The sequence below is a fragment of the Sorex fumeus genome, unplaced genomic scaffold, assembly GCF_029834395.1.
Source record: "Sorex fumeus unplaced genomic scaffold, SorFum_2.1 ptg000036l, whole genome shotgun sequence".
NCBI classification, from domain to species: Eukaryota; Metazoa; Chordata; class Mammalia; order Eulipotyphla; family Soricidae; genus Sorex; species Sorex fumeus.
This window is the reverse complement of record NW_026606093.1, coordinates 12,696,839-12,841,017: the sequence shown is the minus strand read 5'-3', so window position 1 is coordinate 12,841,017 and position 144,179 is coordinate 12,696,839. Positions and strand designations below refer to the sequence as shown.

The 144,179-nt window shown below is 40.9% G+C and overlaps 1 protein-coding gene across 1 annotated transcript; it reads left to right on the top strand.

The window, feature by feature from the left end:
• The first annotated feature begins 49,642 nt into the window (after positions 1 to 49,642).
• SLC38A1 (solute carrier family 38 member 1) lies at positions 49,643 to 113,174 on the top strand. The gene is made up of 16 exons (XM_056117791.1): positions 49,643 to 49,750; positions 55,514 to 55,730; positions 64,054 to 64,129; positions 64,628 to 64,743; positions 94,210 to 94,283; positions 96,993 to 97,085; positions 97,763 to 97,844; positions 98,830 to 98,912; positions 101,310 to 101,368; positions 101,483 to 101,599; positions 103,306 to 103,385; positions 105,561 to 105,661; positions 107,687 to 107,805; positions 109,493 to 109,634; positions 109,738 to 109,835; positions 111,875 to 113,174. The coding sequence occupies exons 2-16, from the start codon at positions 55,609 to 55,611 to the stop codon at positions 111,974 to 111,976; spliced, it is 1,464 nt and encodes a 487-aa protein (XP_055973766.1). The 5' UTR covers positions 49,643 to 49,750; positions 55,514 to 55,608; the 3' UTR covers positions 111,977 to 113,174.
• Positions 113,175 to 144,179: the final 31,005 nt, after the last annotated feature.

Genomic DNA, 144,179 nt, shown 5'->3' with positions numbered 1-144,179 from the left:
GATATGAAAGTCTCTAATTTGCTTTGATTGGACTTTTTTGCATAGGAAACAGGTATGAGTTCTTTGTTTTTGCAAGTGGCTCACCAGTTTTTCCAATACCACATATTGAGGCTTTGCTCCACTTCATATGTTTTGCTCCTTTATCAAAGATTAACTAACTATATACTTGAGGATATGTGTCTAGATTTTCAATTCAAATCCCACTGAACTGCGAGTCTGTCCTTATTTCAGTATCGTGCTGTTTTAATTACTACCCAATTTGTAGTACAGTTTAAAATTAGAAAAAGCTATGCCTCTCATCTTCTTTTCCCCTAGAATTGCTTTGCCAATAGGTGGGGGAGAGGACAATATTTCCGTATGAATTTCAGTAGTGTTTGATTTATTTCTTTGAAAAACTGCCATGGGCACTCTTATAGAAATGGCAGTTAATCTGTAAAATACTTTGGGGAATATTGCCATTTTGAAAAGTTAATCCTCCCAATCCATGAGCAAACGATGTGTTTCCATTTTCTTGTATCCACTTTTATTTCTTTTAGTATTGTTTTATTTTATTCTATTTTAATTTAGAATTAACCACCTGGTGTGGGGTGTGTCCATAGTAGACTGAGAGATTTAGTCAGAGGTCTCATGGTAGACTAAAGATGGAATAACAAAGTGGGCTACAGAAGAAAGTATTGGAGCTCCTCTTTAGATCAGCAGATGGGTAGGGCCCTCCCCTAATCTGCACTTTAGATGGTCCCTGTCCCTTGAAGTACTCAAAGTATCAAGTAATTTGTCTCCCTCCCTCCCTCCCTCCCTCCCTCCCTCCCTGCCTCCCTCCCTCCCTCCCTCTCTGCCTCCCTCCCTCTCTCCCTCTCTGCCTGCCTCCCTCCCTCCCTTCCTTCCTCCCTCCCTCCCTCCCTCTCTGCCTCCCTCCCTCTCTCCCTCTCTGCCTTCCTCCCTCCCTCCCTTCCTTCCTTCCTTCCTTCCTTCCTTCCTTCCTTCCTTCCTTCCTTCCTTCTCTCTTTTTTTCTGCAAACAATGTTCAGGGGTTATTCCTGGCTCAACTCTTGGGAATTACTCTTAGCAATGCTCAGGAAACCAGAAGGGATGCCAGGGACCCAACCCTGGTTGGCCATGTGCAAGGTAAGAGCCCTACCCATTGTACTATCTCTCTAAGCCCAAATTTCTCCCTTTTCTGTTAAGTTTGCCTTCTATAAATGTACAAACAGCTTTAAAAGAAGTTCAAAAGAAATTGCAGATTGAAACTCCTTAAAGACTAATTAAATTCACAATTGAGAATTTTAAAGACCAATCGAGATGCTTACTAAATTAAGTTCAGATGAAAATAGTAATAGAGACACAAGTATATGGGAAAAAAAGTAGAGCTGAAACTTTGTTTCTTAGTAAGAGGGTCTTGGTTAAATGGCAATACTTCCTAAGCATAAAGATTCAATGCAGCCCTTATAAGGAAAACCTGTAGTCTCCTGGCGGCTGGGAGCCCCGCATGGCTCTCTCTCTGGCCGCCCACATTCAGTAGTCTCAGGCTGTTCCTCCTCCAGGGACGGCCAATGCCATGGGCAGATAAAGGAGGAAACGAGGGTCACCAGTTGCCGTTTATTCCCTTCTCTTCACGCGCCTGCCTCAGTCTCTCTGAGCCCCCCCATTCTAGTCTCACACTCCCCTCATTCCAGTCTCCTCCTGTCTCTTCCTCTCATCTCTTCGTGCTCCATATCGCAGCCTGGTCTCTCTCTCTCTCTCCATGAGCCTGCTCTTACATTCTTCCCCTACATTCTTCTCTCTGTCCCCCTTGCTAGTCTCTCTGCACTCCATCTTTTTTTTTAAATTTTATTTTAATTTTTATTAGAGAAACACCATGAGGTACAGTTGTAGACTTACAAATTTTTGTGCTTGGGTTTCAATTATACAACAATCAAGTACTCATCCCTCCATCAGTGCCCATTTTCCAGCACTACTGATCCCAGTATCCTTCCCACCCTCCATCCCCCATCCTACCCTGCCTCTGTGGCAGGGCATTCCCTTTTGTTCTCTCTCTCCTTTGGGGTGCTGTGGTTTGCAAAAGAGGCATTGAGTGGCAATCATGTTCAGGCTATAGTCCACTTTCAGCATGCATCTCCCTCTGCACTCCGTCTTGCTGCCCTCAACTCTCCCTAGTTTCTCACCAACTCTCCAGTACTGGAGGGAGTCACCACACAATCAACATATAAAAAGCCCTTCTTGAGGACTGATCAGGCTCAAGGGCAGAAATACCACCTAGGGGTGTTTCTCCTCTCCTTAGTCCAATAACTTAATTAACATCTTGATTCTGTTTCTTAATGTTAGTTATTTTGTATGGACACAGTAAGAGATACATTGAGCTTGTAGGGTGGCTCTCCGAGGGCATCTCACTTTAGATCTCAGACTACAGTGCTCAGGTCAGATGAATCTTTCATAACCCTAGCAGGGTCCAAATCTAGTTATTAATTTTTGGATCATGACAGAATCTGTCCATGAAAATGCTCTTAATATATAGTTAAGTATTATGGTGCATTGGCCAGGCCCATTTCGATGCCAGGGCAGCTCACAGCTTGCCCTGGATCCATCCAGTCCCTCATTGGGACCCTACTTTTGGGGTCTGAGGGCAACTGAGGCTTAAGTTGAGAGAACAGATGCCCAGGGGTGAATATCATTCAGAACTCTCAAGTTACTAAAGCATAGGCATAGCATTAACCGTCTTCCTGTGTCTATACAAAAAAGGACATTGCTCTGAATTAACTATGCAAAGGACGTATGGAGAAGAGAAAAGCAATATTTAAAATTCAACAGAGCACAAAAATAAAAGTTACAAGTAAACACAGAGGAATGGGAGCACTGTAATGGGAGCAACCCAATAAACTTAAGCTGCTTGTGGCAAGGTGGAAAGGACAAATCAATGTTATCTTACAGATACCCATGACATTTTTCAAAGAAATAGGTCAAACATTTCTGAAATTCATATGGAACAATAAACCCCCATGAATAGCTAAAGCAGTCTTTGGGAAAAGAAGATGGGAGACATCATCTTCCCCGACTTCAACTCGACTACAAAGTAGTACTAATTAAAATAGCATGGTATAGGAATAAAAAACAGACCCACAGACCAATAAAATAGAGTTGAATATCTTGAGACAGACCCTCAAATATATAATCATCTCATCTTTGATAAAGGAGCAAGAAATAAAAAAGTGGAGCAAGGAAAACCTCTTCAACAAGTGGTGCTGGAAAAACTGGGCAGCTATATGCAAAAAAAAAACAACAAAAAAAGTGAACTCAGAGCTTTTTTTAATGCCAGGCACAGAAGTCAGATACAAATAGATTAAAGGCCCCAATACACACAGCAGAAATGGCATCTGCACTTCTATTTTCATTGCAGCTCATTTACAGTAGCCAGAATCTAGAAACAACCCGAGTGCCTGAGAACAAGTGACTGGTTAATGTAACTATGGTACATCAACACAATAAACTACGACACAACTGTTAGAGAAAATAAAGTTACGAAATTTGCTATAAATGGATGACCATGGAGAACATGATGCTGAATGAAATGAGTTGGAAGGAGAGGGACAGACATAGACTAACTGCACTCGTTTGTTGTATATATATATATATATATATATATATATATATATACATAATATGGAACTAATACCCAAGAACAATAGAAATAAGGCCTGGGAGGATTGGTCCAGGACTGAAAGCCTGCCTCAAGTGCTGAGTTGGGATAGAGAAAGAACTACTATGACAAAGATACTTGAAAATGATCACTCTGGTTAAGAACTGCATACCGAAAATAGGTAAGGAAACAAACATGATAATCTCTCGATTTGCAAACCCCAAAAGGGGAGAGAGAGAGAGAGAGAGAGAGAGAGAGAGAGAGAGAGAGAGAGAGAGAGAGAGAGAGAGAACAACTTTGTAAATGTGTATGCCACTGTGATTCAATTAAAAAAATTAAGAGATAAATTCATAATTCTCAAGAGGGGTTATGAGCTCATTTCTCAGTCAATAAGGTGAACCCTCATCTCGTAGTACAACTATAAACTAACAAAAAAACAATATTTTAAAATTAGTGCACAGAGTTAAACAAATGGCTGGATTGCCAATAATGTACTTCCTCCCAGAGATTGTGTGTCTCTGTAAGAATTTTTCCAACCACAATAGCCACTAAACTCAAAAGTCAAAATAACTTAGATTTGGAATCAGACTTGTTAATATTGTATCACAGTCTGTTAAGCAAAGATTTTATAAAGGAAATTATGAAGTAATTTTATAATGATTAAATTAAACCAAATTTATCTCACTAAATATATATATATATACTTTTTTTTTGCTTTTTGGGTTGCACCTGGCAATTCGCAGGGGTTACTCCAGGCTCTGCATTCAGGAGTTACTCCTGGCAGTGCTCAGGGGACCATATGGGATGCTTGGAATCAAACCCAGGTTGGCCGCGTGCAAGGCAAATGCCCTACCCACTGTGCTATCTCTCCAGCCCCTTATTAAATATATTTTACTAAGTGAGAATATATGTTAGGGACACATAAAGAGAGAATTCCATAATTCAAAACTCTTGCTTGTCAAGCACAAAGCTGAGAGTTCAAATCTCATGCTACCAGCAATAGGTAGGTAGGATGATTCTAATAGTCCTGCTGTTAGGGATCCCCAGTGAGTAAGAGCCAAGAAGATGGTTCAGCAGCTTAGAAAGCATCAAGGATGAGTGTGAGGTTCCCCCCCCCCCCCGCTTAATTCCCTGGTGGCATGCATGTGTTGAGGAAATCCAGAATGGTCCTGGGTCTTTGGTGAAGAAAAAAAATAGTTAGGAATATATGAGGCCAACACGAGGATTAAGAAAAAATAACAGATGCCAGAAAATATTTAAGGAACACAGTAACAGAACTGGATAGCTATTTATTTGAAAATGTATATTAGATTATGCCAACCTCACACTAATTACTAAAACCTTTATCATATAGAGGATAGGCTCCCATAAAAGCTCAATTCTCAGGAGAACCTTCCTCAATCCCCAGAACAGTGCCTTCTTCTCTATTCCTCTCAGATCACTTTTCTCTATGTGTAATTTGTACTCACAGGGGAAAGAGCATTTGGGGAATGGTTGTTACTCTAATTCATGAAAGACTAGCATAACATTTGGTACTAAGTTCAAAGAATAAATCATTAAATATGAAGAATAAAGGAGATGCACCAAGTATTCGCCCCATTTGAGCTCCCATGGTGATGCTGTTTCCTTAGACAGAATCTGGGAGGAGTTTTGTTTGGGGATTCAATTTTGGACATATTATATTTTGATAAAACACTGTTGAACATTTAATTTTCAGTGCATATAAACAAACACATATCAAGAACCATAAATACATATCAAAGACAACCAGTTTTAAATCTCTTGCTAAAGTTGTTCACTTTTTGATCATAAAATAGCATTAGGTAAAAAAGGTAAAGGCACTCCCGTTGATCGTCGATTTGCTCGAGCGGGCCCAGTAACGTCTCCATTGGAGACTTTGTTGTTACTGTGTCTGGCATATCCAATACTCTCGGTAGCTTGCCGGGCTCTCCGAGAGGGGCGGAGGAATCGAACTCGGGTTGGCCATGTTGGCCGCTTGTAAGGCGAACGCCCTATCCGCTGTGCTATCGCTCCATTGTAAGGTAAAGGTAAAGGTAAAGGCCCTCCCGTTGATCGTCGATTTGCTCGAGCGGGCCCAGTAACGTCTCCATTGGAGACTTTGTTGTTACTGTGTCTGGCATATCGAATACTCTCGGTAGCTTGCCGGGCTCTCCGAGAGGGGCGGAGGAATCGAACTCGGGTCGGCCATGTTGGCCGCGTGTTAGGCGAACGCCCTACCCGCTGTGCTATCGCTCCAGCCCATTGTATGCCAAAAATATAAATGACTAAATAGTTCTCTGAAGTGGAGCACACAGGGGTCAGGAGTTGGCTCAGTGGCTAAGCGCATGTTTTATAGACCTGAGAGTCAATCTCCTGTGCTTCCCATATGTGCTTAGCATGATCCTCGGTTTAGGAGCCTCCTGTGATCATAAGAAAGTTATAATATGGAGGATGGAGCAATAGTATAGCAGGTAGGGCATTTACCTTGCACGTGACCAACCCAGGTTTGATTCCCAGCATCCCATATGGTCCCCTGAGGACTGCCAGGAGTAATTACTGAGTGAAAAGCCAGGAGTAATCCCTGTGCATTGTCGGGTGTGACTAAAAAAACCAAAAAAAAAAAAAGAAAGAAAGAAAGTTGTGATAACTGTCTTATGATCACTGGAACCACAAGGGATTTCTTGCTACACCACAGTCAGGTTTGCATGAACAGTACGACTAAAAGATGTGCGAACACTATGGCAAGGAGTGTGATCCCTGGGAAATATATCTGTGAGCATGACCCTCCCAGTATAAGTCACAACTATATGTGTGAGCATCACAATCAAGCCCGTAAATCTCCAGTCATTGCAACACTAACAGAGGGAAAAGATCATCAACATATGAAAGGAAAGAGAAAAAACAAAAACAAACTGGAGGTGCTAAAAATTACTGGACATTTCTTATTCTTTAGAATAAAACCTTTGTTTTAGAAAAGCATATTATACTGTTTGATGAATAGGATTCTTCTCTTTCAATATCGCCAGCAGTAAACAAAAGCTAAACATAATCTCTGCTTTATAAAGTTACCATTCAGCTGAAAAGACAAAAATTACTTCTGCCAGGAAGCATTTCGCTAGAGCAACTAACACCCGAGCTGACCCAACTCTGTCCCAGCCTGACATAGCTCATGTTATGCCTTTGTGAGGCACATTTCCCCTTTTAATTACTACTCTGTTCTCATTTTCGTCTCTCTCACTCTCTGATTAATATTATTTCTCGAAGTATATTGCCGCTAGATGTTCCAATTTATAAGAAAGCACTGCACTGCACTGTCCACCCGTTGTTCATCGATTTGCTTGAACAGGCCCAGTAACTTTTCCATCTTGAGACTTGTTCTTACTGTGTTTGGCATATCGAATACGTTATGGGTAGCTTGCCAGGCTTTGCCATGCGGGCGAGATACTCTCGGTAGCTTGCCAGGTTCTCCGAGAGGGGCAGAGGAATCGAACTCGGGTCGGCTGCATGGGCCGCATGCAGGGCAAATGACCTACCCGCTGTGCTTTCAAATATACCTTGTTTTACAGTAATTCTACTGCTTTAAAAAGATATTTTAAGCTACTTCTTTTAGACTGATACTGCTTCTCCTAGATATCTATTTCATAATTGCTATAGACAAATGCGAGCGATAGCACAGCGGTAGGGCGTTTGCCTTGCATGCAGCCGACATGGCCGACCCGAGTTCGATTCCTCCGCCCCTCTCGGAGAGCCCGGCAAGCTACCGAGAGTATCTCGCCCGCACGGCAGAGCCTGGCAAGCTCCCCGTGACATATTCGATATGCCAGACACAGTAACAACAAAGTCTCCAATGGAGACGTTACTGGGCCCGCTTGAGCAAATCGATGATCAACGGGAGGGCCTTTACCTTTACCTATAGACAAATGAAAATTGTATATAGGTGAAACTGGCAATTGAGAGATTCTTAAACTTATTCTAAAGAAACATTTCCAGGCCCGAGAGATGGTACAGTGGACAGCGCACTTTTCTTGCCAAGCCATTGACCCGGGTTTCATCTGGGGCATTTCATATGATACTCCAAGCACTGCTGGGAGTGATTCCTGAGTACAGAGCAAGAAGTAGTCCCTGAGCATCACCAGGTGTGGCCCCAAAACGGTCACGGTCACGGTCCTCCCGTTGTTCATCGATTTTCTCTAGCGGGCCCAATAACGTCTCCATTGTGAGACTTGTTACTGTGTTTGGCATATTGAATACATCACAGGTAGCTTGCCAGGCTTTTCCCTGCAGGCGAGATACTCTCAGTAGCTTGCCGGACTCTCCGAGAGGGGTGAAGGAATCGAACTCGGGTCGGCCATATTGGCTGTGTGCAAGGCAAATGCCCTACCCGCTGTGCTATCGCTCCAGCCCAGCCCCCAAACAAAAACAAATAAAAAGAAACATTTCTAAGTACTAGAGAGGTAGTACCAGAGGCGAGGCACTTGCCTTGCATGCAGCCAACTAGGGCTCAATTCTGCTGACCACTCAGGTTAGAATGAGGGTTAAATATGGTTCCAACTGAATCTTAATTAAGATTGCTGTTTTTCCTAAATATTCTAACTTACGTTCTCGACTGGATAGATAGCACAGTGGTATGGCATTTGACTTACACACGGCGTAGCTGGGTTCGATTCCTCTGACCCTTGGAGAACCTGGCAAGCTACTGAGAGTATCTCACCCGCACGGCAAAGCTTGGCAAGCTCCCCGTGATGTATTCAATATAAGAAAGCAAGAATGATTATACCAAGGAGTAATCAGCCTTATATGATTTCCCCCAAAATATCTCTCAGAGCTCCATCCCCAAGTCTAGTTGAGTATGAAAATTGGATGTCATTCATGAACGTATGATATTCTTGCTTTGAATGAATACTTTGAAACATGCTTTTAACATTTCCTTGCCTAACACCAAAACCTATACCCTAACTTTCTGTACTATTAGTCAATGTTATAGTGCATTATTTTTAGGGAACAGATTTCTGGAAGTGACACCAATGAGGTCTAAGGTCCTCTTACTGCTAAACTGTTATCCAGTAATAATTGTTATTGACTGAATACTGAAGACAATAAACATTAACAAATATTTCACCTAACTTTATGAGACAGACATTATTTATTTTAATGATACTGGGGCTGGAGTTATAGCACAGCGGGTAGGGCGTTTGCCTTGCATGCAGCCAACATGACCGACACAGGTTCGATTCCCAGCACCCCATATGGTCCCCTGAGCACCGCCAGGAGCAATTCCTGAGTGCATGAGCCAGGAGTAACCCCTGAGCATCGCTGGGTGTGACCCAAAAAGAAAAAAAAAAAGAAACTGAGGCACAGAGAACTTGAATAACTTGATCAAGGTCACAGGACTAATAAACTCGAGCCAGGAGCAGATCTAAGGAAGTCTGGTCTTAGAGTACAAATTCTAACAACTTAATTTTCTGACTTACAACAAAGTTGTGCCAATTTACACTGGCACCATTAGTAAATGCAGGTAGTATATTGATTTAGAAAACTCCATCCTTTTTAGATTTTAATAAGCACTTGGGAGTGGGGGAACTTTCCCAATAGAGGTTGGGGACCCCAGAGTTGTTCTCCACAATACTTGACCCAGTTGTACGGGCTAGGTTGTTCAGTGTTTGGATCTATGATGTGGCACTCCTCTAGTCCAGTGATGCTAGGAGTCACTTAGGCCACACCCAGAAGAGTTAGGGCTAGGATTTAGGCCAATGGAAGATACATCCCATAGCCTCATGCATGCAAGCATATTCTTCAGCCTTTAATTTCTCTCCGTCGTTCTCTTTTTTACTTTGTGGGATCAGTGTCACCTCCAACGGTGTTCAGTGGCTGAACTCAGGTCATGCTAGACATGTGTTCTTTCTTTCTTTCTTTCTTTCTTTCTTTCTTTCTCTTCTTCTTTTTTATTTTAATGAATCACCTCACTGTGAGATAGTTACAGATATGTATTCTTTTTTTTTCCAAGATGATTTATTATTATTATTATTAGTGAAACACCATGAGGTACAGTTGTAGATTTACAATTTTTTGTGCTTGGGTTTCGATTATACAATGATCAAATCCCCATCCCTCCACCAGTGCCCATTTTCCACCACCATGGATAATATCCCTCCCACCCCCATCCCCCCCATCCCACCCTGCCTCTGTGGCAGGGCAATCCCTTGTGTTCTCTCTCTCCTTTTGGGTGTTGTGGACAGACATGTATTCTTAACATTGAAGCAATTTCTCCTGTCCCTTAACTAATACATTTGAATGTAGACCCCAAACTTATCTTTTTGTTTTCCTTGGTCATACCTGGTGATACTCAGGGGCTACACCTGGATGTGCTTAAAGGCCACACAGAGCTGTGCCCTGAAAACCATATGTGCTGCCAGGGTTCAAATCAAGGTCGCAGTCACAGCCATATGCTAGGAAAGTGCTTTAATCTATGTATTATCTATCTGTTTCCCAAACTTTGCTTCCCTCACTTAAAGATTTTATTAATGTTGGAGTTGAAAGGGAGGATAGCACTCCCTTTCCTTTAAATATTATCTAGTATTTCATGAGTCCTTATTTCCCCAGTGGGAAGAATGAAAGCAGTGGTGAAGATCTGGGATTTTATGATGTTTCTGTATGGAGTGAACAATACTCTGTGCCTTAAGCCCTGGGCTTTGCAAATTCAGTGTTGCACAACTATTTCTGTGAACGGTGCAAAAATAATAGCAGGTACTCATTATTGAGTACTTATAAACAAAGCATTGTGGTGCATACTCTTGAGTCATCTGATCATCAGAGGGGTAACTTTACTCCATTTGGCAACAAATTAGGGATATGCACTCCCATTTGACTTGCAAAATGATGCAAATGTTCAAGGTAAATTAGATGTTAAACTTCTAGAAATATCACTGGCCCTGCTTCTTTAGTTTAACTTAAATCAATAAGATTGTATAGCCTAACCATGGTGTTATAATACCTATTGAACCATTTTCCCAGCTATCCTCATTTAAAATATTTCTAAAACTACAACCTGATTCTGGCCAAAAGTACAGTCAACACAACTTTTTTAAAGGCCCAATCTGGAATTTTCATTTTATTTAACTTCTATTTAGGGTCAGTGAAGGTTGTTTATCTGTCAGAGCCAAGGACAAATCTGGCATGGTAGAACATTTAGCATCAGGCTGAAAGAGGGCACAATAGGGGAAGCAAGACATACTCGACCAAGCAGGTGCAGTATGCCCACAACAACAGGGATTTCCTTTAGATGCAAATTTACTGCCCAATTCCCACATCCCACTGTGGCTGCTTACCTAACTCCCTGTGTGAAAATATTTCCAGGTATGGAGAAGATCCAAAGAACAGTAAGAATGGTAAAAGATTACTCAGGCAAAGGAGTTCTATATCAGTCAAAAGAAAAACTAATAATTTTTAAATAATCATTTGGGGCCGAGACCTCCAAGCCTACTCGAATTGGAGTCGAGCATCTTCCACCCAGATCCTCCAAATTCCAGTAGGCGGGGGTCACACCCACCACCTGGCCCCCTGGCGCCATGTAATCCCATCAGCGGCCAAGACTCAGAGACTATAAAATCCAGATTCCGGAACCGCGTGGCCGCATTCGCGGCCGCTCGACATCTTATCAGAACTTTTTTTTTTTATGACATCTTATTGTCTCATTACTACTTTGGACAAACTTGCAGGCTATCGAATGTAGCCTGCCCACAGGGCAGAGTCTGGCAAACTCCCCATGGCGTACCAAATATGCCAGATACCAGTAACAATGATGGGTCTCATTCTCCTAAATAGCCTTGAATATAATCTCAGGGCTAGGATGAAAGAGACGTTACTGGGGCCTGCTCGAGGCAATCAACGAATAACAGGATGATGAAATGAAATGAAAATGAAATCATTTGTAATTTTTTGGTAGTAAGTAAAGTAAGTAAAGTAAAGGCCCTCCCGTTGATCATCGATTTGCTCGAGCGGGCCCAGTAACGTCTCCTTTGGAGACTTTGTTGTTACTGTGTCTGGCATATTGAATACATCACAGGGAGCTTGCCAGGCTCTGCTGTGCGGGCGAGGTACTCTCGGTAGCTTGCCGGGCTCTCCGAGAGGGGCGGAGGAATCGAACTCGGGTCGGCCATGTTGGCTGCATGCAAGGCAAACGCCCTACCCGCTGTGCTATCGCTCCAGCCCTTTTTTGGTAGTAGGGCCTATAAATAGAAATAAAGAATTGATTTTCAAATAAATTAACATCTTCTAGTGAGGTATGACTTGTTTAGAGATGGCTGTACAACTTCTGTTACAAGTATAAAAAATGCAGGGCATTTTTCCTGAAATAACTTTCACCAGTTGGCTTCTCTACTTTTCATTGTTGTCAAAATTCAGATTGTCCTTAATAGTCTATTACAGACTAAAACAAAACAACTCTGTATATATTCATAATAAAATTTTGACCCTATTACTCAAAATTTATACAACACAAGTCTTAGTACCATACCATATTTATTTGAAAACCTTGAACACCCCTGGGGAAAAGCACATTTCCCTGTAAAATTCCCCTGTTAAAAAATCCAGATGGGGAGTGAGTGTTGTTATCCAGCCAAGCCAGGATAGGGCTCAGATGAACGCTGATGTGACTTAAGTTCAAGCTAAATTTTCTCTGGGGTGCGATTTTTTATCACAACGTGGCCCCTTTTGGGCAGCCTAGATCACCCCTGGCCTCACTCTTTAGAGAGGAGAAGGACAGAAAAGGAAAGAAATCAAGGAGAGAAGAAATGAGAAGTAATGGGTGAATAGACATCAGGGCTTCAGTCACACTGGTGGTATGAGTGAGTGACATAACCATATATCCAAAACACAGACTCAACAACACTGAAAACATGAGATCTAAGATGCAACTACTGAGACTTCATAGTGTGCCTGTCAAGTTGACAGGAAGGAATGGGGCAGGGGTTGGGGTGAAGAGGGAATATGGAAACACTCGTGGAGGGAAGTTAACACTGGTGGTGGGATTGATGTTGAAATAGTATATGCCTAAGCTCAACTATCAGTAACTTTGTAAATCACAGTTCTTTAATAATAAATAAATAAAACCAAAGTTGCCCCTTTTGGAAGGATCCATATAAATATAAACAAATAAATAAATAAATAAATAAATAAATGGTTCACGGAGCCACAAGATAATTCCCAGGTGACCTGAAGCTACTAAATTCTCTCTCTCTCTCTCTTTCTCTCTTTTTTTAAATTTCATACACTTTTTCTAGTCTCGCCTTCAGAGTAGGTACGGAATTAAATTTTTCTCATTCTCACAAGCAATCCCCAATAAAACCTGATAGTGTGTCCCATCATATCATTTTGAGAATTGGGTTATTTGAGAAGTTTCATAAATAACACTATACTATTGACAATGTTTCTTGAACTCATGGGTCTATTACAGAGCAAACTGAACCCCTAGACTTTCAGGGAAAAGAGCAGCAGTTCCCACTTGGGACTGGTATCGCCTCCTGGTACTCCAAAGGGAACATTTCAAAATGAAGCACAGAGAACAGACTGGGGTTAGCTTTGGAATCACAATTTGGATGTGCCAATTAGAGCTGTATGGACAGAGATAAAATCTTTAACCTCAGAACCAGATAAAGATTGCTTGCATCTCTGTGAAATGTTGTGAGAATCAAATAAAAGGACATGTATAAAGTACCTATTCCATTGCTCAGAAAGACACTATAAATAGTGATGCTCCTTCCTCCTACCCCCTTACTTCATTTGAGACCACTGCAATTGGGTTTAACTGAAAGTATCTCTGATACAAGTTTCACTTAATACGTTCTTGGCTGAAGTTCTCAGGCACTGTTCCTGAACTTCTTCCCTTCTTCCTCACTAGTTCTACAGACAATGAATTTCAGCCTCCATATTGATGTTTACACTCCAGATTCATGTCATCAATTAAAATCCAGTGAGAATAAAAGATCCTCCCCAACTATAGACCCAAGAGATTCTAATTACAAGTGGTTGTAGCCTGCTGGTTGGACTGAGTACAGACTCTGAATTCAGATCTTAACAGGAATCACTTCCCTCCTTTCTCCCTTCACTGCTTTCCATTTTAAGAGAATAGGACCAATTTTGCCTCTTTGAACTTGCTTTCTTGTTTATGCAGAGTGAAAAATTGCTTGAGTATTTGAAAAGATGAAATGAGATAAGATTTACATGCAAAGTGCTTTACAAGGAAAAGTAGTCCATTTAATCACAATTGAAAACAATTGAAAATATACAAGGTAGCTAAAATCTTTCAGGTGCAAAAAAAAAAAAACTTGAAAGTAAGCTACAAGAGGAAGCTTAAGGTCTGATGAGTCTAAACCAATACAGACGAGTAAAGTCCTGTTTAATATGATAAACATTTAAAAAGGTAGGGAGCTTTGGAACACAGTTTAGCTACTTTTCTGATTCAGATTTATTATCTTATTCCTCAGAATTACATGTGCCAAGAAAGGTGGCCCATGGCTTAAAAAGGGCAATTCCATATTTTCATTCTTTTAGGGAGAAAAGGAGATTATTTTAATTCACTCCTCCCACTCTCCACCTTATTTTATGTCTCTTCCACTCCCTTCTCCTCAGATGACCCTAGCTCATTATGGTCATCCACTGGTCTTTTGTCTGCTCACCAATTTTATACTGTAACCCTTAGATTACACACAAAGGTAAAAATCATCTATTACTCATCTTTTTGCTTCACATAACAACCTTAAGCTCTTCTACTTTATTGCAATGGTAAAATTTCATCATTTTGAAATAGCTCAATAGTATTCCATTGTATAACTGCACAAATTACTTATCCAATCATCTATCCATAGACCTTTGGGTTATTTCCATATTTTAGCTTTTAACAGCATCATAAAATAAAGATCGATGGTAGATAAAGATTCTTTGTGTTAATGTCTTGTTTCATTTTGGGGCCACCCCCAGCAGTGGGTGCTCAGGGTTTGCATACTCCAGGCTTTGTGCTCAGGGAATCACTCCTTGGGGCACCAGATGTGGTGCCTAAGATCCTGTGGAATGCCTGCAGGACAAACAACAAACCTGCTATTTTCTCTCTCTCCCAATCTTTGTTAATGGTTTTAAAAAGCTTTATGACAACCGGTAGAAATATTGCTGTAATGTGGGTGTTATAAAACGCTCCTTTTAAGTATTGGGAAAACAAAAATAGGGTATACTTAAGCAGATAAGGGAAGCAGTTAAGCCAAAGGCAGAATCTGAACACAGGCCTGAGCTAGGCTACCCATCATTTACCTACTTCTGCAGTTGTGCCCGAGTTTCGAGTTTCGGATCCCCAGTTGTGGAGAGACCAAGTCCACACACGATAATGCAAAAGCAAAGGAATTTTATTACTAACTTGAGGCATTGCTAGCCCGAGCTGGGGTCCAGGTCTCATCCAATGCAGTGGAGTCTTGACAAGGACCCCGACTCCAAATCACAAGCAGTTTATATAGGGTTCAGTGTTAAGAAGCAATTTATATACTGGTCTATTTTTAGGATTGGCCCTATTACAACAATGATCAGCAAGTAGACAATAGCTTCTGTGAGACTCAGATCAAGCCAGAGTGTAGCCATGACAGGGGGCAGAAATCAGCAAAATCAGCTAGGCCTCAGGTTCAGTTACCGGAACTAAAAGTTTCAGTTTCCCAGCAATAAAACAATGTGTAACTAGCCAACCTGAACCTACCTTGGAAAGTTTATGGGCTCAGCTAGTGGGATCAAGAAATCAATTCTCACAATGCCCCAGAAGTTGCTTTTTGTTAACCCTACAAGAATAAGAAGCCTATGTAATCATAAAACTGGTAGTTACTGGAAATTATTGTTTAACTGTTGCCTGACCAGTTATCCTAGATGCTTGCCAAAATACCTTTGTTTGGTAACTAAGTAAGATTCTTTTCTGAAACAATAAGGCATACACTGCTTATATAATCAAACCCTATATAAACTGCTTGAAGGTCGGGGTTGCTATCAAGAGACCACTCTGTGGGTGAGATAGTTGACCCCAGTGTACTGGAATAAAACTCCTACTGCTTTTACATTATCAAGTAAGTGTTTCTATCCATAGCCCCAGGCTTAACACTTCCAGTACCAGTTAGTAACAGTTTCTAAGGAAGGTGCAGTGACCCCTCCTGATCCACCAGACCCAACAGCCCAGTTCCTTATCTTGGCAAATTACAACTGGGGAGTTTACCAGTCCTGCTCAGGGGAAACAGAGACTGAGGCCTAGCTGAGACTTAATGTTAGCTGCAGCTTGTCATGGATTCAGTTTTGCCCTCACACTGCTTGTATCAACGTTTTGCCCTCTCAGATGTAATGAAATGCATTATTGTCTAAAGACAGTTCACTGTATTTGGGGTGGGAGCGTGGACAGAGGCGACTGGGCCACACCTGTGGTACCCAAGGCCTTTTCCTGCATCTGCACTCAGGGATGATTCTGGATCTGAAGGATGGGGGTTGGGGGGGGGGGTACCATATATTTTGCCAGGACTTGAACCCAGGTCCACCAAGTGCCAGGCAAGTTCCCCACCCACTGCACTCTCTCTCCAACCCTGAAATGAGAATTTTAGTCACTTATGCATCAATGATGGCAATGGGGTGGGCTTCTCTCTCTCTCTCTCTCTCTCTCTCTCTCTCTCTCTCTCTCTCTCTCTCTTTCATTCAGGGTCCAGTCTGCAGCTGCAAACGCTCCAGGTGGCTGAACCCGACACGATTCACTTCCCTTTTCTGTTCTGACGTCACGCGGAGACTGCACGTCCCAGAAGAAATCCGCGTTTCGCCCCCCTGAAAACTGGCACGATGGTGGCGTCGCCGGTGGGGATTCCTGTCGCCATTTTGATGACACGCAGCTCCCCTGCAGGGATGCCCGGGGGCGGGGGGGGGGGTACCGCGCCCCCACCGGCCGGGCAGGTGCCCCGGGACCTAGGCGCGCGCCGAGGCTCGCGGCCGACCCCTCCTCAGGGGTCTGCGTCCCTGGGGACCCGAGCGCTGTCTTGGGGGAGGCGGCGACCCCGCGGGCCGGGAACAAAGGGCCTGCACAGGCGCCCGCGCTCCCCCCTCAGGGCGGGGACCCGAACCCGCCACACGCCGCCGCGCAGCCTGCGGTCCTCGGAACCGCACCCGGGCGCGCGCCCCCAGCCGCCCCTCGCCCTCAGCGCCTCAGCCCGGTCCTCCCCGCCTCCCCCACCCCCCCAACACACACACACACACACACACACACACACACCCGCGAGCTCCCAGCCTTCCCGCCACCGCTTTCTGGGCTCCCCGGAGGGGGGCGACGGGGCGGTGGAAACCCAAGCGCCCCTCAGGCCGGCCCGCGACGCTCCCCTCAGCCCTAACCTAGTCGCTCCCCTCAGACCTGCCCGAGACCCTCCCCTCAGCCCTGCCTTCTACGCTCCCCTCAGGCGGGCTGGCCCGGGTCTTTCCCCTCAGCTCTAGCCCGGTCGCTCCCCTCAGCCCTATCCGCGACTCTCCCCTCAGCCCTGTCCTCTACGCTCCCCTCAGGCGGGCTGGCTCGAGTCTTTCCTCTCAGCCCTACCCGGGTCGCTCTCCTCAGCCCTAATCGCTCCCCTCAGCCCTAGCCGCGTCGACTCGCGACCCTCCCCTCAGGCGGGCCCGGGTCGCCGCCACGTTCGCTCGTCGCGTGACGGAGCCGCGCGCCGCCTCGCAGCCCGGGTTCAAAAGCGCGGGCGGGGACCCCGGAGACGCGCGCTGCCCCCCTCCAGAGCTCGGAGCCTGGCGGCCCCGCGGCGCCGCCGCGCCCCCCACTAGGAGACGGCCGGGCTCTGGGCCCCGGCGGGAGCGCGCGGGGGCGGCCGCGGGGACGCTCCTCTGAGGCCCTCCACCGCCGCCCAGCACCTGAAGGTCGCGCTCCCCCCGGCCACGTTGCCCAGCGCGCCAGCCGTCGCCGGCGAGGACAGCCCGGGCCGCTCGCGAGGGGGCTCCGCCTCTCTCCGCGCTGAGGTAACGTGATTCTCCTTTCCCGGGCGCGCCGGGCTGGCAAGAAGGCCGGGGGCGCCGTGGCGGGGCGGGGACGGACGGGTCGGCCCCGCGTGTCCGCGCTGCGCCGTGCCGAGGCCGCTGGCGTCCACACGCGCGTCGCGTCCGAGCGCCGGGGGAGCAGCGGCGACCCTGCCCGGTCACCTTCGGGGGCTGCTGAGGTGCGTGTGCCGGGGGGCGAGCGTTGCGGGGACGCCGGGACCGCGGGCCTGAGGGGCTCGGCCTGAGGGGGCTCAGATGTGGGGCTCGACCTGAGGGGGCTCAGATGTGGGGCTCGACCTGAGGGGGCTCGACTTGAGGGGCTCGGCCTGAGGGGGCTCGGCCTGGGGAGCCCGACCTGAGGGGCTCGGCCTGAGGGGGCTCGGATGAGGGGGCTGGGGCGTCGGGCGGGCGCGACCGCACAGCCCCGGGGCGCCTTTTACCCCTGACGGGGACTCGTGAGCAGAAGGGGTCCCGCGTCCTCGCGGGCCTGAGGGGGCTGGGGACCCCGCACACCCGGGGGCGCCTTTTATCCCTGACGGGGGCTCGTGAGGGACACGGAGTCCCGCGACCTCGGGGCCTCGAGGGCCGCGTGTGGCGCCCCGTTGGGAACGCGCGCGACCGACCGGCCGGCCGGGCAGCCCGGAGTCGCCCGCCCGCTGTCCCGGGGCGACCTCCAGGGGGTGGCGGGATCGAGGACAGCGAGGGGCCGGCCCTGAAGGACGCGGCCGGGATGTGCCTCCGCGGATCCGCCGCCCGAACCGACCCACAGAAGCCAGCGATGCCCGCTGCGTGCCCACCCTGCCCACCCCCAACCCCCGGGCGCGGGCAGGTGCACGGCTGCCTTCCCCTCCCCCTCCCCCAATCCCCCCAGCCGCGCTCTGGCGGCCCCGGGAGGGTCTGAATTCGCGGTTGTATGCGAGCAGCACAGCGTCCCTCAGCCCGATGCAGACCGGCCTTCCCCACCCCACGCCCCGCCCGCGTCAGCCCCCCGCCCGCGTCAGCCCCCCGCCCGCGTGCCCGTTTGGCGTTCCCACTGCGACCCCGCGCCTTTGCGGTACCGCCCTGGGCTGGGTGCACCGGGTCGCGGTGCGGGGGCTCTCCAGACCCTCCACAGCCTGCGTTGGGTTGGTTTGGGCTGAGGTAGGAGGGGGCCTCCCAGGGCCTTTGTGTCTCGCCCCGCGACGCGGGTCGAGGGGGGCTCAAAGCACCGTCTCTCGGGTGGAAACGAAGCGCCACCGGATCCACGCTGCTGTGTAGAGCAAAGAGTGTGGAAAGACGCGGAGACCACCTTTGTGGACACCTGGAGAGATATCTGGAAGATACCCAACTGCCCTAGGCTTTATTTTTTTTTAATATAGAGGGATGAGAGAATAAACGGCTAGCCGCTCCCAGGCCCAGCAAGCCTGTAATTTGTCACCTTGATAGAAGAAACTGCAGCAACTCGTGCCTTTTCTGACGTCAGAAAGACAGCGAAAATAAAACCTGAGCTCAGCTGCCGGCTGGCCTCATTGTTAAACGGCTCCTGCCCGGTGGGTACCCCTGGAATTGATGCTAAAGGCAGGAAGCTGTATTTGGTTGAACTCCAACATCAGGATGACTTTACGTTTGAAAACAAGTTCTATTCTCAGTGGTTGTCTTAAGCATATGGACACTTGTTTCAGTTTAGTGTATCTTAAAATTGTTCTTTTATTCTTTTAGCGGCTCCTCTCCCCTTCCCCTGTTATTCAGTAAATACTTCCTGCCAAGGGTGTATTTGGCAGGCAGCAACTTATTGTTTCTGTGATACTTTCATTCTTATGGAGCAGACAATAAATATATGCATAAGTGAATTTTATATATTTCTTGATGCAGTGAAGTAAGAAATCAGGATCATGTGATGGGGAGTCTCATTTGACTTCAGACTAGAAGGCCAGAGATCTGTCTATAACAGGTCTTTTTTTCCTTTGACGGATACTTTCTAGCTCACTCATTATTAAACTTGCTTATTGTTGTTCTGATAATGCCTAGAACAAAGTAGCTGCTTACTACTTGCATGCTGACTTGACATCTTAGCCAAGACTTCTCTTTCATTTCTTTATGATGTTGACTATTCCTTCCTTTCTATATTTCCTTTCTCTTGTGATTGAAAGTGCTTTTCCTTTTTTGAGGATGGGGAGTCTCACCTAGAGATGCCCAGGGCTCCTGGCTCTGTGCTCAGGGTTTACTTTTAGTGATGCTCAGAAGCCCATATGTGGTGCACTAAACTTTCCTTCTTTTTCTATCCCACCCCCAGCCATTATCAGTGTTCAAATCTGTCCTTCCATCTCCATTCCACTGCCCAAGTTCAGGTCACTCACCAGACCTCAATAGGTATTGCAATTCAAGTATTGTGTACAATTCAAGTACAGGAATCACAAAACGGGCATGGGAATACCTGGAGGAAACCAGCAGTTCAGGAAGGAAGATGTAAGCTCTGTGTGTGGTTAAGAGTAAAGTGGGTCAAGCTGCCACTGGCGCCATATAATCTCATTAATGGCCATGATCCAGAGACTATAATCTCTCAGAAGAGAGCACAGAATAATACGCCATAGCCATGATGCCACACCCCATGCCGGGCTGTTTCTTTCAAGGCAACCTGAGGGGTATGGATGAAGCCCCTCCCCACCCCTAAGGAGCTGAAAATCTCTAGAACTCAATCTGCTCACGGCACACACTCTGCTCTCCACACATTCGGATGAGCCTCACCCATGAATGAATCTATTCCTGAACATCTCGTACTTTACACCACCAATATACCAAGAGTAGCACACCACATTTGATTGGGTTTAAAGTAGCACTGTAGCACTGTCCTCCCATTTTTCATTGATTTGCTCGAGCGGGCACCAGTAATGTCTCCATTGTGAGACTTGTTGTTACTGTTTTTGGCAAAACAAATACGCCACACGGAGCTTGCCAGGCTCTGTTGTGCTGGCAGAAAACTCTCAGTAGTTTGCCAGCCTCTCCGAGAGGGACTGAGGAATCTATCCTGGGTCAGCCGCATGCAAGGCAAACGCCCTACCCGCTGTGCTATTGCTCCAGCCCATACGTTCAGTGGATAACTAAATAGTGACTGAACATTAATATAAAAAAATAACAATCACTAAGGTAAAGGTAAAGGTAAAGGCCCTCCCGTTGATCGTCGATTTTTGCTCAAGCGGGCCCAGTAACATCTCCATTGGAGACTTTGTTGTTACTGTGTCTGGCATATCGAATACATCACGGGGAGCTTGCCAGGCTCTGCCGTGAGGGCGAGATACTCTCGGTAGCTTGCCGGGCTCTCCGAGAGGGGCGAAGGAATCGAACTCTGGTTGGCCATGTTGGTCGCTTGTAAGGCGAATGCCCTACCGCTGTGCTATCGCTCCAGCCAACAATCACTATAAATGTAAATTTAAAAAGTCTTAGGGGGAAATATATTTATACATACATATAAAAAGCACACAAGTCTCAACCTTTAACAGCATGTTACTAATCTCGTATAGAAGGACTTAATGGCTCCTGGGTAAAATACAACAATCCTCACACAGTTTTCTCTAAGAAATCTGTTTTTGGATCATTTTAAGCAGATTATTCATAACAAGCAATACAAAATAAGTTATTTCAGTTCTGCTTTAGGGGCAGGGTTTGGGTTGGAAATGTGGTGGTGGGAAGGTGTAATGGTGTTCAAATATTAAATGTAATAAAATGTCGTGGACAACTTTATAAAAATAAACTACATTTTTGGGGAAAAATAGTGTGAAGTGGGTAATTAGTGAGATGTCACTGCTTTCACCATTCTCTTTCATACCAAACTCTGCTCCACAAATTTAAACTCTATACTGGTAAAAGATCTGTGTTTTTAAAACTCAGACTGCATTTTTTTTTAATTTATTAAGGTTTACCCTGTTCCATCATCTCATCTTTCTGTTGTAATATCTCTAAGACCAGACTGAAATGCCTAGGAAATCCTGTTTGTGAATGCCTAACCCAAATGCCACTTTTCTATTGCAGATGAATGTGCACTGATCACCTAGAATTTTCATAAACACTTTTTAAAAAAATTTTTTTATTGAATCACCGTGAGATAGAGCATTACAAAATTGTTCATGATTGCATTTCAGTCAACAATGTTCCAACACCCATCCCTCCACCAGTGTAATTTCTCAGCACCAGTGTTACCAGTTTCCCTCGCACCCCTTCAAGCCACCCCCTCCCCAGCCTGCCTGGCAGAAACCTCTCTTCTCTTTCTTTCTCTTTCTCTCCCCCATTTTAGGCATTATGGTTTGTGATACAGATGCTGAAAGGTCATCATCTATAACTTGCTTTCAGTACTCAGTTCTTATCCAGAGTGATCGTTTCCAACTAATATTATCATAATGGACTCCCCTCAATCTTAACTACCTTCCATCTCCCAAACCATCCTCCTTGCCCATTTTCCCTGAACTTGGGTATTAGTTTCACACTGTTTTTTTTTTAACTATTCCACAAATAAATGCAGTCATTCTATATCTATACCTGTCCAGACTCATTTCATTCAGCATGATACTTTCCAAATCTATCCATTTATAGACAAATTTCATGACCTAATTTTTCCTAACAGCTGTGTAGCATTCCATTGTGTAGATATACCATTGTTTCTTTACCCATATGTCTGTTCTCATCCACTCATGCTGTTCCCAGATTCTGGCTATTGTGAATAGTGCTGCAATGAACATAGGAGTGCAAATAGTATTTCTGCTGTGTGTTTTTGGAGCACTAGGGTATATTCCTAGAAGTGATATTGCTGGGTCAAATGGGAGATCAATTTCTAGTTTTTTGAGAAATGTCCATATTGTTTTCCATAAAAGCTGTATTAGTCAGCATTCACACCAGCAATGAATGGGGGTCCCTTTCTCCCCACATCTGTGCTAGCATCGGTTTGTTCTTGTTCATTTGTATTTGTGCCAGTCTCTGTGGCATGAGATGATATCTCATCTCCCTAATGGTTAATGATGTAGAGCATTCTTATATGTGCCTTTTGGTCATTCAGATTTCTTCTTTGAGAAAGTTTCTGTTAATTTCTTCTCCCCATTTTTTTTTCTGAGGTTGGGTGTTTTTTCTTGTACAGTTCTACCAGTGCCTTGTATATCTTTGTTATTAACCCCTTATTAGATAGGTAACACTGTTTACTTTTAAAGATATGTGCTGTTGTCACTCAAGGTGACTGAAGGTGGAGGAGAGGCCTCAAGTTTTTAGTAAAATATAAATACCAGACCTCAGCTTATTAGCATAGGGACTTTGCACTTTTTTTTTAGCATTTCTAAATTCCAGTTTATCTTTATTTGTAAATGGAAATGATGGCAATAACAATGATGGTGTTAGCAGTGGTGCACTGAGTTGTCCTGAATATTAAGATAAGTGATTTGAAGTGCTTAACACTTTAGCACCCCATATATATTAATTAAAAGGGACTGGATGTTTCCTCCTCTGTTAGGGGAGATAGGAAAAGTTGATCAGCAAAATTGCCTTTGGGCCACTGATAGTCTATAAATATTTAATCACTCAAAAATACTTTTCTGGCAATACCTTAATGAAAACAATTTGATTATATTCAGTCTTTAGGAATGAGAGTGGTGTGACAGGAATCCACATGAGTGTGAATTGTGAGGCTCTGTGGTGGGAGAGGGAGGGGAGCAGTTCTTCTAAGAGTCTGACATTTAACAGTCTTTTCAATAAGAGTTGAGTCAATGAGAAAGGAATGTCTTTAGTATAATTCTGCTTTTTGTGTCTGTAACCATGCTCTCTGGAAGCACATAAGGCATTCTCTGCCTAGGGTTTGGGCTTGTGCTCTGGATAAAAATCCTCAAAGTCTGTGCCAACACATTTAATAAAACTGCTTTCTGAAAAAGCCTGGGTTCCTGAGGTTCTCATTAAATCAACCTCAAACAGTGGGGTGGTGGTTTTAAGTGTGTGGTAGAAATAAGCACTTTCAAAATCTCTTCATAGACTTTGAAATACACCTTGGAATACACATCCTAAGTTGAGTGTTTTGAAAACGTTGTTATATGTACTGTGTTAAACCAGATGACTTCTCCCCAGAGAAAGCACATGAAGACAAGTTGTGATGCAATAAGCAAAGGGTCTTTATTGGCTAACTCGGCTAACTGGAGATAGGGCCCTTGTCTGGCTCACCAACACAGTGGCGGTCTTCTCAGAACTATTCACCCGAGTCTCAAAAGTGAGAGGCTTTTATAGCATAATATTATATAACAGGGACTTTTTGCAGACCACCCTTTTGGCCTCAGTCTGAGGGATTTTCCACTACTTGTACTTAGCTAATTGGTTATAAGTTGGAGTTACATAAGGGTTATATGGTGGTGGGGGAGGCTTCTGTACCTGCATCTGATTGGTAACCCTTAGTTGACCTCACTATGACTATCTCACTTTGGGGAAATAATGACTCAATTCCAGGTATCAATTCCAAGAATTCTGGAACCAACACTTAGGCCTACCTTCTTCTGACTTCTTTATGAGTCTATCATGGCGCTGCCTTTGCTTCTCTATCTCTCAACTGCTGAGATTTATAATACTATATTCCTAGTTTTTCTAGTTGTTACTTGTGTGTTAGGGTTGTTACTACACTAAGGGAATTCAGAGATTGGGAAGCACCATGATTTGGGAAAGCTTTGCAAACACTAGGTTGCCATCAAAGAACTCTGCCTCAAGAGAGGTTCTAGTTGTGCCTTTTCTAATATCTGGCTAGATGCACTTGAACAACTCATTTAACAGTTTTATGCCTTAGTTTGCATCTGCCTGAAGCTAATGAGAGAGTCTTTTCGGCTTTGTGAAAAGACAAAACAAATAGAGCCGTGAAAATCCTCTGCAAGAGGAAAAAAAAATATTCAATATGGTAATCATTGTACTAAACATACAGTGAATCTCAAGTTTAGGGGGTGAGTTTAGATTAGTGATTCTTAACTCTGGCTTCACCTTAGACTGGTCTGGAGTCTTTTCAAAGCTACCAGTATCTAGACTTCATCTCTGGTTAGTCTGGGGGTGGAGTCCAGAGAGGAATTTAAAAAATAAAACAGGGTTGATTCTAATAAGCAGTGGTTGAGATTAAAAAACAAGCAAAACCAGGGCCAAAGAGATTGTACAACAGGTAAGGCTCTTGCCTTGCATACTGCTGATCCAGGTTTGATCCCCATCATCCCCTATGTTCCCCTGAGTATTGCAGGAATGAGAATGATCCCTGAGCACAGAGCCAGGAATAAGCCCTGAGCACAGCTGTTCGGTCCCCCCAAACCAAAGAAATAAAAAATAAAAGCAAACCAATCAAACTCATAAATTAACTTTCATATGTAGCTTGATATCTTCATATGTAGCTAGATAACTGAGAAATTAGTTTTATGGACTCTTCTCCTTATTTTACTAAACCAACAGGTTATTCACATAATGTAGTTGCAGCCTCAGGTTATAATTTATAACTTGAATTTTTCTAGGCAGAGAAACTTGTCCAATGAACCATATAAAGATTTAATGTGTGTATCTTAGTTTTCATATCGTTTTTTCTTTCTTTATTATTATTATTATTTTTTTTGCCTTTTGGGTCACACCCGGTGATGCACAGGAATTACTCCTGGTTCATGCACTCAGGAATTACTCCTGGTAGTACTCGGGGGACCATATGGGATGCTGGGAATCGAACCTGGGTTGGCCGAGTGCAAGGCAAACGCCCTACCCACTGTGCTATTGCTCCAGCCCCTAGTTTTCATATCTTAAGAGCAATGAAGAAGGTTGGAAAAGAAAGAGACAATGGAAAGGCAAGATAAGCTGTTGTCTGAGGTGTGGAAGGAAGAAGCTCTGAGGGTTCTGACAAAGAGAACAAAAATACAGAGGAAAAAAGTTGTGTTTGATTTACTGAAATGGTTTCGTTTAAGTGCAAACTGGTGGGTATAGAACTAAAGGAAGTCTGTGGCTACATTTTATGTGACCTGCACTTCCTGTTAAAATTGTCTGAGTACCAGAGAGATAGTACAGTTGTTAAGGTGTTTGCTGGCTGGGGGCCAACTCCAACGTGTTGATCCCTGGCACAGCTAGGAGGGACCCCCTCAAGCCCAGAGCTAGTAGTTCCTGATGGTTTCTGACCCCCAACCCCCACCCCTGTCCGATAAAATAAGATAAAGCATAGATGTTTGAAACTAGTTGCAATGCTTATATATCAAAATTTATTTGAACTGTGACTTCTGGCATTTCTTGGAAATTCCCAAGAGATCTGCCTTATTCTGAATCAAATAAGGAACATGTTCTCTAGTTTCTTATGTCAAATGTGCTTTGCTCAATTTACCTACTTGGTCCTTGACTGCATCCATTTTTAACTTTCAGTCTAAATCTGGAGATCTTAATGCTGCACCTTGTAGACCCCTGGAGAACATTTTAAAGTACCTGTGCTTGGATCCTATCATAGACCAGTTAAATCAGAAACTATGTGTTGGGGATAGTGAATGTATCACTATTTTCTTTGGTGGGGGTGCAGGGTGAGGTTTTGGGCCCACCTGGCTGTGCTGATAAGTTACTCCTGGCTCATCAGGCAAAGCTACTCAGGGGTAGCTTCTGATTGTGTTTGGGGGATCAGGAGGTTTCAGTGTAATTATATTATTTTAAAGTTATAGAACAACAACAAAGTCGCCAATGGAGACGTTACTGGGCCCGCTCGAGCAAATCGATGAACAACGGGAGGGCCTTTACTTTACTTACTTACTAAAGTTATAGAAATGAGTGGCTCTGGATTAATGGTCAAAATCTACTCAGATTTGTCCAGTACCTATCATTTAATCTCGAAAGGGATTCATTAAGAACTAGTATCACTGTCATCATCACTGTCATCCTGTTGTTCATTGATTTCCTCGAGCAGGCACCATTAATGTCTCCATTTGCCCTAGACCTGAGATTTTAGCAAGTGCCACATTGGAGGCTCTTTCAGGGCCAGGGGAATGAGATTCATTATTGTTACTGGGTTTTGGCATATCGAATATTCCACGGGGAGCTTGCCAGACTGCCATGCGGGCAGGATACTCTCAGTAGCCTGCCGGGTTCTCCGAGAGTGAGAACTAGACAATAAGGGGTCTCGCAGCCTCTAATGTGCTTCCAGGAGCTTGGTTTTATAGTCTCCGAGTCTTAGCTGTTGATGGGATTACACAGCACCGGGGGCAGTATACATAATCACAAATTTTGAGTATTTAAGAATAGGGAGAAATTTTTGAAAGAGTATAAATTTATCTGGTATTTTCCTATTTTAAGATACGATGACAGAAATTCAGACAGATAAGATCTCTAACATTGGTGCTGAAGTGATAGTACAGCGGGTAGGACATTTGCCTTGCATGCTGCTGACCCAGGTTCACTCCCCGGCATCCCAGAGGGTCCATTGAGCTCTACCAGAGGTGATTCCTGAGCACAGAGCCAGGAGTAAACCCTGAACATTGCTGGTGTAACCCAAAGAGCTCCCCCCCCAAAAAAAAACTAACATCACTTAGTATTGCATTATAGTTCTATTGTTTTCTCTTTTCAAATAAAAACATGTATTTAAATGTTTTTTTCTTATAAAGTATTCTTTTTACATATAAGACTTTGTGGTACTTTAAACTTTACAATTTTTTTTCTAGAATATTTCTTGGGGAATGTAGCAGGAACTCAGAGGAGTAAGGAATATGGGACACATGAGACTCTGTGGGAAGAGGGTGAAGGGTACAGGTCTTCCCCAGAGTCAGATGTCTAACAGTCTTCTTGGTAAGGGTGGCACCATTCAGCCAGTGGAAAAGGACTGTCCTTATATAGTATAATTTTGCTTCCTCCTGTAAGCTTGCTTTCTGGGAGTATATAAGACAGTTCCCTTCTGACTCAGGGTTCAGATTTTGGATGAGAATCTTTGAAGCCCCTCTTGACAAAGTTAATAAAACTGCTTCCTGAGAAAGCCCTGTGCCTCTGTCTTGCTTGAGCAGCCTGCCACATTTCTTTCTTTCTTTCTTCCTTTTTTTTTTGGTTTGGTCTATGACAGGATCCAAGCACAGGTGTTTTAAAATGTTCTCCAGGGGACTACAAGGTGCAGCATTAAGATCTCCAGATTTAGACTGAAGGTTATAAATGAATGCAGTCAAGGACCAGGTAGGTAAATTGAGCAAAGCAAATTTGGCATAAGAAACTAGACAACATGTTCCTTATTTCATTAGGAACAAGGCGGATCTCTTGGGAATTCCCTCCAAAACCCCTGGTGATGCTCAGGGGTTACTCCTGGCTCTGCACTCAGGAATTACTCCTGGCAGTGCTCGGGGGACCATATGGGATGCTGGGAATCCAACCCGGGTTGGCTGCGTGCAAGGCAAACACCCTACCCGCTGTGCTGTCACTCCAGCTTAGCCTGAAACACTTCTGGGGGGGCTTGTCTGGGATCTGGAGATGGTGTTTTCACTTACTGTTAGCTAGGACATGGCTTCCCAATCTATTGGGAGGCTGGTTCCACCTGGTTGCCAGTGGACTCTGATTTGTGAAGGCCCTGATATTCCTGTGTGCCAGCAGAATTGCCCTAGGTACACCAGGAAACCCCAAAGGGTCTCAGGAACAAGCAGAAGGGGTGCCTGATCACCTCTCAAAGGACACCCAAGTAACCTTGTAGGAAGTGAAATCCTGTCTTTCAGATGTGGACTAAAGGCAGCTGCGGAGTAAGTATGAGTGCAATTGAGGTTATGGTGTGAGTGCAGATCTCTGATTGGTGGTTTTGTGGTGGAATCAAGGATGCTCCTTGAGGGGCCTATGGTCTGGGTCTTTACAAACTATGGCCAAGACACACCCACATTCCTGTGAGGGAAGCAACTGGAGATGGGCAGTTCTCAAGAAGGAATTCTCTGGTGACCTTGGAGTCAAATTAACCCATGAAAAACCAAGGACTTTGTGTGTGAGGTAGACTAGGTCTACCCACCTTTGGGCTAGGGTAACTTTTTGAAGGATCACATGATTAGGTCATAGTTGCCAGACTGTTTGAAATAGTTATAGGTGATCCCGGCTATTTAGATAAATTTCTGTACATTGAATGTTGGTCTGATGCAGTCCTCACCAGGCCAAAACGATTACAGCTCTACCTCGAGGAAGCTTGCAAGGTCATGGTGCCTTAGATGTCCACAGCTTTCAACAAAACCTGTAATGGTCAAGGAACACAGTGATATGCCCCCTACCCTTAGGAATAGTTTATCTAACTCTGCCACCTCCAAGTGCTCTGGTCTTTCCTCCCTGTGAGCATGGAAAAGTGGTCCAAGAGATGATCTGAAGACTCAGGGCTTCTGAGCCATGCACTTCTCCTACTTCTCCAATCCAGCCTACTCCAAACACTTCCTTCCTGATTCCTCATCCACCTTGTTGTAAGGAAGGTGCCTCAACCTTTGTAGACTTGCAGCTACCTTAATGGAAACCTGCCAGTCAATTTGCTATGATTTGCAGGGCCAAATATAGGGAGGAGAAAGAATCTTTATATACCAAACTCTTTACTATCACCTATCTTTGAATTGGAAACATCATACCCCTCTCCTTTATTGAGAGACCCCAGTCTTTAATTGATCTTGTGCAGTCCATCATCCAGGTTCTTAAGCCTACTTGGACCAAACTGCCATTAACTCCTCCTAATCTTATTTAATATTGAGGATTGATATAATATAATATTGAGGATTGATATAATATAACTTCAGGGCCCTCAAGTGTCTGGAGGATCATCCTTCTTCTGGGAATATAAATAATCAAGCCTACACCCAAGGGTAGTTTTCTAATGACCCATAGACTCTCACTGGGATCTGAATGATGCTTGCAGCAATACCAGAAGCATTGAAGAAAGGCATAAAGGAAGGACCGGGAAGTCCACGAATATAAATAAGCAAGATCTTGGAGGTCCTCCAAATACTGAATGAAAGTCCTAATCAGTTCTATGAACAACTGTGTGAGGCATTCCACTTATACATACCTTTTGGTCCAGAAGATGGTGAGAACCAATGAATAATTGATGCTGCCTGTGTAGGGTCTGGGAGATATAAGGCAGGAGTTACAACATTAAGAAATTAGCTGGAATGAATACTTGCCGATTTCTGAAAGTCGCCACTAAAGGTTTTGCCAGTTGAGATCATGAAGTGAGATGGAGGCTGATAGGAAGACTAAAAGGATGGTGGATCTCCTTGCTGCAGAATTGGCACAAAAGTGAGGTGGGCCCCCGTAGAGGTCCAGGGAGGAGGTAGATAGCCAACTTGGGCAGCAAATTAAGTTCCAGGGAATATCTGGCCCCAGACAAAAACTGGAACAGAACCAATGGGCCTGCTGCTTCCAGGATAGACACTGGAAAAATTAATGTCCCCCATGTGGGGAGGCTGCATGGAGACACCCAATAGAAGCCAAGGAGAGGAAGGGAGGAAGCCAAGAGAAAGGAAGATATCAAGCTAACCATGGCAAAATAGGGCCCCTGGAAGAATGACCTCACGGGGTTTTCCACTCTGAAAGGTTAGGAGGAGAACTAGGACAGTTCAGGCTCTATTTCACTAGACCCCCAGAAGAGCATGGTTCAAAGGAAGATCAGAGTTAACCTCTCAATCTTTTGGTTGACAGGGGAGCAACATAGTCTGTAGTTACTCAACCAGTGGGAATCTCCCAAATATTAACTACCATCGTAGAAGCAATAGGAAATCAGGCCCTTCAACCCTTCCTCAGCTCTAGACAGTTTAATCTAGGACATGGGGGCACACTGTTAAATATGAATTACTTTACCTTCTTGATGGCCAAGCCTGGAATGGGATGAAACCTTTTGTGCAATTGAGGGCCCAGAAAACCTTTGATTCAGATGGTTCTGCCGCCCTATCAGAGGACCAGGAGTCAGAGTATTGACTTTCACAGTGGCCCAGGAGAAGGAGGTAAGCCCTCCTCCTTTTGGAACCAGAGCTGTACTTTAACATTTTGAGGATATTGGCTGAAGAAAATCCCTTAGGGCTGGTACACTAGTATATACCTAGTGTATAAACCTAGTGGGGTGGATTTAAAATCGGAAGTTACTTTGATCTACCAGAAACAGTACTACATTCCCATAAAGGCCTAGGTGGGGAATCAGAAACACTTTGACTAACTGTTGAAATTTGATACTTCAATGATGCCAATCTCTCTAGACTAAGCCTCTATTACCAGTTCAGATACTTGGCATGGAAGATTACAGGACCTTAGGGCAGTTAACACAGCTATCACCCTACACCCCATGGTCCCAAAACCTTTACAGACTTTTAAGTATCATACCATAAGGTGCAACATTGTTTACCTGTCTGGATCTCAAAGTATTTTTTTAAAATCTGTATTTGTATGGCTTCAAAGTGCCATTCCATCTTTGCTTTCCACTGGGAAAATCCAAACAGAGAAAAAGGGCAGTTGACCTGGACTTGGTTACCACAGGATTTTAAGATTTCTCCCATCATCTTTGGAATAGCCCTAGAATCAGACCTGAGAAGCCTTTCAACTGTGTTCCTCAAGTATGTAAATGATGTACTCCTGACTTTCTGGATCTACCCAGAAAGACTGCATGAAAGGAACCCAGGTGCTCTTCTCTTTCTTTTGGAAAAAAAATGGTATAGGACCTGTCTTACGAAGGTTCAGATCTGCAGGGAGAGATTGGGTACCTGACTTTTTGCTTGTCAAGTCAACAGCACACAATAACTCCCAAGAGGAAGCAGGCTATTTGTTCTATCCTGGTTCCTCGCTGGGACCTCTAATGGAACAAGCACTGGCAGATCCATGAGTTTCTGGGGGAAACAGATTCTTGCTGAATTTGGGCCCCCAACTTCTCATTTTGACCAAATTACTTTATACTCTATGGAAAGAGTAGGAACCCTTGCAGTGGGGAAAGAGCAGGAGTAGGCCTTTAGCATCATGAAGGTCATACCCACACCCTAGCTTTAGGTATGTCTCCCACATGTACTGAAGCCTTTCTCTTCTACATGAACAAAGTGGGGGGGGGGGAGGGTGCCCATGATCCAACTACTAGGTTCCTGGCATTGACTGTTCGCTTATTTATCAGAACAGCTTGATTCCATCTCTCAAGGCTGACTGCCCTGCCTATGAGCACTGGCAGCCACTTCTGTGCTAGTGCCTGAGGCAAGTAAGGTCACTTTGGGACAAGAAATCACCGTTCTTGTTTCCCACTCTGTCACCATGCTCGGAGTGTTAAGAAATCATGGCTAACCAACTCTCAGTCAGATACCGAGGGACCAAGGGATGTTGTGTGAGAACTCTCAGATTCAGCTAGAAGTTGTTAAAACTTTGAATCCAGCCATCTTATTTTTGGTTGACCTGAGTATATTGGAGCATGGCTATTTGGAAATCATGGATGAAATCTTTTCCAGGGACTTGACTTGTTAGACCAGCCAGACATGTAATACAGCTCTTTACAGATGGCAGCAGGTTCATTTGTGATGGTGTATCAGTGCAGTGGTGACTCTGGACACAGTTGAGATTTTGAGGTGAGTTCATTGCATTCATGGCATCTCTCCAACTTGCATCAATGAAGGTAAATATTGTAATACTCCAGGATATTTGGAGTAAATATGCTACTCTAAATATACTTTCACCGCTGTCCATGTGCATGGAGCTCTTCACAAAAAGAAGGGGTTTGTTAAGTCTGGAGAAAAGGGAATAAGATATAATCAGGATATCCTTGAACTTCTGTAATCTGTATGCACCCCTAAGCAGATTGTAGTCATTTATTGCTGGGACTATCAGAAGGGAGATACTATAAGTGCTAAGGGGAACCAACAGGCCACTGAGCCACCAGGCAGACAGCACTCCGTGGAGGGTCTTCCCTGGAATGGAATCCAAAGTACATGTCACTGGAATAGCCTCCCTCAAAACTGAAGAAGGATACCCTTTCCCAAATGGATGATGAAGTTTGCAGACAACTGTATCACAGTCACCAAATCGCTTACCCCTGCATTTGTCAAATAGTTCCATGAGGGGACATATTCTGGACAAAAATCTCTTTATTTATTTATTTATTTTGCTTTTTGGGTCACACCCAGCAATGCACAGGGATTACTCCTGGCTCTACACTCAGGAATCACTCCTGGCGGTGCCCAGGGGACCATATGGAATGCTGAGAATCGAACCCAGGTTGGCCACATGCAAGGCAAACACCCTACTCGCTGTGCTATTACTCCAGCCCCTGGACAAACATCTCTTGAAAACATTCTTGACAAGCATTTCTATGCCCTTAAACTCTCTGACCAGAAGCAAAGTAGTTTGTGAGAAGTGCATCTTGTGTACCCAGTATAATTCTGGACAAGGGCCTAGGATACTTCTTTAGGGCAGAGTGTCAGCTGAACTCCCTTCAAAATTTTGTGGTAGATTTCACTGAGGCATCATGGGCCCACAGATACCAGTACAGGCTGGTGATTATCTGTTGGAAACCTTACTTACACAGTCTGAGAAGGGCTCAGGAAGTGGCTAAATGCCTTTTAAGAGAGATAGATCCATGGTTTGGGGTTGATATGTTATTTTTTGGTTCAGACAACAGATCTGCTTTTGTGCAACTGGTGTCTCAGGGTCTGGAGGTTGCCTATGGCCTACCATCAACAGTGCAGGAATGGTAGATTAAATAAAAAGGATCCTTAATTCAAGTTGGCAATGTCAGGAGACCCACCTATAGTGGGGTACATTACTGGCCCTAGCACTCAGAATTATATCTAGTGCAACTAAAAGAACAGGACTTTTGAAATTCTATGCAAGCACTATTTACAATTAATGAAAGGCAACAAGAGAAATCGGTGATCTCACCCTGCAATGGCAGCTGTAGGTCCTAGAGATGTTCTAACTAAATAAAAGGGTCCAAGAGAAACTTTGTATTAGCCTAACCATCCTGGTACATTTGTACAAACCTGGGGATGTGACCTGAATAGAAGAATGAAATAACAAACCACTGAACACTCATTGGGATGTCCTTTAATTGTTATTTTGTCTTACCATCTTAGTAAGATGGTGGAAGTGGCCCTTTGGATCCACCAGAGCGAGATCAAGCCTATAGCACCTAACTGGGAGTGCAGGTCCTTGTTCTGGTTTGGTTTCAACTTGTAAGGTCACCCTCCAGTCTTAGTACTTTATCTTCAGCATTGTCCTGTGGAACCATAAGCTGATCCTCAACCCAGAGACTGCAACCCTGTTTCAGTCACCCTAGAAGCTCACTAATTAAGTTTGAGCAAACAGCTGGATGTACAGTGGAATGTTGTGGATTGTTGTCCGTTCACCTCTGCCTATCTCTGTTGTAGGGATACTGTGGGCTTAGCTATGACTACTCCCTTGAGAATAGCATTCTGTCTCCCAAATCCTATTTGCTACATTATTTCCACTTACTAATTTGGGGTTGCTTGCTTTGGGGGCATCTGTGTGTTGTGTGACTCACAACTCCAATCCTGACCTCAGATTGTGACTAGTGTATCCATGTTACACTAGTCCATGGTATGTGACTAGAATGTTGTTTTTCACACCTGTAACTCCTATCCTGTTGCCATGAAAGGTTCCTACACTCACAACTAAATTACTACTCCGTATGTTCCCACCAGGGTAAAACTACTTGTTTTGACCCATCTACCGCCCTAAGGAGCAATGGTTGGAAATCTGAAATTTTCATAGCAAGGGAGTCCTCATCTACCACACCTAGGTGTTTAACCCTAACTCCCCTGCCACATTTGATGACATCAACAGAAATTAGTTTCCCAGGAGAAAATATTGAAGGCTCTGCTGGGAGAGAACCTATATGTCAAATGAAAAATACATGTGCTGGAGGGAGGATCTCTGGAACCAGAGGAAGGACTCTGAGGACTTGAATTGGAATTATTATCCTTGGGGCTGTGTTGCTCCTTTGCCATTGGGCACTGTGCTGATAGGACAGATTTGTTACAGAAGAAAATGACCCATGCGACTGTAATCTTGGAAGAAGTAATTCAGCCAGCTTCACTGCTCTGAGACCAACAGACTGGTCCTAGGGACAGGTGGTGGGGATACAGGTTCATGCAGGGAATGAGACATGGGAATGATTTTACTCATCTAGTTAAAGACTCTAACTTACTAGGAGTCATCATATTATAGTTAATCCACTTTTTTTAAATGAGGAAATGCAAAAGGAATTCTCTGTGTCCACAACCATTAAGAATGTATTATTTTCATTGACTAAACATCCCATCTTGTTTTGTCTATGGTGGAACCAATGGAACCAACACGAGAGATCATTAGTCCTGGTATCCCCTTTCATTAATCCATCTACCTGAGTCGTGGGAGAGAAATATTGTTATTGAAAGAGTCAATCACAGGGAATTACTGCTTTTCTAGGACTGGGGAGTCATTTATTGTCCCTCTGGATGACTTACTGTATCTAGGACAAAAATTCCTTAATCTCATTATTCAAGAAACTCATGATGATGGGGGAAATCTAATTGAACCTAATATAAACCCATTGGCTAACTTTTCCCACCTCCAAGAAGCATGGACCAATGTTGTCTCTAATATCACTTGGAAAGCTCTAAGAGGGTTGTATTGAATCTGTGGAAAGCTGGCTTACACTAGGCTACCACAGGAATGGTATGGGTCCTTTGGTAGCTTGGGAACAATAGCACTGTAGCACTGTCCTCCCGTTGTTCATTGATTTACTCGAGCAGGCCCAGTAACGTCTCCACTGTGACACTTGTTACTGTGTTTGGCATATCGAATACATCACGGGGAGCTTGCCAGGCTTTGCTGTGCAGGCGAGATACTCTCGGTAGCTTGCTGGGCTCTCCGAGAGGGGCGGAGGAAAGCCCCAAAGTTAAATTAAATAAATAAAAAATAACAAAGCTTGGGAACCATAGAGCAATTAATTTTCCTTCTACCTTTTCAGCAAGGGAAAGTTCTGAGGCTTTTGTTTTTGAAGGAAATGGATACAGGCGTAAGTGGCTAGCTTTCAAAATTGGAGTGTGAAAGGATGACAAGTGGCCTCTGAGAGAATCATTCAATACGATGGTCTTACTGCCTCGGTGGAGAATGGGTTTTGGGGATTCCAAACGCCAGTTTATATGCTGGATTGTATCATCACCTCCAGGCAGTCATGGAGATGATCTTAAAAGCCCTTGAATTGGACCGGAGTGAGAGTACAGCTTGTAGGGCGCATTCCTTGCATGCAATCAACCTGAGTTCAACAACTAGTCCCCCGAGCCTGCTAGGGGTGATCCCTTAGCACAGAGATAGGAGTAAGCCCTGATGTGAAACACTGGTGTGAACCCCAAAACAAAACAAAACAAAAAACCAAAACAAGCAAAAACCCCTTGAATTATCGACAAAGCAACACGAAAGCATGGAATACTATCTACCAAAACCACTTAGCCCTAGACTGTTTGTTAGCTCTGAAGGGGAATGGTGTGGCAAATTAATATAAATTTAATATAAAACAACTGCTGCCTACAAATAAATGTGGAAAAAAAAGTCAGAGCAAATCACTTACAAAGTAGACAGTGACCTATGTTCCCAGCACAAGTGTGGAAATGGTGGAGTCCAGTAATTTATCGAGGATGGTTTAATTTCCTAGTCATTTAAAATTCTAATAGGAGGAGTTCTCCTCCTGGGCTTAATACTGCGCTGTATGATATTACTTGACCTTTGGTTCATCTGAACTATCATAGAGACCATAGTTGAAAGAAAGACAATGGCACACTTGATGATGCCATGGAGATACAAGTCTCTGGGCAGAATGATGATGCTCTTTGACCCACAGGATCCGAGAATCAAAGGGGACAAATAATACACTAATCCATAAGAGTGTAGAATGTGGGAATGTAAGATACTAAGGTGAGAGCAGGCCCTCCAGGAGTCAGATACCTAACAGTTGACCTGGTAAAGTTTGTGCTCACCATCCAGTGGAAAGTAGTATTCCATTTCCTGCTTTGATAAGCTTGTTTGCTGAAGGTGTTAAAGACAGTTCTCCTTCTGAGTCAGGACTGGACTCAGGATAAGAATCTCAACACTTTATAAAGCTTCTTTCTGAGAAAGTCCTGATCCCCTTATCTTTTATACCCGTGACTGGTTAACCAGGATTTAAAAAGAAGAATCTTCACTTATTGTTTTTAATTAAATAGCAATCCTTGATGACAGATATCATTAGCTCAAAAACATCCATGTGCAAAGACAAAGGATCTTCTCAAAGGCTGAAATACTACAGACTCAATTCATTGAGCTCTTAGTAATAATTTAAATCTATGAACTTTCTATGGGCTGGAACGATAGCACAGCGGTAGGGCGTTTGCCTTGCATGCAGCCAATATGGCTGACCCGAGTTCGATTCCTCCGCCTCTCTCGGAGAGCCCGGCAAGCTACCGAGTGTATCTTGCCTGCACGGCAGAGCCTGGCAAGCTACCCGTGACATATTCGATATGCCAAACACAGTAACAAGTGTCACAATGGAGACGTTACTGGGGCCACTCGAGCAAATTGATGAACAACGGGAGGACCGTGACCGTAAACTTTCTATTGAAAAAAATGTAAACTTAAATTGGTATCTATACTATTCAGATAAACTCTCTATTCTAATTAAGCTTCAAATGGTTGTGCGTGTGTGTATTTTTTTTTAAATGTACAGTCTGCTCTTTAGAACTACTGATTGATTTCATTGACTTCTGGAGTTTATTCGTATTTTATGCCTTATTGCAGAGATTCCCAAACTTACTTGATCTACCTCACCCTTAAAAAATCATTAAGTGCCATGGAAATATGCCTTCTTTATGCAAACAAAAAGTACCCCACAATTGCACCTGAGTCTGTTGCCAACTTGTGACTGCCCACTTTGGAAAACATGTCTTAGAAAAGTTACAGTAGTTTCAAAACATCTGACTATGGATAATTTCATTTTCACATGTCATAAGCTCTGAAATTGATAATGACATTTAAAAGAAACCTGAAGAGAAGAACAGAGGGAGAAGATTTCAGGATACAGAGATCAAGACTGCACAGTGAGCAATCTGTCCAAGGAGGAGACCAGCTCACCTTCATGTCTTACACAGAAATAGTCTTAATGGTGAGGGTGAAAGGGAGGAGAACAGGTTAATGTCATTAGTCATTTGAAGTCTCCTCTGCTGAAAGGTATTAAGTTAAAATAGGTATTGGCATGGCAGGGATTGGGAGAAGAATCAAATAAAAGAAATCCCCACAGTTCAGCAACACTCTCTTTGTTTCCTCACATACAGCCAGAAAGAACAGCAAAGATTTTCACCTATGCTCATGTGACTGTAGCCTGAGACTAAGGAAAGCCACAAGAACAAGAAGTCGGGGTATAGTTCTAAAGAAGTCCTGTGACAGATTACAGAGCATACAAACCCAGCAAGAGGACACAGGGTACAGGATTTTAACTCCATATTTCAGACTGGGAAAGTACACACTGGATAAAAAGCAGCATGGGGACAAGACCAGGCCATCATACACTAAAGGCAAGCCAACAGTTAGGGACAGGACTTGGACATCATAATCTGGCAAGCATGAGGGACTGGATGAGTGATGTATATGGGTGAAAGGAGAGACCTGAACTTTGGGGAGGGTCTCAAATCCACCTATACAATACACTTTGTTAAAGATCATATTTAGATCTTTTGTGTGTGTTTGTGTGTGTATATATGTATATAGATGTTTCATTCAACTTGTATATAGATCTTTCATTCAATTCTCAAGAACCCGTGAGCTCAGGAGTAAATCTACTTTTGCACTATCATCAGCACTTATTCTGCTTATTCTGGATAGCCTCTTATTGAACATGGGTCTTCTCACCCTTGGCACAACTGACATTGAGAGCCAGATACACTTTGAGGTGGACGGCTATCCTGTGCAATGTATTATCTTCAGCAGCATCCCTGACCTCTATTAGAACAAGTCTGCAGAACCTTTTAATCATGACAATCAAGAATGTCTCCAGACATTGTCAAATATTCCCTGGATAGCAGGGAGCAAAACTGCTTCCAGTAGAAAAATTGTGCTTTAAAACTCTTCTTTTCTGGACTTTAGAAATCACATGAGACTTCTCCATCATCACAGGCTTAATGGCCAGATGTTAATGACAAGTATTGCCATTTATACAGTACTTTTAGTTTTCAATATTTTTATTATAATTTTTGCAGATTCCACAATAGTAAAACATATTTACTGTGCTTGAGAGCTATGAGGTCTCCTCATAGTGGTTCCTGTCTTCAAGGAGTAGAAGTGTAATTATAGAAAAGAATCACTTCATAAAATGCATGAGAACTCTCATTATAAGTTGATGAATATTCTACAAAAATGCAGTTAGAATTGATAAATTGATAAATCTAAGTTAATGAGTAAACAGTTTTGTATTGGTCTTTGGAGAAAAGATTACAGAAGTGGTTGATTTGAAAAAAAATCCCTGCACACAAGGAGTCTGGGTTTAGGAAGAAATGTATTCAAGTACAAGTGTGTTACAAGTGTGGTGGGGGGAGTATGTTCTGGGCCTTGATAAGGAAGTGGTAGCGAAAAGGAACAGTGATCACAATATCTTCTGAGAAGCAGATCAGGCCCTATTTTTAATGTTGAACTTGGACTCAATCTTGGTATTTTTTTAAAAATTTATTTATTGAATCACCATGAGAACAGTTACAAAGCTTTTGTGTTTGAGTCTCGGTCATACAATGATCAAACACCCATCCCTTCACCAGTGCACATTTTTCACCACCCAAAACCCCAGTATACCCCCCATCCCATCCCTACCCCTGCCTCTGTGGCAGATAATTTCCACATTACTCTCTCTCTATTTTTATCACATTCAATATTTCGACACCAGTCCCACCGTTATTATTAGGAATTTTCTCCCAAGACTCAGACCTGCCAAAAAGACAACATTAGACAATTTGCTTTCTAATGCTGGTTATAAATAGCTAATGATTGGAATTCTAAAATTTTAATAATTAGGTTTGAAGAGCTTTCTGCCAAGAGCTACTTGGTTCCAAGATTAATTTGTATGTCTCTGGGGTCCTCACCATTATGGCGCTTAATAAGTAGCTGGGCGGGGGGGGGGGGGGGGGCGAGGGGGAAGGCGTTCGTGGGTGGCATCTCAGAGTCCCTTCAGGGCAGGGGAGGAGAAGGACCAGCTCCTCTCCTATCCCATGAAGCCCAGCGTGTGTCATCACTGCTGGCCTGTACCTGGATTTTCCAATGAACTCTGAAAGATGATGGTCACTGGGCTTCCTGGGGAATAGGTGGAGGGATGTCACCTTTTCCCATCTGGGGTGACCCAGCGAAGGTGGCCTAATGCAAAGTCTGGAGGCATTTCTGCCAAGAGCTGCTCTGTTCTGACAATTTTGGTAGTCTTTTAAAAAACATTTCGAGGGGCTGGAGCGATAGCACAGCGAGTAGAGATGTGCCTTGCATGCGACTAACCCAGGTTTGATTCCCAGCATTCCATAGGGGCCTCTGAGCACCGCCAGGAGTAATTCCTGAGTGCAGAGCCAGGAGTAACCCCTGTGCAAAGCCAGGTGTGACCTCCCCCCAAAAAAAGCAAAAAAAAAAAACCATTTTGAGTTATCCCTAGTAGTGTTCGAGGACTCAGGGGCCTCTTATGGGATATGGGGTTTACCAGGACACGATCTCATGGTGCCCTCAAGGGGCTATGCAGTGACAGAGATGGAACCCCAGGTGTTGTATGTGGCATTCCACTCCTTTGTGCTAGCTTCTTGGTCCCACGTTTATACAATCTATAGTGATTGTATGAGATGAATGCTATTATGACTTCATTTTACAGGCAAGAAAACTGAGGTGCAGAGAAGTTTACCTGCTTTTTCAGGGTGATCCAGTATGAAAGTGGTAGAGGCAGAATTTGTCAGTAGGACAGAAACAGTAATTCAGAGACTAATTAGCAGAAAAGAGGTGGTAGTTTAAGATTCCAGGCAAGGTTTCTTACAGATATGCAGTGCTGTTGACAAAAGTGCGGAAAGAGAAAGTGATGATACAAGGCCTAGATGGGAACTGAAACTTCTGGCACTCGTTAAACCAGGAATCCTGGGCAAAAAGATAAAAGTGCACCGTTGGGGAAAATAAGCAGTCTCCTTGAGATTATTGGCTCCTTGCCTTCACTTCCAAAGGCCACTTTTATTATTCCCAACCTCCTCTAAGCCCTAGGTTTTCAAAGGTTTGGGTATAAGTTTTAAGTGTTTATTTTAATTGAAATATTATTCATATTAAATGCAACATCCAGATCTAAATACAGTGTGTAATACAGTCATCCTGTTTCCTTTAAAGTATGATTTTATTTCCTATTTTTATTATTCCAATACGTTTAAAATTTCCAGTGAGAATCTAAGATTATAGCATCAAGTTAATTCAGCTTAGCCAGAAGTAAGGATACCTGACATTTATGTTAGGTTTTTAAAGGTTATTTGAGACTTAAAATCTAGAAACACAGTCAACAGAATCATTTTTTATACTTCAGCACTGAGGCCTCAGTACATGAACTGTCGGTTATGGGAAGAGGTGGAAGAATAGGATCATCTTTAATACTTTTTTGTTTTTATTTTGGGGCCGTACTTGCAGTGATCAGGACTTACTCCTAGCTCTGCATAAAGGGATCACTCCTGGCAGGGCTCAGGGGACCATATGTGGTGTTGGGGATTGAACGTGGATCAGCTTCTTCCAAGGCAAATGCTTTACTAGCTGTACTATAAACATGTTCTAAAAAGCTTTCTCAGTTATGATATAGCTGTAGTAATTCAGTCTCAGGAGTTGAACTAAAACAAGTGTTATCTTTGTTCTTATAAAAATAGTGGTTTATAACATAAAAAATTAAATATATTTAGTTATATTAAGAAATTTTTGCTATTATTTTAGTTTGATAAAAACCATAGTGGAATTGTTTAGAAAAAAAATCTTACCTTTTAGAGATATATGCTAAAGTATTTACAGAAAATATAATGTTTGGAATCTGCTTTAAAATAGTTTCAGGCGATGAAAAAATATTCAAGATTGATCTAAATTGATCTTTGTTGATGTTGACATAGGGGGCTTTGTTAAACTATCTGTTCACTTTTATGTATGCCTGAAACTTCCCACCAAAGAATTTTAAAAGGGGGTAATTAAGAATATTGGGGGAGAGAGAGAGAGAAAGAGAGAGAGAGAGAGATGCCTGCCATAGAGCCATAGAGGCAGTCTGAAAGGGTGGCAGAAGGGAAATTGGGATCTTTGGTGGTGGGAAATGGACATTGGTGGAGGGATGGGTGTTGGATCATTATTGTATGACTGAAATCTGATCATAAATAGCTTTTATAACTGTGTATCTCATGGTGACTCAAATAAAAAAATAAAAAAGAGTATCAGTTAGGCTTTAGTTACCTATGATGGATATTTCTGCGTATATTAAGTAAAATATACAGGATAATTTAATAAGGAATTTCAATTCCTGTGACATGGTTAGAAGGAATGACAGCAGGTTCTAGGTTGAGTGCCTAGCAATAATTAACACAACACCACCACTGTTCAGTTGGTATGTTACTTAAACCTCCATCATGAAGCCAGGAAACCAGGAGACTTTTTTTTCTACTGCATGCTCCAGAAACATTACTTGATCTAAAATCTGATGACCAGGAATCTGTTATTGGCTTGCAACTGTCGTTCCAGTGCTTTCTGCTATTCTTGCTAGAATTGTACCATCAAACTGCAAACCTTTTCTCCACTGTCACTACTCTCTGATTGTTGGGATCCATGTCATATCTTCTTTATTCATAATCCAAGATGCAAAATAATATGAAAAATATAGTTTCAACTCCCCATCCTCTGTGGAAGTGAACTGGAAAAAAGTGGAAATACAAATAGACTAATTTGCTACATGGTATATTAATATTTGAAATCCCATTTTCCTTATTTAAAAAATAACTTGCACAATGTTTAAGTAACAATATATTCCTATTTATTCATTTCCCTCCACAATATATAAGATACCCAAAGAACATCATTACCATCATTACTTGCTTGCTTTCTTGATCCTTTCTTGCTTTCTTGATCCTTTCTTGCTTTCTTGATCCTTTTGTCATGCCTGATGGTGCCAGGAACCAACTACTCTACTTTTGTGATTGGAGTTTCTCCTGGTGGTACAGGGGACCATGCAGTTCCTGTATCAAACCCAGGTCTAAAGCAACAGTTCTAATGATGTTCATTGAAATGAGATCAGTGGTTGATAACTTCAACAAAAACTGAGGTTGTGTAAGAGAAAGTTTAAGAAAGGCCCAAACAGAAATCACAGAACAAATATAACAGCTGGACTTGAAAAAGGAAAACAAAGGTCCAGAACTAGTGTGCAGTTTTAGGAAATCAAGGTTTGGCTTCTGAGCAACAAATGAGGAGTAACTCTTGAGCACTTTGGCATATGGTACAAAATGAAAAAAATATAAGCTCGGTAGCAGGCCAGAAGAGACGAGAAATAAATTCAGTTATCTTCAAAGATCAAGTAGCAGAAAACATTTCAGAAAAACGAGTAAAAAGAATAGAGAATTATCAATGACACTAACTTGGTATGTGACAGCAGCAAGAGCAACATTATAGGGGTTCCAAGATGAGTGAAAGTGGCAGAAATCTTTTAGATACTTTTTTTGAAGGGCAGTTTTAACCCTCCCTACAATACCTTGCTTTTCCTCATCCTATTATTCTATATTCCACAGATAAAAGAGATCATATTTGTCATTCTGAGTTACTTCACTTGACATAATCTCCAATTCCATCCAAGTTTCAGTAAATTGCATGATTTCATCATTCCTTGTTGCTTCATAGAATTCCACTGTATGGAATTATACTAAACTAAATTATACTGAATTCCATTATACTAAACCTTAATTATTCACTCACTTGTCGTTGGACACCTAGGTTGATTCCATATCCTATCTTTGTACTCTGTGCTGCAATGAATAATGCTGTCTTTTTGAGTTAATGTTTTTGTGTCCTGGGGATAGATACCAAGAGGAAGATTTCTGGGGCTTATGGTAATTCTAACTTTACTTTTCTGAGAAATTTTCATACTATTTCCAAGGGGCTGAACCAGAAGACATTTCCACCAGTATTATATGAAAGTTACTTTTTCACTACATTCCCACAAACACAGATTATTTCTGTTGTTTATTTTAAATATGTGCCATTCACCCCTTATTTTCTTGATTTGGATTTCCATAATACTTATTACTTATGTAATAAGTAACGATAAGTACTGCTTCATGTTCCTATTGGCCATCCCTATGACTTCTTCTTTTTGGGGGGTCACACTTGGCGATGCACAGGGGTTACTCCTGGATTTGCACTCAGGAATTACTCCTGTAGGTGCTCAGGGGACCATATAGGAAGCTGGGAATTGAACCCGGGTCAGCTGCCTGCAAGGCAAATGCCCTACCCACTGTACTATCACTCCAGCCCCTCTGACTTCTTAAGAGAAGTGTCTATTCATTTTCTTATCCCATTTTTTTTCATGTGGGTTTTGGTTTTTTTTTTTTTGCTGTTAATCTTTGTGAGTGCTTTATATATGTTAGATATTAACACTTTATCTGATGTGTTGGGTGCAGATATTCTCCCCCATTCAATTGGGTGTCTTTTAGTTTTAGCCAGTATTGCCTTTGCTAGGCAGAAGCTCTTTAATTTGATATAGTTTCATTTGTTTAGTTTTGCTTCTGTTGCCTCTGCCAGTGAAATCATATCAGTGAAAACACCTTTGAGGTTCAAATCTTGGAGCATTCTGCCTATCTTCTTCTCAATGTATTTTGCGGATTCTGGTTTGATATCAAGATTTTTGTGTCTACTTTGAGTTGACTTTGTGTAATGTGTAAGATATGGATCCAGCTTTATTTTTTAAAACATGTTCTTACCCAGTTTTCCCAGTACCATATTTTTTAAAATGGAATTTATTACAATATTTAAAATAACAAGAGCTGGAGCGATAGCACAGCAGGTAGGGCATTTGCCTTGCACACAGCCAACATGGCCGACCCGAGTTCGATTCCTCCGCCCCTCTCGGAGAGCCCGGCAAGCTACCGAGAGTATCTCACCTGCATGGCAGAGCCTAGCAAGCTCCCCATGACATATTCAATATGCCAAACATAGTAACAAAAAAGTCTCACAATGGAGACGTTCCAGTACCATATTTTTGGAGTTTGTTTTTGTTTTGTTTTATTTTGGGGTCACACCTGGTGATACTCAAGTGTTACTACTGGCTCTGCACTCAGGAATTACTTCTAGTGACACTCGGGTGACCATGTGGGATGCCAGGTATCCAATTTTTCTTTTATTTCTACTTTGATCCAGTTGTTACTTAGCAACATTTTGTTCAGCTTCCAGGCATTGAAGTTTTTTCCCCATCTTTTTTTCATTACATTGTGGTCTGAGAGGATGTTTGATATGATTTCTAAATTTGTAAATTTGCATATGTTTATGCCTTGATATCTGATCAATCCTGGGAATGTTTCATGTGCACTAAAAAAATGTTCTTGTTTTTTTGAGGATGTAGGGCCCTGTAATCTTCTGATTCCTCATTTAGTGCTCTTGTATCTTTACTGATCAGCCTATTTAATGGTGAAAATGGGGAGCTAAGCCTTCTACTGCTACTGTGTTTCCGTCAGTGTGTTTCTTTAAATCTGTGAGTTTAGTATACTTTGCTGCTCCTTAACATGGCATATAAGTGTTTATGAGTTACTACATCTTGATCTATTGTTTCCTTAACCAACAGTGTCCATCCTATCTCTGATAACTTTTTTTAGATTGAATGTTATTTTGCTTATATAAGTTTGGCTGTCCCAGCTTTTCATTTCTTTTTATTTCTGGTCGTCCATTGGCAGTGTAACAGTTTTTATCTTTTCATTCTGAGCCTGAATTTATCCTGTGACAAAAACCTGTAGGTGTTTTTCCTGTAAGCAGCCAATAATCCATCCAGTTTCTGAATCCCTCCGGTCATTCTCTGCCTTTTGATGGGAGAGTTTAGCCCATTGATATTTATGGAAATCATTGGTAAAGTTTTTCATCAATTTTCAGTGGTGATTTTGGTTATTTTACTCCTTAGAGTTGTTTTGTTGTTGTTGTTTGTTTGTTTTTTAATAAAATCTTTCAGTAATCATTGCAGGGCTGGATTAGATATAGCAAATGTCTTGAGCCCTTGTTTGCCTGAAAATGTTTTAATCCCTCACTAAAATCAGAATGACAGCTATACAGGGTAGAGGATCCTAGGTTAAAGATTTTTTTCTCCTGCATGTTTTTAATATCACTCCATTGTCTTATTGCTTTGATTGGTTTCACATGAGAGATCTATTGTGGGTTTCTTTCCCTTGTGTATTTTAGATTTTGCTTCTCTCTTACCACTTTAAATAATCGCTAATCATTGTTTCTCACTATTTTGATCAAATGTGTCTTGGTGTCGTTCTATTATATATAGTTTGTTTGGTACTCTTAGGACCTCTTGAATCTGTGTATAGACCTCTCTCCAGTGATTGGGGAAGTTTTTGACTATTATTTCTTACACTAGTATTTCTTTCCCTTTCTCATTTTCCTCTCCCTCAGGTATTCCTGTGATTTGAAGACTGTTCTTTTTGCTGTTATCCATTACATATTTTACACTTTTCTCCATTGACTTTCCTCCTCCCCCCCCCCCCCCACCCGCCTTTTTTGCTTTGTTTCTGAGCCCCTGGTGGTGCTTAGGGGCTCTGCACTCAGTAATTACTCAAAATGGTACTTGGGGAACCATATGGGTTTCAGGGAATCAAACCTGGGTTGGCCTTATCAGGGCAAACACCCTACCCTCTGCGTTATCTCTCCAATCCCTTTTAGGTTGCTTTTCTATTGCATTTCGATGTATTCTTTAACATTTTGCATCTATTTTTCATGGAGTTCATTCTATCTCCCTACTGGAGTTTCCTTCATTTCTTCTACCATCATGAAGACTGCTGTTCTGAGATTATAATGGTGTCTTATAGTGGTGTCAAGAATTTTGATGAGCTTAAAGCACCCCTGGACTTCTATAATCTAATTTCCTTGGATTTTTCTTTGTTCCATTGCATGGTTCATAACCATGGCCCTGGTAAAGAGGGTTCAGGGTCTGATATGGCAGCTTCTGTGGCTTGACCTGGGTTGGAACGCTTGAGGGCAGGAGTGCCTGTTCGTATAAGGCCCCAAAGGGCCAGGTGTTGGAGGAGTTTCAAAATGGTTTGGGGTTTAAGACTTTGGAAATCTCCATTAGCATTAAATTAGAGGAAGTGCAGCAGTGGAGCACACCGTGAAAGGTTTTGGGCAGCTTTTGCTGAAACTGGAGAGTCCCAGGAGTGCTGGTCCCATATGACCCAAGGAGGAGCCAGGGATGTTTTCCCTCTATCTAAATGGACTCCAGCATGGAGGTGGGGCACCACCACTTCTGCTTGAATCCTCTACTACAAGGGATCGGGTCCAAGATGGAGCAGGGTGGAAGACAGTGGCAAAAATCTTATCAGAAGAAATAATAGCTGAGAGAACTTTTACACACACACACACACACACACACACACACATTTTACTTTTTGGTCATATCCAGTGATGTTCAGGTGCCATTCCTGGGCCTGGCTCTGCTTAGCAGTGATCCTTTGTGGTGCTTGGGGAACCGTATGCAGTACCAGAGATTGGAGTAGGGCTGGCCAGCCCTGTACTATCTTTCTGGCTCAAGAAGTAATTTTTTTTTATGAGGGGTGGAGGTGCACACCAGTGATGCTCAGGGATTGCTCCTGGCACTACGCTCAGGAATTACTCCTGGAGGTTCTTAGGGGCCATATGGGATGCTGGGAATCTAACCAGGTTGACCACGTGCAAGGCAGGCTCCCTACTTGTTGTGCTATCTCTCCAGACCCGCAAGAACTAATATTTATTCACTGAGGAAGAGATACCTAGAACCAAGAACCTCAGAGTTCCAAATAAAATAACCCAACATGTACAGCAAGACTCATCATAATTGGCAAAAATTTAATATAAAATAAAACAAAAGCAGACTCATATATAAGGTAACCCTCATAAACCTCTATGCAGATTTCTTCACATAACCTTGACAGGCCAGAAGGAAGTGTGGAATGATGCATGCAAAGTACTGAATTGAAAAGACCTGTAACCACGAATATTCTACATTACTAGTTGTCACTGTCACTGTCCTCCCATTGTTCATCGATTTGCTTGAGCGGGCCCAGTAACGTCTCCATTGAAGACTTTGTTGTTACTGTGTTTGGCATATCGAATACATCACCGGAAGCTTGCCAGGCTCTGCCCTGCGGGCGAGATCCTCTCGGTAGCTTGCCGGGCTCTCAGAGAGGGGCGGAGGAATCAAACTCGGGTCGGCCATGTTGGCTGCGTGCAAGGCAAACGCCCTACCGCTGTGCTATCGCTCCAGCTACTAGTTAATCACTTAAATTTAGAAATGCAGAAATTCGTTTTTCAGAGAAACAACAGTTAAATTAAAAACCTATCACTATAAATTAAAAATTATCACTGAACTGCCCTTCCAAGAAATACTAAAGGAACGTGTATAAAAGAAAAAGAAGCTCTTGCTCGGAAATAGTAAGATGCACAAAATACAGAAGAAATTGGCAAAGAAGAATGGGTACAATTTTTACTTTGAAGATACTAAATCTTGCCATGTGATCATCATTCTTTGAGTTTCATAAACTTTGAATTCATACATTGTTTTTCAATTATAAAATATATGTTTTATAACAGCTTTTTTTTTCTCTGTTGGAAATATTGCTTTAGGATACTTAAGGTTGTCTGTTTTATTTTGTATAACTTTTGGTAGTTTATAGTTTCTCTTCTCTTTTCTTTCTTTTTTCTGCACAACTGGAACTGAACCCAGGGCCTGACATAGGCAGGGCATGTATTTGACCACTGAATCATATCCTTAGCCCTGGTTTATAGTTTTTAAGGAAATGCCATGATTTTAAATTCATGTTCATAACGTTCTTCATGATCCTTCTAATATTCAGGGCCATATTTATAGTGAGTGCTTCAGTTTCAGTTCTGATAACTGATCACTTGTTTTATTTTTTTTTTCTATTTTAGTATTATTAGAGACTTGCTAATGTTATTGACTTTTCAAAAATATTTTATATTGGAGCTGGGGTAATAGCACAGTGGTAGGGCCTTTGCCTTGCACGTGGCAGACCCGGGTTCAATTACCAGCATCCCATATGGTCCCCTGAGCACCGCCAGGGGTAATTCCTGAGTGCAGAGCCAGGAGTAACCCCTGTGCATCACTGGGTGTGATCCAAAAAGCAAAAAAAAAAAAAAAAATCAAAAATATTTTATTTTCTGTTTCAAGGTTTTCATTTTAGTTCTAATTTTTTTTTTGTTTTTCTTCTTAAATGGGTCTTATTGTACTCTTCCCTTTTTTAGGTTCTGAAGTGTGGAGACTTATTCATTCATAAGTATTCCTACATAAAAGGGAAATTTTTGATACTATGAATTTTTCTCTAAAAACTGTTTCATATATTTAAAATATTTTTTGATTCTTCTTGGAAAGCATATTTTCTCTTATCCATGTAATAGAAATATAATTTCTATGTTTAATTTTGACGTCTTTAAATTTTTACCAAATTTTTGTTACTGATTTATAGTTTCTGTTATGATCAAAGAATATATTTTGTTTGAGTTAAATTCTTTAAAAAGTAAAAAAAAAAAAAGAAGACCATATGTTGTTAAATGGAAAATATTTGTTGAAAACTCTATAAAGCTGTTTCTATTTTTAAAAATCTATACATATTTTGGTAGCTGAAAAAGATAGTACAGCTGATAAAGTACTTGCTTCCAAGAAGCTGAAGCTGGTTTGCTCCCTGGCACCATATATTGTCCCCTGCCCCATGATTATCTCCAGGAGTAAGATCTGAACACCTCCAGACATATCTCAAAAAAAAAAAACTAAAATAAACATTACCTGTTTTTAATTTGTACTCATGCTTTTTTTCTTAACAGACATTTAGTGCCTACTGTGTGCCAGGCGCTATACCTATGTGCATAGAAAAACCCTTGAAGGTAAAACTCCAATATAGCGATATTGATCATCTCCATTTGCTGAGATAACAGGTAACAATTTTCTCTTTATTTGTTGGCTCCTATATCGCAAAACTGTGTTTTCTAGTTTTTTTTTTAAAGCCTATATGTTTTAATGAGGAGCTAATTTGCTTTTCAAAATACTTAATGTAGTGCTACATGTAAAGCTAGGTTAAAATGTCTAAAATTATATAAATTTTAGTATTGATTAAAATGAAGAGTTAAAAGGGAAGAGGTGGGGCTGGAGCAATAGTAATATGGGTAGGGCATTTGTCTTGCATTCAGCCAACGCAGTCCAATCACTGGCGCTCCAAATAGGCCCCTGAGTGCAGAACCAGGAGTAACCCTGAGCACTGCTGGGTTTGGCCCCAAAACAACCAATGAAAAGGGAGAGGACAAGAAAGGAAGATAGGAGAATAGAAATACATCTGAATCTCATAGTGGCCATTTGGGTGGAGGAATTTCTTTCAGTGTCTGTTCTAAAAAATTTTAGTGAGCATATGTTAGAATCAAAAACTTTTTTTCTTTTCCAAGATTCAATCAAAATATGCTTCTCTACAAGACTACCTCTGGTCTCTGAATTTCATGATTTTCGAGGTGTTTTAATCCCTTATCACTTCACACTAAAGATAAGATTGAAGGAATGGATAATATCTTTTAAATGTGGTTTTCATTTTAATTTAAGATATTACTATAACACTATAGCACTATCCTATTGTTCATCGAGCAGGCACCAGTAATGTGTCCATTGTGAGACTTGTTGTTACTGTTTTTGGCATATTGAATATGCCACGGGGACCTTACCAAGCTCTCCCTGGCAGATGAGATACTCTCGGTAGCTTGCCGGGCTCTTCGAGAGGGGCAGAGGAATCGATTGGGTTGGCTGCATGCAAGGCAAATGCCCTACCCGTTGTGCTATCGCTCCAGCCTGAGATATCACTAACTTCTAATTTTCCCTATTTTTCAATCTTCATTTTCAAGAAAAGTTAAATTTTAGGTAGTTTAATAATAATAAAAATTGATTCTATATAAGAAGATTTTAGGACAGAAACATCATGTGAGAACAGTGAGAAAGCAGCTATTTACAAGTCAGAGAAAAGCCTCAGATAGAAACAAAGCTTGTTGGAATCTTGGTTTTGGAATTCTAGAATCCAGAACTGAAAAAAGAAAAAAGTAATTTCTGATAGAACCAAAAGAAAAGAATTAATCTGTATTAGTTTACTTACTTTACTTACTTTACTTTAGTTTATTACTGGTATTTTCCAGTACTGATATGTTTTAACTTCCTCTTTCAAAAACTTCCTCTATTCTGTCCTTTTTACTTTTGATTCCTTTTTTCTTTAAATGGCTATTATGGTTGTATGTGTTATTTATGTGTACATACATACACACATACACATATCTTTGTTATGAAAGTTTAAGTAACATAAAAGAACCCAACTTTCTTTTTTTATTTTTAAAATATTTTTAATCTAATTTAACTTTTATAAAGTACTTCACAATAATTGATTACATTTAATATTTGAACACCAGTCCCACCACCATTACACCTTCTCACCACCATATTTCATATGTTTCCATCCTGAACCCCAGTCCCTGCCCCAAAGCAGAACCAAAATAATTTATTTTGTATTGTTTGTTATGAATAAACTGTTGAAAATGATCCAAAAAAAGTTTCCTTTGAGGAAAGTGTGTGAAGATTGTTGTATTTCACTGAGGGGCTACTAAGCTTTTCTATGAGATTACTATCATGTTGTTAAAAGTTGAGCCTTGTGTGATTATACACACACACACACACACACACACACACACACACACACACACACACACATATATATATACGACCTCTTATTCTCTAGTTCTCAGTCTCAGAGAACCCGGCAGGCTACTGAGAGTATACTGCCCGCATATATATGCCTGACTGGGAAAACCTGTAAAGGTGATTATTTATTTATTTTTTTTATTAGTGAAACACCATGTGGTACAGTTATAGACTTACAAATTATTGTGCTTGGGTTTCAGTTATACAATGATCAAGTACCCATCCCTCCACCAGCACCCATCCTCTACCACCACGGGTCCCAGCATCCCTCCCACCCCCAATCCCCCCCATCTCACCCTGCCTCTGTGGCAGGGCATTCCCTTTTGTTCTCTCTCTCTCCCTTTGGGTCCTGTGGTTTGCAAGAGAGGCATTGAGTGGCAATCATGTTTGGTCTATAGTCTACTTTCAGCATGCTTCTCCCATCCCGGGAGGATCCTCCCAACACCCTTTATTTGGTGCTCCCTTCTCTATCTGAGCTTCCTTTTCCCCTAGCACGTGTGGCTGGCCTCCAAGTCAAGGAGAAAAATTCCTGGTACTAATCTCGGCCACTCCTGGGTGTTAGTTTCACATTTTGTTGCTTTATGTTCCCCAGATGAATGCAATCTTTCTGTGTCTATCCCTTTCTTTCTGGGTCATTTCACTTAACATGATACTTTCCATGTAGTACCACTTGTATGTAAATTTCATGACTTCATCTTTTCTAACAGCTACATAGTACTCCATTGTGTAAATGTACTAAAGTTTCTTTAACCAGTCATCTGTTCTTGGCCACTCAGGTTTTTTCCAGATTCTGGCTATTGTAAAGAGTGCTGCAATGAACAAACAAGTGCAGATGTCACTTCGACTATACTTTTTTGCCTCTCTGGGATATATTCCCAGGAGTGGTATTGCTGGGTCAAACGGGAGCTCCAACTTTCTTATTTGTTAACTTTCTTCAGAAATTATTGTCGAGAGCCCTATTTCCTGTTGATTTGTGGAGTGAAAGTCTCCCCTCACATCTTTATTTAAATACAGATTTAAATACAGATGGAAAATGCCATCTACTGAATCAACTTCCTGCCAATCTCTATTCTGTCACTTCAGTATTCTCAGAGGAATTCATATAAAATATCCTGTGTGGCAAGATTTCTCTTGCTCAGTCTAGCCTTTCTTAGTACTTTCCATCAAATGGAATCAGTGTGTCAGAATGAAGTACATGCATTTTAATTCACTTTGGTTTTTGCAGAATAAAGACAAATTGTATATATTGCTGTTCTGTGAAAACACTAGAAGCAATTAGAGACGGCTGGATCTCTTGCAGTACTATTCTGACTAGAGACATCCCCCAATTGGCTTTATAACATAAATCTTGCAACAAAGCAACCCACCCCATCCTCAATACTACACACACACACACACACACACACACACACACACAGAGATTCTATGAAAAGGAAATAATGTGTGGTCTAGTTATTGGGAAGAGGAGGAAGAAAATTCTGGAAGAAAAACAGTGTTATAATGCAGTAATTTCTATAACCCCTGATATTATCAGTTAGCAAGAAAATTCTTGGTATCATTAGGACTAATCAAGAGGTGCATTGGAATTTTGACTCAATTAGACAATAGTTATTTGTTGGATAACATTGGGTTGTCCTTGCTCCTCCCCCAGGGATCTTAAGGCTTATTGAGCCACTCTCACAACAGTGCAACTGAGGCACACCAAATTCCATCAGTCACTAATAATCCTACATTGCTTTTCTCTTTCCTTTAAGTCATTTGCATGGTTTATTTAGCAATCCCCTTTTTGTATAGATACAGGAAGACAGTTGATGCTATGCTTTATAACATGGAAGTTAATTGACTCCAAAATAATATTTACTCCTAGGTATCCATATTTACTTGACTTATCCCTCAGTTGGACTTAGTTCCTAGCACTCTAAAAGCAGGGTTCCAGTGAGGGACTGGATGGACCCAGGGCAAGCTTTGAGATACCTTGGCATCAAAATGGGCCTCACCAAGCACCATAATACTTAACTATAAGTTAAGAACACGGTCACGGACAAACTGTCATTACCCAAAAAGAAGTAACTGAATAAGAACCCTGTTGGGGTTAGGAAAGACTAACCTGGCCTGAGGACTATGACCTGGAATACATAGTTAGATGTTCCCAGGAAGAGCCAACCTTTAAGATTAATATATCTCTTTCTGTGTTCATACAAAATCACACTGCTAGAAATATTATAAGAAGTAAATTTACTATGACTGTTTAAATGGAGAAAGGAGAAAGCAGTATACCCTGGATGGAATCCCACCCTGGAACGGATATCCTAGTAATCTGGAGTGCTGAATCCTCAAATGAGATTTTGTCCTTGAGTTAATCTCCTGAAGGAGAGACTTTACATCTCTTTGTTGTTATGATAATATTCAACCCCACCTTTGCATCCCCACCCTTCGTGATATCTATATAACTATGCTGTGACGGGTAAGAAGGAACTAGATGTTGGGGGATGAGACATCAGAGATTAGATGTTAAGGACTAGATGCTGAGGATGAGATGTTGAAGATGATAAAGGCTAGACTTTGAAAGAGTTGTTAAAGATCTTGAGGACTAGATGTTGAAGACTAGACACTGAAGATTAGACGCTGAGGACTAGAAACTTGATGACAAGACATTGAAGACGAGGAGGAGAACTGAGACTTTGGGACTAGAAGGAAAACTAGATGACGACAATGACTGGAAGTGGAGGACTATGAGACTATGGCAAGACAAGGAAAAAGATATATCATAGGAGAGGTCTTTGAGGTCTATAGAAGACTAGGATGATAGAACTCTGATGATTGGAACACTGACCAAAATGACAACTAGGAGTGCACCTTAAAGGGAGAGATCCGACTACATGGGGAGGAGAGAGAAATAGACTACCAACTGGCCGGGTTCCTGTTTCTCCGTTCCCCGGTTCTTCACCAGTCAAACGCTCCCGCTGTGGACCATCCTGGAGAGGTGATTCTCAGCCTTCCAATGCTCAAGTCCCGCGTATGCATGCCCACCACACCCTTTATCTTTGGAAACTCACCATTATTGTATGGAATGCAGGATCACACAGAATGTCAAACTCTCCAAGAAGGTTTATCATAGCAGGTCAAAAAAGTCTCATTGGCAGGATGCTGCATTACCTGGCTGCAGTTACCTCATGGTAAACATCCTGGTGAGGTCCTGTTTACAGTGGCCTTGCTTTGGAAGTTACTTCTCTTGCCATGTGCTTTTTAATTTGTTATATTGTGTTTGAAACTCTTCACCTCCCTTATTGGTTGTGCCTCAGTAATGTAAATCACAGTCATTCAAGTGGTAGAAAATGTGAACTCTGCAAGTCTTTTGTTTCTGATGAGGAAATGTAGTTTCAGGCAGCTTAATGTAAATCCTTTGAGTATGAGTTTTTAATTCCCTAATTCCCAGATATACAGCAATTTCACTGAAGAGATTGGTGGGTAAATCTCTTGCAATTGATGGATAAAATATTTGCTATATTTCAAAATAGCTTTGTCCTTTGCTGCTTGACCTTATAATGCCATTGAGGATTTGCGTTTTATTACATGGAGATTGCTAAATGTGAAGTGCTTTATATCCATGTAGTCTGCGTCCATTAAATGTATGTCTTATGATCCTTCACATTAAAAGAACCGAATCACTTTAATTTTGACCACACTGTTTTATTCATAAAATGGGCCTAGTTTCCTGCAGCTGACATGGTAGTCCTGTGTGAACATAAAGACTATGAGCAATGAATCATTTTATAGCTTAAAATGTTGGAAAGTTTAGAAAAGTTATAAAATTTAAGTATAGCCAAATAGTTTAATGGGCAGATATTACTTTAATAAATAAAGCAGCCGAACAAAAATGTTACATAAATGTAAATTAACTATTTACTTATAATTAGTTATTTTTAATCAGTAGTGTAATTCATATATTTATTTCTTGTTCTGTTGTATTTTAGGGGAATCAAGCTAATATTCTTGTTACTATCCACTTGTAAATATACTCAGTACAGGAGAGTTTGGTACAGTTTTTGACTGCAGATCATTTCTAACCATGATGCATTTCAAAAGTGGACTCGAATTAACTGAGTTGCAAAACATGACAGTGCCTGAAGATGATAATGTTAGCAATGACTCCAATGAGTTCACCGAGGTAGAAAATGGCCAGATAAATAGGTGAGTATTTTTCCGCTAACACTTGCTATCAAATGAAATAAATGTTCCTAAAATATTATTCTGGTTTTCAGTTATTCTTTTGAATTATTTATTACTAAAGTTATGTTCTATTTGAAGACGTAATTTGAATTTCATATGTGACATCTGTTGGGCATAGTCTGCAATAGCAAATGAAGAAAATAGGAAAGTAATTTATTCATCCTTTCAAATCTTTCAATTGAATCTAATAAAGTGTATAAATACGTTGACTCCAAACCAGTCAATTCTCTGTGCTTATGAATTAGACTATTGGAATTTGACCACATCACATATCTAAATATGAATGTTATAGACAGTTATCTAATCTTATTCACATTTTAATCAAGAAATAATGAAAATTGTATTTGTCAATATCCTCCTGGACTGGGGAGAGTGGTATATAGGGTTGGCAGTAAGCCCATAATAGAACCTACGAAGCCATGGCCTGACTCCAGCAGAAATCAAGGAAGGCATTTCTTCTCTGAAGAAGCTATACCAGAGAGATCCTGGACTTAGAAACATTAGACATGGCAGATGCAGAGTAAAAATGGGATTATTCAGTTAATGAAGAAATGGTCAGGTCCCTTCTGAATAAAGCAAGCACAAACTGCCAAGTTGATAGGCTCTGTAAGCTCTCTAACAGAGTTTCTAGTTAAGCTGAATGTTCAAAAAAAATTTTAATGTCCTATATACGAGGGCATAAAATATCTGTACAGTTTCAAGGATGACAGTGAAGTGCAGTAGCGCTAACTGCAATAGCACACAAAGTCCAGACCATTACCTAGTCCCTGAGAGGTCCCAGATCCCACTCATCACACTTAGGTAGGGATATATCTTTTCCTGCCTAAGAGATCTAAAAGATTGTTCCATTCTTGAAGAGAGCAGCAGGTTCAGGTTCTGAGCCTACAATGTGAAGGAAGGGTAGTGTGCATCCATACTTGAAGCTGAACATAGTTTGTTTTCAGCCTGAGTTTCTGAACGACCTGTTGGAAAAGTCAGTAGGTCAAGATACCAGTGAACCCTGAGAACTCAGGGCTCCTTAAGGCCGGCCCCCAGTGTGTATGTGGATGAATTTCAGCAGACTCAGGGAGGACTGCTGACCACTGGGGGAAAAGAGGGTGTTCTCCTGCAGCAGAGGGCAGGGATCTCCTCAGCACTCTCCTGACCAGCCAAGTTGAACAGAGCAGCTGAGCCCAGGCCAGCCTGGGTCAGCATCATTTCTTCCTCAGGTGAAGTGGCTGGAAGGCAGTGGGCATCTTATCCTGGTGATAGTTGCCTTTTCAGGCACCCATGTCTCCACGTCTGTTGTCGTTCTGGCTACAAGTTCTCAGATGCCTTGCTCCCACCTTAGCACACCCGTTTCTTGATCTGCTCTTTCCTTCCTTCCAGATTCTCTCTCTTGCTTTGATGGAGCACATCCTCTACTATCTTCCAGAGAAAAGTTGCATTTTAGGCAAATTTCTGGATTTTTCCACATCTGAAAATACCCTGTTCCCTTTCCCACTTAATTTCACTTGTGGGGTTATAAAGATACAACGGAAATTATTTTTCTTGCACAATTTTTTCAATGTCTTCTGGAGCAGTCACGAGCCATTCTGATTCTGAATCTTTTTCACAGGTTCAGTTTTGGCTCTCAGAAGCTTGTCAAATCTCCTTTTTTCTCAAGTGCCCTGAAATGTCACTGTAGTTCCCTAGGTGTGCATTTTGCTTCATTTTTGGTTCTAGGTCAATTAAAATTAAAAACATATTATAGTCTAGAGACAGTGTTCAAGGGGTAAGACAATTACTTTGCAGTGGCCAACTCTAGTTTGAGCCCTGGCACCGCATGTGGCCTCAGAGCACTACTAGGAGTGACCCCTGAGCACAGAGCCAGGAATGGCCAAGTCCCCTCTCCCCTAGAGAAATGCCTCTAAATACAATGTAAAGCCAAAAAAAAAAAAACCCAATAAAACAAGTTCCATCAGCAGGAATGCTTCAGCTACATACCTGAGTGCAGAGCCAGGAGTTACCCCTGAGCATCACTAGATATGGCTCCGAAACCAAAAAAAAATTTAAAAAAGAAAGAAAAGAAAGAAATTAGACTGCAAGAGGTAGAGTAAATGAGCCACCAGATACACAAAATGTTCTGATGTGTTTTTTAATGGTTATTTGTTAAAATAGCTCCACAAGTTGGGATATCATTATTTTCACCCTGCAGAAGAGCTTCAGGTGAGCTGCCAGTGATGCAGGCACAGACTCTTCTCACCCAGTCCTAGGATGTGGACCCTACTTAATGCACCTCGTGACACAGGACTTGCATTCCTTTCTATTCTGCCCACCAGTCCTCTGCCACTAGCTCTTGGGAATGTTGCCAGACCTGTAACCTAGGTTTGCCATAAAAGGCAGTTTGTTTTTGAACTGATGCATGGTTGGTTACGCTTTTCCTTTCATTTGAAAAATAGTATAAATTCTTCTTGGAAAATAATTGTTTTATTCTTTCTGAAGAATAGCAACAAGGACACCTACTAGATAAGAACTGAGAAGACTTGGATAGATAATAAACTATTAAAATTAATCTGATTGGGTATTGCCTTTTTAATTAACAGAAGTACTAGGTAGGAGTCAGTTACATTTTGGAAAACCCAGCGCCCATAATTCCTTGATCAGATTGTATGAAAAGGAAAGTACCTTTTCATTGCCCCCTCTCCAGGAATGTAAACCTCATTTCTGGGGATTTAAGTATTAAGGGCAAAAGAAGGACCAAATCAATCATAGCAATGCTTCACAACTCCCATGTTGATTGCCAAAATTACTGCTTACATTATGTCATTCTTTTCATAAGCACCGCAGTCATGTTTCTCAGACCCCTTAAGCTTCCTCTGGCTTATTCCACAGGAATGTTTCTTGTTTGGGGGGTTGTTTATTGTATTAGGTTTCCTTGTCTTTTCTTAATTTTGCCAAATGTTCCTATTTGGCTCCTGGTGGGTGTGGTCACTCCTCAGCTGGAACATCAGTTGCTGTTCTTCACAGGAGCCCAAGGGTTTTAATCCCCACGGTGACGGGACAAGTCCTTAACAAAGGAGTTTGCTGAAGGGAATATACCTGTGGACTCTGCTGTTTGTAATAGGGGTGGACTCGGAAGGAGCTTATAGTATACATGAGACCTTCCTTTGATTTATCCTGGTAAAGTAACACAACTTGGAGAAGAAAAGATAGCTAAATTTACATGAAGCAGACTCGTTTGAATCCTAGCGAATCCTAGCACTACATACAGTTCCCAAGTGTTGCAAGGAGTGATCCCTGGGCACAGCCAGGTGTAGCTCAAAAACAACCCAGGAAAATCTTACTGGGCTAGAGAGAACTCAGAAGACTGAGTACATGCTTTGCACGCAGGTATCCTGGATTTGCTCCACAAGGCTTCTAAGCTCCGCTTCCAGGCTTTGCACCGAACAAATGAACGATTTTACTGTGGAATATAGTATCATTCAAAAAAGCATATGGAAATATGATATATAGCTTAAAATAGTGCAGTTCAATTGATTTTACCTTTATCAATGGAGAATTTACTACCAGTTAATGAAATTTCCAGGCTCACACTAAAAACATTCCTTAATAGGTCTTACTAATTTAAGAAATAGTAACTGAACCTTTTTTTTTTTGCCAGTGGCACTTGTCCTTAATAATGGGAATATTTTCAAATTATAAATTTAGGATATAAAGTTCTAATAGTAATCCTGCTTAGATCTGATAGTTCTTAGATCATTATCAGTTACTACTTCTGTATATTTGTGTATCGTTTGCTTAGCCTGTTTTAATTCTTTCCTTTCCAATTCAAAATCCATTTCCCCCATAATGAGGAATGATTATCATCTATTGCTCCTAAAGCTGTTCCAGACTCCAGACTGAGTTTGCATTCAATTCTCCCAAAAGTACTATGAGATATTGTAATGGTATAATTCCTATTTCACAAATGAGAAAACTGAGGTTTCATGCTCAGGAATTCAGAATCATTGAGAATGTAAACTCAGGATCTTAATTTCATGCTTTCTAAAAGCCCTCACTTGGACCCTCTCAAATGGATTATTTTCTACCTCCTCCTACCATTATTTTGTTTGTTTGTTTTGGGGCCACACCCAATTCTGCACAGGATTTATTCCTGGCCCTGCACTCAGGAATCACTCCTGGTGGGCTCAGAGGACCATTTGAGGTGACAGGCCGAGCCACACACCAGGCAAACACCCCACCCTCAGTACTATCGCTGGAGCCCCTCCACCATCATTCTCTAGCCTGAATTTCTATAGTATAGTATCTGCACAACTTGTTGCATATCCCTATGTCTCCCTCATCACCTGGGATAGTGACTTCAATATAGTAGGTGCTGAAGTAATATTTGATAAAAGAGTTGATTTCTCTTCTGTAGGGGAGAAAAAATAACAATTAACTTTTTGTAGTGTAAGTTAAGAAAGAGCTGGACTTTTAAGTCTTTTAAATGTTAACTGTATAGTATTCTTGACATTATCTGATTATCCAAAATGTTAGAGAAAAATACATGTAAGTTAGCTTAAAATGTATATGCTATTATGAGGTGTGTTTTTTCACTCTGGGATTTGACCCAGAGCCTCATACACGTGGAGTACATACATGTTTCACTGAAATGCACCCTTAGTCCTTTATATAGTAATTTAAATCATTACTGTTAAATCAGTTGTCCATAACAAAAGAGTGAAATCTTGCTATTTGTGACAACATGGGTGAACCTTGATGGGCAGATCTCAGATGTGGAATCTAAATTCAAAAGCCAAATCCATTAATACAAAAAATAGATGAGTGATTGTCAAAGCAAGGGGCGAAAGATGGAAAAAGATGTCACTGTCACTCTCACTGTCCTCCCGTTGTTCAACGATTTGCTCGAGTGGGCCCAGTAACATTATGAGACTTGTTGTTACTGTGTTTGGCATATAGAATACGTCACGGGTAGCTTGCCAGGCTTTTCCGTGCGGGTGAGATACTGTCAGTAGCTTGCCGGCTCTCCGAGAGGGGCGGAAGAATCGAACTCGGGTTGACCACATGCAAGGCAAACACCCTACCCGCTGTGCTATCGCTCCTAATAAAATAAAATACTAAAAATTTATTTTGTATGGATTTCTCCAAGAAAACTTAAAGGGATGGCAAATAGAATTATCAGAAAATGAATCAATAAATCAATTTGTGATGATTGCTATATGATTTTTAACCTATATAAATAAAGAAATTAAAATCATTTAAAACAATATAATATAATGCCTATTCTCATTTACATAAATGTTTTCAACTCTGGTATCTAAAATATATGACATTAACTTTTATTTTGTACTTGGGTCTCACTGTGGTAATAATCACATATCATTCAATTGATTTTACCTTTACCAATGTCATAATAAAACTATTGTTTTTAATTCTTTGCTAATATGTTTTGGAGTTTACATGAAATAGGTAAAGCGTACAACTGTAAAATTTAGTAAGAGTGAAGAGAATTAAGAAAATTTAAGGGGCAATATTTGAAAAAAGGTCTATAGAAGTACAAAGTGTTTTATCATAAGAAAGGGATTAATGGTTTTATATTAGAGAACATAATTGTAACGCCAGAGCAATAGTACAGCATGTAGGGCTTTTGCCTTGCACGCGGGCGACCCAGTTTCAATCCCTGGCACCCCATATGGCCCCTCAAGCACCAGGAGTAACTCCTCAGTGCAGAGCCAGGAATAACCCCTGAGCATTGCTGAGTGTGACCCAAAAAGCAAAAATAAAAAAAAATATATATAGTTACTCATATGGAATCCTGGGAATCAAACCTGGGTCGGCTGCATGCAAGGCAAATGCCCTACCCGCTGTGCTATCACTCCAGCTCCGAAATTTTTGAATATTATTATAAATAGTCCTAATAATCACTAAATTCAGTACCTAAGGTGGTGATTTGGAATTTGTCATTATCCACTTACAGGAGACATGAAGAATGTGATTGTGTAGTTGGTGTGGCATAAAAATCCCAAGATCAGCATCATACACATGAAAACATTTGCTCTGAGGGCTGGAGTGATAGCACAGCAGTAGGGCATTTCCCTTGCATGCGGCTGACCCAACCGACCCGGGTTCAATTCTTCCGCCCCTCTCAGAGAGCCCAACAAGCTAACGAGAGTATCTCGCCTGCATGGCAAAGCCTGACAAGCTACCTGTGACGTATTCAATATGCCAAACACAGTAACAAGTAGTCTCACAATGGATTCGTTACTGGGCCCGCTTGAGCAAATCGATGACCAATGGGAGGACAGTGATACAGTGATAGTAGATAGTAAAATGTTTAAGTGTCTGCTGATGCAGACAAGAGATTGCAATAAAAGTCTAATGTCCTATGATGGAGTGATAGCACAGCAGGTAGGGTGTTTGCCTTGCATAAGGCCCACACAGCCGACCCGAATTTGATTCCTCCACCCCTCTTGGAGAGCCCGGCAAGCTACTGAGAGTATCTCACCCACACGGAAAAGCCTGGCAAGCTACCCGTGATGTATTTGATATGCCAAAACACAGTAACAACAAGTCTCACGATGGAGACATTACTGGGCCCGCTCAAGCAAATCAATGACCAACAGGAGGACAGTGCTACAGTGCTACAGTCCTCTGATAAGATAAAGAACATTAAATATAAATAAACCGTTAAGTCATAAGTGAAAAAAATATAAAAATCCCTTAGCAAGCTAGGAGGAAACATACCTTCCTTAATCTAATAGAGTGCTACCATACGCACCATACTCAATACCACATGCTGAAAAATTTGTCACTTAAAGAAGCTCTTTTACTTCACTGTATATTTTTACATGAGCGAGACTGTTCTGCATCTGTCTCATTCTCTCTGACTTCACTCAGCATGACAGCCTTTAGTCTCATGCATATTGCTGCAGATTACATGGGGGAAATATAAGACAAAGAAGCATTTCCTTTATGCTTCTTGTAAAACTGGTTTCAAGGCTCTGAGTTCCCTATGTTGTTGCCTGCTCCTGAAACTCCATGTCCTCCATTCAAATCTGAATGATAATCTAGCTGAATAGAGCATTCTTAGTGAGGTGTTCATTTCATTGAATTTTTGTACTATAGCCCTCGATTATCTTATGGCTAGTAAAATCTCATTTGATAGACCTCTATGAATATTTTGAATTTTCTTTTGTATGTAAGTTCATTTTTGAATCTTGCTTCTTTTAATAGTCAGTCACTATTTTTGGCTTTTGTCAAAATGTCGTGAAATGCCTTATAATTAGTGTCGTGGAGTTTTTCTTTTATTTAGATCTATGTTTGCTGTGATTCTTCAGGCCTTTTGGAGCTCTCTGCCTGTACTCCTCAATTCTGAAACATGATTAGTTATGATTTTTTTTAAATTATGGTTCTTCATTGAACTTGCCTTCCTGTTTTTCAGGGACTACAGTGATTCTGATACTGTTCCTTTTGACATCATCCCATAATTTTCTGGTGTGCTGTTTATTTCTTTTCAGATGTTTCCTCATATTCTTCTGTTTTCTAGAGGTTTCCTCCATCTCATCCTGAAGCTCATTGATTTTTTTCCCCCTCCTAGCTACTGTTATTCTGCTCAGATCGTTTATTGCTTTTTTAAACATCACTTACTATACTCTTCATTTATGTCACTTCTGATTATTGTGTGTGTGTGTTTTTTTTAGTTCTACTCTCACACTGTCTTGTTCTTTACTAACTTCTTATGTCATTGTTTCTTTGAGCTCATTAAAGATCTTCAATATAGTGTCCTTAAAGTCATTCTCTCAAAGTTTACAGAGCTGATTGGTACTGGTAGAGCCTATTATTGTTTTCACTTGGTAAGTTTTATGGGCTTTTGTGCATCTTCTTCATTGTGTTTGTTCCTGTGCTGAGAAAACAAGCTTTTAACATGTGGAGTAGTGAATGTTTAATCTATATTTATCGTGGTGATAAATTTAGATTTACCTTACAGTATATAGTTATCTTGTACAGATATCAAATATTTACTCTATGTTTATACTATACAGCAGAAACTAATAAAATATTAATTGTAGCTCAAGAACAGTCAAAATAGAACTATTAATAAGGCAGTGTACTTGCCTTGGAGCACTTACAACTTTTATGGTAAAACAAGAATATAGACTACTAATACTGCAAAAATGAAAAAAGTAGCAGACATTGATGAGGACCTTAGGTAACAGTTGAAAACTTTCCATCTGTGTTTGATTTTGATAAGTAATAAATCAGTCATACTGTTAATCTTTAAATCATTGTTACGAATTTAAATGTGTTACATGTGTCTTTGCAGCAAATTTATTTCTGATCGTGAAAGTAGAAGGAGTCTCACCAACAGTCACCTGGAGAAAAAGAAATGTGATGAATATGTAAGTATCATTACAATGGCACTGTAAAATGGCACTGTCCTCCCGTTGTTCATCAATTTGCTCGAGCAGGCCCAGTAACGTCTCCATTATGAGACTTCTTGTTACTGTGTTTGGCATATTGAATACTCTCGGTAGCTTGCCAGGCTGTTCGAGAGGGGCGGAGGAATCGAACCTGGCTCGGTCAGGCTGGCTGCGCAAGGCAAATGCCCTACCGCTGTGCTATAAAGTATGTTTATTTTTTAATCACATGTATTGAGATATTTCTAACATGTGTAGCATAGTACCAAGAGCATAGCTAAATATAGTCACTAGACTATTTCTCATAGCTCATGTATTTTTCTCATAAAATCTATTTAAAAAACCCAACTAGACTTCTAAGGAAAGATTTCTTGAATTTTATTTCTATGTTGATTCTTAACAGTGCTTTAAAATCTTTTGTATGATCAATTTTGTTGTGCTAACATTTTGCCTAGTGTGAATGTTTGTGTCTTTGTTCAGATTCCAGGAACGACCTCCTTAGGCATGTCTGTCTTCAACCTAAGCAACGCCATTATGGGCAGTGGAATTCTAGGTCTGGCATTTGCCCTCGCTAACACTGGAATCCTACTTTTTCTGTGAGTGTTGACATTGTAGTACTTTTCATTTAAAAATCATATGTTTCTAAATTTTTAATTATAAAACTGTGTTTTTCTTTTTACATATGACACTGGAAATATTTCTAAATAGCTTTATATTTCTCTTCATTTTTTTCTAATTTGGTTATCAGTATATACTTTAATATTATTTAATGATTTTTCAAGATTACCTGTTTGCAAGAAAAAGGAAGAAGAAAATCTTTTTATTAATCACAAATACTAAACTAAGAATTTGTAAAGGGATAAAAACATGTATATAGCATTATTTTTTTAAATTTTGGACTCTTTATACATAGCTTTAAATCTCAGTGATCAAAATATTTGTTATTTAATCCAGCCAGTTACCAGCACAACATGAATTGCTTTAGAGCCTATATGCTATATCCAAAGATAGTTGCAAGTTTGTTTATAATACATATTTAAAAGCATAGAAACATTCAGTGTTTTGAAAATGAGAAATTTGCATGTGCTTTTTCTCTGAAATTCAATGAAAAGCATTCTTTTCTTTCTTACTTTTGTTGCTTAGGAGGTCAGAACTCTCTGGGCAATTCTCTGTCAGCCAGGCCAACAGTTTAATACTAATGAAAAAGCTTGAGGCTGTTGTGCTGCTCAAGTCTTGCTGTGCACACAGTCACTTGGGTCACGCCAGTGGTGCTGGGCACCTAGCATGCCAGATTTGGCACACTCAGAGTCCTGCAGGCTGCCACCAGTGGTACTTGGGAAACCATGTGATGTCGGGGATAGAACTAGCATCAAATGCATGCAAAACATGTGCCTTAACCCCTGTACCATCTCTTGCCTCATAAAAAAATTTCTTTTATGTCCAGAGAGATAGCACAGAGGATGGGGTGCTTGATTTGCACACAGACAATATTAATTCAATCCTGAGCACTTGTGTGGTTTCCTGAGCATAGCCAGGAGTGATCCCTGAGTACAGTACTAGGAATGAACCCTGAGCACTGTCTGTGGCCCAAAAACTAAAAAAAAATTAAAAGTAAAGATTTTTCTTTTTAAATAGTTTACTTACTGTTGAATGGAACTTTGTGTACACAATGTACATAGATACAGAGTGCATATTTTCAGTTGAAAAAAATTTAAGACAGAACATAGAAATTATCCTGAAAGTTCTTACCCTCTCTGAATCTCCTCTTAAGACTCCGAGGCATGTCAGTAGTGCTTCAGCTGATGAGATAAAGATAGTTTTTTTCCAAATTGATAATAAACCTAGAGGGTTTATTTAATATGTAAGTAAAATGTAAATGATACTTTGAACAGTATTGGCTGATTATTTTTTGCTTTTTTTAAAAATTTTTATTAGTGAAACACCATGAGGTACAGTTGTAGACTTACAAATTTTTGTGCTTGGGTTTCAGTTATACAATGATCAAGTACCCATCCCTCCACCAGTGCCCATATCTCCACCATTACTGATCCCAGTATCCCTCCCCCCCATCCCCCCATCCCACCCTACCTCTGTGGCAGGGCATTCCCTTTTGTTATCCCTCTCCTTTTGAGTCCTGTGCTTTGCAATAAAGACATTGAGTGGCAATCATGTTCAGTCTATAGTCTACTCTCATCACGCATCTCCCATCCTGGGAGGAACCTCCCAACATCCTTTATTTGGTACTCCCTTCTCTATCTGAGCTGCATATATGCCAAATATGCCAGCCGAAGCCACTAGAAAAGAACCTAAAAAAGAAATTCTGAAAAGTGCGGATGGGTGGAGGGGGATGCCAAAGAGATAGTACCGCAGGTAGGACGGTCACCTTGCATGCCAGCAATCTAGGTTCAGTCCCAGGCACCATATATAGTCTGTTCAGACCACCAAGAGTGATGCCTGACCATAGAGGCAGGAGTAAGTCCTGAGCATTGCTGAGTGTGAACCTTTCTGCCCACCCACACACATAAAAGAAATTAGAATGAAGCAAAATAGTCTGTATAATTATAAAAATAAATTTAGACGCTCTATACTCATAAAAGATCCTATTAATCAGTTTGGACTATGACAGAATTATAGAATGATTGATTTAAACAACAAAAATCAAAAATCTACTATTTGCAGACTGGAGTTGGGGAAATATAGATCGTCGTGCTGATTTGTCATTGAATTATTGAATGAGGACCTGCTTCCAGATCTTTGGACAGCAATCTTTTTCTTGTGTCTTTGTGTCTTACCATCAGTGGACTTGGGCTAGGGGAAAGTGGGAGATGGAAAGAGGGAGAGCGTTTGGGTGTGTCCCCTAACCCCACAAAAGTAATTGCATTAATTGAATTAATGAAATCAGTGCTCAAATAAGGTCCCTATATTCCAGTTAGGTATGTTTTAAGTTTCTCTTATAGACTCCACCCTTCTCTCTCTCTCTCTCTCTCTCTCTCTCTCTCTCTCTCTCTCTCTCTCTCTCTCTCTCTCTCTCACTCTCTTAACCTCCATCATCCCTCCTTCCTTTTTCATGCAGTTTACTTGTTCAAAAACAGGACCAATATATCTCAAAGAGTTTCCCACATCCTGAATTATTTTGCAAGTATCCCTATGGTGCTAATCATTTTTTTTGTTTTATTTTTAGAGTGCTTATCATGTTAGATCTTTTCTTAGTTGTCAAATTGTCTTTCTTTGTCTTCTCAATTTAAGACAGGGGTGAGAAGTGGAAATAAGATGGTACAATTATACTTTATTTTTATCTTATATAGACTATAAGAAAGTACTCTATAGGCAGTAGCTTCCCTTGAGGTACTGTAATAGCCTGTTACTTGAGGAACTGCTAGTATTATTTTCTTTTCTTTCTTTTTTTTTTCAAAATAAATTGTTGTATCACCATGATTTACCAAGTATTCATAGGACAGTTGTTTCCGGCATTAAATGTTTCAACACCAATCTGACCACCAGTGTGACCTTCCCTCCACTAATCTCTTCAGTTTCCCACCCACCACCACAGCCTGCCCCCTTCAGACACAAACAAATTTATTTCATATTGTTTGTTTTAACACAAAGGCAAATGGAATTGTCAAACCTTAGATAGATAGTAGTCAATTTGTGATCATTTTTATATCTCACAGTTATGTTACTAAAAGTTATTTTCTGAGGATCTGCTGTGCAGTTTAGTGTATATTTTCTGTGTTATTGTTTAGGCTCATTGACCTTGGTGGGCTTCTATGAAGCTTTCCATCAAACATGCTGTGATCCTACTGAACTGATAGTATTATGAAAGTCTGAGGTGTTGCATGGCCAGGTATGTGGCTGCACAGTCCAGGAGCTATAGATCTAGGACAATTTGGTGGCTTGACAGTTTGATGAGGTTCAGTTGTGTAACTGGGCCATTTCTAAGCTGGAGGGTGTTGAGTATGACTGCCCATTGCTGTACCTTCCAGCAAGAAAGGAAATCTTCCCACACTCATTCTGAGAAGGCCCCCGTGTTCTAAGCTCTGACAAGTCTGCATGGGAAGATTTGGCAGTATCTTATTCTCTTGGAGACATGACACTGAATGGTTTCCCTGCTGGTGTGATCATATTTTTTCTAGAGCTCTCATCATTGGGTAGTCAAATAATGCAGAAAACTTTTTAGCCTCCCTGTCTACAGTGACTAGATCAGACTATTATATATTTGGAAACCAGGTAGAAAAAGAGAGGTAAATATTTCAGTATGCCTTTGTTGACCCAATCCCCAGATTTCATTATTGTACCCCTCTTCCATACAAATTGTCTTTAGAATCCCTTTCACAGAGATGTATATTTTATTCTTTCCAGCAAAAGTGTCTTTAGACTTTCCCAGGGTCATAGAGGAGCATGCACTCAATATTATAGAAAAGGAGTCTGGTCTGGTGTATGTAGCTATTTCTTGAAGTTTGACAGATCCTCTTTATCTTTGCTCATTCAATTAGAACCTTTCAGGGATCCTGTAAAATAACTTTATTCGGAGTTCAGATCCAGGAGGCCTCATATGCCTAACCTCTAATGTGACTTTCTTCATTGCCAGTGTAAGATTCAGCTTTATATTTTCAAATTCTGAAATTTGGTTTGGTTGTTTTCTTGGGGAAGAGCATGATACCCAGCTCTGCCAAGGGCTTATTGTGGCTTTGCGTGCAGTGATTGGGGACCATAAGTAGTTCCAGGGATGGAACACACATTGACTGAATGTGAGACAGGTATCTTTTTGTCTCCTCTCAGGACTTAAAAGAAATTCTTTTACTGGAACATTAGGAGGAAGCAGGAATAAATTCTTGCATTCCATATACCATTCCTAGAATTTGTTGATTGTTCCTAGAATTCAGGAATAATCTTCCATATTATGACTTCAGTTTCTTATTGAAACAATTAATTAAATATTAGGTTGATGACTTTTCATAGTTACAGGAAGAATTCCCCTGAATAAACTGTTTAGTTATGCAAGACATGTGAATAGTAAGCACAGTACACCAAATCTCCAGGTTAAGGGCCAGAGAGATAGTACAGCAGGTAGGGCATTTTCATTGCACCTGTCCAACCAGGTTCTAGTCCCAGCATACCTTATGGTCTCCTGAGTCCACCAGGAATGATTCTTGAGTGCAGAGCCAGCACTAACCCCTGAGCACTAACTGTGTGCCCCATAGACAACAAAATAAATCTCCAAATTAAGACTCACAAAGGTGTACCAGCAAGACTCTAAAAGACCCTGAACATATGCTTTTTATGCAGGCGCCTAGGATTCACATGCCCTGTGAATGGGGCTGGATTTGCATTCTAAACTCAGCACCCCTGCAAATGACTCCAAGAACCATTAGATATGTCCCAAGAAACAAAGCAAAAAAAAAGACTCATAAAGCTAATTTTATTAAGAGCCAAACTTACAAGTTTTCACAAAATGTAGGCTTCTTGTACCTCAGAACAAGGACTCATTCTACGGCTTTGGTAAAACCAGCTGCTCCTACAGCTGCTCCAGGCCAAGAAGCAGTTGGCAGGATAGGGACATTTCATCTGGGAATGACTCTGTTCCAGACACATATTGACCAACATGTGAGAGGAGTCCAAGGCCCTTCAGAAAAGCAGCTGGGTAGGCTCCTCTGTGTCTGACTGAGCGAGTACGGAGCTCTTGCTGGACTTGTTTCTTTTTGTTGGATGAGTTTGGGGCTCATTATTTTACCCGACCATAATGGCTGTCATCCCTGTTGAATACACTACTGATTCAACTACATTCAATGAATTCTGCCCTATTTTAAGAATGCTGTTAAGGTTTCCTAAACTCTTAGACCTCATGATCATATTCTGGGTACAAGATGTATAGTTATGGGGGATCTCTTAGTTTATGATTATTCAGGAGGTAGATGTTTCAGATAAAGAGGTTGTACCCTAAGGCAGCAATTTGGGGGTAAAGTACAAGTACGCAAGTTAAAATGCTCCTGTCGAGCTACATTTTCCTAAGAGTGGGATCTAAGGAAAGAATATTGCGTGCTTTAGAGATCATTCACTGTAACCTTTTCTGTCTTGAATCTTTTTATCACCTCCTCAAAACCCCATCATAGCAAAAGTAGGAATCAAAACAAATATTACTATGAAATAACGATAGGCTTTTTTGTGCTTTTGTTTTACATTTACCTTTGCCCCACTCTAAGTCCAAACAGGAAAGTTACTTTTTAAAAAATATTTTGATTAAAGCCATATTTTCTAGAAAATTATTCACCTTACAACATATCATTTCATCACACTAAGTAAATCAGATGTTTATTTCACTATGCAGAATTTGATAAAGCAATATATGCTTATATATTTTTTTCTATAATTTATTGACTTGTGTAATTCACGGATCACAGTCCTCCCATTGTTCATAGATTTGCTAGAGCAGGCCCAGTAACGTCTCCATCGTGCGACTTCTTGTTACTGTATTTGGCGTATCGAATACGTCGCGGGGAGCTTGCCAGGCTTTGCGGTGCGGGTGAGATACTCTTGGTAGCTTGCCGGGCTCTCCGGGAGGGGCAGAGGAATCGAACTCGGGTCGGCCATGTTGGCTGCGTGCAAGGCAAACGTTCTACCACTGTGCTATCGCTCCAGCCCGACATGTGTAATTATTATTAGTAATGTGTATTAGTAATGTAACCCTAATGTTTAAAACTGTAAAGAAAGAAAATATGCGTCCTAGGGATGCACAGGTAGGGCACTTGCCTTGCTTGCGGCTGACCTGGGTTCAATCCCCAATACTATACAATCCTTCAATATGGCCAGGTGTAAGCCCTGAGTACAGCTGATGTGGGCCAAAAATCTGCCCTCTCCAAAAAACAAAAAAGAAAGAAAAAAAACACAATTTAAAGCCTAATTTATCACCACAGAATGCTCAGCAATATCAGTTTTATTGTAAACCTCAAGTGTGTTAACAAAGTCTTTTAAAGGTTTGTTGGGAGTTGGAGAGATAGATCAGTGCTTAGGGCACTTGTCTTGTACTTGCCTGACTAAGGTTTTATCCCTAGCATCCCATCCCATATGGAGCCCTGAGTCCACTGGGAGTTATTTCTGAGTGGAGGGATAGACGTAAAACAATAAAAGAAGAAAGATTATTGTTACAATCTATTTAAAACAATAGTATTGTTTATTTTATTTTAATTGATTGTAATTCCAGGATTCTTTGACTTTCACCATTTTCTATCTCAGTTGTTAGCATAACTGTACTTCATGGTGTTTCACTAATAAAACAAATAAATAAAAATAAATTTAAAAAAAAATTAAAAAAATAAAATCATATAATAATAAAAAAAGATAAGGTATGGGACTGGGAGAGAGTATACTATTTAAGGTCCAATTTCTAGCACCATGTAGACCCTAGCACTACTGCTCGTAGCTCTGGAGGCCCTAAAGCCACAAAGTGTGGCCTGGGTATCTCATGGCCCAGGTATCTCGTAGCCCCCAGGTGTCTCATGGACCCCAGCTGTCTCATGGCCCCAGGTTTCTCATGGCCCCAGGTGTCTCATGACTCCAGGTATCTCATGGCCCCTGGTGTCTCATGGCCCCAGGTATCTCATTGCCCCCAGGTGTCTCATGGTCCCACGTGTCTCATGGCCCCAGGTGTCTCATGGCCCCACGTGTCTCATGGCTGCAGGTATCTCCAGCACTGAGGACTCCAGCAGCACTGCATCCTTGGGCCCTCGCATTCAACAGTCAGCAGAGAATTGCCAGTGGAGGCCCACTGCTTGGTAGCCCACCCTTCATTGTGTGTTCACAAAATAAGTGAGGCTCTCTCTCCTGCCATGGGCATTAGGTGGCCATGAGCCACTTCCCCACCCTGGCCTGCCACCATCAACAAATGCAAGAGGGAGGGAATAAAGGTGCCGCCAAGCTGGTTGGTGATCAGTTGCCATTTATTCCAATCTCCACCCCACTGTTTATTCCATTCTCCCCATGCCCCATTCCAATCTCACTGAGTGTCGCACTCTAGTCTCACATTGTCCATCATTCCCATCTCCTCCTGTCTCTCGTGCTATCCTCTCCTGCCCATCTCGCTGCTTTAGTCAAGAGCCCAACCACCAAGGTTGGGGTAGCAACTACACCTAAGTGAGGTAGCACAATCAATATTTGAAAGCCCTTCCTTCTGGGGAAGCTCTTCTGAGACAAAGATCGCAGCCTGGTAGAATTTCATCTAGGCCATATTTCTCCTTTCCTTTGTTCATAAACATTAAACAGTCACCTTAAATTTACTTCTTAAGAATCTTTCTGGTCATATTGTATACAGTAAGAGATATATTAAACTGATAGGGTGATTCTCCTGGGAGCATCTTGCTATAGATCCCAGACTACAGTTCTCAGGTCAGTTAGTTCTTTCTAATCCTAGCAGTGCCTTGTCCAGTCACTTCTCTTTGGGTCATGACAGAATTTGTGCATGACCATGCTCTTAACTTATTTTAAGTTTTATGGCACTTGGCCTGTCCCATTTCAATGCCAACATAGCTCACAGCTTGCCCTGGGTCTATCCAGTCCCTTCATTGGGACCCTTCTTTTGGGGTGCTTGGAACTAAGGGCAACTGAGGCTTCAGTTGATTAAATATGGCAGATGCGCAGGCATAACTATTATTCACAGTCAAATATTATTCAGTCAATTAACTCCCAAATTACAAAAGCATAGCATTAACTGTCTTCCTGTGTCTATACAAAAAGGACATTGGTCTAAAGTGAACTATGCAAAGGACATAGGGAAAGAGAAAAATAATATTTCACTTACAAATACAAAATCCAGAGTCCTTAGAAGGATCTGACCTGGTTAGGGGAAATGAGTGATTAACAGATAGAGAAAGCAGAGCACAGAGAAGTTGAAGATGAATACTGAGGAAATGGGAGTGCTTCAGGAGCATTGTGATGGGTATTACTCAGTAAGTCTAAGGAAGAAAGACAAGGAAGAAAGGACAAACTAATATTATCCTACCCTCCACCACCCAAAAAGGATAGGGTTTCTAAATGCACATCTTGAAATGTGGTATTCAAGAAGTTTTACAACAAGGGATGTGGCTCAGTAGTAGAGAGAATGACTTTCAGATGAGGACTGTGTTTAATCCCCAGCTCTCAAAAACTAAAGGACTAAGTCTTTTTAGTATCTATAGGACAGCTGTGACAGTGAATGCAGGGGACAAGCCGGGAGATGGAGGTATAAAGAGGGCCAGTGGTGACTGGAACCTAGTACAGCCATATGGTGTTTGCTAAAATATTACTATTATTAGTAAGTAGTGCTAAATAATGCTTAGCATGTATTGAATAGTAACTACATATGCCAGATTAACTTATTGATTCACACCAAACAATACAGTGAAGTATGAGTTCCATTTTACAGATTAAATAATTGCAATTGAATAGCTTAGAACATAAGGGACTCTAGTAGAAATGTATCTATCTCTCCAGGCTGCCTTTTAGTGATGTGTCCTTCAAGATTCAATGTTAATGTGTATCAGAAGATGAAATTTAAGTTTTTCCATAAGTAACTTTAAATCACTTTGTAAAATCAGTTAAGATCCCTAAGTTATTTTGCTACTATTTCATCAAGAATCATTGTTGTTCTAGTAATTAAAATAGTTTAGCAATATCCACTATACCAACTATGGATCAGGGCTGGTCAAATTCTGTTACAGCAAATAAAATATATGCCTAAAGTGGATTATAAAACAAGTAAACCTCATAAACTGATTCATACTGTCATGTTGACTGCCTTTCTGTCATGTGATACTTAATATTCCCTACTGCCTTTCTGAGTCCATGAATTTAATTCCTTTCGAGGACTTAGCTATACTTGTTTCTATTAAGAATTGAAAAACAGCAGGGGCTGGAGCACAGAAGGTAGGGTATTTGCCTTGCAAGCAGCCAAACCGGGTTCAATTCCCAGCATCCCATATGGTCCCCTGAGCACTGCCAGGGGTAATTCCTGAGTGCAGAGCCAGGAGTAACCCCTGTGCATCACCAAGTGTGACCCCCCCCAAAAAAAAAGAATTGAAAAACAGACTGGTGAGGTAGTATAGCAGGTAAGGTAATTGCGTCGCATGCAGCCAACCAGGTTCTGTCCCCAGAGTCCCATATAGTCCCCTAAGCACAACCAGGAATAATTCCTAAGTGCAGAGTCAGGAAGAAGTGCTGGGCACCATGGGGTGTGGCCTATAAACAAACAACCACAACAAAAAGATTTAAAACCAAAATCAAGTTATAGCAATTTTATTGTTAAGGAATTGGTTAATAACACGATAGTTCCATAAAAGAATATTAGACTACTATTTAGAGTAAAACATGTGCACTTCTATGGAAAAATTTCCCAGTAATGCTTTATATGAAAAGAAATAATATAGGGTGGACATGCACATGGATGGAGGCTGCATATATGTGCATATAGTGTACAGAATATTTGGAGAAATACAAGAAAATTACTTATTGACAGTGACAACAGGGTCTGAGAATGGATTAAGTACTTGCAGTTTATACTCTTTGAAAATAATTTTGTTTGGCCATGTGTTTTTAAGGGAGGAAACTGAGGGGAAAACTATTCGTGGGTGGGGTCACACCCAACTGTGCTCAGGGCTTACTCCTGGCCTGTGCCCAGGGATCCACTGTTGGTGCGCTCGTGGGACCATAGGGGTGCCAGGGATAGAACCTGGTCTACTGCATGCAAGACAGACACCCTACCCACTATTGTATTGTTCCATCTCTAACATCCTTTTTTAGAGAACTTAGAGTTAGCAATGTGTTAAGTTCTGCTACTTCTTACAGAAAACTTGATTTTAAAAGTAAGCTTGCAATGGAAATATGTAGGCCATGAGAACTGAGTAAGCAAGTGGCATTGTGTCATCTATTCCACAAAGCATTTTCCACCTCATCCCTCTGTGTTGGCCACACTAACCCCCTGTACCGCACCAGTCACCATTACCTGTCCAGGGCCCACCCCAGTGTGTCTCCTCTCTGCTTTCCATTCCCGATGCTCCTGTAAGGCCAGGTCACACCCATCATTAAAGATGATTCTCTGATCCTCCCTTCTGATGAAGAGAGAATCTCCCTTTTCTTTTTGGTAGAATCTCTATCTTCTCAAACTAAATAGCACTTCTATTATATTGACAAGTTTGCCTTCCCATTTCAACTCTGAGCCCTACAAGAGAAGGATTAATATCTAACTATACTTATTCAAATCAACCTCTTCCTTTAATATAAACAAAAACCATGCTTTTATATACTGATTCTCAATAAAGTTTCACCAAAATAAATTTATTCTTTCACATAAATACCAAAGATTATACTTTTGTAAAATTGAAAAAGGAAAAAAAGCTTGCACTGGAGAGATGGTACAGCCATTAAGTTGCTTTCTTTGTCTAAGGCCAGTCTGTGTTTGATCCTTAGCATCACGTATGATCCCTTGAGCACTGCCAGGAGTCATCCCTGAGCACAGAGCCAGGCATAACTCAAAAACAAAACCAGGGGGCTGGAGCAATAGTACAGCGAATAGGGCGTTTGCCTTGCACGCGGCAACCCGGGTTCGATTCCCAGCATCCCATATGGTCCCCCAAGCACTGCCAGGAGTAATTCCTGAGTGTAAAACCAGAAGTAACCCATGAGCATTGCCGGGTATGATCCAAAAAGCCCCCCCCAAAATACCCCAAAATTTTGAAAATAAGATTTAAGAGCAAATGGCCCTCATTTTCATTACAAACTTAATAAAAGGGAGAAGGGATGATCAAATGAAAATTTGGTTTACTCTCAAATTTTAAGTAGGCTGTGAAGATCAATGAAAATACTATTATTGCAGAACTCACCAACAAGAGTTAATACCAGTAATTTTCACTTTGATGCGGATTATATGCCTTAGGCCGACCTGAGTTTGATTCCTCTGGTCCTCTCCAAGAGCCCGGCAAGCTACCAAGAGTATCTCGCCCGCACGGCAAAGCCTAGCAAGCTACCCGTGACATATTTCATATGCCAAACACAGTAACAAGTCTCACAACGAAGACGTTACTGGGCCTGCTCAAGCAAATTGATGAACAACGGGAGGACAGTGCAACAGTACAGTGCTACAGTTGTCAGTGAATTTTTTTCTCTTTTCCTTAAGATTTGGTTTCATTTCTGTTTTTGGGAGGCCTCAATCGGCGGTGCTCAGAGTTTACTCCTGGCTCTGTGCTCAGGAATCAGTCCTGGAAGTGCTTGGGGGACCAGATAGGTGTCAGGTTGAACCCCAGTTGGCCACGTGTAAGACAAGCACCCTACCTACTGTATTATCTTTCCAGCCCCATGTTCTGGTGGACTTTATCACCATCCTGCCACCAACAAGATACAACAATTATACTGGCTATGATTACAGTGTTACAAGCAAACCAGTAAAACAGTCAAGCTGCTAAAGTTAAATCTTAACAATAAGAGATGCTGGGGTCAGAGCGATAGCTCTACAGGCTGAGTGCAGGCTGGAGGCCTGCATTGGGTCCCTGGCACCCAGAAGTGATTGTAGCTTCCTCTAAAAAGGAAGAGGGAGGCTGGAGCAATTGCACAGTGGGTAAGGTGTTTGCCTTGCACGCGACCGACCCGGGTTTGATTCCCAGCATCCCATAATGGTCCCCCAAGCACCGCCAGGAGTGATTCCTGAGTGCAAAGCCAGGAGTAACCCCTGAGCATCGCCGGGTGTGACCCAAAAAAGCAAAAAAAAAAAAATGAATAAATAGTAGACTGCAAACTAAGACAGAATACTGGCTCTCTTCTCTCTTTCCATACAGTATTTTACAATTGGTTCTATAAAAGGCAGAAACAGAAATAGGATTAGAGCCATCAATCAGCATAAGTGCTGTATTTTTCATGTATTGTAGTGATAAACTTGTCATTCCATTAGGTTTGTATTCTTAACTAACCATCTCAGCATAGCTTTTTAATGTTTTGTGTTGTTTTTGCTTGGGAGCCACACCCAGCTGCACTCGGAGCTTACTCCTGTCTCTGCACTCAGGGATCCCTCCTGGTGGGGATCAAGAGACCATGGTGCTAGGGATCAAACCTGGGTCTGCAGTGTACAAATAAAGCACTTTGCCCTTTGTATTATCGCTCCAGCCCTCAGTATAGCTTTTTAAAAATTTTTATTAGTGAGACATCATGAGGTACAGTTGCAGACTTACAAATTTTTGTGCTTGGGTTTCAGTTATACAATGATCAAGTACCCATCCCTCCACCAGCACCCATCCTCTACCACCACGGGTCCCAGCATTCTTCCCACCCCCTATCCCCACCATCTCACCCAGCCTCTGTGGCAGGGCATTCCCTTTTGTTCTCTCTCTCTCCTTTTGGGTCCTGTGGTTTGCAAGAGAGGCATTGAGTGGCAATCATGTTTGGTCTATAGTCTACTTTCAGCATGCTTCTCCCATCCTGGGAGGATCCTCCCAACACCCTTTACCTGGTGCTCCTTTCTCTATCTAAGCTGCCTTTTCCACTAGCATGTGCAGCTGGCCTCCAAGCCATGGAGTGAACCTCCTGGTACTTATCTTGGCTATTCTTGGGTGTTAGTCTCCTATTTTGTTACTTTATGTTCCCCAGATGAATGCAATCTTTCTATGTCTATCCCTTTTTTTCTGAGTCATTTCGCTTAACATGATACTTTCCATGTAGTACCACTTGTATGTAAATTTCATGACTTCATCTTTTCTAACAGCTACATAGTACTCCATTGTGTAAATGTACCAAAGTTTCTTTAACCAGTCATCTGTTCTTGGGCACTCGGGTTTTTTCCAGATTCTGACTATTGTAAAGAGTGCTGCAATGAACAGACTATTGCAGATGTCACTTCGGTTACACTTTTTTGCCTCTCTGGGATATATTCCCAGGAGTGGTATTGCTGGGTCAAATGGGAGCTCAATTTCTAATTTTTTGAGAATCGTCCATAGTGTTTTCCAAAAGGGCTGAACCAGTCGGCATTCCCACCAACAGTGAAGGAGGGGCCCTTTCTAGCCACATCCGCACCAGCATCGGTTGCTTTTGTTCTTTTGGATGTGGGCCAGTCTCTGTGGCGTGAAATGATATCTCATTGTGGTTTTGATCTGCATCTCCCTGATGACTAATGATGTGGAGCATTTTCTCATGCGCCTTTTAGCCTTTCGGATTTCTTCTTTGTGAAAGCTTCTATTCATTTCATCTCCCCATTTTTTTGATGGGGTTGGATGTTTTCTTCTTGTGGAGTTCAACCAGTACTTTGTACATCCTTGATATCAACCCCTTATTGGATGTGTATTTGGCGAATATCCTTTCCCATTCTGAAGACTGTCTTTGTATTTTGATCACTGTTTCTTTTGAGGTGCAGAAGCTTCTTAGTTTAAGGTAGTCCCATTTGTCTATCTCTGTTTTCACTTGCTTGGCCAGTGGCGTGACATCTTTGAAGATACCATTAGCTTCAATGTCATGGAGGGTTTTGCCAACTTTTTCCTCAATGTACCTTATGGACTCCAGTCTGATGTTGAGGTCTTTAATCCACTTTGATCTTACTTTTGTACATGGAGTTAGGCACAGATCTGAGCCCACTTTTTTGCATGTAGCTGTCCATTGTTGCCAGCACAATTTGTTAAAGAGGCTTTCCTTTCTCCACTTCACTTTTCTTGCCCCCTTATCAAAGATTAGGTGGTCGTATGCTTGGGGGGGGGGGGGGAGATGTCAGTATATTCAACCCTGTTCCATTGGTCTACAGCTCTGCCTTTGTTCCAGTACCATGCTGTTTTAATTATTACTGCTTTGTAGCAGAGTTTGAAGTTAGAGAGGTTGATTCCACCCATTTTCTTTTACTCAAGAATTACTTTAGCTAGTTGTGGGGGCTTATTGTTCCATATAAATTTCAGGAGTGTTTGCTCCATTTCTTTGAAGAATGTCATGGGTATCCTAATAGGGATCGTGTTGAATTTATACAGTGCTTTGGGAAGTATTGCCATTTTGACAATGTTAATTCTCCCGATCCATGAACAGGGGATATTTTTCCATTTCCTTGTGTCCTCTTTTATTTCCTGAAGTAGCATTTTGTAGTTTTCTTTGTACAGGTCCTTTACTTCCTTAGTTAAGTTGATAGCTTTTTGAAGTCTCTAATTTTCAAAATTTCAAAATAAAATTTGAAAAAATAAATAATAAAGAAAAATAAATAAAATTCTTCAAAATTGAGTGATAGCACAGCAGTAGGGCATTTGCCTTGTGCGCAGCCAGCCTGGCCGAGCCGGGTTCGATTACTCTGCCCATCTCGGAGAGCCTGGCAAGCTACCGAGAGTATTCATTATGCTAAACACAGTAACAAGAAGTCTCACAATGGAGACGTTACTGGGCCCGCTCGAGCAAATCGATGAACAACGGGAGGACAGTGTTGCAAAGAGGCTGCAGTGTACCTTTGCAAGTACTCCACTTTTTTTTTTTAATGTAGGAGTACTGCTATTTATTCAGCCATTGATTAGGGTGATTGAATTGGGCATGAACTCCACATTACTTTTTTTATCAGAATATTATTATTTTAATCACTGTGAGATACAGTTACCTTTCCTGTTTTAGTTTCTGTCATGCAGTGATCAATCACCCAACACTCCACCAGTGCACATCTTCTACCACCAAGGTCCCCAATATCATTCCCTCTCCCACCCCTCCCCCCTGCCTCTATGACAGACAATCTCCCCCATATACTCTTTTGTATTGCTTGTTATGAATAGCACAATATTTCACTCAGCTGCAAAAGCAGCTGTGTGCTCCTGGAATTCTAAAATTTTAGATAATTAAGGTCTAGAGAAATCTCTGCAGCATGCTGCTTGGTTCAGAGATTATTTTTTGTGTCTCTGGATCATGGCCCTTAAAGAGTTTAAGTAGCAGCCGAGGGCAGTTTGTGGGCGTGACGTCCAGGATCCTATGTGGACTGGTGGGAAGGAGCAGCCCATCTCCTATCCCTTGAGGCCTGGAGTTTGCTGTCACTGAAACCACCTACCTGCACTTCTCATTGGGTTCTGGAAGTTGCGGCCATCGGGGTTTTGGGGGGCAGGTGGAGTCAAGTACTCCACATGTTCTTATATGGCCATTGCTTTATTACATTATATATACTCTAGAAAATCTGACCCATGCCCAGCAAGATTATCATTTTCACTTAGATTAGCAAAAATGTTTTATGATATTTGTTAATTTATTCCTTTTTGATGTTAAGTTATTTTCTTTGTACATGCTCAAGTTCTTTGCCTCCCAAGAGAAGACAAATTGGAATCTTATGATTGAAAAAAAGGGGCAGTTCAGAAGTAGAGAGTGAGCATGGGGGAAGTTGTCTGCCATGGAGGCAGGGGGAGGTTTGAAAAGGGGGGATACTGGGGACATTGGTAGTGGAGAATGTGCACTGGTGGAGGGATGGGTGTTTGATCGTTGTATGATTGAAACTGAAACGTGAAAGCTTTGTAACTGTGAATCTCATGGTGATTCAATTTTTTTTAAAAAAAAAGAAAGAAAAATGGGGCAGTTAAGAGGAAATCAGTAAAGAAATTGCTCATCCCCATGAACCTAGGAGGTCCTTGGGTATAGTCACATTTTTCTTCCATTTTGACAATCAGTTATTTGTTTTTAAATTCTCTGAATTAATATCCACTGTTCCCTAGAAATGATCTGAAGGGAAAATTGTTGTCCTTTATCTGGCAGCAAAAATCACCGACATCAGAGTCTCTTGTTTAAGAATAATAATACTGAAAGGAGAGAAATGGAAAATTGAGACCTGGCAACATTTGATATACATGTAAAAAGGACCGCAATGGTGCTATTGAACTCCACTGAAATTCACTGGCTTGAGAAGCTTTTCAGAAATAGGGACATGGGAAAACAGTTAACAAATGCCCATAAATAAATGCCCATTTTGTAAAGTGAAAGAGTTTGCAAGTGTGAAAGATGAGTCCCACCCACTGGTTTCAGAAGCTGAGCAGTTAGGGTTAGTTGGTGAGTCATCTCTGATGTATCTGATAAGGGATTCCAGGAAGCCTGTTTTTATGGCCCTATAGAAGGCAGAGTGTCTTTGTGTGTGCATGACATGACCTTTGTTTTTCTTAGCCTGCAAAAGGCAACATACCTACACTGTCTATAAATTTACAATTTTGTGCATCTCTGATGCATAGAATGTCTTTTCTATTTACTTGTTTGTATTATGGTAGGCAAGTTGTAACAAGGAACAGGATAACTGGTCCTCTGTATGAAGCTTGCCATGGAAGTGGGGAGAAATGGGATTGGTCAAGGATGGGACCACTATGACAATGACAAAGGGAAGTTGTCAGTCTGGACCAGCTAAAAGGAGGCAATATGATACACATAATATCCTATCAGTAACAGTTTTGTAAACTACTTTGCTATTAGGAAAAAGAGCCTGCCATAGAGACAGGATGGGTGGGGGTTGGCAGGAGGGAAACTGAGACACTAATGGAGGGAAGTGGGTACTAGTGAAGGGACTGGTACTGAAACATTGTACACCTGAAACTTAATCATGAATAACTTTGTAACTTTATGATTTATGGTGATTCGATAAAAAAAAATTTTTTTAGGACCTATAAATGGAGCACCAACAAAACCCACAACTCTTCCAAGAACTGTAGGTGAAAAAGGGAAGTAGCGGTGCAAGACTCTCTTACTGGTTGAACTTCCTCATTTAAACTCAAGACCGCCTACTAGCTTATTTTTTAACCTCACAAAGCATGATAGACTCTATATCTGCATGCCTTTAAAAAATACTTCTTTCTGTTTAGGATCATACTATATATTACATTAATTTGTCAGCAGTGATCTATTAATACTCTAGGAAAAACACCCAAACTAGGGGCTAGTTTAAGATAAACTTTGCACCAAAGAATTTAGATATTTTTAAATAGAAAAAAAATGGGAGGAATTGTAAAAAGAAGAGGTCCTCGTCTGTGTAATTACAAAATAAATGTGAGCATGGCGGTAGTGTTGTGGTCTCCTCTCACCCGCCATGCTTTGGATGGCCATGAGTCGCTTCCCCACCTCGGCCTGCAGCCGCCACCAATGACACATGAAGAGGGGAACAGGGCTTCCAGGCTGGTAGGTGATCAGTTGCTGCTTATTCCATTCTCCCCACATGCCTGTTCCAGTCTCACGAAGCATCCCATTCCAGTCTTACACTACCCCTCATTCCATCTCCTCCTGTCTCCCATGCTAGTCTCTCCTCACTCCATATCGCTGCCTTGGTCTCGCTCCCAACCACCAAGCATTCCGGGTAGCAACCACACCTAAGTTCAGTAGCACAATCAACATATGAAAGCCCTTCCTGATCTCCTGCACCCAGGAGATCTGCTCAAGGTCGAAAACTTCCTAGGAGTGTGTTTCTCCTTTCCTTAGCCCAACAACCATTCAAACGTTCATCTTAATTCTACTTCTTAATATTAGTCATTTTGTATGGACACATTAAGAGATACATTAAGCTTGTAGGACAGCTCTCTGGGGACATCTCGCTATAGATCCCAGACTACAGTGCTCAGGCCAGATTTGTCTTTCCTAACCCTAGCAGGGTCCTAATCCAGTTGTTACTCTTTGGATCATGACAGAATTTGTCCGTGACCATGCTCTTAACTTATAGTTAAGTATTATGGCTCTTGGCCTGTCCCGTTTTGATGCCAGAGTTGCTCACAGCTTGACCCGAGTCCATCCAGTGCCTAATCAGAACCCTTCTTTTGTGGTGCTAGGAATTAAGAGCAACTGAGACTTAAGTCGAGAGAACAGATGCCCAGGAGTGAATATTACTCAGAGTCAATTAACTCCCAAGTTACAAAAGCATAGCATTAACTGTCTTCCTGTGTCTATACAAAAAGGACATTGCTCTGAAGTAAACTACACAAAAGGACATAAGAGAAGGAGAAAAGCAATATTTCACTTACAAATACAAATCAACAGAGTCTGATTTGGGGATAAAGGTGATTGACCTGTTGGAGAAGAGGTTAAAGATAAACACACAGGAATGGAAGTGCCTTGGGAGCACTGTGATGTGTGCAACCCAATAAACCTAAGCTCCCTGCGGCCAGGGATAAACGACAAGACAATGTTATCCTATACTCATCTGTTTCCTGCTTTGTCCTCTGACCATCAGAATATTGAAATTTAAACAAAATTTAGTGATAAGTCCACTTTGGGACTCAGTAATACATTTGTATTCCTTTCCATAAATGTATTGTGATCTCTTTAAATGAAATAATCACTTAATCACTTAACTTCCCGTTAGTCGTCGATTTGCTCGAGCGGGCGCCAGTAACGTCTCCATTTGTCCCTGTCGCGTGCTAGTGTAGCCCAATGGCATCTCTTCGCTCCGGGAACATGGAGGGCCTCAAACCGATCGTTCATGACCTTGACAAAGAAGTCTGACCATCTGGTAGGTGGGCGGCCACGCGGTCTCTTGACATCCCGTGGAATCCAATCAGTAACAGCTCTAGTCCAACGGTCGTCTTTAAATCTCATTACGTGACCAGCCCATCTGATTTTCGACACCTTGGCAAATGAGACAGCGAAATAAGGATCACATTAATGAGCTTGGGACTTAAATGGATAAGAATAGTAATATAATACTTTTTATAATACTTTTTATAATACTTTTACTATAATGGGATTTCTGTTTGTTGCGCCACACCCAGCAGTAATCAGGTATCATGCCTGGTGGACTCAATAGGACCATATGGAGCACCAGAGCCTCAGCCTGGGGCAGCCACATGCAAGGCAAGCACTCTGCCCACTGTGCTCTCTCTCTGGCTCCAAACTCCCATTTTTTTACTATTGTTTGAAGAGGGGTTACATCTGCCGGGGTTTGGAGGCTCTTCCCAGCTTGGTACTCAGGATTCGCTTTTGGCAGTGCTGGGGACTGAACCCAGAGCCTCTGGCATGCAAAGCAAGCGCCCTACTTGCTGTATTGTTCCCAGCCTGAGGATAATTTTTTTCTGTTTCATGGGCCACACCCGGTGATGCTCAGGCCTTTCTCCAAGTAGGCTAGGGGACCATGTGTAGTGCCAGGTATCAAACCCAGGCCAGCTGCATGCAAGGCAAGAACGCTACCCACGGTACTATTGTTCTTGTGCGAAGCCCCAGATTTTTAAAGCAAAAACTATATATTTAAATGTGAAAAATATTTAGAAACTGGGGCTATACCTGGCTATGCTCTTTCTTATTATACATCATACCCCTGGCACCTCCTCCATGCCCCAGGCAGGTAACCAGGAGCAGGGATTCAAATACCCTTTGTGCGGTCTGCCTGATAAGAGTATCCATGCGGCAAATTACTCATCACACAAAACTTTGCTGGAGTGATAGCAAAGCGGTAGGGCGTTTGCCTTGTGTATAGCCAACATGACTGACCCGAGTTCGATTCCTCCGCCCCTCTCGGAGAGCCCGGCAAGCTACCGAGAGGATCTGGCCTGCACGGCAGAGCCTGGCAAGCTACCCATGATGTATTTGATATGCCAAACACAGTAACAACAAGTCTCCAATGGAGACGTTACTGGGCCCGCTCAAGCAAATCGATGAACAACGGGAGGACAGTGACAGTGACTATAATGGGAGGGCAGTGCTACAGGACAGTGCTACAGTGCTACTATGAAAGTAATAGTTGTTAAAAAATTTTGAAAATGTATAAAATAATCACCCAACTTCCCAGCTTTGAAGCATAGCCCTGTTAATATTTTAATGTATTTTATTCTCATTTTGGTCTTCTGCTTAGGTCTTAGTATTTTATACTGTGAATATTTGTCTTTAACAGAGAATGAAGTGTGTTGGGTAAGAATTTTTGACCGTAGGGTTTGAGGACTCTTGACAAAATACATAACCTCTTAGAACTTCAATTTCCTTATCTATAAAACAGAAATTGTAATAGTACTATAGTGAAATGTTTTTTTAAAGGTGCTTTTAGCATAGGTCTAATATAATGAAATGCATTACTGCTAATGATCAATAAACTATTTTACTAATTATATTACATTAAGCTCTAGGAAATACATTTGTATATAAATGATTAGTTTGATTTTTTTAATATTTAAAACTTTTACATGAATTAATGACTCAGATTTCCTTGGGTCATTTTCCTCACTTTTGGGCCTGTCTCTTTCTGTATGAGTTCTCATTAATGCCTCCTACCAGCATGGCTACTCTAGGTAAGTCAGGAGTTCCCAGGCTGCTCCATATCTGCTCTGGGTTATGTTCCAGACATCCTGCTTCTGCAGCCTCTTCTGCTCCAGGGCCCGTTCTCAGAGACTCTCCCATATCTACCCTGGAATCTCACCAAGAACCCTTGCCCTGCAATCCCTTACTCAGATGGCAGGATCCTTCATCCCCTCTCTCTCCCACTCTTTAAGTATCCTAACTCCACCAACTGTTTTATACTGACCTGAAAAGTCACTGAACCTGAGTTTTCTTTTGCTCGATTTGCTCGAGCGGGCCCAGTAACATCTCCATTGGAGACTTTGTTGTTACTGTGTCTGGCATATCGAATACTCTCGGTAGCTTGCCGGGCTCTCCGAGAGGGGCGGAGGAATCGAACTCGGGTCGGCCATGTTGGCCGCTTGTAAGGCGAACGCCCTACCCGCTGTGCTATGGCTCCAGCCACTTTTTTTTTTAAAAAAAAGTATAACAAACGTCTTTTTAATTGAGAGATTCTGTGACTTATAATACTGGTGTTGTTTTGTGATGGTTTTTGTGTGCATAATACCAACATCACACGCTGCCCTAACATATCTCTCTCCCTCTTTCCAAGGACCCCAGCTTTCCTACCTTTCAGCTCCCCGGTATCTGAGTTTTCTAATCAAGCAGATGATAACACCTTAAATTCATATTTTTATCCTCAGTTGAGTTCCCCATGCTGCACAGTTCATCTTCCACTTCCAGGCAGCACACTCCTAAACATCTTTGCTCACTTTCTACAGGTATTTTTCTTAGGGAGAGATGGGGTGAAATGGAAGATCAGCGAGAGTGGGTGGAGGGGAAAAAATGGAAGGAAATATGCAGGCGGCAAGTACAGGAGGGCAGAGAGATTGTGGGCAGGTAGAAGGAAGATTTATAAGAGACGGGGAAGGGCAGCAAGAGAGGGAAAGACTGGGCAAAGACTGGGCAAAGATGGTTGGCCATGAAATGTTGTATTTCCTAGAGTTTGTATTATTGACATGAACTGAGTTTTAAATTTTGTTTTGAATGTTCTGCCTTGATCTGCATGTAATTTGGAGTAATAAACTGTGAGCTGATGGGAAATTATGACAGATAAAAGCAGGACTGGTGATAAAGACTCCTTCCTTCAGCAAAGAGTTTTTTAGTTTAAGGGGCAAGAGATATAGCTCAGCAGGAAAGCACTTGCCTTGAATGTATAAGACCCTGGGTTTGCTCTTCAGTGCCACACATGCACACACACATGCATGTAGTATGTTTTTAACCAAATTTATAAGAGGAAGAACTATACATGGTCATGCGCCTCAGATCCCTTTTGGAAGGAGTGACATAATTTGTGGGTTTGGATAGATGTGTAGTTAAGAGACTTTTTATTTATTTGTAAATCCAATTTAGTCTAAGAAGAAGTATGTCAGCCTTGCTTTAATAATTCCTCGCTGTCGCTGTCGCTGTCACTGTCACTGTCTTCCCATTGTTGATTGATTTGCTCGAGCGGGCCCAATAACATTGTGAGACTTGTTACTGTGCTTGACATATCGAATACATCACAGGTTAAGATACTCTTATGGTAGAAAATAAACAACTATAAAGTATATATCCTGATAAGTAAGTAAGGGAGTAAGTAATGCTCTTATCCCTCTGAGGAAGTCAGCCAGCAGATGTTTGCTTTCACACTGAGACCTCACTGCAGTAGCTGACTGCTGATGCTCCTTCTCTTGCAATCTCACCTGGTTCTCTGTGGGATCCATGTTAGAGGTATAATGATGTGGTGTGGTACCTGCCTGCAGCCATAGTGGCCAGCAAGTTCCGGGTGTGAGAAACAGAATCATGAGATGTGGAGACCCAAAACCTGGTCTAGTCCTTTAAAGCCTTTATTATTCCAGCCGTGGGTTATGGACCAGAAACATCAGCATCACCGTGGAGCTGGTTCAAAACACAAAACCTCAGTTCACAGTGCAGACCTAATTTAGAATCTCTATTTTAACAGGATCTTATGGTAATTTGTATATGCACGTTAACATTTGAGAAGAGCTTCCTTAACCTTTGACCACACAGATTCATGCTGAGGAGAGTTGATAAGGATTATCTGGAAGAATTAAAAACATTTCAACTGCTTGAGTGCTGTGGACACCCCCGTCTGAGTTATTTGGGGATCCTCTGCAGTGATTCCTTCTTTTTTCAAGGTCTCTGATACTGGGTTGTTAGTTTGTTACCTGATTTATTGTTACAGAGGCAGGCTTTTAAAATAATGTTTGTATCTCCTTTAAGGTATTTGTTAGTTTAATCTCACTTATCAATAAAATCCTCCAATTTGGAGAACAGGATTTGATATCTAAATACAGTGGTGAAATTTTAACACAATCACGCTATAGGCCATTTTAGTTTTTGTTCTGTTACTGTCACATCTTTCTACTTCACTAGCATAGAGTATTTCAAAAACTGAAGTTCACTGTAAAGCTGTTCATTTATTGTGGTGTAACAAAATATCACTATCCTACAACATTATTCAAAACAATGGCAAGTGCTCTTAAAATAGATATTTAGCTTGTCATTGTTCTAAGATATGAGTCAAATATTCTGCGTTTGGGAAGGAGGGGTGAGACTCAATGGTAGACCTTGCATGTATTAGAGAACCCCAGTTTGATTTCCAGCATCAAAACACACATATGTAGCAATAATTATATCTAGAGCTGTGAAATGTCTAAGAAATCATTGAGGGAATAAATATCAGTAGAGGTCTAGAAATGAAGAAATTTTAATCTCAGCATTCAACAGTAGTAAAAGATCCTGAGTATGGGCAACTACAGAAGCATACATTCCTTCCTGGAAGCCAATAGGGTTTTCTTAATTATTCAGGCTAAACTAATTTTATCTTTGAGATTAGAATGAACTATTGGGGCTTAGGACAGTCTTTTTTTAAAAAAATTTTTTTTTTATTTTATAAGGTAGTTCACAATATTTGATTGCATTTGACATTCAAACAGCAACCCCACCACCATTACACCTTCCCACCACCAAATTTGGGGTGTTTCCATCCCAAGCCCCAATCCCTGTCCCAGAGCACAACAGAAATAATATATTTTGTATTGTCTGTTATGAAAAACCACTGAGAATGCTCCAAAGAAGTATCCATAGAGGAAACAGTGTGGATAGAAGATTGTTCTATTTTGACAGGGGCCATTAAGACATTCTTTAGGATATCACTAACATGTTGTTAAAGGTTGAATGATGTGAGCTTTTGTGTGTGTATGTGTATGTATATATATATATATGAAAATATGTATATATGCATATATATTTCCTTCTATGATTTGTTGCCTACTATTTGCACCACATCAGATGTGGCATGATACATATTGAGAATAGGTAGGGAGTGTCTTATGAGGTGTCGTGTGGGCGAGGTCCAGAAATATGTTCACTCATAAGTGAGGCTCAGCCTGAATGTGTGGGAAGCGGACTTAAGTGTGGTGGCGATTGGGTTGTGGAGGTTTTCGGCTGTCGAGGCTGGGTCCCTTGGGGCGGGGAGGGCTCTCACCCACCCCCCTTTGGGGCTCCCCAAGTGAAAACAGCCTGGCCCAAAGTCTGGTGGTATGGCTATGGTGGGCATCATGTCGGTTCCTTCTGGAAGAAAAAGCTGTATGATCTGGAAGGTGGCCGATGACGAGATTATCTGGCGCCCAGCAGGAGGTGGCTTATGGGTGTGACCCCTGGATTTCCAGAGACTGGGGAAAACGGGCAGAGGATCTCCACTCCCGGTCCTGCTGAGCCCAGAGGACTATCTTGATTTTGACACGATATTTGGCATAGTTCCAGGATTTACAAATGAGGTTCTATTAACTTGTAGATTCACTTATTCTTAACTATGTGCTATCTTTGGTATTCTGTATAAATGGATATTTAAATAGGAAAGACTGACTATAACTTAAAATGAATGGTCTGCCCCACAGTCTAATATTAGAAACATAATAAAGCATCTGACTTCTGGGTGGAGATTAATCCAAAAGAGTCAAGACAAGGGAGTCTTGACAAGAAACTAATGTGGCTGTGAGGTGAGGGAAAAGCACATGGGCTTGGGGGCTTGTTTGGCATGTGTAAGTGATAGGAACCTTGCAGTGAATTAGATGTAAGGGATGAGAGAGGATATTGATGATCGGGGATGACCGGCTTGCGCAGTAGTTAGTTGACTGGACCACAGGCCATATCCACATGGTTTTGACTTGTCACAGTCCATAACAGGGTCTTGGATGAAGTTACCCTCAAGTTCTGAACCAAGATAATGGTTGAACTCCTTCAAGATATGTAAGAATTAATAATTTAAGTAAAGATCAGCAAATTAAAAAGTTATCACTTCTGCCAAGATGAAGTGTAGTGGAAATAAGACTGATCTTATTTCCTGCACATAGTCCTGCACTTAGCTTAAAAAAATGAAGTGCCCACTGTAGAACTAGGCTCCTTAAACTATTTTACACTACAAGTGTCACATACTGTCATAAAAAAGTGAATGCCAAAATAGGTTACCTTAAATGAAAGGGGAACCCCAACTCAAATTCGTAATCTTACTCACTTTGTACTTGGGGACTGAAACTTCTGTGCTCGCATTGTTCTCTTCTTAGCACACAGTCTCCAAAAGCACTGATGAGAACTAAACCACAACTGACATGTAAAGAACCTGAACTTTCACAGGGTCATTGCTGAAAGAATTGTAGCTGTTTAAGACAGAGAACACAATCTTAAAATGAACATCCTCGGGATTATAAAGGGGAAAGCCTTTTCAAGTGGATTTATAGAGGTACAGAGAGTAAAATTGGGACCCAAGGACATAAGAGTATCTGTTACTTCAGCTTAGCCTCAGTTCCAGTGCACAGAATTTTCCAGATGTAGTGGACATGCATTCCATATGTCCGTGACAGAACATACTTTCAGACCTGGCTATCTCTATTTTGACAAGCAACATCGAGATTTCCTGTGATGGGTGAAGAGTTGGATGGGTATTCTCTAGAAGTTTCTCCCTAATACAGAAGTCTAGAACTTTTAGTCTCCCAACAAATACCCTTTTTTTCTCAGGGGACACGATGCCCAAGGATATCCCTCACCTCATCTTTTCAATCATCTTGTTGTTGACATGCAGATTCTCAAAATTTTTCTGATCACATCATGCAAAATACTCAGTATCCTTCCTCCACTTCTTCATATCCCATTGTTCCAGTTAATATTCTAACCCCCTTTCTCTTTCAGAAGGTAAGTCTGAAATACACAACCCATAACAATTCAACTGTTTCTTTCTGAGGTTTAGTTTCCAATGAAAAATGTCTTTTTCAGCCATAATAAAACTAGTGATGACAGTTAGCAGTGTGGAAATTTACTTAATATCCAAAAGGCATGCCAACATGAATCTAGGGTTCCTCTGTAGTAAAACAAGAACACCAGCTTGTTTCTTTTTCTCAGCAACCACAATTATGTGTCCAAGTATCTAGTTGGTCAAAGAGAGGAATAATCATGCTCAAACTAGGAGAATTTAGAATAAGTCATTGCACACTCTTGAGTCATTTCTCTTTGCATTTTCTTTTGGATGCCATGTTTTCTCTATCTCTCACATCTTCAACTAGCTCCTCTCAAACAATTCCAAGAACTATTAATAGCAACTTTGAAAACTTACTGCTTCTTTCCAAAATTGAAACAAGGAGGTGTTCCCAGTTTTACTTGCATTAATGCTAGTTTTTTGTTGTTGTTGCCTAAAGCACTCAGAGTTTGACATACAGTTTGCCTCTTACTGATTTGATAGAAGATTTTTGTTTTATACTAGATTTCCATCTTTGAGGGGAAATCTCAGTGTTTGGGGAAAGATGGAAAAGAATTTTGAGAGACTGGGGTATGGGTAGAGGCTGTCAGACTCACTGAAAGTCCTTTCATCTGGGGTTCAGTATTACATTTGAAATGTGGGAGCAAGTGAGTTTTCATCACTGTAGGAGGATCGTATTCACTGGTTTTTATTTAGTGTGGAGAAGATAGGTGAAAACTGCTTACATCTTTCCTGATCAACACTTTTCTCCCACTTGAAAAACAAAGAAATAGTAGAAGTTTATGAAGCAATTCTTTACCTCTTGACAAGAGGTTACTGACCAGGTGGGCATCAGCTACAAGGGAGTCAACCCACTATGACTTATTAGGAGGCAAGAAAAACATGCAAGAGCCAAGTGAACCAAAGGGATGCTAACAGAGGGCATATTTTCCCTTGTAATGTTTCTCTTATTAGTAAGTACTGAGTCCGTGGAGTTTAGGACTTTGGTGAATCATTGTGTAGGTATTAGTAATGCTCCTTCCTGCTAGACATGTAGTTCCTCTGAGGTCAGATTTTCTTATTCATTAGAGGCCCAGAGCTAATCTCTCGTCTCGTCTTCAAGAGAGTCAAAGGCGAATCGACCTAATGGGGCACAGTCACTCGAAACACATGTGGCTGACCCCCACATGGCAGCTGTCCCCTCTCTGTTCTGCGCCAACAGCGCTCCTTAGCGATCTTGTCACCTTAGAGAAGGATAGCACTGGTGGGAGTTCTCACTTACTGTTCAGTGACCCGAGCAACAGGAACAAACTCTGAGTTAGAGTCAAGCTTGCTTCTTCATAAATAATATTTGTCTTGTAAGAGGACAAAAGTCACATCACAGTTATGAGTCTTATTCTCTGACTGACACTTCAAATTCTATCACATATCTCAAGGGTACTGGATTGGTTAATGCTTGCTCTCAAATTTTCACTTTTTTTCACGTCCATCAACCAGAATTAATAATAAGGAACTTACCCTTTTAATCACCCTCCTACTCAAGGGTCTCATATATATATATATATATATATATATATATATATATATATATATATATATAACCACTGGGCCATTCATATATATATGTATATATATGAATCTTCTTCCTTACAATCTTTTTTAATTAAAGCACCATGAATTGCAAAGTTATTTATAGTTTTATTTTTGACCTACAGTGTTCTAACTATCACCACTACTGTTACGGTGTTCTACAGTCCCACCACAAGCGTTCCCAGGTTCTCTCTCCTATAATCATATCTTGATCCCTTTCCTATCTGCTCAGTTAATATCTTGATTCCCTTTCCTAGCTGCTCAATTTAACCTTCACCCAGATTGTTAGGGTTTTTTCATTCCTTTCCTCCCTTTTTGTGGTTTGTTTTAGTTTTTTCAAACTGTTGAGCTCTTGTTTCCTGAGTAACCTCTAATGGTCCTTCTGTCATGCCATTGACCACTGTGTACTCCCTACTTACCTGTGCATGACTGCACTGCACACGAGAGGAATAAAATGCCCTAAGACTACTATTGAGCTAAGGAGCACTTTCTGTGCCTACAGCAAAGAAAGGCACTGTTCTCTGAGCTGAGGTTCAGAAGCAGAGTGGTTCAATAGGTGGTCTTAAGAGGAGACAGCCGGCAGAGAGAGTTGTATGAGTTGTGTGATGTGCCAAGTGCCTCTCTGAAGAAAAATAATTGCCTTAATTATTCAAATGTGTAATTTGTTGCATTCATGATTGTTCTAGTGATATATTTCCCTACATCAGGAAGTAAGTGGTTTCATTTGGGGACTAGAATTCTTTTCTTTTTAACAAATTGACTTTATTTCCCACCATTGTATCTGCTTTTACCAAACAATTCAGTAATAATCTTTGTAATCACTCAGATCATTTTAACTGTGCTTTTTCTCAAGGAGGGTTTGATAATGAGCCAGATGTACTAAAACAAAAACATGATTTCATCATTCAAAGAAGTCTTTTCATTACATTTGATTGTCAGAACTTCCCCACTAATTAAAGATGTACTTTTTCTTTTAGAGGAACCAGTTGTAGAAAAATACTGAATTTTTTTATCTCAGTGATCCTATGTATTGATTCAAATTAATCATAGGACAATTAAAGTGGACTCATTCCAATTACAGGGCCTCGAAAGAGTCCTGTATTGTTATTTTCGTCACTACCTCCCCAGGTCAGGAGTAGATAAAAAAAAAATCTTATACATGATTTTTCTGTGTCTCCATATTATAAATGAAGAATCTAGGGATAGAGAAAGTTGCCCCAAGTCACGTGATCACTGATGACCTTTCCCTCACCTTCCTTCCTATTCCCACATCCACTTGTTATACCTCAGACTGAATGTGACAAGACTATATATACAGTACAAAAATTCAGTTTCATAATGTTTTCAAGTCATCTCTACTGAAGTGATCCCAGTGAGCTATTTAGATTTTGAATTATGTAACAGATTTGAACTGTTAGTTGCACAGATTCGAACAAAGCAGTTCCTTATTTGGTAGCATTTAAAAGAAGGGGATGGGGGTTGGGAGGGATACTGGGACCCGTGGTGGTGGAAAATGGGCACTGGTGGAGGGGTGGGTATTCGATCATTATATAACTGAAACCCAAGCACAAAAATTTGTAGGTCTACAACTGTACCTCATGGTGTTTCACTAATAAAAATAAAAGAAAGAAAAGAAAAGAAAAGAAAAGAAGAAAGTGTGGCAGCGAGGCAGCAACAATTTCCTGAGATAACAACACCAGAGAACTAATCCTCACAATTGGGTCGGGGGCGGAATGAAAGAGAGGGGTGCTAGAGTCCTTGGGAGAGGAAGGTGGGTACACTGGTAATGGTTGTGATGTTGGAATTACGTGCATGAGAAACCATTACTAACATTATAGTAAATCACAGAATCTCAATCAATACCAAAAAAATCAAAGGTTTGGTTAATAACTTGCAAAATTCAGATATTAGCAATAAATAGTGTTAGATGTATAAATAAACCTTTGTCCTAAAATGTAATGTTGGTTTATATTCTGTTATATGAGAAAATTTGTTTTTTATTCTCCAGCATACTTCTGACTTCTGTGACACTGCTATCTATATATTCAATAAACCTTCTGTTGATCTGTTCAAAGGAAACAGGTAAGCTGAGAATATGTCTATTTTGTGACATGAAAGTCAGACTGAAAAGTGTTCATGGTGGTATTATAAATAAATGATGCTCTCTGCTCAGCATCTTAATCATTAAAGAAAAAAGAGTACTTTGACCTACTGCACTGTAGCACTGTCTCTCGTTGTTCATTGATGTGCTCGAGCGGGCCCAGTAATGTCTCCATTGTGAGACTTATTGTTACTGTGTTTGGCATATCCAACACATCACTTGCCAGGCTTTGTTGTGCGGGCGAGATACTCTAGGTAGCTTGCCAGGCTCTTTGAAGGGACGGAGGAATCGAACTCGGGTCGCCCCGGTTGGCCGCATGCAAGGCAAATGCCCTACCCGCTGTGCTATCGCTCCAAAATCTGTAGTACTATTTATAGAGAAATTCTTATCAACAAAGAGCAACTGGCATTGTCATTTAAAGTGAACCCTCAATTTTACCTGATATTCTGCTTTCCGAAGACTCATCTTAAAGGCTTTGGTTTTTCCTTAGGTCTTCATAAACTCAGAACCACGATCCCATGTATTTATATTACAGTTCCTATGGCTATAAAAGTAAAGTCTTCAATTACTCTTGTACATATGCCAAGGAGACAATATTGTTCCACAGGCAATGTGGAACAGAGTGTACTAGTTCTCTGGGTAGTTTAATACCTAAAGTGTTTGTCTTCTATGTTTGGGACACTGGATTATGTTTGTAATACTTTTGCTTTTACGTTAGCTAAGACCATTTGGCCAACGTCTTTTGTACAGAGATGACTCCATTTAACTGGGACACTGTAATAAATTAAGCCTGTAGCACTTTGTGTAGTTTAAACACCATCCTTATGAGAGGTAAACAGAAGTTTAAATATAGCCTGACCCATATTGCCTTCTTGATTTTGAAACTGTGAACTGAACTATTATAAAAAAATAAACATTTTATGTGTGAATAATTTAAATTTTAGTATCTATTGAAATAAGCTATTGAACAATACTGTTGAATTTTGTTAGAACCAAACTATTTTTTTATTTAGCTGCAGCTCTTTGTGCGTTGCATATCTTTGAACTAAACTTACAAATGATGATGAGAATTTTGATGGGACTCCTATTTCTAAAAATGTTATGATATTTAAAATACATGAAGCATTGATGAGATAGTATTAATTTTTCTTTCCTTTGACCAGTTCAGCAATTCTTTCACATGGAACCTTTTCATCTCAACCATCAGAATTTTTAAAATTAGATCTTTATTTTAATGGTACACAGCAGACCAGAAATAAAATCATGGTAGAAATTTCCTTCCAATAAAGTAAAAGGATTATTTGAAATAATTAAAAATAAAAACAAACCTTATTGTTGGATTAAATACTTTTCTTACCAACCTGAAATAAAAGGTAAATGGTAATAAAATCTGACATTGAAAACCAACAAGAAGTTGCCCTTACAAGGTGAAAATTTGTGTGATTTTGAAAAAGACAAAGAACTTGGGAAATAGTGAACAGAATGGGGAAATCTCTATTTTTAACTCTTAAAACTGTGTTTTCTTGTAATTTCAACTATGTTTTTTCAATTACATGGATATTTTTGTTTTGTTTTGTTTTGTTTTGTTTTTGGTGGGGGGAGGGTTTCTTTTGGGGAGGTTAGGTGGATTTCTTTATTTAGTTTTGCTTTTTGGGTCACACCTGGTGATGCACAGGGGTTACTCCTGGCTCTGCACTCAGGAATTACTCCTGGCGGTGCTCAGGGGACCATATGGGATCCTGGGAATCGAACCTGGGTCAGCTGCATGCAAGGCAAACACCCTACCCGCTATGCTGTCGCTCCAGCCCCTGGATTTTTTTTTTTAATAAAAATTTTATTAACACTGTCCACTGTCCTCCCATTGTTCATCAGTTTGCTCGAGCGGTCACCACTAATGTCTCACAACAAATTTTGAGACTTCCTGTTACTGTTTTTGGCATACTCAGTACCTCACGGGGAGCTTTCCAGGCTTTGCCCAGCGGGTGAGATACTCTCTGTAGCTTGCTGGGCTCTCTAAGAGGGGCGGAGGAATCGAACTTGGGTCGGCAGCATGCAAGGCAAATGCCCTACCCGCTGTGCTATCGCTCTAACCCAAAATTTTTATGAAAATTTTTAAATTAAATTTTTATAAAAAGAACTGTGAGTTACGAAGTTATTCGTAATTGAGTTTTAGGCATATTTAGGCGTATTTGGGCTGGAGCGATAGCACAGCGGGTAGGGCGTTCGCCTTACAAGCGGCCAACATGGCCGACCCGAGTTCGATTCCTCCGCCCCTCTCGGAGAGCCCGGCAAGCTACCGAGAGTATTCGATATGCCAGACACAGTAACAACAAAGTCTCCAATGGAGACGTTACTGGGCCCGCTCGAGCAAATCAACGATCAACGGGAGGGCCTTTACCTTTTTACCTTAGGCGTATTTCAATACCAATCCTACCACCAATGTCAGCTTCCCTCCACCAGTGTTCCCAGATTCCCTCCACAGACCCAATCCCTACTCCGACTTGACAGGGATGTTACAGAGGTACAGCAGTTGCGGCTTAGATATCAGTGATGTTTTCAGTCTGTGTTTTGCGCACATGGCTGTACCACCCACCTATTCATCAATCTAACTGAAGCCCTGATGCCTGTTCACCCATCACTTCCGGTTCCCTTCTCTTCCCATCCCCATCCCCACCCCATTTTCTTTATAGGCTGCATGGTTTATGAGAAGCTAGGAGAACAGGTCTTTGGCACCACAGGGAAGCTGGTAATCTTTGGAGCTACATCTCTGCAGAACACTGGAGGTAAAAGGAACATTTTTTTTCTATGCGTAACTTTAAAGTATGTGTGAAGGTTATTTTTTTCTGACTCTAGTGTCATGTGGCGACTTGGATTTATTTTTTATTTGAGAGGAGAGAATGAGGGGGAAATATGTGTCTAAGAGAGAACACAGTCTTCTCCAGAGTGGAAAACAAAGAAACAGAAAGACAAATAAGAGAGGTACATGTTAAAGAGAGAGCGCGGGCTTAAAGAGCAAACTTGGCCACGGGAATTTTAAAATAATTATCATTTTTATCATTTTGCTCGGGGCCTTTATCATTTTAGTTATCATTTTTCTGTTTGTTTTCGGGCCAGACTCAGAAGTGCTCAGGGCTTACCCCTGGCCCTGTGCTGAGGCATCACTCCTGGCGAGGCTGGGGGAATGGGGATCAAACTTGGGTCAGTCACATCCAGGATATATGCCCTACCCATTTGTACTAGTTCTCAGCCCCACAATTATCATCATAATTGCTAAAATGGATCTTGGAAAGTTAAGCAGAGATAGCAGTGAGTTACTCAAAACCAAATTACTTGGAGAGTACCTAAAGCTGTCTTTGTGTGTTATTGAAGGTTACTCTAAGAAAAAGCTGGTAAACCTTTATATAGCTTGTAACATGAGCCTGGGTATCTTCTTTCTAAAAATGTTCTCATCTTTCTCTAGCAATGCTGAGCTACCTCTTTATAGTAAAAAATGAACTGCCCTCAGCCATAAAGTTCCTAATGGAAAAGGAAGAAGCATTTACGTAAGTTACCATTTTTTTCCTAAGATAACTGAAATATTTTAAATTTAAATTTAAAGGGCTAACCAAAATATTTGCTTTATGAAAACTAAAGAAAGAAAATTTTCCCAGGGGTTCTTTTTCCTTTGTTCCTGCAACAATAAATTTCTTTGGGACTGACTGTATAAAGGAAGAAGCAGGGAGAATTTGAATGTGAGCACTTAAATGGTAGATTCATCTGTCATACTTTAGATGTTAGACACTGCACTTTCCCAAGAGTCTGCAATCTATATCTAGTTTCTGTAAAATAGAACAGATAAGGAGTATTTTTACCACAGAAGTGGAGCATGCAAAACAAATTAAGACCCTAGCCTCTCTCTTAAAGATGGGAGATAGCGTTTTGGAAGCAAAATTTACATGAACTAACTTCATTCAAGATACAACTAACCCTGGAAAACGTTGCAACTACATTTGGCATGTCTTTTATGTTTTGACTCCTTATTTAACAGTCCTTGTCTGTCTTAGTTTCTGTTTTCTTTCAAGGGAGACTGGTACAAACCAGAATTCCTAGTGTTCTGTACTCAGAATTCAAGGTCAAATACAAGGGATCAGGGAGAAAGCAATGTCTTCGTGTGGTGACTTCTTCTTGTTGATTGAAATAGGTCAAGCAAAGCAAAACGAATCTTCCTCTTTAAATATTGATCAGACAGGTTGTAATCTAACAGAATGCAAAGCCTGCATTCAACTTTGAAAACAAGTAAATAATTTAAAGGAATGCCACATTAGGCCGATGGGAAAGGAGAGAAAACCCAATATCCTTTCTTCCATCACATGACAGAAAGAATAGTAACTGAGTGTTGGCTGAATTAATATATTTGTGTAGAGCATAAGCAATAATATAAATTAATAAAAGTAAAAACGGTGTTAAACAAGACTGTGAAAATTTACATTTGAGAAAAAATAGTGTCACTTAAGAAAATATGTTCTAAACTATTTCACTCCCTTCCAGAGCCTGGTACGTGGATGGGCGTGTGCTGGTGGTGATAGTTACCTTTGGCATCATCCTCCCTCTGTGTCTATTGAAGAACTTAGGTAAGAAAAAAATCTGGCTTTTATCCTAGTTTCTGCAAGACCAGATCAGAGTCGAAACCAAATAAAAATGTTTCCTGCAGTGAAAACTTTTAAGTGTTAGGCTTTATTTTTGGGGTTTTGGGAGAGGTTTTTCTTGGTGGGGGGGTCACACCCAGCGATGCTCAGGGTTACTCTGGCTCTGCACTCAGGAATTACTCCTGGCAGTGCTTGGTGTACCATATAGGATGTTGGTAATTGGACCTGGGTTGGCCACGTGCAAGGCAAATGCCCTACCTGCTGTGCTATCGCTCCAGCCCCTTGATTTTACTAAGGGATATAAATCATTACTGAGGGATATGATTCCCTGAGATATTTCTCTACAAAGCTTTTAGACAGGAAGGCTTACGCCCACAATACAGTATCCAATAGCACAACTTATAGGTGCTCTGAGAATAGTCTAGAAAATGGACTTAAATGTCCACATATCTAAAATATCCTGATTATTTAGACAATAGATTTTTCATATCATCTATCATGATATAAAGTTGCTTAGATTTATGCATTGAAATGTTGTGAATTACTCTTTTATTATCAAAGTCTTATTCACCTCAATTATTTTTCTCATTGAAGGAGGTGACACAAGTGAAAAATCTAAAGTGATGATAATTTTAAAGTCACATTCAATTGGTTTTGATTTTTGGGTGTGTGTGTATGTACTAATATTCAAAGACAAGTGTGCCTTTTTTTGAAGCATTTCAGTTATTGGAAAATGAAGTAATTGCTGTTCAGTTGAGGGTAAAGACTAAAATTCGTTTCCTGTGATTTTGGCTGTATTCAAGGCTCAAGATTAGATTAAAGTTTTTCTAAAAAAATGGGTGAAAACCATAGAGCTTTGTTTTACATGAAAAAAATTATCCAGTCTCTGGAGGAGAGAGAGATAGTAAGTACAATAGGTAGGGTGCTTGCTTTGTATGTAACTCATTGAGTTCAATTCCCGGCATCCCATATGGTCCCAGAGTCCACCAGAAGTGATTTCTGAAAACAAAGCCAGGAGTAAACCCTGATTATCACTGACTATGACCCAAAACAAACAAACAAACAAACCAGCAAACCTATTGAGTCTGTCACTGTTCTTTAAGACCTATAAGTAGATATTTTTATTTTATTTTTTTGTTTATGGGCCCACCTGGCAGTGCTCAGGGTTTACTCCTTCTCCCCACTCAGGGATCACTCTTGGTGGGGCGAGCTAGGGGGACCCCATGTGGTGGCAGAGACTAACCTGGTCAGTTGCATGCCAGGCAAGTGTTCCACGTGTCCTGGTATCAGTCAGGACCCTTATAAGTAGATTTTTTTTTAAATCTTCTCTAAGTTTAATTTTCTAGTTTCTAGGCTTGTTTTGAACTTGTCTATGTATATACAGGTAGGTAGCGCTTTTCAATTTTAATAGAGAAAGTCTTATTTCCTCTGGGATTAAAAATAAAGCAACCCCCAGAGGCACTTAACTTTTGCTTTCTCTAGAGTATAGTGGTCAGTGACAGGAGATCTCCTAGGCCTTTTACACTTTGTAAAAGGTAAACATCCCCAAGTGCTTGACTTATCTTTAGAAATCACTTCATCTCCTCATCTGGAGAAAGGTTTTTATACCTATTGTTCAATATGCACAAAATAATTCGCTGCCAGGGAGTAAGTGGATTTGCTTCAGCTGCATCACAGTATAGTAACACAGACACATGACCAAAATGGGGGGCTCTTTTCCTCTATACTCTGAGAATAGGCATTTTTTGTCTTTGTTATTGGACCCTACCTGGCTGTATCAGGGTATACTTCTGGCTCTTGGCTCAGAGAGTCTCTCCTGGTGAGCTCAAAGGACCATATGGGATGCTGGAGATTGACCAGGGTCAGCCACATGCCAGACAAGCATTCTACCCATTGTAATATCTCCCCAGCCCAAAATCTGCATTCTTTAGTCTGCTAGGGAAAATTGGAATCATAGCAAATGACATAATGTTTTTAATGTAAAGCCATTATTGTTGTCAAATACAGTAGTATTATGAAATAACAAATCTTGCATTTATGTTGGCACACATGTATTTTATTAAAGCATCAAACTGTGCCCATAATAATAATGCACTGTAGCACTGTCCTCCCATTGTTCATTGATTTGCTCAAGTGGGCCCAGTAACATCTCCATTGTAAGACTTGTTACTGTGTTTGGCATATCAAATACGTCATGGGTAGCTTGCCAGGCTTTACTGTGCGGGCGAGATACTCTCGGTAGCCTGCCAGGCTCTCCGAGGGGGCGGAAGAATTGAACCCAGGTCGGCCGGGCCAGCTGTGTGCAAGGCAAATACCCTACCTGCTGTGCTATCGCTCAAAACAAATTAATAGATGAAATAACAATTATCAACTTTTTTTTAGGCTATCTTGGCTATACTAGTGGATTTTCGTTGAGCTGTATGGTTTTTTTCCTAATAGTGGTAAGTGCTAATTTAAATATTTTAGTTTCTCACAGTACAACACATGTAATAGATTTCATTAATTCATTTTATTTGATAAAAATCTATATTGCTTTTCCTTCATTGTTATATCAGGTTATCTATAAGAAATTTCAAATTTCATGTGGTGTTCCAGCGTTAAATACAACAATGAATGCGAATTTAACAAATGCTGATCTGTGTACGCCGAAGTACGTTACCTTCAATTCAAAGGTAAGTTTCTTTGTACTTTAAAAAAGAGAAAGGGGAGCTGGAGAGATAGTACAGTGTATAATTGTAATTCATGCAAACCCAGGTTTGATCCCCAGCACTACATAGGTCACCCGAGCCCTTCCAGGAGTGACCCCTGGGCACAGAGCCAGAGTCAGTGCTGAACACAGCCAAGTGTTTCCCCAAAAGCAATAAGTAGAGAGCATTTTTTAATGGCATTATATTTCATAACTTGTAGTTAGACTTTTGAACATTTTTGGTCCTATGAAAGCACACAATACCATGGCTTCCAAATTTTATAATTCATTTAGAGAACTTTAAGAAGTATATATTTCATGTACCTCTTACTTAGTATCCTATAGGACAACCTTAAATCAGATCTGTGAAACTTTCTTTGTAGATTATTGTCTCAATTCTTGTGTAAAAAAGATTAATAACACCCTAGCTCAATGTTTCTTCTCTGATGCTAAAAGAAAGGAATATTTCAAATGCTTTCAGTTTACACAGGAGAAATACAGACATACAGTTTACACAGGAGAAATACAGACCACCACACATCAGCACTTATGAACTTTGATAAAATTGAGATATTGTTGTAATATGGGAACATTGGAGTGTGGAGTCAATCTAACATGCATTTGAATCCATGTGCAAGTTTAATCAATCCATGTATAAAACCGAGGATTCTATAGCTTCTTTCACAAAAGAAGTAAAACGTACTGTTTTTGAGAGTTTTTAAATGTCTTATTTAAGAAAACTAAACCAATTAATCCCATCTTTGTCTCCCTGCCTCAACCTGTCTCTCCCCCTTCCTCCATCTCCCTCTCCCACACTCTATCTTTCTATCTCTCTTTTTCCCTCTCCTCCTCTCTCACTATCTCTGTCTCTTATTGTCTCTCTCTTATCTCTCTCTCCTGTTCTCCCTTTCTCTCTCACTCTCTCTGTCTCTCTCTCTTTTTCTTTCTCTGTCTTTCGCTGTCTTTCTTGAATACAGCCATAGCAGTGAACATGGAATAAATTTCTTTTTATTATTATTATTTTTAAATTATTTATTTGTTTTTGGGGGGGTCACACCCAGTGATGCACAGGGTTCACTCCTGTCTCTACACTCAGGAATTACTTCTGTGCTCGGGGGACCATACGGGATGCTGGGAATCAAACCTGGGTCAGCCGTGTGCAAGGCAAATGTCCTACCCACAGTGCTATCCCTCAAGCCCCAGAATAAATTTCTTTTTCTGATGCTATCTTTTAGGGCTGATTTGTTTTTTAAAAAATAAGAAATAAAAAAATAAAACTGATAAAGAGCAAAAGCCAGTAAATTCTGTTGGAGGGAGTTAAAATTGTTAGGTCTGTTTACTGCTCAAGGTTATTGTAGGGCTTTAGCAAGATAATGTGGGGAAAATGCTGTATGATCGATCGGCTGGTGCCATAAACTGAAGTGATGCTATGCCTGGATTGTGCAAAATATGCAAAGATGCGTTAGGGGAACTACAAAGCCCTTCTGTGCCAAATTTCTAATGTCTCAAACTCAATAAACTCTCTTAGAAAAGATATTCCTCTTTCAGATCACAAAGACCTTCTGATAACTAAGCCAGGGATTCTGAAGTAATGTCAGATTAAAAAGAAAGACAGCCCAGAAGTACCAAAACTGTATAGCTTTTGTACAATGAAAATGCCTTTTCTTAGTTTTTATTTTCTCTTTCAAATAGACTGTGTATGCTTTACCAACTATTGCCTTTGCGTTTGTCTGCCACCCATCAGTGCTGCCAATTTACAGTGAGCTTAAAGAGTAAGTGACTTGTTCAGCTTTTATCCGTTAAGCATTTTACATTCCTCATTAATAGTCAAGAGCTGCAGCAAATCAATACACTTGTGTAATAAAACCCTGTGGACCCAACACTCAGCTCCAACATGTACTTTGCTATTGCTGATAAAGTACTACCTCATAAGAAAAGACAACAGCCTGTATGCTTGTCATAAATTTATACAATTCCCGTAAAACAGAGTTTGTTCATTTGGTTTTCCAAAGATTGTATTATTTATGAAATTTTGAGTATTTATGATATTTGATGTTTCTGTGCTTCTTCAGATTTGTCTGATTTCTAGTTTATCTGCTTTGCCTTTTGGTTGGGGTATAAAAGACTGATAAAACAGAAATAATTAACTGCTAAGACCACACACTAGGCACTGTAGCACTGTCCTCCCATTGTTCATCGATTTGCTCAAGTGGGCCCAGTAACATCTCCATTGTGAGACTTGTTGTTACTGTGTTGGTTGTTACTGTGTTTGGCATATCAAATACGTCACGGGTAGTTTGCCAGGCTTTGCTGTGTGGGCGAAATACTCTCAGTAGCTTGCCTGACTCTCCGAGAGAGGCAGAGGAATCAAACCCGGCACGGCCAGGTGGGCAGATTGCAAGGTAAACACCCTACCTCACACTAGGCAAAGAATATTATTATTCATTTTCAACTACTAAGATAATTCAGCAGATTCTTTTTGTTTGATTATGGATTGGTGGGGGGAGGGTCACACTGATAGTGCTCAGGGCTTATTCCTAATTCTGTGCACAGAATCACTCCTGGTAATGCTTGGGAGGCCATAAGTGATGACCAGGGTCAAACCAGGTTTGACTGCATGCAAGACAAGTGCTGTAACTGCTGTACTGTCTCTCTGGTTCCAACCGATTTTTTTTTTCCTGATCACTGTTATAAAAACTAACAGGCTCCTCATACATTTTTTTCATATGATCTCTTTTAACCTATTGCTACCAGACTTCTTACATACTATACAGCTATCAATTCCTATTTTGAAAAAATAAGTTTTTTACTTAGCATGATCATGGTTATTTTTCCTGAATTTAATTGATACATGGCCAGAAATTGGAATATCTGTGGCTATCTATTTACACAAATCATTCCTACATGTAGGTTATTTAACATGTCCTAACACCTTTCAAATTTAATAATCTGTATTTTAGGGGCTGAAGCAAGAGTGGGTAGGTGCTTCATCATATGAAGCCAAACCAGATTCAATCCCTGGCACCCCATATGGTCTCCCAGGTCCAACAGGAGCGATCCCTGAGTGCAGAATCAGGAGTTAACCCCTGATCATTACCGGCTGTAGCCCCCAAATTTTGTTGTTATATTTCTAATTTTTTTGTTTTCCCTACTCCCTCTTATGGCAGAGCCAAATATTATGAGTACCTATAATATTTTGAACACAAGTTTTGAACTTGTTTAATTTCAAGTTTTAAACACAAGTTTAATTATTTGGAGAGTCAAGAAAACTCAAAGGTAATCCAAACTCTCAGAGTAAACTTAACATTTGAGATAAAAGCCCTTCTTCACTAAGGCTCTGGAGACATCCAACTTCATCTGCATCCCTACATACACTCCCTGGGAAAAGCAGATCTAAGCAGCAACAGTGTTAGCAACAGAACACCTGAGGTCCATTTCCAACTCTGCCTGTAATATCTGAGACTTGGAGAAGAGCCTTGAATTTATTTCCTTTCTTCGTGTAATGCTGTGTTTAGATATAATAGCACTGTAGCACTGTCCTCCCGTTGTTCATCAATTTGCTCGATTTGCTCGAGTGGGCCCAGTAACGTTGTGAGACTCGTTACAGTGTTTGGCATATTGAATATGTCACGGGTAGCTTGCCAGGCTCTCTGAGGGGGTGGAGGATCAAACACAAATACTAAAAAACATTCTGCCCTTCAGATGAGAACTTGATATTCTTACAACTAATGGTAAAGAACACTCAAGGTACTGTCAATGGATTTCTCTTCCACAATACCCATTCGGTAAAAAAGGAAAGATTATTCTAAAATGGGTTAATAGCAGTTCAACTAGTCTGCTCTAGTCTGGCATTATGTAGTTATATTTGTACTGTTCAGTATTAATGCTGGTGCTTAAACTCAGTAATATTATTTTTAATTTTCAAATACCTTTATCTTTGTTTTTAGTCGATCACAGAAGAAGATGCAAATGGTTTCAAATATTTCCTTTTTTGCCATGTTTGTTATGTACTTCTTGACTGCCATTTTCGGTTACTTGACTTTCTATGGTAAGTAACATCTGCCAGTCCATAAATATGGATAACTGCAAATTAATCAGTAAAAATCAATATCAAAGTAGCTTTCAACTTTTAACAAAAAGAAAAAAGCAGGGTCAGAATGATAGTACAGAGGGTAGGATACTTACCTTGTACTTGGCCAACCCTGGCTCAATACCCCACATCCCATATGGTCCCCTGGGGGTGATTCCTGAGTTCATAGCCAGGAGTAACCCCTGAGAACCACGAGATGTGGCCCAAAAATTTAAAAAAAAATTTTAAAGAATATTTATTAATTTTTCTGGTCTCTTCTAGAGCAACTAATGATGACAGTTTCATTATACCTTTCTATGTTTATGCAGACAGAACAATAAAAGAAACAAACACTAACTCAATATACTATATTTTCCCTAATTTTTAAGAAAATTGCATTTTATAAGTATACCACCTTGATTGCCAAAAGTTAAAAACTATACAGGAGAAGACTTTTCTAATGGCTGGAAATTGGGTCAGAGTCTATTAATAGAAAAGAGAGTCAGACAGATGTTGAGAGTGAGAAAGAACAGAATGCTACACTCATGACACTATGCATTAATTAAAAATAAAATGCCTCATTGCTCACCAGAAGAAGCTTGCAAATATTTAAAGAAATAACATTAAAAGTGAAAAGAACGTGAAATATCAGATTCAATTGTGATTTTTACTGTTTGTGAATAGTTTACTATACCTCATCCTCTCTTGTTCAGCTTTTATTCTTCAGCTTTAGATTCTCTCATTTTATCATAATTTGGGACTTAATTTAAATGCACACATTCACATTATGTTGTAGTAAATATTTGGGGATTTTTTTTCATAAACACAAATACCTACAAATGTAAAAACTTTTAGAAATTCTTAATTCAGCCTCAAGAGAAAGGCTACCCTGATTATGTAGTTACATATTATGTTACCATTTTTCTAAATAGTGGAAAATAGCACTATCTATTGATTCCATAAAAACTACATTTTATTTTTGTGTAAAAAGGCTCCTTTTACAATCCTGCAGTTTTGGGGCAGGGAGGGAGAAAGAGAATTTAATATTTATTGAACATCTCACTGTAGCGTTGTTCAAGCTATGGTTTTTTTCTTTGCAAATCTCTTTTCCTTCACATAGACAAAATAGCAAAACCTTGTATCATTTCAGGTTTAAATAAGTAGGCTTGACCATTCTCTTTAATGACTATAAATTATAATCAAGGAAACTGGAGCTTAGTAAGATTTCATTATAAGTTATGGTCCTTATTTCAAAACTGAAGCTATGGCACAAACCGGAATTTGGATTTTTTACCCAGCACCTTGAGATGGTACATGGAGAAGCCTCCAAAGGGGGCATGATAAAAGAGAAATAATTTGTTATCAAAAGAATGAGTTTTTGATGCTTTAAATCACTATTTATTCTGAACTTCGGTAGTCTTTGAAATAAGAGTTCTCAAAAATCAAATTATGTATTTAGAAAGAGCTAGTCTAACTCTAGATACATTTTTTTAAAGAAAAAAGCAGATGTGGAAGATCTTTTTTTTTCTTCCTGCATAGTGGTCTATTGCATCATTGCCTCTGCTACAAGAGAGCAGAGTTAGAGAGGAAAGTTCGAAAAGGTGCTGTGTGGTGTACAGTCTGCCTATAAAACTACAGATTTTTGCCTTGTTTGATGAGGAGCACCAAGTAGAGGAAGTTCTAATTGAGACTTTTTGTATTTCAACCATTATTTTGATCCTGATTTATTCCTAGATTTAATTTACTATAAATTAAGTCTACTCACTCTAAGTAGCTCCTCTAGTAATTACTATAAATTCCTTTTGCCAAGGTAATATATGAGCAGGTGAAACACAACTTATATAAGATTTTTCTTTCCAACTTTATAGATTATTTTAATGGACACCCAACACCTAGAATATTGTTTTCTTGGCTCTTCAATTAGCTTTTTGTTCAGAATAACTGTCATTCAAGCAACCAGGTGGTATTTGTTTTTAAGGCCGTCTTACTTTTCCCCTGCTGTAGAAACTGTGCAATCAGATCTCCTGCACAAGTACCAGAGTAAAGATGACATTCTCATTCTGACCGTGCGGCTGGCTGTCATTGTTGCTGTCATCCTCACAGTGCCGGTGTTATTTTTCACGGTGAGTAAAGACCCCTGCAATTTGAGAAAAACTGAGGTTTCGTGTTTTCTCCTGCCTTCAGCTCTGGCCATTTCAGAGAAAGCCAGCTACTCATGAATTTTTTGCATCATTGATATCACATCAGGGAAGTACCCCAAGACACATTAAGGCTCCTTCAGAAAGAAAGTGGTTGGGCCAGAGAGATGGTAAAAGACAAAGCCCGTGCCTCGCATGCTACCAACGTGGGTTTCCCCTGCGCACTGCTAGGAGTAATCCCTGAGCACAGTGCCAGAAGTAAGCCCTGAGGACTGCAAGGTGTGACCCCCAAAATATAAATAAATAAATAAATAAATAAATAAATAAATAAGACAGCGTTAGAAAGTGGGATCAATGAGATAAAGAAGCCCCTGGTGAGAGGAATCATCACTTTGATTAATTTCCCACTTTGATTAATTTCTCCTTTTTTTTAATCTAAATCAGATTTTTTTGAGATAGTTTTGTCTTTAATATTACATTTTTCAGGACACTTAAGTTGTACACTTAAGTTCATACATCTTAAAATGTATGTCTCTACACCATGCCCACAAGTAAGACTGCACTGCACTGTACTGCACTGTCCTCCTGTTGTTCATCAATTTGCTCGAGCAGGCACCAGTAACGTCTCCATTGTGAGACTTGTCACTGTTTTTGGCATATCTAATACGCCACAGGGAGTTTTCCAGGCTCTGCCCTGCAGGAGGGATACTCTTGGTAGCTTGCCAGGCTGTCCGAGAGGGACGGAGGAATCGAACCCGGGTTGGCCGCATGCAAGGCAAATGCTCTACCCGCTGTGCTATTGCCCCAGTCCCACAAATAAGACTACTATTAATAAAAATAAAAAAAAATCTAACGAAAATGCTGATATCTAATGGGCCCTCTGCCTGTCCCTCCCAGTCGCCCTGCCATCCCTCTGGTAACCACTGTCCTGCAACCATCATCCATGGCTTGGTTTGTTTTTTCTGTTAATTATCTTTGTATCTTTGTAGTCTATGAGTGAAGTCATCCTATATACGTCTTTCTTCTTCAGACTTATTTCACTTCATATAATCTCTTCAAGTTTCATCCACTTTGTTGAAAATAGCAAGATTTCATCTTCATTGTAGCAGAGCAGTGTTTAATTCTGGGCATATTTCATAGGCTTTCATTCAAAAATATACCATCTGTTAATATATCTGTCCTTTTTTTGCCTAGATAAATGTAGATACAATATTCAATTCTTAATCAATTCTGATGGAAGAATATAAAAGGATCAGAAGAGAACTTAGTCATGGATAAACAAAAGCAAATTATCACCCCAGTAAAAAGAACTGCCAATTTATAACCAAAAATACTTTCATTTTAAGTCATCTCCCTATTTTTGAAACTGTGAAGCTATTGATAAATTCATTAAGTATTACAAAATAGTTCAAAATTTCTGTGCATCAGGGACAGAGCAATAATACAGCAGGTGGGATATTTGCCTTGCATGTGACTGAGCCGGGTTCTATTCCCTGCATCTCATATTGTTTCCCAAGCATTGCCAGGACTAATTCCTGAGTGCAGAGTGAGGAGTAACCCCTGGACACAGCCAGGTGGAACCCTGAAGAAAAAAAATTTTCTTTGCATCAGTAAACCAGTTCCCATGAGGAGTATTGACATGTATGAACAAAACTGATTTTTTTTTCTGCAGGTTCGTTCATCTTTATTTGAACTGGCCAAGAAAACTAAGTTTAATTTATGTCGTCATATCTTGGTTACCTTCATACTGTTGGTTATAATCAACTTGTTGGTCATCTTCATACCCTCCATGAAGGATATATTTGGAGTCGTAGGTATGACTTTTGACTTTGCACTTATCAATCTCCTGCAATAGCAGCTTTAAAAGCTTAAAATTTCACAATAACAACCCCAATTTTTTATTTTCTTATTTTACAGGAGTTACATCGGCTAATATGCTTATTTTCATTCTTCCTTCATCTCTGTATTTAAAAATCACAAACCAAGATGGAGATAAAGGAACTCAAAGGATCTGGGTATGTATTATCCAACAGCTCTCATTATTCTGATTAGATCCTAATCACAGTTACCAAATAGTTCATCTTTATCATTTAATGCCACTTTAAGTTGCCTCAAAAAGAAATCACTGCATGGTAGCATTGCAATTTAGGAGATTCAGAATAGTATATTATACATACCTCCATTCTCTTGGGATATCTTTACAGATTTTATTCTAATTGTCTTAGTGAGAACAGGTTCGTCTGAGAAACTGATTTGTTTGATTGATTGATTTGGTTTTGGAGGCCATACCTGGACTTACTCCTAGCTCTGTGCTCAGAGATTGGCCAACTCAGGGGACAAGATGGGGTGCCAGAGATTGAACCCGAGTTGGCCACGTGCAAGGCAAGCATCTTGCTACTATAGTATCTCTCCAGTCGTAGAACTGAGTATTTATCGTTCTGTGATCATATAGATTGATAGCTTGTCTTTTAGCAAGATTTGAAGTAGAGAAATATTCAAACTGGCCAAGACCTCTATTGTCTTTGTCTGATTTCTTGTTATGTTAGCTCCTTCTTATAGCCCAGGGAACTTGTGGTACCGTAAAATTTCTGAGTTAGCTATAGGATTCTTTTTTTATGATTTGACAGATATGCTTTAGAGCAATAGACCTAGATTGAGAAACTACCTTTCTATACTGGGACTTTTGTTTCTGGGTCTGGTAACGTTCAAGGGCATCCACTGTTATAATAAAACAGGTTCTACTGAATAGCATTAGATGGGGTTGCTGCCTGTGGGAGTACCTGGGCTCCCTGAGAATTGGATCAGATCACTAATGGTAATACCCTGTGTAGCCTCAGCCCACTCAGCCACTTGAGCTAAGTCTCCCCATTAGGGTGCAGTGTAGCCCCTTTGGCTTTTTTGAGGCTTTGTTCTCCCTATAGTCTCATTGTACACTCAACGATCACAACGATGACCATCCTGTTATTCGTTGATTGCTTCGAGCAGGCCCCAGTAACGTCTCCTTCATCCTAGCCCTGAGATTTTGAAGAAAGTGCCATATTCAAGGCTCTTTAGAAGAATGAGGCCCATCATTGTTACTGGTATTTGGCATATTGGGTATGCCACGGGGAGTTTGCCAGACTCTGCCGTATGGGCAGGTTACATTCAGTAGCCTGCCAGTTTGTCCAAAGTAGGAATGAGATAATAATGAGCTTCTGGGAGCTGGGTTTTATAGTCTCTGAGTCTTGGCCGTTGATGGGATTACACGGCGCCAGGGAGTCAGTTGGTGGGTGTGACCCCCGCCTACTGGAATTTGGAGGATCTGGGTGGAGGATGCTCAGCCCCAATCCGAGTAGGCTTGGAGATCTCAGCCCCAGGACCCACATGCCTTTGTTCTTCTGCCAGTACCTTCATGTGTGCGGAGAGTGGTCTTAGCATGGTGGTGGCTGGTTCTGGAGGTCTTCGGCTGCCGGAGCACTGGTCAGAGCGGGGAGGAAAACTCAACCCGCTCCCCTCCAAGGGGCCCTGGCGAGGACAGCCAGGCACGGGGCCATTGTACACTCAGGACCAGAAAATCTATAATCTCCTGTTCTATAAATTCTGATTAGTAGTTTGGCCCCTGTGGCTTTTAGCAACCTTTGAAATAACTTAATTTTGACATCGTGTCTTACTTTGACGTCATGTCCTATTTCACTGATCAAATCTACCTTACTTATAGATTTGATCTTTCTCCCACCTTTTTTTTTATGGTTTTAGGGCCATACCCAGCAGTGCTCAGGAGTTACTCCTGGCTATGCACTCAGGAATAATTACTGGAAGGCTAAAGGGGCCATATGGGATTCCAGGGATCCAACCTACCTGCTGTACCTTGTCACTCTTCTTAGTGGAAGTGATAATCTAGGTTTGTTGGTCAAAGAATATTTAAACGATGCATTTATTTTCCAAAGACTTACTTCCAACTCCAAATACAAGTGTACATAAAAATAAAGAGTTAGCATTTGTAGTCCTTTTCTCAGGTGCTTGGGGAAAATGTTTGTTACATTGGAAAGTAACCCATGCCTTTCTGTTACTTTAGGCTGCTCTCTTCTTGGGTCTTGGGGTGTTGTTTTCACTGATCAGCATTCCCTTGGTCATCTACGACTGGGCCTGCTCTTCCGGTAGCGACGAAGGTCACTGAGGAAAGGAAACACTCTGGTCTGCTGCTCAGTCAAGTCACACCACACCTCAGCAACCCCTCATCACTTCCTTTGCAAGTTTATAGAAGCAAACAGAAATGACAAGATACAAAATGGAATACCACTTTGGCAGCAAAACAGGGGCCAGTTTGCATAATGTACATCCATCATTTGGTATCATTTAAAGGATTTTTTTAAAATTCATACAATCTTATTTTCTGTTACTTTCCACAATTAGTTTTCACACTTTGTAGCTTTTTTGTGTGCCCTCATGGGTTCAAAACTTTTTTGTGGCCTCATGGGCTCAAAACTTCACAACATACATAATCATTAATCATGTTTATTTATTAGACATCAGATTTGGAAATAGTTTTCCTACTGATATTTAGCTCACACACTCTGTACCTTTCTAGGAGAGAAAATTATTTTGAATTGTATATATATATATTTATTTTGCTTTACAGAAAAAGATGGTTTCGTAAATAATTTGCCTATTTTGGTTAACATAGCACACAGGAATAATCACTGGAATGTCAGGGCATGTGCCGTTGCTGGATCAGAGTGTGCCCAATATTTGAGGCAGCTCTGATCACCTGGCAGCTGGACTCACGAGGTTCAGTGGCCGCACCTGTTCCTACATGCCACTTTACACAGAGAGATTCTCTGGCAAGTGTTCCCAACTGGGAAGAGGAAAGAAAGAGTTGTACCTTGGTGAATAGATTTAGTACACATTTATGTAATATAGCAAATGCTTCCCTCCGGGCAATTTGTGTCAGAGTTACTCTCAGTCTGAATTAACTTCAACAAGGTAATTCGCGGCATCTCGGTACAAGGTTGAGAAGCAAGGGTACAGCATGCCTAAGGAAGTACCCCTTTGGTGCAGACAGCCGTCATCCATACACCCGTATTGTTGAAGGGGGAGAACATTTTATTAAATGATAAACCCAGCAGTTTTTATTGATGACTACCAGCTTTTGCACAGAGAATAATGTGTATCTAACCAAGGATGATTTAAGACAAGTAATTCCTGTTTTATATTGGGTACTTTGTGGGGGAGGGGGGTCTTTAAAAGACTTGTTTTATATCTATAAATTTAAGTTATTACAAATACAAGAATTTTGTACTTAACTAGCCTCATTCCTATTTCTTGTCTGTTAATCCATCTTGGGCAGGGGAGGTCAGGAACAATCAGAGAGAGATTTTGAGAACTTGAAAGGCGTCACTGTGTACCTTCCTTCCCCGATGTGGGATCTTGGTGCCTGTGCTCTTTTGTTCTTTTCCAAGGGCTAGGGTATTACCTGCCCTATTTGAGCCACACAGGAGGACAGTGTTGCCTCATAACTCCCATCCTACCCTTCTACTCTTGGGAGCAGAAGGAAACTACACAGAGACTGAGTAAGAGAGTTGTAGGAAAAGGTAACTTGGAAAGCAATGGGACAGCAAAGAAACCCAGAAGCATACCCCCAAAGAGAGCCCTCACCTGTGACTGGATTGCCCATATCACAAGACAGGAAATCTGTGATTTGGTCTTTTTGAAACTGTACTTGGATTTGATCTGCATGCTTATTGAATTTCTCAAACACGTACATTCACTGAGCACAGATTTCCTAGCCAGAGATAAGTAGGATCTAACTACAGACTCTTGGCCGAGTTTCAGGGCACTTATGGCTTTAGTTATGTTCCTCCCCCACTTAACTCCCCATAGGTCTCTGCATTCCCTGGAAGCCATATGACCTACCCCCTTTCTTCTACCAATTAATGTCCCATAGAAAAGGCAGACATTGGAGCACTTTGTCACAAACCCCGTGAGGATGAATTCAAGGTTATTTCCTGCATTTATTGGTAGGATCATCACAGCTTTTAATGTCATGCTCCAGAATTACATCCATATTAGGTCTGAGTTCAGGTATTTAGATACCTAGCCTATTAAATCCACAGCCATCACTCTCCTTTTCAGAAGAGTCTTCCATATTAGATGAGCAGGGAGAAACTGAGCAAAAGTTGGTTCTTGAGGCTTGACCAGAGCATTAAGTAATGAAATGGCTAAATCGTGAGACAACCCTCCATTTTAAAAACTAATTTTTCTGTTTTTCTTGTTGGTGTATAACAATTCAATTTATGCTTACAAGGTCATTCTAGAAAATATTTGCTAAATCTTAGAAGGTATCGTGATATTTTTGGAACTCTGAATTCTGTGTCAGCACAAGAAATTTTTATTATCATTGAAAATATATTTAGAGGAGGCACATCGTTGTTGATGTCTGTGATATGACAGATTTTCAAAATCTTTTTATGTTTATCTGAGCTACTATTGATTGAATATAATAGACCCTACTATTTGTCAGGTATCACTGAGTAATTAGATCATGTGTGTGGGATTAGCTATAAAGTGTACTGCTCTTACTCTTGTTCAGAATAGTGAACTGGTAGCCAAAAAAATACATGTATTGCAGATACTAGGTAGAATTTAAACAACACAGTCAAGTTCTGTAAAAGTTTTTTCTGCTCAATTAGTAGACTAAACAATATTATATCTTAGCCATGGAGAACAGCACATTTTCCTTTGGTAGATAAGAGCTCAACTGTAATGAACGTGACAGTTTTGTATTTTGAATTTAGAACTGTTCTCTAGTTTTTATAATAAACTCTAGTAAAACCCTAATTAATCTTATTAAAATTGGGGGTAGAAACATGTGTACAAGAACAAAATCTAGTCTTTTCTAGCATGGACCAGTCCACAATTTATAAGCAAATGAAATCATAAAACTGTAAGTTTTTAATGGTTGTTTGTGACCTGTAATGTATTTTCATGTAGAAAGCAGATTTTACATGGTGGTTAGGCCCCCAGACCAGCTAGGGAAGATCCCCGAGTCCAATAATTTAGCTGATGTCAGAGAACACAAGAAAGTATCTAACCACTAAAAGTAATGTTCTTAGCACGTATTTGTACAGAGATGTCAAGAATATGCCACTGCTTTTTAGTGGAATTTGGACCCCTCCACCCAGCTGCAGGCCAGCCAGTGGCAGTAGAGAGACATCACCATGAGGTGACCCATATGGACTGCAGCAGGGTCTGTAAAGGGAAGTGTAAACTCAAAGCCTCTTCCTGGTGCTAAGAGAATAAGGAGCCCATTTTTTTTTATTAGTTTTGATTTGTTTTGCTTTTGTGGTGAGGGTCTGGGTGCACATCTGGCAGTGCTCAGGGCTCACTCCTGGTAGGCTCTGTGCCGGGGATTAGTCCTGGTGGAGTTCAGGGGACACTATGATAGGGATCAAATGGGTGGGCTGCACGAGAAAAAAAGCACCGTAATCCCTCTTCTATCTCCCCACCTCATGAAGGGCTTTACTGGTCGAGAAATCCCAGGGACGGTCTTAGTGAGCGCCTTCTTCTGTGAGGGCTCCAGTTGCCCTCGTTCTATTTCAGGGCGATTTATCTAGAGTTCACCTGCTTCCCTGGTGGCTATAGAGAAGGATGCTGCTGCTTTTCCATAGGCCAGCAATTAAGCCAATACACAACATTCTTAATAGATTGACTGCTCTGAGATGCTATTGAGAAGAGCAACCCCATATAGAATGGGAGCATATGCTGTCCAGGTGAGAGCTCGGCAAGCTAGTGTAGCCAGCTTCCAGGTAGTCGAGACACCCAGCAAGTTGGGGAACTGCTCTAAGCCAATAGGTCTCCTTCTTTCTCCTGATTAACTATTCTACAGAGGATGGCTCCTAGGACTCAGGGGGCCAAGAATGGGAACAGGTCGTAGGGAGGAAAGGGTCTTAGTAGTGGGGGATCTCATTCTAATTTTCACAGGGAATACTGGTGCAGAGGCAAGTTGTTAAGGAAGGCCATCTGCTTTCAGGTGAAATTTTTGCATGAAATATGGTGAAAACTGAATTAAATGAAGTGTGTTTTGTTTTGAGGGGACTCAAAAGAAAATATCCTTTGTAACTGTCCTTAGAGGGAGCACAGCATTCACTCACATCAGGAATAAATTCTGCAGCAAGTTTGAGGTCACCATGAAGCGGTCATTCCTGTTCTTTTTAAACTGAGAGGTCTGAACTGCATAAGGAAATACAAATTTCTCTGAAGAAAATGTAGAGCTCAGCTGCACTTGAGTAGATCTGAATTGGGAGTGCATGCATAATTGGAGTGGGTCACAGCACATTGAGTTGGGCTGGAGACAAGATCTGTGTTACAATCAGATATTTGATTTTCTGCCCTGAGCAAAAGCCACTAGTTTCCCTTAGTTTATCAATGGCTCGAGACTTTAAAAGACTTAAATTTCAGGAATATAATTCCTCCATTCCACTTCAAGTAAACTTCTAGCCACTTTCAAAATAAAGAAGATACTGACTTTTTCACTTAGCAATGCCAGTAATATATTTTCCTTAAGGAAGGCAGAGCTGAGAATTCTTTAACAATTCGAAAACATGCACAGTGAATTATTTATGGTGATATAAGGTTTTTAGGTACAAATTGTGGGTTGGGTGGCTAACAACTGAAAAATATCATTAACTCTAAGAGAGAAACCGCTTGAAAAACATGCAGAATCCGTAGATATTATCCTTTCGGGTTTTCTCAAAGGGAGTGAAACTGGGCCCATCAGTACACAGGTTTTGAATCTGTGTTCTTAAAAGGAAGGATCTATGCAGCTCAGGCTTATTGCAAGAAATGCTTCATCTGTATATATATTGTAAATAAATAGGAGGCTGTATATTTTTGCAGTTGTTAATCCACACTGAAATAGAAGTCCCTAGAATCTGCATATCAAAAGTAATTGTTTTCATAGATAGTGGTTTCATTTGGGAATTAGAGAAATTTTCGTTCTCTTCCAGATAACATAGTTCTCTCAATGTAAACTTGGAACCTAAAAATGTTACTTTGTTGTTTAGAAAGAGAAATATCAGAGAAATAGGTCTGTTGATTTCTCATATGGTATTAGGATAAATTATTTTAACAGTAGTGCTCTGACAAATAAGAAATATATAGACCCGAATTATTGTCATATAGTAATAGTGCACCCAATTGACAATTGTTCTTTGGGTAATATTCTTTTACTGTTAACACTAATACCACTACACAGTATTTATGAAAACAGAAGTTGAGGAAAAGAATATTGGATTTTGTTTTTGCAAAACTCAATTGTTGCATTTCCCAAACTTCGGCACCTTTGTAAGTGAAGAAAACATGAATATTAACTGTTAGCACAAATTGATCAGAAAAGAAATCTTATTTTATCAAGATTTGGAGTCTTGCATGTTTGCCTATTATTTTTAGTATGGACGCCAACATAGAAAGTCTTAAGTAAATTTTTTCCCAAAAGCACTTGGTACAAAATTCACATTCTGTAGAGTCCAGTGTGTTTTAGACTTTATCTGAGCCCAGTATGTGTAGCACACCACCGTTTTATTTGTGTAAAAACTTTGTACATGAGTTTCAGATAAATTATTTAAGTAAGTCACAAGTACAAAACTTTGTTATTCATAATTAATCAAATAGGTTTTTTTAAGGATATGATGTAAATAAAGAAATAAAATAAGCTTTGTTCTATAACTACTCTGTTAACTTAGTTTTTAAACATTAAAAATGTGAGCTTCAAATATTTATGAATTTTGTGTTCATTATTTTGGATGCAATACTAATGCGGAGGACATGTGATGCTGTTATACCCACTTTAGGATTGCTGGAGGTAGATACATACACATTGTCAGGGTTCTAGAACACTCTTACGTTCACAAAAAATTATGCTTAAATACTCAAACTTTTAAAAATACTTCCAATAGAAATCCAACTGGGCTGAAACTTTTGTTCCTATATTTTTTATAATCAGAAAAGCTTGAACATAATAATTTTTAACTCAGGTTCAATGAACCTGAATATCAATTTCTGTGCTATGTTATAGAAGAGACTACCCACATCTCAGACACTGACAAAATAGGAAATCCCATCAATACTCCCATTTTTCTGGGAACTCTTTGGAGAAAAGCTCCTTCAGCATGACCTTGTCTTTGTCCATTATTGGCTCCACCTCAAAATCCTGAGCAAGTTTTCTCTGACCATGAAAGTTACGGTTTGGCTTCAAATTCCTTTCTGGATGGGCATTTTCAGAACAGCCAGGGCCTTTTATGGAAGAAGAGAGCATAAAAGGTACTGAGGGTCAATTTTATGGCATGAATGGCTCTAGAATTTTGATAGATGCAGTGATATGAGGAACTGAAGCTATACTCCCCACAATGTTGTGAAACCATGGTAAATCAATAAAATTTTATTTAAGGAGAAAAATTCAGTTTTGCAGTAATTTGGAAAGTTCTGATTTTTTCCACCATGGCTTTGTACATATTTGGTAATACATAACTGTCTTGCTATGGGTTAGTCTCCTTCTTTAGGGGAGACTAGAGACTTAATGGAAACTTTACAATTTAAGGGAGCTGTTTGTTTGCTATCTAGATTTAAAATTGTGTTGTGCATGGATAGGACAGTCTGGAAGGGGTGGGTCAAGTCCAAATAACTGGGCTAATATTTTGCATGCTGACATATATATCATTCTTTAATTTTTATATGAATCCAAATTTGCAGTACAATCTTCTTTGGTAGGGTCAGAACTTATAAACAGCCTGTATTTTATCAAAACATACCTTAAATCTATAGCATGAAATGATTCGTACAGATAGGAAAATACATAAATCATATTTGGGAACATGTCACCGTATCACTCTATCACTGTCATCCCGTTTTTGTCAATTTACTCTAGCGGGTGCCAGTAACTCTCTATTCGTCCCAGCCCTGAGATTTTAGCAGCTTCTCCTTACTCTTCTTTCCCAATGATTGGAGGTTCTTTCAGGGTTAGGGGAATGAGACCTGTTATAGTTACTGGTTTGGGTGTATCGAATACGCCACGGGGAGCTTGCCAGGCTCTGCCTGTGCGGGCTGGATACTCTTGGTAGCTTGCTGGGCTTTTCGAGAGGCATATATATATTTCTCTCTGATTTGTTTACCTACTAATTGGGAACATATAAATGACTCAAAGAACTTTGGAAAACTAACCTCGCATTAATGGGAAAATAAAGGTTACTCAATAAATAGTGAAAAGAATGATTCTCTTTTAAAAAAAATATTAAGAGATGTTTCTATGTTACTCCCATATCTAATGAGAACCTATAACTTTAAACACATGGGTTTTATTTTTTCACAAAGTTTAGTTTTGTTGGGGGAAGGGTTTGGGAACCATACTTGGCAGTGATGGGGGCTGCTCCCAGCCATGCTGAGGTGACAGGGCTGTGCTGGAGCTCAGACCTGGGTTTTCACAAACCGCATGCATGCACCTTTGCCCTTTGAGCTATTTCCTAGATCCACAAGTATAAAGCTATGACTAAGATAAAGCAATAATGTAAAATATTTACCTCATTAATTAAGGAACAAGATGTTTTGTGAAAAGTGGTTCAAAGAAGTCTAAGGACATACAAGCAATCAAGAATGCTGAGAATTTGCTAATAGATGCAAGCTGACTTCTCAACAGAATTTATTTGCTTCACCGGACAATAAGCATTTCTCTATCAGTTTTCTCCAATTTCCATGGTTATAAAATAGCTCAAACACATACACACACAAAGGAAAATTTATATGGACTCTGATAACTATGAAAGGGTGTCTAGTACTACATTGATGCAATCCGGTTTTGTTGCTTTGTTCCCCCTTCAAAGTCTTCCCATTTTCCTTACAACTTCCTTTATTGTGACCATAAAAGTCCCAAAGATTATTCTTGGTCATGAGATGATCAACTTCATTAGATTTTGCCTAATTATTTTCATAAATGTTCCTTTCACTTTATTTTTTGGTCACACCCAGCAGTGCTTAGGGGTTATTTCTGGCTCTGCTGTGAGGAATCTCTACTGGCAGCACTCGGAGTACCATATGAGATTCTGGGGATCAAACCTGGGTGGACTGCATGAAAGGCAAGTGCCTTATCTGCTGTGCTATCTCTCTGGTCCCCCATAGCTACAATAATAGTGTTAAGTATAGAGGTTACCTTGGATTATGCAATGCATATCTAGAGCCATGAGTATTAAACTAGAACCACAGAATTATAGTTGTAAAAGTTTATTCTTTGCAAGCTCAAGGCTAGGAAAGTTTGGAACCCCACGATATTTTATCAGCTTATCTGTAAATTTGGATTAATTTCTCTCTACCATAGTTCTTCCAAATTTGTTGTCTCCTACAAGGATATGCCTGTTCTTCCCAGTATAGGGTTGGTACTAGACTAATTTTCTTCAGATGGTTTTGTTGGCATTGGTTCACTAAATAAAATCAACTTTTGTTCATTATTGTTGTCTGACATATCTGATTAAATAATCATCACACTCAAATAAAACATCCCATATAAGGCCATTTGACTATAGACAAAATCAATTTTGCCGTATGCTGGTAGGAAGGAAGATAATCCTACTGAAATTATGCACATATCTATATTGCTGCAAAAAAGTAGGGGGATCTCCCCACGAGCCATCTCCAACTCATCTACCAGTTATGTTCCAGAGACTCATAAATAAATCTCTAAATAGATGGGAGGAAGGAAGGAAGGAAGGAAGGAAGGAAGGAAGGAAGGAAGGAAGGAAGGAAGGAAGGAAGGAAGGAGAGAGAAAGAAAAGATCTTCCCCCAGATACCCACACATGGCTGAGATGCCTGGGGCACCCTGGAGGGGGGAGGTGAGCTCTGGGCTGGCCCATCCAAACAGAACCTCAGTAACCACTTACTTCCATACTCCAAAATCACTGTTATGCCTCTGGCCCCTCTTACTGTCTTAGGACTGAGCCTCATCCAGAAATTAATCTGCTGAAAATTCAGGTGTGCAAGTTTCATGACTGAAATCTCCAGGCTTGACAGAGTCAGAATGGACTACCTTCCCCCAGCTCCCTTGTCTTTCAGAAGCCCCAGCGGTCATGCCCACAGCTGCCACCCAGTTAAAACTTTAACACCAACTGTACCACCCGTTAAAAATTCTGGACTTCCTGGAACGCATAGTCACCTTAATGGCCACACAATATGTCAAATTCTACAATGCTGTAAACTAGTAGTAGCACACCAGTTTAGATAGGATATAATGTAGTAGTAGTCAAGCAATCTCAACGAAAAATAAACATAGGAGGCGTAACCTGTAACAACATCTAAGTAATCTCTTATCTAAGGACTAAATATCTCCACGGTGAGATACAATAATTTACATAAATTTCCTTCTAAGATAACTTTTTTTATCATTTTGTTAGCAAACTATTGATAATAAGCAATATAAAGTAAATTATTGAGGGCCTGTTTTGGGGGCAGGTTTAAGGGGTGGTTGGGAAAATTGGAGACAATGGTGGTGAGATTTGTGTTGAAATATTAAATGCCTGTAACGAATCATCATGAACAACTTTATAAACCAGTGTTTATATAAAGGGAGGAGGGAAATTTGCATATGTAGGCCTTAACTATTCCATGTAAACTCCAAAATATATTAACACAGAATTGCTTTAAATGTTTTATTAATGACAGGTGAGACATGATTATTACCATAATGAGGTCCAAGTATAAAATAAGATTTAACGTAATATTCTTTAGAATGTCTATATGTAAATGGGAAATAAGCATTTTATGAAGTGTTTTCTCGGGCAGAGCCTGGCAAGCTCCCCATGGCGTATTCGATATGCCAAGAACAGTAATAATGACAGATCTCATTCCCTTGACCTTAAAAGAGCCTCTAATCTCTGGGAAAGATGAGTAAGGAGAGGCTACTAAAATATCAGGGCTGGGACAAATAGAGACATTAATGGCGCCCGCTTGAGTAAATTGACAACTGGATGACAGTGATACAGTGATTATAGTGTTTTAAATGGTTTCAATTTTGTATTTAAAAAGTCGGAGACTCTGTTTTTTAAATTTGAGATGGAGTAGAGTTTGGTAAAAAGAAAGTAAAAGCTTTAATTTTAGTTTTCAGAAATAAAATCTCAGGTTTTATAGACTAAAAATAGTGTGTGAAGAAAGAGCAATGGCTTGTTGTATATTCAGAAAAAGTATTAAAGCAAGAGCAGCACAACAACAGTAGAAACTTCATTAGTAAATTCATTTCTGATTAATTCTATCCTATCGGATCTTGCTTGGATTACCATTCTTCCCATGGTCATAAATTACCTACTACAGATCTGAAAACCCTCCTGCAAAGGACTATATACATGTGCTGGGTTGGAGCAATAGCACAACAGGTAGGGCATTTGCCTTGCACGTGGCGTACTCCTGTCTCTGCACTCAGAAATCAGTCCTAGCAGGTTTGGTACTATACAGAGTACTGTGGATTGAACCCTGGTTGGCCACATGGAAGGCAAATGCCCAATCCACTATACCATCACTCTGGCCCCTGGTTTATTTTTATTTTAAAACCTATGGAGAGGATATGAAATTCTTCAACTGAGCAACTAGAAGCAAACAAAGTCTGTGGTTCTCTGGAGCGATCTCGGAGGAGGGCAGGCCAGCTCCCACCCTAGCAAAGCCCCAGCAGCCACTGCCATTCCCCAAAGCCACCTCGATACCTCCAGCCAGATTCCACAACCTCAGGACTGAGTTCCACAGTGAAACTAAACTGCCAAATATATCAGGTACTCAGGTTATTTTGGCTGAAAATGCCAGCAGTTCTCGGAGTCAGGATGGACAACCTCACCCACCTCCCCGTAATTCTGGAAGCCCTGGAAACCACATCCAGTTAAATTCTGCCCAGTTAAATATTCCAGATTTTTCTGGAGCATGGCCACATCTGCCACCATGCAACATCTCTGAACTCTACAATGCTGACATCCCAATAGCAGCATACAGCACTGGATGGGAGTAATGTAGAAGCTAACCAATTTGAACACAAAAACATTAACACAGAACTTGCAACAACAGCTTAATGAACCCTCAGAAAAGGATTTATTGTCCCCATGATGACATACAATTTTCATGAATTTCTTTTCTATCTGAGTATTTGCTGATTATCCTGTTAACCATTTAGTAGTAACAGGCAATATAAAATGAATTATTGTGGGTCTGCTATGGGGGCATACTTGAGGGGTGGTTAGAAAAATGGAGACGATGGTGGTGAGAAGGTGACAGTGGTGGTGAGGTTGGTGTTGGGATATTGAATGCCTGTAACAAATCATCATAAACAACTTTGCACCGCTGTGCATAAACACCACTGTGTTTATATAAAGAGGGAGTGGGGGGACAAGATCTGTGGGCAGAGCTCTGTACTTGGAAATTGGGCCTCAAAAGAAAGTATTGCACAGGTACTTCTTTTTGTTTTGTTTTGTTTTGTTTTGGCAGGGGGAGGGGCACACCTGGTGATTCTCAAGTGTTACTCCTGGCTCTGTACTCATTGAGTGGCAGGAATAACTGAGTACTCCTAGCGGTACTCAGGGGACTGGATGGGGTGCTGGGTATTGAACCTGGGTCTGCCACATGCAAAGTAAGCACCTACCTTCTGTACTATCTCTCTAGCCCCAGTTCACTCCTGTATGAAAAGATGGGTCTTTAAGGTAATTTATATATTTATTTTTTTTTGGAGGGGTCACACCCGGTGATGCACAAGGGTTACTCCTGGTTTATGCACTCAGGAATTACTCCTGGAGGTGCTCAGGGGACCATATGGGATGCTGGGAATCGAACTAGGGTCGGCCGCGTGCAAAGCAGCATGAAAGCCCTATCGACTGTATTATCACTCCAGCCCCTCTTTAAAGTAATTTCAAAGCAGTCTTTTCTAAGTGGGGAAGTCAATTGACTTTACTTTTCAAACATCAAAGTTGATATTCGAGGTAAAGATTTTATTTATTTATTTTGTAGAAGAGCATAATGATTTGAAAGAGCATGATAGACAGTTCAGCTTTCTATGCAGTCCTTTTGGAGATTTTTCCATGGTATCTACTCTGATCCATATGCCCGAGGATTTAGTATTGCCCCTTCCCATGGCAGTGACTGGCAAGTGGAAGGGAGTGTGCAAGGGAAAGGTCCCGTTTCCCTTGGCACTTTATTACTGTTGCTAACCTTCTCGACCAGCTCCATCCTTGAACTTATGTGCGTTCTTGAGAACACTTCCTTATACACAAATTCTGGCCCGGTATTAATTTCTGACAAGCCCAGGACATAAAAGCTAACAAAGAATTTAAAGTCAGTTTCCCCACTCCATAGGACAGGAAATGTAAAGAGTTCTTAAATCCTAACTGGCTTTTTGTAAGGAAAGACAAGATGGCTATCTGGACCCACACACATGTACAAGATCACCATCTTGAAAATCCTTGAGTTTGGAGAAACAAAGTGCTCCCATGTGCTTTAGCTTGGTCGCTTAATTCTCGTGCCCACGGTGAGAAGGCTCAAAAATATGCTTAAAGCTATGTGAGTTTTGTTTTTTTTTAAATCCTGGAGATTTTTGTGTTTTCTTCTTAGCATGAGTAGATCAGGCCTTAGCCATGATAAATTGTCTTCTTGATCAAAATCAATAGTAAGTACACTTTTGAAATTGAAATTTATTGTGGATGGAGTGATAGCGCAGTGGGTAGGGCGTTTGCCATGCACACTGACCCGGGTTCAATCCTCAGCATCCCATAGGTCCCCCCAGAACTGCCAGGAGTAATTCCTGAGTGCATGAGCCAGGCGTAACCCCTGTGCATCCCCGGATGTGTCCCCCAAAAAGAAAAAAACAGAATTTATCAATCTTCCAAAGTTTTTTCTCTGAATAGGAAAACCAGGAAACAGCACATTCTGTCAACAGGGTCCATTCAAATGAGGGTGGCATTTGCAAACCGTTCCGAAGGCTTCTCTGGAAACTCTGCCAAGTACATCCTCTTTTCAAATAAATCGCTGGTGGTGAGTCACTGCAGTGCTTACCTGTGGAGTGGATGACAAATACTTCCAATTGAAATGACTAGATATTAAGTCAGGAACAGGGTAGGTGTTCAATAAGTCTTTTGTGGAAAAAATGAAAGTACAAATTGGTTTTTTCTTCAGGAGTTTGAAAAATTATTAGCTACCCCTGCCACCACTCAAACACTGCAAAGTTATATTAGGATGGGTTGATAACTTCTCTTATAACTCAAAATTCTGGGACTGGCGAGATAATATTGTGGGTAGGGTACTTGCCTTGCATGCAGCCAACCATGGGCCATCCCAAGTATCCCATATATTTCTCCGAGAACTCCAGGAGTGATCCCTGAATGCAGAGCTAGGAAAAGCACCTGAGCACTGCCAGGTGTGACCCCCAAACAAACTAAGTAAATAATAAACAAATAAATAAAGAAAATATCACTGGTGGAAGAAAGATGGACTGTGGTGGCAAATCTGTGATGCAACCTTGTATGTCTAAAAACCAACTATGAATAACTTTGTAAATCATGGTGCTTTCACAAAATAAAAGGAAGGAGAAAATACCAGACTGATACTAAACATCAGAAATATAATTCCCAACATGATGGGTACACATACCCATTTTAAAGACTGTCTGAGTTCAATTTTATTGACTCTGCAAGTACAGGCATGTTATTTAATATCTTGATACCTGTCTATGCCTTTGTAATAGAACATTTTCTCACTGAATTGCTGTGAGAATCAAATTATTTAAGTAAACCAGAAGAAAAACATAATAATGTGCATCATACTGTAAGAAGGAAGAAATTATCTGTTTTTTTCCAATTGTATCCTGCTAAAGTGCTATATATCCTGCTATAGCTTTAACTCACTAACTTATGGTATTTTAGATTTAATTTATGAATAAGTAAAAGTATTTCCTGGTATGGATATTCATTGCTGTGTGTTTTTCTCCCTACTGATATACAAACATATTTTTACAGTTTTCTACCAGTTTGTATCGTCCTGTGGTAAATGTCCATGACTATGACCTTTGTGAATTGTTATATTATCCTTTAGGATAAAAATTCCAAAAATAAGATTTCTCAACTAAAAGATTTCTGTTTATTTAATTTAATATAAATGATTAAATTGCTTTTTAACTATTAGGAATAATCTATACCCCCAAGAAATATATCTCTGCTTCTTTTACTGCATCCTATCCAGAACTGAAGGCTTTCATATTTTTGGAGTTTTGACAATTGTAGCAAAAAGTTGGATCATGTTATTTTATTTTACTTTCCTCAACTATTAATAAATTTGATCTTTAGTATAAGAAAAATGTGGCTGGAGTGGTAGTACAGTGGTAGGGTACTTGCCTTGCATGTTACCAACCTGGATTCCATTCTTGGCATCCTATACAGTCCCCCAAGCAACGCCAGGAATAATTCCTGAGTGCAGAGCCAGGAATAACCCCTGAGCATTGCCAGGTATGGCCCCAAAATCAAAAAGAAAGAAGGGAGGAAGGAGGGAAGGAAAGAAGGAAGGAAGGAAGGAAGGAAGGAAGGAAGGAAAGAAGGAAGGAAGGAAGGAAGGAAGGAAGGACAACTCAGAAACAGTCTTATACTCAGAAAGAATGAGTATAAGACTCAAACTCAGAAACTTAGACTCAAACAGTGAGTATAAGACTCAAAGACAGAAACTCAGAAACAGTGAAGAGCCTGTTTTGCTGCTTTGTTCCAAGAAGAACCTAAAAAAATTATAATCACTTTAATCACTTAATCACTTAATCACTTAATCCCCATTATTCATCGATTTATTCGAGCGGGTGCCAGTAACGTCTCCATTCATCCCGGTTGCGTGCTAGCGTAGCCCAATGGTATCTGTTCGTTTTAGGAACATATAGAGCCTCAAACCGATCATTTAGGGTCTTGACGAAGAAGTCTGACCATCTTATAGGTGGGCGTCCACGTGATCTTTTGATGTCTCGTGGAATCCAATCAGTAATGGCTCTAGTCCAGCGGTTGTCTGTAAACCTCATTACATGTCCAGCCCATCTGATTTTTGATGTCTTGGCAAATGAGACAGCGTCCCTGATTCTTGAGCGTTGACGAAGATCAGAACTCCGGATTCTATCTCTCATTTGAGTGAATCGTGATATTCCAAGCATAGTTCTTTCGATTCCTCTTTGAGAGACCCGAATAGTGTTCTCATCCTGTTTTCGTAAGGTCCAGGTCTCTGAGGCATATGTTAATGCAGGAAGAATAGTGGAATCAAAGAGATGTGCTCGTAGCTGGAGGTTCTTTGTCCTTTTAGTTATTTCTTCAATGCTCTTGAAGGCATTCCAAGCCGCTCTCTTCCTCCTGCGTAACTCAGGTGCCAGGTCATTCATCATGTTGATTTCTCGACCTAAGTATATATAACTGTTGCATTCGGAGATGGTGGTTCCGTTGAGAGCGAATGGAGCGTCAGGAACAAGGCTGTTTCTCATAAACATTGTCTTCGTAAGATTCAGCTGTAGTCCGACCTTTCCACACTCACGGTCAAAGTCCGCAAGCATTTGTGCCGCTTGACTGATGTTTGGTGTTATTAGAACGATGTCATCAGCAAAGCGGAGGTGGTGTAGTTGCCGACCATCTATCTTCACTCCCATGTTTTCCCATTCTAGTCGTCGCATGATGTTCTCGAGGGTGGCACTGAAGAGTTTTGGTGAAATGGTATCACCCTGCCGAACCCCTCTCTTGATATGGATGATTACTTCTTTGTAGAATGGTGAGATCTTGGTAGTGAATCCGCAATAGAGCTCACGAAGGATCCTGATGTATTGAGTTTGTACGCCCTGATTGGCTAGGGCTTCCATGACCGCTTCCGTCTCAACAGAATCAAAGGCCTTCTTTAAATCAATGAACGTTAGACAGAGCGGCATCTTGAACTCCCGAGATACCTCAATGAGCTTGGTTATTGTGTGGATATGGTCAATGGTACTGAATCCTTTTCGGAATCCAGCTTGTTCACATGGTTGTCCTTCATCTAGTGTTCTGCTAATCCTATTCAGGATGACTCGAGTGAATAGTTTGTAGATGACAGACAATAGGCAGATTGGGCGATAGTTGCCAATGTCATGGATGTCTCCTTTCTTGTATAGTAGTACAGTCTTGCTGGTTTTCCATTGGGATGGAACCTTGCATTCAGACAGGTAGCGTGTGAAGAGTCGAGCTAATGTATTGACGAGTACTGATGGTAAGTTCTTCAGGTGTTCAGGTCTGATCTTGTCTGGGCCAGGTGCTTTTTGTTTCTTTACCGACGAGATGGCATGTTGGATTTCGGAAGGGAGAACATTGGGAACGACATATCCATCATGTGGTATGTGGTATGTGGGCAAGTGGATGTGGCTATTAAAGAGATCTGAGTAGAAGTCATGAATAATCTTCTCCATTGCCCTTCTGGAAGATGTGATAGATCCATCATGATGTCGGAGGGCAGTCATCTTGGTTTTGTAGTTGGTGAAGGACAGGCGGGCATTACGAATGTTTTTCCCAGCTTCTGCTGCATCTACCAGTACTGCTGCTCTCCTGTTTTTGAGGTCATCCTTGATGGCTTTTCTGCACTGTTTTGCCAGTTCGGACGTTTGCTTGTGGTTGCCTGAGGCACGTGCCACGCCACGTTGGCGAATAAGTTCAAGAGTGTTCGAAGAAAGACGGTTTTTTGTGGTTATCTCTCTCTTGGCATTCCTTGCACAATCATGGAGGTGCTGAATCATTCGATCGTATTCCTCATCAATGTTGTCAATGACGGCATCTTCCCATGTTGCTGCAACAGAGCCAAAGAGTTCCCAGTTGGTGGTTGTTCTGGGAGTCCTCTTCTTAAACCTTGCATTCTTTTCTCCTCGTTCTGTGAGGTAGAATTTTGCACGAAGAAGACGGTGGTCTGATCCCCTTTGGAATTTTGGGACAACAGCAACATCGGTTAGGCAAAACCGCCGATTGAATATGATGTGGTCTATTTCATTGTGGAACCGTCCATCGGGAGACTCCCATGTCCAACGTTTAGATTCAGCCTTTTGGAATTGTGAGTTACCATGGAAGGTTTTGGTTGACATGATGAACTCAGACAGTCTGTCACCCTGTTCGTTCCATTCCAGGCCATGGGTTCCGATGTGGAGTTCATCGACTGATCTTCTTGGTCCTATCTTGGCATTAAAATCACCGACAATGATCTTGTAGAAGGTGTGATCTTCTTTATAGAATTTCTCCAGCTCCATGTAGAATTTTTCAGTTTCTTTTTCACCATAACTGGATGTTGGTGCATAGACAACAAAGATAGAAACTGCCGGTAGTGAGCCACATTTATTCAAGTGTAATCGTCCGATTCGGGTTGTTAGGCATTCAAATGAATCAATGCTTGTGACTAAGTTTGTGTTGACAAGGATACCGACACCACCGACGCCTCTTTTATCACATGTTCCAAGGAACAGTTCTTCTCCAGTGTCGAAAACAGCATGATGGGATTGATGTCTTCTCGTTTCGGTCAGACCAATGATGTCGTACTTGATCTTTCGTGCTTGTACCATAAGGTCTTCAAAAAAATTATAATAAGAAATAAATTGATCTTTTTCACATATTTATTGTCACTTCTGATTTTCTTTCCTAAAAATGTCTGCTCAAATTTTTAATTTATTGCTTGATAGTATTGTTTGTAATTTTTCTATAAATTTGTTTAAAAGAGACAAAAAAGAATTTCTGTGTGTGTATCTATGTGTGTGTATATGTGTGTCTGTGTGTGTGTGTGTGTGTCTGCATAAAAGATTTACCATTGGCTGGAGCCAGAGACATAGTATAGGGGTTAAGATACTTGTCTTGTATGCTCTTGACCTCAAGTTCAATCCCTGGCACACCAGGAGTGACCCCTGAACACAGAGCCAAGAGCACTTCCAGATGTGGTCCTAAAACCCAAAGGAAAAAGATAGTATTTACTTTTGGCAAGTATCTTAGCAAAATAATTCTATCTTAACATCAGGTAACAAAAATATTTTCATAGAACGTCATCAGATATGTTTGTTTTATTTATAATATTTAAGGTCTTCAATTCATCTGATGTGTGTGTGTGAGATCACGATCACGATCACGACCACCCTGTTGTTCGTCGATTGCCTCGAGCAGGTGCCAGTAACGTCTTCTTCGTCCTAGCCCTGAGAATTTTTTTTTTTAAAGTGCCATATTCAAGGCTTTTTCAGGGTTAGGAGAATGAGACCCATCATTGTTACTGGTATTTGGCATATTGGGTATACTATGGGGAGTTTGCCAGACTCTGCCGTGTGGGCATGTTACATTTGGTAGCCTGCCAGTTTGACCGAATTAGGAATGAGATGATAAGATGTCCAGCTTCCGGGACCTGAGTGTGATGATCTCTGGATCCTGGCCGTTGTTGGAGTTACACGGCAGTTGGTGGGTGTAACTGTCTAGTTACTGGCAGGTCCAGTCCCAAACTGTACAGGCTTGGAGATCTCAGCCCCGGGTCCCACACACCTGGGTTCCTCTGTCAGTTCTTTTATGCGTGAGGCTCATCCAAGTGTGTGGAGAGTGCTCTCAGCATGGCCTTGGCTGGGCCTCGGTGGTCTTCAGCTGTTGGGCCCTGGTGGAGACAGTCAGGCATAGGGTAGGAGACTCTGTCTTGCTCTCTCCCAGGAGCTGAGTGTGATGATCTCTGGATCCTGGCCGTTGTTGGAGTTACACGGCAGTTGGTGGGTGTAACTGTCTAGTTACTGGCAGGTCCAGTCCCAAACTGTACAGGCTTGGAGATCTCAGCCCCGGGTCCCACACACCTGGGTTCCTCTGTCAGTTCTTTTATGCGTGAGGCTCATCCAAGTGTGTGGAGAGTGCTCTCAGCATGGCCTTGGCTGGGCCTCGGTGGTCTTCAGCTGTTGGGCCCTGGTGGAGACAGTCAGGCATAGGGTAGGAGACTCTGTCTTGTTCTCTCCCAGGAGCTGAGTGTGATGATCTCAGTGTGTGAGATAGGGGTATAATTTTGCACGTTGATGGATAGCTGATTAAATCAGAGTCACTATACAAGTTATCCCTTTTTTTCTTATTAAATTCTCATCTGTAACCCTTTTGTTCTATCTTTTCTATTAGTTTTTCTAGTTCTGTAGTAAATTATTTTAATTACAATTATGTTATTTTTTATTTCTAAAATGTTTTCAGTTTCATATGGTGGTGGGAAGGTATAAGGGTGGTGGGATTTGGTGTTGGAATATTGAATATAATAAATTATTGTGAATTATTATTGTTATTGTGAGTAACCTTATAAAATAAAATTGAATTAAAAATAAATAAAAATTTAGGGGGTATGGTGCCGCCAGCAGGTCAATCTGTACCTGTGAGGCAAGTGCATCAGCAGCCTGATGGCGCCTTCAGACTTCCAGATACCCCAAAATTGCTGCTGTGCCTTTGGCCAGACCCCAAAAACTTGGGGCAAAGTTTACCAAGAAAGTAAACAGCCAAAAGTTAGGTATGTGGGAAACACACCCACAAACCACCTCCTGCTCAGCTATATAATTGGAGGCATGGCCTCTCTGGTTCCTGATTGAACTGCTTACTGGCCGTGATCCCAGAGACTCAGAAACGAATATTGGAAACCAGCGGCTTTAGGTAGAAATCCGTCCGGTCCCTGCAGTAGGTTACCGGTGCTGGGCCAACCCAGGTGGGAATAGGTTTCGTGCCTTGACCTGTTCCCCCTGGCGGCCCGGTGGCCGCCAACGTCCAGAGGTCACTGGATAGTCAGGTTTGGGCCCCCAGTGACGAGACACACAGGGCCTCACGGGATGGGGGTGGAGCCGGGCTAGTCCTCCCCACCCCAACGAGACCCCAAGTCATCGCCCATGAATGGCCTCTCTGACTCCTGATCCAGCTGCTTAACGGCCATGATCCGAGAGACTCAGAAACAAATCTCAAAACCCAGTGGCTTTTTGGCAGAAATGTGTCCGGACCCCACAGTACAATAATGGCCTCTCTGGCTCCTGATCAAGCAGCTCAACAGCCATGATCCCAGAGACTCAGGAGCAAATCTCGAAACCCAAAATTTTTGCTTTTGGCAGAAATCCGTCCAGATTTAAGTGTTAAAATTTCGGAATTTCAAAATCACATGGCCCTACTGCAGCCACGCGACATCATATGATATTCATAACCAGCAATAGAACACAAATTGTCTATTGTTGCCCTTTCAGCATATCTGAGTGTTGGGGTAAAATCTCAAATAATAATGGTGGGTCTGGTGTCGAAATATTGAAATATTGAAATGTGATTGAATGTGATCAAAGTAGAGTGAGAGAGTAATGTGGAAATCATCTGCCCCACAGGTCAGGGGAGGGTGTGGGATGGGGGTATACTAGGGTTTTTGGTGGTGGAGAATGGGCACTGGTGAAGGTACAGCTGTTTCATTGTATGACCGAGACTTAGACCCAAAAGCTTTGTAACTGCTCTCACGGTGATTCAATAAATAAAATTATAAAAAATGAAAAAAGAAAAGTAAGGTGGAGTTCATACACAATTCAATCAGCTAATCAGTGACTGAACAAATAGCAGTGCTCCTACAAAAAAAATAAAAATAAATAAAAATTTAAAAATAAAATAAAATAACAAATCATGATTATTTGAAATGTGTTCAATGTGAAAGGATACCTCCCTTCAAGTTGATCAACACCCATCACCTGTATAGATACATATATATATATATTTTGTTTTTGTTTTTGGGTCACACCCAGGGATGCACAGGAGTTACTCCTGACTCTGCAGTCAGGAATTACTCCTGGCGATGCTCAGGGGATCATATGGGGTGCTGGGAATCGAACCCAGGTCAGCCATGTGCAAGATAAATGCCCTACCCACTGTGCTATTGCTCCAGTCTCTATTTTTCTGTTTTGTTTTGGGGCCACACACAGCAGTGCTTGGGGGCTTACTCTTGGCTCTGCACTCAGGGATCACTCTTGGTGGCGCTGGGGAACCCTATGCCAGAGATTGAAGTGGGTTGGCTGTGTGCAAGGCAAGAGTCCACTATACTCTCAGATCCCTATATCACTGTCCTCCCGTTGTTCATCGATTTGCTCGAGCGGGCCCAGTAACGTCTCCATTGGAGACTTTGTTGTTACTGTGTTTGGCATATCGAATACATCACGGGTAGCTTGCCAGGCTCTGCCGTGAGGGCAAGATACTCTCGGTAGCTTGCCAGGCTCTCCGAGAGGGGCTTTTTTATTTTAAAATTTGGATGAATTTTAGTTCTACTCTAAGTAAATTTTAATTCTGCCATGGAGTGTTATCAACCATAGTCACAGTATTTTTATATCATGCTTTAATATTGGTAGAGCAAACTTCTTTCCAAAAAAATTGTAACCCGCAAGTATTTAATCTTCTATCTTAATTCTAAAATATTTTTCCTTATGTTGTTTGGTTCAACCTTTATAAAAACAATATGGAGATTTATCCCAAAAAAAGTAGACGTGTGGCCAAAGATATAGTACAATAGGTAGTAAGATGCTTGCCTTGTGGGACAACTTGGCACACCCTGATGGCACAGCTCACATCCCTGAGCACAGAGTTAGTTATAAGCCCTGAACACTGCTCAGATGTGACCTAAAAACAAACAAGAAAAGACTGGAACATCTTACTGGACTCAATAATCACACTCTAGACATCTACCAAATACAAATACATTAATTCAAAAAGATATATACACACTTAATGTTCATTGCAATTCTTTGTACAATAGCTAGGATATGGAAACAGTCCAAACAGTTAATGATAAATGAGTGGATAAAGAAGGTATGGTATTTATACACAATGGAATACTGTAGATATAGGAAAATATGTCATTCTCACTGTCACTGTCCTCCCGTTGTTCATCGATTTGCTCAAGCGGGCCCAATAACGTCTCCATTGGAGACTTTGTTGTTACTGTGTTTGGCATATCGAATACATCACGGGGAGCTTGCCAGGCTTTGCCATGTGGGCGAGATACTCTTGGTAGCTTGCCGGGCTCTCTGAGAGGGGTGGAGGAATCGAACTCGTGTCGGCCATGTTGGCTGCGTGCAAGGCAAACGCCCTACTGCTGTGCTATATGGTAAAAGGTAAAGGTAAAGGCCCTCCCGTTGATTGTCGATTTGCTCGAGCGGGCCCAGTAACGTCTCCATTGGAGACTTTGTTGTTACTGTGTCTGGCATATCGAATACTCTCGGTAGCTTGCCAGGCACTCCGAGAGGGGCGGAGGAATCGAACTCGGGTCGGCCATGTTGGCTACGTGCAAGGCAGATGCCCTACCCGCTGTGCTACCGCTCGAAATTTGCAATTCAATGAAACTGAAAGGTATGGTGTTAAGCAAAGTAAGTCAGAGGAAGTACAAATTCCAGATGATCTCACTTATCTGGGGTATATAATATATATACATAAAAACATTGTCCTCCTGTTGTTCATCAATTTGCTCGAGCAGGCCCAGTAATGTCTCCATTTTTTGAGACCTGTTGTTACCGTGTTTGGCATATTGAATACGTCACGGGTAGCTTGCCAGGCTTTGTCGTGTAGGCAAAATACTCTCAGTAGTTTGCCGGGCTCTTCAAGAGAGGTGGAGGAATCAAACCTGGCTCGGCTGGGCTGGCTGCATGCAAGGCAAATGCCCTACTGCTGTGCTATTGTATAAATAAAAAAATTATAATTTTAAAATTAAATTAAAAATTGGGGGGATTGGAAAGATAATACAGTGGGTAGTGTGATTTCTTGCATGTAACCAATCAAGTTTGATCTTTGGAACTGCATTTGGTCCCCTGATCCCCACCAGGAGTGATCCCTGAGTACAGAGGCAAGAGTTAAGCTCTGAGCGCCACTGACTCTGGCCCAAAAACCAAATAAATACGTTAATTAAATACATTTCCATTTCTTAAGCTTATTGGAATTTGGGCTAGAATGTCAGTACATTAGTCTTATTTAAGAAAAACAGACATTTTTCTTATGTTGCATATTCCTCTCATATAAAACAGAAATAACTATTATTTTATGCAGCTCATAATTATATCTTTCAGAAAAATCTTAGTTTGCTTCCAAGAGGTTTTAAACCTTCCCTTAAAATGTATTCATCAGGGAGAATCAGGGCTTCCCTCCTGCCAATATCACAGCATATTTACACTAAAGTAAGGATTAATTGACTCAGAAGCTATCATAAAACTTGGATAAATAGAGCTCCAATAGGCAGGGATAAAGAGCAAGCAGGCAGACAGAGACACAGAGTGATGCTTTCGTGAAGGAAAAAAAATGCCACCTCCAGGACAAGAGGACACAATTGGAAAGAGATCATCATAATAAACTGAATATTAAATATATTCTTAGATTTTGAAATAAACTAGAGTGTGTCGCGTTAAGTGAAATAAGACAAAGGGAAAACGACAAATACCAGACAATCTCACTCCTCAAGAGAATGGATGTGTTTAAATGCTAGCATCCCAGTGGCCCTGAATTAAAGAACTGAGAATACCAAGTGTGAGGGGTGGGAGTTGCAGAGAATGAAGAAGTGGACTGGCGTATCACAGGAACCTTGGTAGAGGGTCTTGGTCACATTGGTGGTAGTGAGGTGCAGTAACTGTGTACCTCAAAACTACAGCACTGTAGCACTCTCCTCCCACTGTTCATCAATTTGCTCGAGCAGGCCCAGTAACATCTCCATTGTGAGACTTGTTATTGTGTTTGGCATATCGAATACGTCACAGGTAGCTTGCCAGGCTTTGCCATGCGGGCGAGATACTCTTGGTAGCTTGCTGGGCTCTCTGAGAGAGGCAGAGGAATCGAACCTGGCTGGTCCAGGCCGGCCTCACACAAAGCAAACGCCCTACCACTGTGCTACCACTCCAGTCCATAGCACAATTATAAGCATGTGACACTACTATAAAAGTACAAGGGGTAGGGCATTTGCCTTGCATGTGGCTGACTTGGATTCTATACCTGGCATCCCACTGGGTCCCCATTAGCACTGCCAGGTGTAATTCCTGAGTGCAGAGTCAGGAGTAACCCCTGAGCCATGTTTGGCCCCAATACAAGAAAAAAAATTAAAGAATATGTTTAAAAATAATAAACAAATTTAAAGAAAATGTCTAAAAAGATGTAAGGATATGAATATCTGGACCAGGGGCTGGAGCAATAGCACAGCAGGGAGGGCGTTTGCCTTGCACTTGCCCGACACGACCGACCCAAGTTTGATTTCTCTGGCCCTCTCAGAGAGCCCGGCAAGCTACCAAGAGTATCTTGCATGCATGGCAGAGCCTGGCAAGCTACCCGTGACGTTTTTGATATGCTAAACACAGTAACAACAAGTCTCACAATGTTACTGGGCCCGCTCCAGCAAATTGATGAACAACGGGAGGACAGTGACAGTGACAGTCCAGAGTAGCACTGTAGCACTGTCCTCCCGTTGTTCATCGATTTGCTCTAGAGGGTCCAGAAATGGCTCCATTGTGAGGCTAGTTGTTATTGTGTTTGGCATATAGAATATATCACGGGTAGCTTGCCAGGCTTTGCCGTTCAAGCGAGATACTCTCCGTAGCTTGCCGGGCTCTCCAAGAGGGGCGGAAGAATAGAACCCAGCTTGGCCGAGTAGGCAACATGCAAGACAAATGCCCTATCGCTGTGCTATAAGAAAAGTATCATAAAAATTTAATCCTAAGACTGTTATAGTTTTTATAACTGGCACAAACTACATATTTTTCTATAGCTTTATTTTTTAATGAAAGTTTTCCTTCAGTGTTTCTTCTGCACATAAATGCCTCCAAAAAAGCCGACTTGCATTGTCGTCTAAACGACAGAAGCTAACCTAAAACTTGGATGAACAGAGCTCCGATAGGCAGGGATAAAGAGCAACCAGACAGACAGAAGAGATGGAGTGATGCTTTGGTGAAGGAAAACAAAACGGCAACACAGAAATGTGTCTCAGACAAAAGGCTGAGCTGAAAATCTGCCACACTTAGGTGAGCGACCAGGAAGGCTGAAACAGACAGTGGCTCTGCCATCAGCACCAGCGGTTCGGGGACCAAGGCAGTACAATATTATATATTGCATATTTAGAGTCTGGGGGGTGGGGGCGGGAGAGGGGTCGCAGCTTGCTGGCACAGCAACGCAGGAACTGTGGTTTGGAGACAGCCATGCAGTGGCCCTCGGGTTCTGATAAAGCAGAATGGATGTTTCTCCAAGGCCAAGGCTCTTAGCAGCGGCAGGTTCTCCTACAGCTCCGCCCCCGCTCCCGCCCCCGCCCCAACAGGGTTCTGACAGCTGCACTCGCCTTTTTCCACTCCAGAAGGCTAATGGCTCCCTGCAGCTGCCAATCCTGGGGTTAATCATCTTTGCTGGTTAACTACTTTTGCTGTTACACCTCTGAAACTTACTCAGAAAACCTCGTATTTCTTCTCTGACTTAAATGCAATTCTTAGTCTAGGCTTTGTATGTACCTGCATTAAGGAAACACAGAAATTCCCAACAAGTTGTTCTTTGATGACCAGGAATCAGCAACTCGCCCCTAATGACTACAGGCGATCCTGCCAAACAGATCACACACGTCCTCTATCTGCTACTCTCTCAAACCTTCCCTTCTCTTGAAAGATCAAACGACAAAATAGTTCAATTTTCATCGTACGCTTTTATTTCCTACTTCACTGGGTAAACTGAAACCATAAGAAAAGAACTTTACTGAGATTCACATGGCCAGCCACCGTCATTTCCCACAAGCTCAGCTTGTCTGCCTGTAACCATGAATGAACTACCGGATTATTCTCTACCGCCAGTCTTGTACTTATGGACTAGATTCCAGACTCTTTTATATAATTAAGACTAGCTATTTTTCCTAGAGTCTCCACCACTATCAAATTTATTTCTTATTGGAACACCCAGTAAATGTCTCTTAACCCCATATTAGCTATTGCTCTGTTTCTTTTCCATTCTATTTGTAGCAGGATTTCTAGAAATAATTGTCAGTACTTACTGTCTCTAATTCATTTCTTCTGTTCCATCTGACTCCACTGAACTTTAATTCCATCACACCTCTGAAATTGTTTTTATTAGGGCTACTGATGACGTCCATTTCTTTTTTTTTTTTTTTTTTTTTTTTTTTTCCCCCTTTATTTTATTTTATTTTTTTTTAAAGTTGTAGATTTACAATTTTTTGTGCTTTGGTTTCAATTATACAATGATCAGGTACCCATCCCTCCACCAGTGCCCATTTTCCACCACCATGGATAATATCCCTCCCACCCCCATCCCCCCATCCCCCCGTCTCTGTGGCAGGGCAATCCCCTGTGTTCTCTCTCTCCTTTTGGGTGTTGTGGTCTGCAAAAGAGGCATTGAGTGGCAAACATGTTCAGTCCATAGTCTACTTTCGACATGCATCTCCCCTCCTGGGAGGATCCTCCAAACATCCTTTATTTGGTGCTCCCTTCTCTATCTGAATAGCCCTTTCCTCTAGGATACCCGGCTGGCCTCTAAGTTATGGAGTAATCCTCCTGGTGCTGATCTCAGCTATTCTTGGGTATTAATCTCATACTTTGTTACTTTATATCCCCCAGATGAATGCAATCTTTCTATGTCTATCCCTCTCTTTCTGACTCATTTCGCTTAGCATGATACTTTCCATATTGTACCACTTGTATGTAAATTTCATGACTTCATCTTTTCTAAGAGCTACATAGTACTCCATTGTGTAGATGTACCAAAGTTTCTTTAACCAGTCATCTGTTCTTGGGCATTCAGGTTTCTTCCAGTTTCTGGCTATTGTAAAGAGTGCTGCAATGAACAAACAAGTGCAGATGTCACTTCGACTATACATTTTTGCCTCTCTGGGATATATTCCCAGGAGTGGTATTGCTGGGTCAAATGGGAGCTCAATTTCTAATTTTTTGAGAATCGTCCATACTGTTTTCCAGAAGGGCTGAACCAGTGGACATTCCCACCAACAGTGAAGGAGTGTCCCTTTCTCGCCACATCCGATGACGTCCATTTCTTATTACTGAAATGAAATAAATATGACTCAGACTTAGACCTATGGACAGCTTATGATATTATCATTCTTCCTTAGTTCTCTCCCCAAAATCTATATTCTCTTGGTTTCCATTTTGTGTCTCTGATGCTTTTAATCAGATTCTTTGACTACTTGCCTCTCTTAAGTCCTCCTCCTAGAGTTGGAGTGTCCAAGACTCAGACACTGAATCTATTCTTAATCTATATCTTGACAATCTTAATTTTCCCATGCCTTTAAATAAATAATATTGAGTGCTAATGATTTTCATATTTATATTTCTCTTCAACTCCAAGCCCATATACTCCCCATCTCTATTTCTTTCTTTTTTTTTTTCTTTTTCTTTTTTTTTTTTTTTTCAATTGAATCACCATGAAATACACAGTTACAAAGGTGTTTATGGTTGGGTTTCAGTCATATAGTTTTCCAACACTCATCCTTCCACCAGTGTATATTTTCCAATACCAATGTCTCTAGTTTCTCTCCTGTCACCTTACCTCGCCCAGCCCGTCTTATCTCTATGCCATGCACTTCTCTCTCTGTCTCTATCTCTGTCTCTGTCTCTGTCTCTCTCTCTCTCTCTCTCTCTGTCTCCCCCCCTCCCATTTCCCCTCCCCCACTTTTCGGTTTGCAATACAGATACTCAGAAGTTATCATATTTGTTCCTTTACCTTTTTTCAGCACGGAGTTCTTATCCAGAGCGATCATTTCCAACTATCTTTGTCATAGTGGTCCCTTCTCTATCCCAACTGCCTTCTTCCCCAGCACTTGTGGCAGATTTCCAATCGTGGACCAATCCTCGTGGCCCTTGTTTCTACTGTCCTTGGTTATTCGTCTAATATCATGGAGGGTTTCATATCCCACAAATGAATGCAATCATTCTATGTCTATCCCTCTCCTTCTGACTCATTTCATTCAGCATGATACTTTCCATGTCCATCCCTTTATAAGCAAAATTTCATCACTTCATTTTTCCTAACAGCTGCATAGTATTCCATTGTGTAGATGATGTACCATAGTTTCTTTATCCAGTGATCTGTTCTCAGGCATTTGAGTTGTTTCCAGATCTGAGAGCTGCAATGAACATAGAAGTACAGATGGCATTTCTGCTACATGTTTTTAGGTCCCCAGGATATATTCCCAGAAGTGGTATTGCTGGGTCCTATGGAAGCTCAATTTCTAGCTTTCCTTCACTGCTTCTGGGAATGCCATCTGGTTCAGCCTTGTTGGAAAACAATATGGACATTTAAAAAAAACTAGAAACTGACCTTCCATTTGACCCAGTAATACCTCTTCTGCGAATATATCCCAGAGATGCAAAAAAGTATAGAAGAAATGACATCTGCACTTGTATGTTTATTTCAGCATGATTTACAATAGCCAGAGTAATCTGGAAAAAACCCGAGTGCCCGAGAACAGATGAACGGTTAAAGAAACTTTGGTACATCTACACAATGGAATACTATGTAGCTGTTAGAAAAGATGAAACCATGAAACTTGCATATAAGTGAATCAACATGGAGAGTATCATGCTAAGTGAAATGAGTCAGAAAGAGAGAGAGACATAGAAATATTGAACTCATTTTTGTAATATGCACTGTAGCACTGTCCTCTCGTTGTGCATCAATTTGATCAAGTGGACGCAGTAACGTCTCCATTGTGAGATTTGTTGTTACTGCGTTTGGCATATCGAATACATCACGGGTACCAGGCTTTGCCGTGTGGGCGAGATACTCTCAGTAGCTTGCTGGGCTCTCCAAGGGGGGGGGGCGGAGTAATCAAACATGGGTTGGTCGGGTATGCTGTGTGCAAGGCAAACGCCCCTACCCGTTGTAATATAAAGTTACATAATGGGAGAATAACAAATAAAGATAATAGAGATAAGGGCCAGGAGAATTGCTCCACATCTGGGAAGCTGATCTCATGTGCTGGGGAAAAAGCAGTTGGGATGAAGAAGAGACCACTAAGGAAATGATGGTTGGAGGATCACTCAGGATGGTAGATTCATGCTGAAAGTAGGCTATGAACCAAGCATGATGGCTGCTTAGTACCTATATTGCAAAACATAACGAGAGAGAGAGAGAGAGAGAGAGAGAGAGAGAGAGAGAGAGAGAGAGAAAGAGAATGTGCCTGCCACAGAGGCCGGGGGTGGGAAGGGGTGGGGGAGAGGGGAGGGACAGTGGGAACATTGGTGGTGGTGAATGGGCACTGGTGGAAGGATGGGTACTCGAACGTTGATTGAAACTTAATCATGAAAGCTTGTAAGTCTGTAACTGTATCTCAGGGTGATTCATTAAAATTTTAAAAAATACATATGTGTTCAAGAGAGAAGACAAGCCTGAAAGAGCAAGCGAGCAGGGAGACACAGGAAAATATGCACTAGAGGGAGCACAAGGGTTTGAAGAACAAACCTGTTATTTCCGTTTTTAAAGCCATAAAATTCTGTGTTTGGGGTTAATTTGGAAGGTACAGGTAAAAAATTTTTGATTCCATAATTCCTGTAACCCATTTTATTCTACTTTACTTATTTTTAGATAGGGAATAAAAAGCATCGATCCATGTCCCAAGTCGGCATCCAAATTGTTCTTTCCTCCTCTTTAGCCCCAATGCTGAACTTCTAAATTGCCTTTGCATCCAACTCCGGACCAGTAATTCTTTTGAACTGAGAGACTGCTTCCTGTAGGAGGTGGCAAGTTACACAACCAATATAGGAACAAAGCAGAACTTGAAAATATTCTTTTCAGATATCAGTTAATATAAGACCAAACTGTACTAGGCAAACTATTAACTGTAACACTAGCCATTATGTGGAACAAAGCAGCCATAAAATTCAATCTTTAGCTCTTTCCCCTTATAGACCAACTGGTGACAAGCAGCAAATCAGCATAAGGTCAAATGTAAGTCAGTTCCTTCCAAACTTCTCCTTCAACTTGATTTTATCAATTAATTGGATAATCTTAAAATCTTCTAGAATGATTTCTCAGAGAGATATTCATTGGAAATAATTTAAGTGACCAAATGCCTACCAAGTGCAAATGCTTTCTAAAATTAAATTGTCTAACTTCCACCAAAGAGAATTTCAGAGAGAGCTAAAGAGATAGTACAGGGCTTAAGGCATTTGCCTGTGCGTGGCCTACCCCACTTTGACCACTTGCTCCATATATGGTCTCCTGGGCACTGTCAGAAGTGATCATTGAGTTCAGAGTCAGAAGTCAGAGCTGAGCACTGACAGCTATGGCACAAAAACCAAATCAACAATGACAACAACAGCAGCAAATGGGACTTCAGAGAAAACTCTATTTGTCTGCTTCTTTCTTACTAAACTTAAGGGAAAATCAGCAGATGGGATAATTCCAAATCCTTTTGGGTGTTGGGACATTTTACTTTCCAGATAAAGCCATAGCTACCTCTAATAATCAAGAAAAATTCCCAAACTCTCTTGAAGTAGGAAATTTTCACACACCCCTGACTCTTCAGAATCAAGTTGTTTTTAAAAATAAGAATTCTCTTTATCATGTTGAACTATTTACCATCTTTGGAGTTCCTATTTATTTTGTCATATTTTAATTTTGAATTCTCAGAGTAGAACAGTGAACATGTCTACTTTTCACTAGCTTTCTCTTAATTCACTTTTTAATTTTTATGATCACATCCTCCCTCCCTTTTTTTCCTTTGTTATTTTATCATTGCAATGTCCAGGGTCACACACAATTGATATGGTTCTCACACACATTGGGTCCATTGCACTGAAACCTATGTTTCTGATATTACCAAGGATCACACCAGCAATGTCAGGGGTCATAGCTGAATATTGGAGCGAGTGTTTCATGGACCTGGGCTTGCAAAGGAGCTGCTCTACTACCAAGCCAAATTCACCACCCCACTTGTCCTATTTGTTGTTTTTGTTGTTTTGGAGATAGTACTAAATAGTCTGGGTCACTGTCACTGTCACTGTCCTCCCGTTGTTCATCGATTTGCTCAAGCGGGCCCAGTAACGTCTCCCTTGGATACTTTGTTGTTACTGTGTTTGGCATATTGAATACATCACGGGTAGCTTGCCAGGCTCTGCCATGCAGGCAAGATACTCTCGGTAACTTGCCGGGCTCTCCTGGAAGGGCGGAGGAATCGAACTCGGGTCTGCCATGTTGGCCGCATGCAAGGCAAACACGCTACCACTGAAACATATTAAATTTAAGCTAGAAGTTCACAATCCTATTTGCTACAGAAAGAAATTTGGAAGGAAGATCCATCTTACATGGCAAGTGTGCGAAAAGACTTGAGAAAGGATGCTATTCTCCAAAGACTGTTCCACCTACAAAGTAGTGCTATCACACTGTCTCCAAGCACTCTTAGATGAAGCCAGCAGTTAAAATGAGAATAAGATGGGAAATATGTCTTCCCTTCTGCCCAAAGATATATCTAGCATTCTGTGCCTTTTAAGAAAATGGTTTGGATCTGGAAAAAATCCAAGTGCCCAAGAACAGAAAACTGGTTAAAGAAGCTTTGGTACATCTACACAATGGAATACTATGCAGCTGTTAGAAAAGATGAAGTCATGAAATTTGCATATAAGTGTATCAACATGGAAAGTATCATGTTAAGTGAAATGAGTCAGAAAGAGAGGGACACATATAGAAAGATTGCACTCATTTGTGGAATATAAAGTAGCAGAATGGGAGACTAACACCCAAATTCTTGAGATAAGTACCAGGAGAGTCTCTCCACTCCACAGCTTGGAAGCTGGTCTCACATGCTTGAGGAAAGGACAGCTCAGATAGAGAAGGGAACACCAAGTAAAGAATGTTGGGAGGACCCATTTGGGTTGAAAGATGTGTGCCGAAAGTAGACTATAGACCGAACATGATAGCTACTAAATACCTCTATTGCAAACCACAACACCCAAAAGGAGAGGGAACAAAAGGGAATGCCCAGCCACAGAGGCGGGGTGCGGGGGGGGGGGAATGGGGGGATGGGAGAGATACTGGGAACATTGTTGGTAGAGAATGGGCACTCGTGGAGGGATGGGTACTTGATCATAGTATGATCGAAACGTAAGCATGAAAGTTTGTAAGTCTGTAACTGTACCTCCTGGTGAGAAGAAAGAAAGAAAGAAAGAAAGAAAGAAAGAAAGAAAGAAAGAAAGAAAGAAAGAAAGAAAGAGAGAGAAAAGGAAGGAAGGAAGGAAGGAAGGAAGGAAAGAAAGAAAGAAAGAAAGAAAGAAAGAAAGAAAGAAAGAAAGAAAGAAAGAAAGAAAGAAAGAAGAAACAAAGAAAAGGAACTGGTTTGGGTCTTCCATTTTGGAAAGTAGTCATTAGGTGGTTGAGACAGAGGTTTGAGT

Coding starts and splice junctions, on each gene's coding strand:
- SLC38A1 (XM_056117791.1), top strand. CDS start 55,609: ATGATGCATTTCAAAAGTGGACTCGAATTAACTGAGTTGCAAAACATG. Junction 55,731..64,053: donor GAAAATGGCCAGATAAATAG/GTGAGTATTTTT, acceptor GTGTCTTTGCAG/CAAATTTATTTCTGATCGTG. Junction 97,086..97,762: donor ATCTCTGCAGAACACTGGAG/GTAAAAGGAACA, acceptor ATCTTTCTCTAG/CAATGCTGAGCTACCTCTTT.